At 45.2% G+C, this 144,179-nt stretch overlaps 4 protein-coding genes across 10 annotated transcripts in view; 1 reads left to right on the forward strand and 3 right to left on the reverse strand.

Moving 5' to 3' along the window:
* Positions 1-596: 596 nt before the first annotated feature.
* On the reverse strand, positions 597-48,349 carry LOC141073825 (uncharacterized). The gene is made up of 10 exons (XM_073561285.1): positions 48,302-48,349; positions 18,660-23,687; positions 18,474-18,572; positions 15,131-15,249; positions 7,535-7,593; positions 6,455-6,624; positions 6,098-6,157; positions 3,781-3,943; positions 3,046-3,219; positions 597-1,827 (listed from the first exon to the last, which is right to left on the reverse strand). The coding sequence occupies exons 2-10, from the start codon at positions 23,572-23,574 to the stop codon at positions 1,758-1,760; spliced, it is 5,829 nt and encodes a 1,942-aa protein (XP_073417386.1). The 5' UTR covers positions 23,575-23,687; positions 48,302-48,349; the 3' UTR covers positions 597-1,757.
* Positions 48,350-59,898: 11,549 nt separating this feature from the next.
* On the reverse strand, positions 59,899-66,931 carry PPP1R11 (protein phosphatase 1 regulatory inhibitor subunit 11). Its single transcript, XM_073561294.1, has 3 exons — positions 66,798-66,931; positions 66,291-66,399; positions 59,899-61,363 (listed from the first exon to the last, which is right to left on the reverse strand). Exons 1-3 carry the CDS (start codon positions 66,873-66,875, stop codon positions 61,191-61,193), a joined length of 360 nt encoding a protein of 119 aa, XP_073417395.1. The 5' UTR covers positions 66,876-66,931; the 3' UTR covers positions 59,899-61,190.
* Positions 66,932-67,125: 194 nt separating this feature from the next.
* Positions 67,126-95,686, forward strand: MGAT1 (alpha-1,3-mannosyl-glycoprotein 2-beta-N-acetylglucosaminyltransferase). Of its 7 annotated transcripts, none has more exons than XM_073561291.1 (4): positions 67,126-67,262; positions 75,934-75,996; positions 86,138-87,030; positions 93,610-95,686. In XM_073561291.1, exons 3-4 carry the CDS (start codon positions 86,437-86,439, stop codon positions 94,360-94,362), a joined length of 1,347 nt encoding a protein of 448 aa, XP_073417392.1. In that variant the 5' UTR covers positions 67,126-67,262; positions 75,934-75,996; positions 86,138-86,436; the 3' UTR covers positions 94,363-95,686. The 7 variants fall into 7 exon arrangements, with proteins under 7 accessions (XP_073417392.1, XP_073417388.1, XP_073417391.1 ...); XM_073561287.1 differs by having other exon boundaries at positions 75,934-75,992; XM_073561290.1 differs by lacking the exon at positions 67,126-67,262 and adding an exon at positions 67,468-67,701 and having other exon boundaries at positions 75,934-76,016.
* Positions 95,687-133,546: 37,860 nt separating this feature from the next.
* LOC141073829 (carbohydrate sulfotransferase 4-like) overlaps positions 133,547-144,179 on the reverse strand; it is a 24,336-nt gene continuing 13,703 nt past the window's right edge. The window contains exon 2 of the mRNA XM_073561295.1: positions 133,547-135,696. Within this exon, the coding sequence (XP_073417396.1) occupies positions 134,548-135,696 (1,149 nt within the window). The 3' untranslated portion in view covers positions 133,547-134,547. The remainder of the gene's footprint in view (positions 135,697-144,179) is intronic.

Raw genomic sequence — 144,179 nt, forward strand, 5'->3', positions numbered from 1 at the left:
AAGGTAATATATATAGTAATATACCCATCAGAACTATCTTGGTTTTCTTGACAGACGCCAGCTTTTCCCTGCTCTGCTGCTGGAAGAAAGTGTCTTCTAATCACTGGCAGGGGGTTTGGTAGGTGATTCTGAGTCCATCTTCAATTCCAAATGGTCCAACTAGCTTTTTTTAATTGACCAATCATTTACTACTATGCTATGAGTAATACCACCATACAATAACCAATCATTACTGTCATATCATGAATGAATAATGCCAGATTCCTTAATCCAAAAGTTAGCCTTCATCAGCTTAAATGTATCTGTAACTTCCCATGTAATATCTTATTTACCATTACTCATTGGATGATTTCTAAATCTGTTCACTTTCTTGATTCCTGAGAAAAGTAACTGATAATTGTACATTCTTCTTTTTTTTGCCCGATGTGACGGTTTACTACACAAGGGCACAACCTAGTGGCCACAATGCGGAAGCAGAATTTCATATTAGTTTTGTCCTTATGACCAACAGGATTTTTTTTCCTCTCTCCCACAATCCATCATCCAAAAGTTTTCCATTAGTAAAATAGTTTGAAAGACTAATTAATAGACAGAGATTTGCGATATCGTAGCTTTATTATGTCCTTAAATTAAAAGTATAAAAATAAATAGATCCCAGATATGTCCAAAATTCGGAGAGAAGGAGAGAGGGTGCCCCCTGTCATTATACAGAAGCTTTACTACTGGCGTCCATGAGAAGCGACCTCTGTGTGTCCGCATATAACAATTATATACAATGAGTAGAGAAGAGCAAACGGAGTCTATTCAAAATCATTTTGCTGAAAATTTCTTAATAAATTAAGATTCTAATGAATCTGAAATTTTGGGGATTCAAGTTTTGCAAATTCATCGAAGTGACAGCCAGTTTGCCGCTATTTTGCTGAATTTTGACGACCAAGAAAAAGTTTAAAAAAGTCACTAAACTGTTCTGTTATACTCCCCTATCCTCAGTCCCCCCGCATTTTTGTCCTGTTGCCGCTCAAGCCTCTAATTATTTTATTTCGGTTTTCTTTTTGTTCCATGTCTCTTTGCCCCAGATCTGAGTTTTTGAGGATTTTTTTGGATTCAGATTCATTAATATCGAAATTTTGAGAGAAATTGACAGCAAAACCGGTTTGTTTAGAATTTGTTCAATGTGAATCAATTTTCCCTAATTAACTCCCACAATTGGAAGCGAATTTCAGGAGATTGACACAACTTTAACGATAAGACATGATAACAGCAAAGTCAGGAGGTTGGAATAAGGTCACATAAAGGAGAACTCCGGCAGAAAAGCTTTCTATATTGTCGTCCACCTCTTCCTTATGTTCCTGCGTAGTTTCTTCATTAATTATAAGGCCATGTACATGAAGGTGACCACCACCTTAGGACTTAGGTATCATGTGGTGGTCACCTGCTAGACCAGGACTTCATCTCCACCTCCTTCATACTTGCTCAGTGTATAGGAAGCATGACATCACAACAGGTGGTGACATCATCCATACATAACGACCAGGAAAATGTCTTCAGTATTTATAAAAAAAAAGGAAAAAATTCTCCACAATCCAGAGATTGTCCTTTTACATCATCGCCTTTGACAAAGTCTCCATCATTATTTCTGTCCAGTTGTATCCAGATTAGATAGTAACAAGCCACACAAATGACATTAGTTCTTGGCAGATGATCCCCTCTGTCCCCTGTGAATTTGCTTGTCATCCATGAACGGTGTCTTCTCGGTTTTACTCATCTCTGGGGATGTACCACTGTGGGCCGGTGATCGAGTCGGTGTAATCTCTGTCAAGAAGGTTTCTACAACACAAGACAGGAAGGTTAAAATTGATCAGAAGTAGGGATGGGGTCACAGGGAGCTTGCCTACATGGATAATGAAGTGGACTCCCCTCAAAATCCACATCAAAGAGGACCTGAATTGGCTTCAGAATTGTAGAATTTGAAGTAGATTTCTTCTGAACAAACCCTAAAGCTATATACACACACAGAATATTTGAGGAGTTTCCTTGAAGTCAATCTACTCCTAAATCCATTTATCAAAAACTCTTCTTTTTCATTTCCATCTACTTTTCTTTGAGAAGTTTTTTGATCATCATTTTTCCCTAAAGAAAGTATTTAAAAAAGCCTGGTGGAACAAAAAAATAAGTTCATGTCGTTCCTTTGAAGATAATCCTGATGGAAAATGCTCCAAATGAGGCACCGTCCAATCAAAAAAGGATCAAAAACTTCCAAAATGCTTCGAAGTCGCAAAGGGAAAAGAAAAACTGAAACAACTGAGCTTCCTGAAATGGTTTATGCTTGAAAAATTTGGTCTTTTTGAAAACATAACCTAAGAGTCGACACTGCTTAAGAGTGAGCACAGACCTAATATGGAAGGATGAGGAACCCCTACAATTTTGTATCATGAACCTGTAGATAATGCTTGTGCCACCATATGGTGCTTCTGTAAAACAATATATCCTGTGCTCTAAGCAATGATCTTTCCAGGCCCAGACTATGGAACAAAAACAATACGGCACAACACATTGACGTCTTATCTTGGTCTTAGCCTGGTGTCCTAACTGCCAAGGAGATATTCTGAGACACTCCATCCCCTCCAGGGGACCACATAGCCATCTGGAGCTCATGCTTGCTGTACCCCATACCCTACACCTTTGCACTATCCACCCTTTCCCTCCCATTCTTAGCACATCATCCTATACTGCACCATATCCACCTCCTTCGTGCAACATCCAAACTCCAATCAAAGGGGATCTGTTGGCTTTCACCCCCTCTAGATAGGTACAACCCTTTGGTCAGACTGGTAGTTTGGGACTAATAATGGAAGATATTGCAGGGTGGTTCCTGGACACCAATTTTAATGACTGTATAAAGGTCCCCAAGATCCAGTCTTGAAGACCAGGTTTTGAGTTTTAGGGTTTTATGGTTTTCTAAAGATAAACATAAGAATATCAGAAGTATAAATACTAGGAAATAGTATAGGAAATACTTTTAAGAAAATCATAACTAAGACCCACCGTGAACTTATCTCAGCCTTCCCACATCTACGTAACGGTATTACCACCAGGACGATCACAAGAAGGATGAGAAGCACAGCTAGGAGTGTGGAGACCCCTCCGATAACCCCTGGTCTGTTGATCCGAGTCTGACAGTCGTTTCCAAAATACCAGAAATGTTTGGTATCATGACACCTGTGGACAGAGTAGAAGGTGACTAAGAGAAGGACTTACCATGGGTGATGTTGTGGAAGTTCCTTCAAGGCTGATGTTGGGTTTAGTTTACAGATATTCCACAATTTCCATAAACGACTGAACCTTGAAGTTTCAGATGGAGTGACCTGATAACATTTCGGCCCATCTCTCCAACCCCAAGTTGCCTTCCTGTATCATTTACTTTCTAAGGGCTCATACTCACTTGCGAGAGACTCGCACGATTCTCTCGCATGAAAACCTGGGACTGCCGCTCGCACTCAGACCGGAGCGTGCGGCTACACGTATTTCTATGCAGCCGCACGCTCCGGTCCGAGTGCCGGTGGCAGTGCCAGGATTTCATGCGAGAGACTCGCACGAGAATCGTGCGAGTCTCTCACAAGTGAGTATGAGCCCTTACAAACAATGTTTCATCACTCATAGTTGTACTCATCATATTTTTTGTAGCCATTTTTTAATATGATTATTTATCTCCACAGTCCCTTTCATATCTCACGTCTCCGTTGTACCACATTGCGTCTTTATAGTGATATTTGTACTTACACACATTCGGGCCCTGTTTGCGGTAACCTGCAGTCTCCATAGTGGCAGTTAATCTCTCCATGCGCTCCTGGGGTACAGGCGGACACACAGCGAAATCCTGAGTCTGTATTGTCGGGGAAGTAGTATTCAGAGAACCCGGGAGGTGCAGCCGAATGGCAGAAATCTGAATAGTAATCAAAGTGAGAGAATTCACCATCAAATGTGAAAATGATGACAGAAGTAAAATTATAATTATATATCCACCAAAATAAGTATACCAATGGAGCCATAAGTCAGAGTGGATACAGTAACCACAGGCCTCTCACAGAAAACTGTGCATTTTTAAATCAATTCTGTCACTATGTACATATATTATTGATCGTTAGTTATGTAGGGAAGGTGACCTGACGGACGGACGGACATGTCAGAATAGAGAAAGGAAGGTTTGCACAGTTTAGACAGGTGTCAGTTACTACAGTGGGGAAACAGCTAGGAAAGTGTAGTGGACGTGCAGTACCTTGGGTTGACCATTAGAGGGCAGGGAGGAGTGTGAGCAAAGGACTTGACATCAGTTTAGGGCTTTAGAAACCGTTGGTCATGGGGGGCGGAGTTACAGTGACAGGGGACCGGGAGAGATATAAATACTGAGGGAGGGTTCCAGAAGATTCCAGTCCCCAGGGGGAGCTCAAGTGACAGGAGGACTACAACAGTCTGGGCACTCTGAGGAAAACCAAACCAGGGGGACTGAGGAGAGAGAACTTCAGTGGGGTGGTCCTGACAGGAAAGTACCGCAGAATAGACGAGGCATCGAGGTAAAGCATATCGTACTGAGACTACTGTTCAGTAAAAGTACTGTTGGTTACAGGCCTAGGGCGGCCACAGTGACGGATCTGACAGGAGTGTCAACGGGTGAAGAGGGGACGATGTACGCATACACGTCCCCAGTGTAAAGTACGGTGTGTGGGAAGCGGCTCAGGAAACGGAGGGCCGACAAGTAAAGCGAAGTAAAGTGTATTGCATTGAAGTGCGGTGTACTGTGGAGGCTGTCAAGTGGGCGGCCAGAGAATAAAGCTTGGACCTGTTGTACCCGACATTTGCCTCCATCGTGTCTCTGTTACATCTCTGCGCGGTATAAAGAGGGACCACCCCCCCAGCTCGGCCCACCTCTACAGTTACATCCTGTATTATACTCCAGAGCTGCGCTCACTATTCTGCTGGTGCTGTCACTGTGTACATACATGTCATTACTGATCCTTTACTGATTCTGAGTTACATTCTGTATTATATTCCGGAGCTGCACTCACTATTCTGCTGGTGCAGTCACTGTGTACATACATTACATTACTGATCCTGAGTTACATCCTCTATTATACAGCAGAGCAGCACTCACTATTCTGCTGGTGCAGTCACTGTGTACATACATTACTGATCCTGTACTGATCCTGAGTTACATCCTGTATTATACTCCAGAGCTGCACTCACTATTCTGCTGGTGCAGTCACTGTGTACATACATTACATTACTTATCCTGAGTTACATCCTGTATTATACTCCAGAGCTGCACTCACTATTCTGCTGGTGCAGTCACTGTGTACATACATTACATTACTGATCCTGAGTTACATCCTGTATTATACTCCAGAGCTGCACTCACTATTCTGCTGGTGCAGTCACTGTGTACATACATTACATTACTGATTCTGTACTGATCCTGAGTTACATCCTGTATTATGCTCCAGAGCTGCACTCACTATTCTGCTGGTGCAGTCACTGTGTACATACATGACATTACTGATTCTGTACTGATCCTGAGTTACATCCTGTATTATGCTCCAGAGCTGCACTCACTATTCTGCTTGCTGCTTTTGACAGTGTCCGCTCCTGTAATGCAGACGGTCAGATGGATTATTGCACATCAAATAACTGTACAGGTCCCAGTGTACAGACATTTATCTAATAGTACTTTCTAGGATATTTTTACTGTTGAGCTCATATTGGTTCATTGTTCAAGTGTATGTTATTTAGAAAAAAGTAAATTGCCCATAAAAAAATTTCACTTTCTAGAGGCTCTACTGTAGGTTGGCTGTGATGTCCGTCACTTGGCCGATGCTGAAATTTGTTATGGCCATGACTATGTGGCCACCCAACAGCATCGTCATTAGTCTCTTTATAGTCTTTATTTGAAGTATCTGAACTGTTACCTCTGGTGACCGCAGATATTGTGTAGATATAAGTGGAGACTATCCCAATGTACAGAAGGACTGTATGCCGGTGGAGTTGGGCTTCTCCATGGTCCGTTCACCCATCACACTCTTTTGTGAGGGACGTCGGCTCTCACCTGTATAATTGATGTCACCCGGAGTTGCACGAATGGAGTAATTACGGAAGCAGAGCGAATCTGGAGAAGATGGAGACCATGAGTTTGTTAATGTTCCAAAACATGGAGGGACAAGCTTCGTTAATTAAAAAGATAATAGCTAATTACAGTCTATAAAATACTGGAGAAAGTTACAGAATTGTTTGTGGGTTTTAGAAGAAATCAACGTGGCTTTATATCTGCTGACTGGCATTGGGAACCACAGAGGAACCAAGTGTGAAAAATCCACCCCAAATGTTCCCTTAGCTGGAGGACAGCAGTCGTCTCCCAGTATATGTCGACGTCCAATGATTATAGCATTACTCATGTGATAGATACCTTGGTCTTGCTGGTTCTTGCTGGTTCTACATTCTGGTGTAGACTGGTAGGCGACACGGAGTGTATGTACCATATCGTTCACTGTTGTGTTCAGGTTGTGGCTTAACACCTGCTGGGTGCCAATGGGGAGGGTGATCAGAGCCAAACAGCTCACATCTATGCTTCCTTTCCTGTCACAATGAGAAAAAAAATGATGATGTTCTTTGTTTCAAATACAGCGCCACACCTGTCCACAGATTGTATGTGGTATTGCACCTCAGTTACATTCACTTCAATGAAACTGAACTGCAATACCAATTACAACCTGTGGATGGATGTGGTGCTGGTTCTGAAAAAATGTAATAAAAATTTCCTTTGGACAATGCACTAATTTATAGAAAGATTTTTAAGGAAACGTCCTTAAAGATAATTTTTTAGCTCTGCTAACCCCATATTCAGTTTCAAGTTGTCAGGGCTTCATAGAAGATCATTAATTACTCCCTAGGAAGACTGAAAGAATGAAAAAAAATCATTTAAGAAATGTATTTTCTATTTTTTGTATGGACTAACTTGAAAGTTTTTATTCCTAATTTCCCAGAAAAAAGAGTCAAAAATAGTTAAAAAATCATATGTTCCCAAAAATTATAAAAATAAAAACTTCAGCTCGAAAATTCAAGCGCTCAGACAGTCCATCGAAGGAAAAAAAAGAAAACTGTGGGTCTCAGATTATGGAGACACAAACTAATTTTTACCAAAAAATTGAGAAGAAATAAGATAGAAATGAAAAATTAAATTCAGCATATTTTTACCAAACACTAAACAATCAAATTATTGGTAGAATTCAAAACTCCAACTCGTCTCGTAAAAAACAAGTCCTCTTATATTTTTGTTGCTGGAAAAATAAAAAAGGTTACAGCTCTTGGAGATAAGGGAAGGAAAAACAAAAGACAAAAAAAAAACAACAAGCGGCGGCGGCGAGAAGGGATCCATTTTTTAACCTATAAAAGTTGGAACCTTAATAATCGCTTTCTGAAATTTCTCTACTTTTGGTTTCTGTTATTTTTCTGTACACAAAGCTGCAGAATTTCTATTGATACTCACCTGAAAACAATGTTTGATAAGCCTTTGAATTCTATAACATTTCTGAAAATCCCATGTATCTAAACCAACAAGGAGAAAATTGGGTCAACAATAATCTTTTTCTACATTTTTTAATTTTTTTTTCTGTTAAATATTTAGTGAAGTTGAGTTCAAAATCCGAACAAAAATAATCTATGGTGAGAATGAAAAATACCTCGACTACATCCTGAGGTCTATAAGTTTTTCTGCCGTTATTTTTCATTGATGATGAATTCTTTCTAGACGAGATACTTAAAGAAAAATAGTGCAACCTATTTTATAAAACTAAAATAAAACAAACCTTCAGCCACCAAGGTCCTATACCAGTGATTCTCAACCAAGGCCTCTGTGGATCCCTGAGGTTTTTACAAACAGGGTTAGGGGTTTTCAGGAGAAGGACAGCACAGAGATGTATCTCTTTCACAGTAACAATTACATGGTTGTAAGGGTTTCCCAGGAGAGGAACAACTTTTCCGTAATGTGAAAAACATTGACAATTCTTTTACAGTAAAGAATCATCAGAAGAATAGAAGGAACAAAGCAAAGACGAAGACCAGCACCTCGATAGTTTGATACTATCAAGATAATGGTGAAGACCCTGGTGGACCTGCATAAAATCGATCTTCCTACAGATCATTCATCTATCAAGTCGCCATGACTCGAGAATGAGGTGTAGGCCGTTAAATAATAAAGAATCATAAAAAACATGGTAAGAGACCTAAGAGCCACAACAAGTGATTAACGAAGCTGCCAAAAGTCAAAGTAGTCAGTTCAATTGCGTTTGACCAGGACATTCGACTCCTATTGAATCACTTCAAAGCAAATCAAATGTGCCCCATTATATTCTGGGGACTCTGTTGAGGTTAAAAAAAATAAAAAATAATATGCCCACATTGCTGCTCAGCTGTCTCAATGTCACAGGTCCCCGCCTGGTCCTCTGCTGGCTCCCTCCAGTTCCAGTCTTTATGGCAGGTGATGTCCTCTTCTGTGTCTTCCTTCACTTTGCCTTAAATAAACCTCAGGCAGTGCACTTTGCACATCCAGGATGGAGGAGGGAGACATTATACCAGGAAGGTGCCCAGGATAAAGATATTATACTAGGATGGGGGACATTATTACCGGAAAGGGCTCAGGATGGGGGGCAGTATACCAGGAAAATGCCCAGTATGGAGGAAATTATACCTAGAAGAGGCGTAGGATAGGGGACATTATTACAGGAAGGGGCCAGGATTAGGAATATTGTTAGAGGAAGGGGCCAGGATCAGAGACATTATTACAGAATGGGGGACATGAGAGGGCGGATATATATGTCATTACAGGATGTAGAACGCTACAAGTACCCATGCATCTCACGAACATGCAGGTTAAGCCACATGTAAGGGCATCACAGTGTGTTGCCCAAAGCCTACACAGGTTGCGATATTCTAAATTAATGAGGGCACAATATCCCTCACCTGAAGTCTATTTGGGACGCCCTCACACCCAGGGCATCGGGGTACTCGGTACCTGGCCGGTGTCAGCGGGATGTGTCACAGCGGCGGTGACCCGGTCCGTGGCCCTGGGCGCCCAAGTAATAGGGGAGATTGAATGGTGAAATGTAGTTGATTAAATTAATAGTTCGTGACGCCACCTGTGGTGTTCGGCAAGTGAGATGTTAAGCCGACGCTGCATGCAGATCCTCTGGGACTGGTGGTGTGTTGCAGCCAAGATGGTGAAGCTCCCCACAGGTGGAGCTGTAGTCCCAGGGCAGTGTAGATGTAGGGGTAGAGGAGAGGCGCAGGCGGTGTAGAAGCTGGTACCCAGATGTAGTGGTACAGGGTGTGTTGGCGCAGGAATAATTGGAGGACACCAGGGCCTGTAGTTCCAAAGCTTTACTCACAGTCTGTAGTACACACAGATGCCTGCCTCCGTGCTGTGTCCTCCAGGTCCGGGGCTCAGTCAACCTCCAAGCAAGATGGAATGCTCCCTTCCAACACTCCGCCAACATGTGCCTTTCTGAACGTCTCCTCTTATAGCGCCTTTGGTGTGAAGTACTCCTAGTACTGAGTTACACTGGAGTTCCTCCTGACAGATGTTCCCAAGAACTGTACTTGTACGGCAGACAGCTCTAGCCTGCTTCGGAGACTCCTTACTCCTAAGTCCCGGCTCACTATCCAAGTTGCTGATGTGCCCTCAAGTTTTAGATGGGAGGAGTGCATTTACAGCTCACTACTCCACCGGTGTCTGCTGCAGGACCATTAGTATCCATACAACCTCGGGGACCGGGCCACGGCCTTGCGCTTAGAACTTCTAGGCAGGGATCTCTCCTAACCCACGTCCTCTGTTCCCTCTTACTCCTACGTTCCTTACTAGTCTCTCCTTCTTATGGAAGATCAGGTTTCTGTTCAAAGTCTTTCTCCTTCTTTCCTTTCCCGTGCCAGCAGACCCAGGTCACTGAGATCTGCTGCAGCACCTCCTTCCTCCATCCCTCTCCCAGGGATCTTCTCTCCTCACTCCTCTGACTCTTACTGACTGACTGACTGAAATCCTAACCCTTCCCGCTCTTTTATGTATTCTAACTCCACCCGCCTCCCAGCACGTTTTGTGTTCCAAGCAGGGAGCCACCAAAGGTGCTCTGCTACACTCCAAGCAGGGAGCCGCAATGGCTTTGCTGAACTACTGTGTTGTGTGGGATGCAAGTGTTGGAGCATGGTCAGAAGCCTCCAACCTACCTGGACGGTGGGGTACCACACCTCAGGAGGAGTTGCAGTACCTCTGTGGCAACTGAATCCTCAGGGGCGCCACTTATTCAGCTCCAGAAGCTCATGTAATAAAGTGAAAAAAGACATGGAAGAGGAGACTTGAGCTAGAGGGAGCCAGCAGGACACTGGGTGAGAGTTGCAGCAGGACAGGTGAACTGTGAGATGAGTTCACTACTCTCCTTAATTTTTAAGCCCCTATCCATCCTTCTACAATCCAGTAAAATGTTGCACAATGCGAATCACTCAAAAAAAAAAATCAAATTTGGGACGAAGCTGAATTCTTTGCAAATTCGAGGTGAATTCGATTCACCTCTAACAGATTCACTCATCTTGAATCACAACTAGTTCCAGTATGAAGGCATGACTCCTCCATATGGAGTTGAGTTTTTTTGGTACATGCGGTAGAAATCTCTCTGCGCCCAATTAATGGTAGAAGGGGTGAGACAACTGGAGGCAACTAGCACTGACTGACAGGGACATGAAGGAAAATAAAAGAGAGGAAGGAGAAAAATGGGAGCCTGGGAACATGCTGGTATAACCACAAAAAAGCCCCAAGGTATGTTGCTGGTTGAATGATCGTAACTCCGACACGGACGGGTCATTCCATTTCAAGTGATCCAAATCTGAATATTTTTTATCTGATATCTTAAGATATTTATTTTCTGTTTTTGAAGTGATACTTTAGTGAATTAAAAATAATAAGTTTTGAATTTTTATCTTCATTAGTTAATTTTTTTTATAGATTTCTAAAGTTTAAAAGAAACCTAAATTTTGGGCTTGTATGACTTTACATTTGTTATCATATATCGGGCTAGAATTAAGATAAAGAGATGTGAGAGGCTTCATTTTGTTCAGCATTGTACAGGCTTTCATTTGATATTTCACAAGGCTATGTTTGTTGATATTTTGTTTTAGAGGAGTCAAATTCTAAATTTTGATGGGCGATTTTGGAAAAACTATGTTATACATTTTTCAAAAAAGGCACATTTGTTCAGGAGTTCAAGTTGGGATCTTAGTAGGATCATCTTTTGAAGTGTGATTTTCTAAATGCAGTCTTATCCTGATCATATATGTTTAAAGAGGTGGTCCGCCACATTGTATAATGCCCCCATAGATGTAAACCTTGTAAAGTATTTTTGCCAACACCTTTTGTTGCCATCTGTGCCTGTGAGCGGCGCTATTGTTGACCGCTCACTCGGCATCACGTGACCCCATCTGCAGCCGCCGCTGACGTCCACTGATGTCGCATCAACTTCCGGATTTCCTGGATTCCACCAGGCGTGACCCAATCCCATGCACTCTTCCTGATTGACAGGGCTGTTTGCGGTGATCCACTGCACGTCACAGCCCAGTATCCAGCGCATATTTTCAGTTAATGAAAGCTGCACACGAATGAAGGGGTCATGTGATGCCGAGTGACCGATCAGCGATAGCGCCTCTCACAGGCACAGATGGCAACAAGAGGTGTTTACAAAAATACTTCTTCACAAGCTATAAATCAGTGTGGGGCCGTATAGAATGTAGTGGACATCCTCTTTCATACTAAAATGAAAGAATCTATATTTTAACACCTTTGTAAATATACAAGTAACTACTATTTTTTATTATTACATCACTAGACATGTCCTTTTTCAAGTTTTTAAAAAAACAAGTACAGTAGTTACATCATCAAGCTATAAAATAAAACAATATGAATTAGTCTTAAACAATTAATAGTCTTTACACTGGGCTTTTATCATTAATCTGTCCCTTCTACTGGGTGAAATCTCATCTTGTCCGCAATCTCTTACAATGGGCATTTCCATTAACACTTCCATTTTGTGTCAGAGTATGTCCGGCCTGTTATGGGGCTAATATCTGATATTTATTTTTACTTTTAAAATGTCTGGTTTTCTTGGATGCACATAGGACAGTGATGTACCAGAAGGTGCAGAAAATTCACTTCTACTTCTTCATTGTCATAATCTTTGGAGAGTCTATTAGCTGCCACTAGTGTCGATCATATTCACAGGTCACATCACCAGTTTTGTCATCCATTGCCAATCTTGGGCCAATTTCAATCACTTCATGGACTTCACTGTCATTGCTGAATGAAAACATCTTTGTTTTCATTCCTGTTCCACTACATGGGAGTGTAGTATTGGCGAGTTCCTGTAATGTGTTCTGCTTTCTGTAACCGATGTTTTAACTTCTTCGTACTCCTGGTAGGTATAATACATGAGCTGGATGTTAGTAATATTTTTCTCCCTCCAGTTAAAAAATTACATGGGTGTCAAGATTTGGTATGAATACTGCCTCTGGAGGCTAGTTTGAGTTGCAAGACATTTCACAGGGTCTCCTAAACAATCAAATACACCTTTGCCATGAGCTGTAGCAGAAAGAAAGTGCCATTCAGCTTCCACTCCAAAATCTTTTTTGTGATGGCAGACATTTGTAAAGTTTTTCCTATTTTCATACTGTGCAGAAAAGACATCTGAGAAGTAGTAGACCTTGCTCAAACTTGGTAGCATGTCAGTTTTTATAACTGAAATCAATTTTTTTTCAACAAATGAACAACTATTGAATTATGAAGTAAGCACCCGGGTATCATAACGACACTTTTGTATTTTGTTTCTGACTGTGAGCAGAGCTGTCCCCTGAAATGAGCGTCACTGATGATGATGCTTCGTTTCAAGGAGGCAAACAAAGTAAGGGTAGTTTGGGAAGTCCCAGCCCCCTTTCTTTCGATGACGCTTCGTTTCAGGGCGGATATGGAAGCGACAGCAGTTCATCCAGCAGATAATGATTCGTTTGAGTATCCCATCATGCACTGAGGATTCCCAATCATCATAGGAAGTGGGAAATATACATAGAACCCTGAGTTCAGTACAGAGTGAATGGTGGGAAATTTTACCATGATTTAAATTACAAAAGTTATTAGTTTTTAAAGGTTTATTAATTGAAATATACTTCTGGGTTTCGGACTATCCCTTTTAAGGACTATCAGCTGGTCACAAGAAGGTTCTACAAAGTGTTCTGCACTTTTAGAAACAATGTCAAAAGTCCATCTGTCACCAGATATCCACTGTGTATAAGTTATACCATCTACCATGACCACTTTGAAGTGATGTAATATTTTTTCTTGGAGCCATTAATAGAGGACATTTTTGCAGATATTTAGGTAACAGATTGAACCCTTTTCTGGACATATATTTGGAGGCACATACTTTGTAATCACCAAAGTTGAACTCACCAGTGTGAGTATTTTTCAGCTTTTCTTCTTCTTTCATAAGCTTAGTGTTCTGGCATGTGGTACATATGTATACTGAGTGTGCACCATGACCAACAGCCAGGGCACAATTCTTAGGTCGCAGGGCAACATATATTAAAAATCCTATTTTGGCAGAAGTTGAAGTTAAAAATTAAAAAAAATGTAAAAAAAAATCATAGGTCTCCTTCAAATTGGCAAGAAGCAGCATCACATGAATATGAGTTTTCTTACCGTTCACTTTCATAGACGCACAGTCTTTCCTTCCAGGTATAATCCGTCTCACGTCATCACTATTGTAAAAAGCTTTCACTGTCTCCACTAGAGATTTATCTAATGATTTGCCTGGTTTAAGATCAGGTCAAATCATTAAACATTCTTTTTATTATTTTATTTGGATAATAAAGACCTTACACCTTCAGAACACAGGCTGAATTTGAGATTTTCAAGTTGACAATGTTCATATAGTTGTTTTTTAAATATGTATGATCCCTTTGAAATTTCAACTTGAATTTTGGTAGGAGTATAGGGAGAACATGGGAATTTTTTAAATTGTTGCATTTAAAATATTAATAAAGATACTCTTATGACATATCGGCCTGTACAGTTCAGGGTGTAATGGTGTTTTCTCAGTTTCTCTGTCTTGGTTCTGGCCTGAGTTATGAGGAGAAACGTAAAGGCATGCAACACAGAAATTCACATTTTTTAAATCTTTGAAAATTAATACAAAATAAAAAAGAATATATAGATTTTCTTTCCTTCACATTTTCCATTCTCTAACACACTATTACCAGAGAACAAAATCTCAAAAGAATTAAAAATATAGAGGAAAAATTAATTGGTTCACTTGACATGGAACAACCCAACCATGGACATTAATTCTTACATTTTTAGCCTGTGAATGATCATTTCAGTTGTAATTGTTCCTTTCCATCAACCTTAATCCAACCCTGCCATGAGGATTGTAACAAGAAGTTCTGAAGACCAGAGTATAGCTTAAACAGCTATCACGTTTTCTGCTCGCCCTGATCTTTATGGGGTCATTATTGTTTTACCAAATGTGTTGGTGTTGGTTCTGTCACATTTAAGTATTGCAGGTTCTCCTCCTCCTTCCTCATGGGTTGCATTGCTCTCCTGTCCACGTAATGACTGCTGGTGGATGAGCATGTGACCAGGTCTCCTGCAATTATTACAGCTTTCCTGTGTGAGGTGCCTCACAATTCAAAGAGGCTGATGGACACGCCTGGTCACAGACTCCATTATAAGAACAGGAAAGGAGTCCAGCCAGTGAGGGGCGATATACTAACAAGTGGAGAACCTGTAAGACTTCTATATCAGTAAGTGTCACAATATCATGTTGTCAACACATCTGCTCAACTACAAATAAAGTGGGCAACTCTTTAAGTAAGTAGACAATGACAAGTTTGTAGGAGTTTTAGGGACAATGGAAAATTTGGGGAATTACAAAATTAAAAAACTGAAATGATGTTTGATGACATCATCTGCTCCATTGGCTTTCGATTAGCTTTGGTAACTATTCCTAAACATCAACGGAACTGATGACAAGTGAATAACGCTAAGATTCTTCACCTCTTCCTTAAATTTGTTGGCCATAGATTTGTAGTCCTCGCTGGTCGTATCATTAAGTTTCTCGGTATAATTGCGGTTGTAAATCTTCACATAAAATGTTGCTGTCACGTTCACGTCACCTGGTAAATGTAGCAAGAACATCATTAAAGGCTCAATATCTCACATTGTATCGGAGCTCGGTGGCGCAAGGAAACGTGAGGACTGGTCAGGTTCATTCTACTGCACATTGATATGATTCCTATAGACTTCAACTGGCTAAACTTTATGATGAGTGAAAGCAGCGGTATATCTCTGGCCACTGTTGGTATATCTGAAGAACATAACCCCCAAAATCTGAAAATTAATTTCTACTGTACAACGCATTTCAGAGTCATTCTGACATCAGCTACGTATTAGGCTGTGAATGAAGATACTGAATGCTGAATTTTCCAAAAAGTTTAACCTCAGCCATTGCTGGTATGTCTGAAGATCATAATCCAATAGATCTGAAAATGAAAGTTTTATTGTACAACGCGTTTCCAAGTTGCTCTGTGTCCTTTGTCAGATGCATATCTGCAGGCTCTGACTGAAGATACAGACAAGAAAAAACAGAATTTCAGCATAAAAACAACAGTTTAACTCTGGCCAATGTTGGTGCATCTGAAAAGAAAAATACAATAAATTCTAAAGTTAAACTTTTATTGTACAACGCGTTTCCAAGTCGTTCTGACTCCTTCATCAGGTGCATGTCTAATAACAAGCAAGGTCCCCATTAATACACATAAAAATGATGTAATAGTCACATGACAATTAAAAATGCATAAATTATCTCCAAAACATACAATTATTATCTAAAAATGTCCAAATGTGTTTATATCCTCATGTTTCCTTTATAGAAAAAAAACAATTGATTGGAGGACTTGCTCGTTATTATATTTACTTGACTAAGAAGTTACAGTGATTCGGAAATGCGCTGTACATTAATAGTTAAATTAAGAGATTTATTGGATTATGTTCTTAAACTGGCCAGGGTTAAACTGCTGTTTTCATGCTGAAATTCAGCTTTTCCTTGTCAGTGTCTTCATTTGGAACCTGAAGTTATGTATCTGACAAGAGAGTAAAAATGACTCCGAAACGTGTTGTACAATAAAAGTTTCATTTTTTTATTTATTGGATTACGCTTTTCAGGTAAATCAACATTGGCCTATGTCAATCTGCTGTTTTCATGCTGAAATTCAGCTTTCCTTGTCAGTATCTTCTTTCAGAGCCTGAGGTTTACTGGCCGAGTGGTTGAAGCGACAGCCTTCGAGCACCATTGATTGGGACCAAATGTGCTTCAAAGAGTTGTCTTTGTCTTTGCACACTTAGGGTAAGTTATTCTCTTACCTATTTATGTGCTTTTGTGGCGCCCCTGAGGGTTCAGTTGCCACAGAGGTACTGCACCTCAGCTAGAGGTGTGGTGGTCCGCTTTCAGACAAGGAAGGGGCACTACATCCAACAATAGACCTCTCCAGGCCAGGGAGGGACTAGCTAGAGGGTTTGGATGGAGAAAGTGGAGAAGAGGGAGTTGTCATGGTAACAGGAGTGACAGTTGTGGGAGGAGTCAGAAGGAATAAGGAGGAGAAGAGAGTTGGTGCTGGGGACTGAAGGAGAGAGGGGCACGTCCCTAGACTAGCGCAGTGTGAGAGAAAAGAGGAGAGAAGGAAGGGGTACTAGGGCCACGGGAAGTGAGTAATCCACCCGTGGCTCCTGAATCCACGCTGACCGTAGTCGGGTGGAGTGACCTGGTCGAAGTAGGGGACCATCCCCAGACTAGTGGAGAAACTGAGGACTCAGCTAGCTAACCGGAGGCTGCAGCATCTGCATGTGCTGCAGCCACATCCGCACACAATGGCTGAAAAGGCAGCCGTATAGGATCAAGGGGACCTAGAGTATGTTTTCTGATAGGATTCAGAGCTGTAGGTTCGGGACCCTGTGTGTGAAGGCGCAGGGCAGGAGAGGAGGGAGCCAGCGCAGTGAGATGGCCAGGGAAGGAACATCTGAAGGAGGTTCTGACATGGTGTACCCCAAATTACTTGAGAGCTGGCTGGACCACCAACCTGGAGGACACAGCACCCCGGCTGGGGAATGTAACTGGAGAACTGTGAGTAAAAGTGTGGAAACTGCACTCCGCTGTGTCCTCGGATTTATTTACTGCATCACCTGCCTTGCACCACAACCACCATCATCATCTTTTACACCTATAACTGCCCTTGGGCCTAGCTCTGCCCGTGGAGAGCTGTAACAACTCTGCTGCCTCACCAACAGCCCCAGAGGTCTCTTTTGCAGTGTCGGCTTTCACCGTCATTGCCGAACACCACGGGTGGCGTCACAAATATATTTCCCCATAAACTACTACCCCAATCTTTTATTTACATTGCACGCCCAGGGTCACGGACCGGGTCACTGCTGCCGTGACACATCTCCTGAAGAACTGACCGGCCCGGTACCAAGTACCCCCGACCTTAGGGGGCGCTGCACTTTTCCTCCATTCAGAGTCTGAAGATATGTATTTAACTAAAGAGTTCGAATGACTCCAAAACGCGTTGTACAATAAAAGTTTCATTTTCAGATTTATTGGATTATGCTCTTCAGATATATCAGCAGTGGCAAGGGTTAAATGACTGTTTTCATGCTGAAATTCAACTTTTCCTTGAAAAGAGCTTGAGGTTTACTGGCTGAGTGGGTTTAGCAGCAGTTAGCACCATTGATTATTACCACATGTTCTTCACAGTGTTGTCCTTGTCTTTTGCACAACTTGAACAGGTGAGAGAATAACTTACCCTATGTTATTTTTTGGGGGTCTCAAAGGTCTATTGGAAGATGACCCCCATTTGAAGGCCACAATGGGAGCAAGTTTAATATGATCGATGATCCTGTCCCCATTCCAATTCATCCCTCATCAATCAATGTGAATTTCTAGACCCAATAAGTGTTGGTCACCTCATAAAACAGATGATCAACTGGAGGGTGTTTGAAGTTGTACGATGCCACAGCCTGAGAGTTAACAGGAAAGCAGCAAAAATTAAAGTACACCAGAACGCTGTTCATTTTTTCTTGGCTAAATTCTGAAACGAGTTGTCTCATCTATTGGGCATACATCCATAATATGGGATACCCCCCTTGGGCCAGAGGGCAAAGGATAAATATAAATTGATAAAAAATGTCCAAAAGAATATGGACCTTATTTCCCTAAGCAACCAATCACAGCACAGCTATCGTTTTTCAAGTACACTATATAAAATGAAAGCTTTGGTGTGATTGGTCACTATAGGGAACACAGACATTTTTTAGACCATTTTATCAGCCTTCCCAATGTACTTACTAATATTTAGAGATGCTTCAGAAAATTGACAACGAGAGCCTTGAAAGGGTTTTGGGCAGACGCAGCTCGTTCCATTGACAGCACCTCCGTTCAAACAAACTGAAAAAATAAAGTTGTAAGTGAATTCCAAACTGTGACAGAGCAATAACAGCTGATGAAAAATCAATAACAGCCAATAAAACCCACCTGGTGTGGTGGGAACATCAGTTGGAGCTGAAATGTGGACTGTAGTCAGATTTGTGGTAAGGACGGTACTCTTGCTTGTAGGATGGATGGTTTCATCAGTTAGTGTACGTGACGGTCCCTCAGTCATATGGATTGTAGTCCCACTTACAGTCGGATGAGTTTTTACGGTTGTAGTACGGTTTGTATTTTCAGTAACAGCTGGGAGTGAAGAATTGGTTGTGTTCCCACTTTTGGTTGGAATAGTTTTCTCAGTAGTATGAATGCTATTTTCACTTTCCATTGCAGTATAGATTTTAGTCGGATTTATTATGGTAGCGCTCTCAGTTCTAGTATGGGTTCTATTCTCAGTTACTATAGGTACAATATTCTCAGTTGTAGTATGGGTTGAGATTTCAGTTACTATAGGTAGAATACGCTCAGTTGTATTATGAGTTATGCTCTCTGTTACTATACTCTCAGTTGTAGTATGGGTTGTTTTCTCAGTTATTATAGGTACAATAATGTCAGTTGTAGTATGGGTTGAGATTTTAGTTACTATAGGACCAATACTCTCAGTTGTAGCATGGGTTGTTTTCTCAGTTACTATAGGTGCAATACTCTCAGTTGTAGTATGGGTTATGTTCTCAGTAACTATAGGAACTCTATTCTCAGTTACTATAGGTACAATGCTCTCAGTTATAGTATGGGCAGTGTTCTCAGGTACTATGGGAACAATACTCTGAGTTGTAGTATGAGTTGTGTTCTCAGTTTCTACAGGTACAGTATCCTCAGTTATAGTATGGGTTGTATTCTCAGTTGCTATAGGTACAGTATTCTCAGTTACTATAGGTACAATATTCTCAGCTGTAGCATGGGTTGTGTTCTCAGTTACTGTAGGTACAATATTCTCAGTTGTAGTATGGATTGTATTCTCACTTACTATAGGTAGAAAAATCTCAGTTGTAGTATGGGTTGTGTTCTCAGTTACTGTAGGTACAATATTCTCAGTTGTAGTATGGATTGTATTCTCACTTACTATAGGTAGAAAAATCTCAGTTGTAGTATGGGTTGTGTTCTCAGTTACTACATGTACAATACTCTCAGCTGTAGTATGTGTTGTGTTCTCAGTTACTACAGGTACAATGCTCTCAGTTATAGTATGGGTTGTGTTCTTAGTTGCTATAGGTGCAATAATCTCAGTTGTAGTATGGGTTGTATTTTCAGTTACTATAGGTACAATAGTCTCAGTTGTTTCATTAATTAAATTCTTGCTTACTAATGGAACAGTTCTCCAAGTTGTAGTATGCATTGTTTTCTCAGTTATTATAGGTACAATATTTTCAGTTCTAGTATTGGTTGTATTATTAGTTACTATAGGTACAATAGTCTTTGTTGTAGTTTCACGTGTATTCTCGTTTTCTATAGGTACAGTACTTCTAGTTATAGTATGGGCTATATTTCCAGTTACCATAGTTACAGTATTCCCACTTACTATATGTATAATAGTCTTAGTTGTAGTATGGGTTGTATTCTCGCTTACTATAGGAATAGTACTCACCATTGTAGTATATGTTATATTCTCAGTTACTAGAGGTATGATACTTTTAGTTGTATTGTGAGTTGTAGTTTCAGTTACTATAGGTGCAATACTCTCAGTTGCAGTATGGATTGAATTTTCACTTACTATAGGAATGGGTCTCCCAGTTGTAGTGTGGATTGTAGTCTCAGCTACTATAGGTACCATATTCTCAGTTCTAGTATTGGCTGTATTATTAGTTACTGTAGGTACAATACCCTCAGTTGTAGCATGGGTTGAGTTTTCAGTTGCTATAGGTACAATACTCTCAGTTGTACTATGAGTTGTGTTTTCAGTTACTATAGTTACAATACTCTCAGTTGTAGTATGAGTTGTGTTTTCAGTTACTATAGGTCCAATACTCTCACTTGCATTATGGAATGTATTCTTAGTTAATATAGGTACAATATTCTCAGTTCTAGCATGGGTTGTGTTTTCAGTTACTACAGGGACCGTAATCTCAGATGTAGCATGAGTTGTAGTCTCAGTTATTATAGGTACAGTACTCTCAGTTGTAGTATGGGTAGTTTTCTCTGTTACTACAGGAACAATAATCTCAGATGTAGACTGAGTTATATTCTGAGTTATACTAGGTACAATACTCTCAGTTGCAGTATGAGTTGTGTTCTCAGTTAATATATGGACAATACTCTCAGTTGTAGTATAAGTTATGTTCTTAGTTTCTATAGGTAAAGTACCCTCAGTTGTAGTATGAATTGTATTCTTACTTACTATATGGATAGTACCCTCAGTTGTAGTATGGGTTGCTTTCTTAGTTACTATAGGTACGGTACTCTCAGTTGTAGTATGGGTTGTGTTTTCAGTTACTATAGGTGCAACACTTTCAGTTGTAGTATTGGTTTTGTTTTCAGTTACTATAGGTACTGTACTCTCAGATGTAGTATGAGCTGCATTTTCAGTTACTATAGGTACAATACTCTCAGTTGTAGTATGGCTGGCATTCTTACTTACTATAGGTACAATGATCTCAGTTGTAGCATGAGTTGTTTTCTCAGGTACTACAGGAACATTCCTGTCAGTTGTAGTATGGGTTGTGTTCTCAGATACTACAGGGATAATAATCTCAGCTGTAGTAGGGGTTGTTTTCTCACTTACTATAGGAATAGTACTCACAGTTATAGTATGGGATGTTTTCTCAGTTACTACAGGGACAATAATCTCAGATGTAATATGGGTTGTATTATCACTTACTATAAGAATAGTACTCAGAGTTGTAGTAAGGGATCTTTTCTCAGTTACTACAGGGACAATAATCTCAGATGTATTATGAGTTGTGTTTTCAGTTACTATTGGTACATTACTCTCAGTTGTAGCATGGATTGTGTTCTCAGTTACTATAGGTACAATACTCTCAGTTGTAGTATGGGTTGTGTTCTCAGTAACTATAGGTACAATGCTCTCAGTTGTAGTATGAGTTGTGTTCTCAGGTACTATGGGAACAATACTCTGAGTTGTAGTATGAGTTGTGTCCTCAGTTTCTACAGGTACATTACCCTCAGTTGTATTATGGGTTGTATTCTCAGTTACTATAGGTACAGTAATCTTAGTTACTATATGTACAATACTCTCAGGTGTAGTATGGGATGTGTTATTTACCATAGGAACAGTATTTCCAAATGTAATTTGGATAGTATTCTCATTTACAATAGGAACACTTCTTTCAGGTGCAGTAGAAATTGTATTTACACTCTCATTATAGCCTGATCTGTAATGAGTTATGATTGTATTCTGCTTATTTACAGTTTTAGCGGTATTTTCACTTTTCTCGGTTCTTTCAGTTGTTGTGTAGATTGTATTCTCTTTTACAATTTTGCTAAAATCAGTATACTCCTCTGTAGCATGGGATATATTCTCATGTGTAGTAGAACCAGTATACTCCTCTGTAGTATGGGACATATTCTCATGGGCAGGAGGACCAGTGTCTTCCTCTGTAGAAAGGGATAGGTTCTCAAGTGCAGTAGGTTCAGTGTCCTCCTCTGTAGTATGGGATATGTGCTCATGTGCAGTAGGTCCAGTGTCCTCCTCTGTAGTATGGGATATGTTCTCATGTACAGTAGGTCCAGTATCCTCCTTTGTAGTATGGGATATATTCTCATGGGCAGGAGGACCAGTATACTCCTCTGTAATATGGGGTATGTTCTCATGTGCAGTAGGACCAGTGTCTTCCTCTGTAACATGGGATAGGTTCTCATGTGCAGTAGGTTCAGTGTCCTCCTCTATAGTATGGGATATGTTCTCATGTGCAGTAGGTCCAGTGTCCTCATCTGTAGTATGGGATATGTTCTCATGTGCAGTAGGTCCAGTATCCTCCTCTATAGTATGGGATATGTTCTCATGTGCAGTAGGTCCAGTGTCCTCCTCTGTAGTATGGGATATGTGCTCATGTGCATTAGGACCAGTGTCCTCCTCTGTAGTATGGGATAGGTTGTCATGTGCAGTAGGACCAGTGTCCTCCTCTGTAGTATGGGATATGTGCTCATGTGCAGTAGGAACAGTATCCTCCTCTGTAGTATGGGATAGGTTCTCATGTGCAGTAGGTCCAGTGTTCTCCTCTGTAGTATGGGAAATGCTCTCTTGTACAGTAGGACCATTATCGTCCTCTGTGGTATGGGATATGTTCTCATGTAGAGTAGGTCCAGTATCCTCCTCCACAGTATGGGATATGTTCTCAAGTGCAGTAGGATCAGTATCCTCTTCTGTAGTATTGTATATATTCTTATGTGCAGTAGAACCAGTATTTTCCTCTGTAGTATGGGACATGCTCTCATATACAGTAGGGCCAGTATACTCCTCTGTAGTATGGGATATATTCTCATGTAAAGTAGGACCAGTGTCCTCCTCTGCAGTATGGGATATGTTTTCATGTGCAGCAGGTCCAGTATCCTCCTTTGTAGGGTGGAATATCGTACCATGTACAGTAGATCCAGTATCCTCCTTTGTAGTATGGGATAGGTTCTCATGTGCAGTAGGAACAGTGTCCTCCTCTGTAGTATGGGATAGGTTCTCATGTGCAGTAGGAACAGTGTCCTCCTCTGTAGCATGGGATAGGTTCTCATGTGCAGTAGGAACAGTGTCTGTCTCTGTAGTATGGGATAGGTTCTCATGTGCAGTAGGAACAGTGTCCTCCTCTGTAGTATGGGCTAGGTTCTCATGTGCAGTAGGAACAGTGTCCTCCTCTGTAGTATGGAATAGGTTCTCATGTGCAGTAGGAACAGTGTCCTCCTCTGTAGCATGGGATAGGTTCTCATGTGCAGTAGGAACAGTGTCCTCCTCTGTAGTATGGGATAGATTCTCATGTGCACTAGGACCAGTGTCCTCATTATTTATAACTGTATCCATAGTCCTAGGTTTGGTTGTGTCAAGATACTGAGAAATCTCCACCGCGCTCTCTTCTGATGGTGAGTTATCTGCATCACATATCAGACATGCTGCTCTCCTGGTGTCACTGTTTCCTAGGGAGTGGGGAACAATAAAATTATAAAAAATATACCCAGCTTCGGTTACAGTGAGAACTCCAGACTATACAACCAGACTGCTGTTATAGGGGGCTCCAGACTACACATCTAAAATGCTGTTATAGTTGGCTCAATGCAACACATCCAGATTGCTGTTATAAGGGGAATCAAGACTAAACCTACAGACTGCTGTTATAAGGGGGCTCCAGACTACACATCCAGACTAATGTTATAGGGGACTCCAGACTACACAGCCAGACTGCTGTTATAGGGGGCTCCAGCCTACATATCCAGACTGCTGTTATAGTGGACTCAAGACTACACATTAAGACTCCTGTTAAAGGGGGCTCCAGACTACACATCCAGACTGGTGTTATAGAGGGCTCCAGACTACATATCCAGACTGCTGTTATAGTTGACTCCAGACTACACACCCAGAATGCTGTTATAGTGGGCTCAATGCAACACATCCAGACTGCTGTTATAAGGGGAATCAAGACTACACCTAAAGACTGCTGTTATAAGGGGGCTCCAGACTACACATCCAGACTGATGTTATAGGAGACTCCAGACTACACAGCCAGACTGATGTTATAGGGGGCTCCAGACTACATATCCAGACTGCTGTTATAGTGGACTCAAGACTACACATCAAGACTCCTGTTATAGGGGGCTCCAGACTACACATCCAGACAGGTCTTATAGAGGGCTCCAGACTACACACCCCGACTACTGTTATAGGGGGCTCCTCCAGCCTACACATCTAGACTGGTGTTATAGAGGGCTCCAGACTATACATCCAGATGGCCCTTATAGGGGGCTCCAGCCTACACATCCAGACTGCTGTTATAGGGGCTGTAGCCTAAACATCCAGACTGCTGTTATAGGGGCTCCAGACTACACATTCAGACTGCTGTTATACGGGGGGGGGGGCTCCAGACTAAAGATCCAGACTGCTGTTAAAGGGGCTCCAGACTACACACACAGACTGCTATTATAGGGGCTCCAGATTACACATCCAGACTGCTGTTATAGAGAGATGCAGACTACACACCCAGACTGCTGTTATAGGGGTCTCCAGACTATATATCCAGACTGCTGTTATAGGGGGCTACAGTGTTATGAATGGGTCACCGAGGAGGAACAACAAAAAGCTAAGTCCCAGAAAACCAGAGAGGTTGGTAACTATGCAGATTGCAGATCCCTGATCTTAACCACACAACTAACAGTAGCAGTGGAGCGTTCCTACGATGTTCCTAGATGCCTCGTCACCGCCGGAGGACTACATAAACCTAAAGCAAGAAAAGGGAAAACTAACTGCTCCAGAGCAGACCCCAAAGGAATAGACAGCCCCCACACATGTAGCAAGATGAAAACACAAACACAGGCAGGAAAATAGGCTGAGCAAATGATGGGGCCCGACTAACTAGAAAGGACAGGTAAGGAAAGCCACTTTCTGCAATCTGCCAAAAAACCCTACCAAAATAATGTCCAACACGTCTGATAGCAAAATTAACCCTGAAGTCACTAGACTTCTCCCACTATATCAGCACTCTGAAATATTCTGAAACAGAGCAAAAAGAGGCCAATCTAATAAGGGACAAAAAGACAAATTGGCAAATACAGATAAATAGGAGTGGAAGCTCAGCATAACCCCAGCAGGGGCAAGCTGACCACACAAGAAACTGAATTGACCAACAAGCGCAAGTGTGAACATTAGGAAAAAACAAACTTAACTTGAGAAGACTGGAAGAGAGCTGAAGTCCAAGACCTGAGAAGCAGACTGAATCGCCAGCACCAGGATAGGGCGTCGGCTGTCTTATATCCAGTCTGGTACTCCAGAGATCCAATCGCTATCCTCCTCATCAGGTGGCAGATCACTACCACTTAAACCAACCTCACTACCTCCTGTCACCACCAGAGGGAGAACGGAAGGAGAACTCTCAACTGGTGGAGCAGAAAATGAGCTCATAACAGTACCCCCCCTTGAGGAGGGGTCACCAAACCCTCATCCATGCCACCAGGCCGATCAGGATGGGCCCGGTGAAAAGCACGTACCAATTTATTGGCATGAATATCAGAGGCAGAGACCCAAGAATTATCCTCCTGGCCATAACCCTTCCATTTGACCAAATACTGGAGTCTCCGTCTAACCAAACGAGAATCCAATATTTTCTCTACCTCATATTCCACATTGCCTTTAACCAATACAGGGTCAGGAGGTGCCACCTCAGGAACTACTGGCTCAACAAAACCCTTCAACAGTGACTTGTGAAATACGTTATGGATTTTGAACGTAACTGGAAGAGCCAATCGAAAAGAAACAGGATTAAGAATCTCCAAAATCTTATAAGGTCCAATAAATCTGGGCTTAAATTTTGGAGATGCAACCTTCATAGGAATATTCTTAGACGACAACCAAACCATATCATCCACTTTAAACCAGGGACCAATGGTCCTATGCCGGTTGGAAAAACGCTGGGCCTTTTCCTGAGAGAGTGACAACTTATCCACCACTTGGTCCCATATCTGCTGCATTCTCACAACCACAGTGTCTACACCTGGGCAGGACGAAGATTCCACTTGCCCTGAAGAGAATCGAGGATGAAACCCAAAATTACAGAAAAAGGGTGACATCAAAGTGGCAGAACTTGCTCTATTGGTCAGCGCAAATTCGGCCAAGGGCAAAAATGAGACCCAATCATCTTGATCAGCAGATATAAAACATCTTAAATAAGACTCCAGGGTCTGGTTTGTTCTCTCAGTCTGCCCATTGGTCTGGGGATGAAACGCGGAGGAGAAGGATAACTGAATTCCCAGATTGGAATAAAAGGCTTTCCAGAATCTGAAAACAAACTGGACCCCTCTATCGGACACAATGTTCTCAGGAATCCTGTGCAACCAAACCACCTGTTGTAAAAACAAGGGTACCAACTCAGCGGAAGATGGCAACTTTGGGAGTGGTACAAGAAGGACCATCTTCGAAAATCTATCACAAATCACCCAGATAACAGTAATTCTCTGAGAGACAGGAAGATCAGAAATAAAATCCATTGAGATATGGGTCCATGGCCTCTTGGGCACCGGCAGGGGCATCAGCAACCCACTAGAACGAGAACAGGGTTTAGACCGAGAACAAGACCCACAGGACTGTACAAAATTCCTGACATCATGAGATAAGGCAGGCCACCAAAACAACCGACTCACCAAATCTCTGGTACCAAAAATACCCAGATGACCAGCCAATGCAGAGCAATGGACTTCAGACATCACTCTCTTTCTCCACTGGTCAGGAACATACAATCTTCCCATAGGGCAACGCTCAGGTTTATCCTCCTGAAATTCCTCCAGGGCGTGTCTCAAATCGAGCGAAATGGCAGAAAGAACTACCCCCTCACCTAGGATAGTAGTAGGCTCGGTCACATTAAGAGAATCAGCAAAGAAACTCCTAGAAAGGGCGTCTGCCTTAACATTCTTAGTGTCCGGAAGAAAAGAGACCACAAAATTAAAACGCGTGAAAAACAAGGCCCATCTAGCCTGTCTAGGATTCAAGCGTTTGGCCGACTCCAGATAAATCAGATTCTTGTGATCGGTGAGGACCACAAATTGATGTCTAGCTCCCTCCAACCAATGTCTCCACTCCTCAAATGCCCATTTCATGGCCAACAATTCCTAATTCCCCACGTCATAGTTGCGTTCAGATGGGGAAAACTTTCGAGAAAAGAAGGCACAGGGATTCATCTTAGAAGTCACAGGTTCTTTTTGGGACAAAACAGCTCCTGCACCAATCTCAGAAGCGTCTACCTCCACTTGAAATGGAAGTGAGACATCAGGTTGCCGTAAAACTGGAGCTGAAGTAAATCTCCGCTTAAGCTCCTGAAATGCTGAGACTCAGGAGACCAATTCAGCACATCAGCTCCCTTCTTGGTCAGATCAGTCAGTGGTCTGGCAATACTAGAAAAATTACCTATAAAATTACGATAGAAATTAGAAAAACCCCAAAACTTCTGGAGAGCCTTCAAAGAAGTAGGCTGAACCCAATCATAAATGGCCTGTACCTTGGCCGGGTCCATTTCAATAGTCGATGGAGACAAGATAAATCCCAAAAATGAAATTCTCTGTACACCAAAGAGGCACTTCGATCCCTTAACAAACCAGGAATTCTCCCTCAAAATCCGGAACACAGTCCGCACATGTTCCACATGGGAATCCCAATCACTAGAAAAGATCAAAATATCATCCAGACAGATGATCAAAAACTTATCCACAAAGTCTCGGAAAATATCATTCATAAAGGACTGGAAGACAGAAGGGGCATTAGAGAGCCCAAAAGACATCACCAGGTACTCAAAATGTCCCTCCGGAGTATTAAACGCCGTCTTCCATTCATCCCCGTGCTTGATGCGAATAAGATTATACGCCCCCCTGAGGTCAAGCTTAGTAAACCAGCAGGCACTCTTAACTCTGGAGAATAAATCAGACATCAGAGGTAACGGGTACTGATACTTAACCGTCATCTTGTTAAGGGAACGATAATCAATACACTGTCTTAATGAACCATCTTTCTTGGCCACAAAAAAAACCCAGCACCTGAAGGTGACAAGGATGGTCTAATATGACCCTTCTCCAACGACTCCTTAATATAGGATCGCATAGCATCATGTTCGGGTACAGATAAGTTGAAAAGCCGACCCTTGGGAAAATTACACCCAGGCATCAAGTCAATTGCACAGTCATAACTCCTGCGAGGAGGCAAAGACGCAGACTTACTCTCACTAAATACATCAGAAAAATCAGCCAGATAATCAGGAATATCATGAGACTGAGGAGAGGTGGAGAAAACAGGAGCGTCCCTAAGAACACACTGACAACCCCAACTCACCACAGAGACAGATTTCCAATCCAAAACTGGGTTATGAGTTTGCAACCAGGGGAACCCCAGAACAATAGTATCATGCACATTATGCAGCACCAAAAATTTACAATTTTCTTGGTGGTCTGGGGTAACTCGCATTGTCACCTGGGTCCAAAACTGAGGTTTATTCTCCGCCAAAGGAGTGGCATCAATACCCCTCAAAAGAATAGGCGTCTGCAGTGGCGTAATGGACAAACCACAACGTTTAGCAAAGTCCAAATCCATCAGATTCAGAGCTGCTCCTGAATCCATGTGGACAAGGAGCAGATCAGAGTAATTGCCAAAAGGAACTTAGGTTCTATACTGCCCACAGCAAATGTGTGTGCAAAACGTTTCTCTCGTTTAGGGCAGACAGAAATAGTATGAGAGGCGTCTCCACAGAAAAAACACAGCTTATTACTAGTGTTGAGCGATACCAGCCGATACTGAAAAATATCGTATCGGAATGGATCGGCCGATCTAAAAAAAAGTATCGGGTATTGCCGATTCCGATCCCGGAAGTCCCATTCAAGTCAATGGGACAGAAATATCGGAACTGAAAAAACCCCTCTCTTGCCTTGTACAGCCTGTTCGGGAGGGGGGAAGATTGTGGGCGGTGTGTGGGCGGACACTGTGCGTGTCTGTGTGTGCGGGCGGGGTCTGTATGGGCCTCTCGGTGGACTGTACGGGCCTCTCGGGGGCCTGTGCCGGCCTGTCGGGGGCCTGTGCGGCTGTCTGTATGGGCCTCTCGGGGGTCTGTGCCGGCCTGCCGGGGGCCTGTGCCGGCTGCCGGTGGTCTGTATGGGCCTCTCGGGGGCCTGTGCCGGCCTGCCGGGCAGGGCCGCCATCAGGGCATGACAGGCCTTACATGTGTATGGGGCCCGGTGATTAGGGGGGCCCGACCATGCTGGCAGCCCGATCCGCGCTGGGGCCCCCCTACATTTTATACAGGCTTCTGCAGCTTTATTTTAAATTCAGACTCAGCGCCTGCCGGGCCCCCCGGGCCCCTCGGGCAGGCCCCCCCGCACCATGGTCCAGCCAGCGCCGAAATCCCCCCCTGCACAATGGTCCAGCCACAGCTCCGCCCTCACCTGACGTCACACACTGCTCTGCTCCTCCACTTCCTCATTCAGTCAGTGTGCCACGTGGGACTGGGAGAGGGAGGGAGCCTCGCCGCTGGAGCACAGCCAGATAACAAGGTAAGAAGAATTTTTTTTTTTTTTTGAGAGCGGCTATCCAGGGGGCCCGGAGCAGAATGCTGGACGCTGGGGCAGAATGCTGGGGGCAGAATGCTGGACGCTGGGGGCAGAATGCTGGACGCTGGGGGCAGAATGCTGGAGGCAGAATGCTGGATGCTGGGGGCAGAATGCTGGAGGCAGAATGCTGGACATGGGGCAGGAATGCTGGGGGCAGAATGGACATGGGGCAGAATGCTGGACGCTGGGGCAGAATGCTGGGGGCAGAATGCTGGACGCTGGGGGCAGAATGCTGGGGGCAGAATGCTGGATGCTGGGGGCAGAATTCTGGGGGCAGAATGCTGGACGCTGGGGGCAGAATGCTGGGGGCAGAATGCTGGACGCTGGGGGCAGAATGCTGGACGCTGGGGGCAGAATGCTGGGGGCAGAATGCTGGATGCTGGGGGCAGAATTCTGGGGGCAGAATGCTGGACGCTGGGGGCAGAATGCTGGGGGCAGAATGCTGGATGCTGGGGGCAGAATGCTGGACGCTGGGGGCAGAATGCTGGGGGCAGAATGCTGGACGCTGGGGGCAGAATGCTGGGGGCAGAATGCTGGACATGGGGCAGGAATGCTGGGGGCAGAATGGACATGGGGCAGAATGCTGGACGCTGGGGCAGAATGCTGGGGGCAGAATGCTGGATGCTGGGGGAAGAATGCTGTGGGCAGAATGCTGGACGCTGGGGGCAGAATGCTGGGGGCAGAATGCTGGATGCTGGGGGCAGAATGCTGGGGGCAGGATGCTGGGGGCAGAATGCTGGGGGCAGAATGCTGGACAAGGGGCAGGAATGCTGGGGGCAGAATGGACATGGGGCAGAATGCTGGACATGGGGCATAATGCTGGACACTGGGGGCAGAATGGACATGGGGCAGAATGCTGGACATGGGGCATAATGCTGGACACTGGGGGCAGAATGGACATGGGGCAGAATGCTGGACATGGGGCATAATGCTGGACACTGGGGGCAGAATGGACATGGGGCAGAATGCTGGACGCTGGGGACAGAATGCTGGACGCTGGTGGCAGAATGCTGGATATGAGGGCAGCCTGTGAGACGGGGCAGAATGCTGGACATGGGGCAGAAGAATGCTGGACGCTGGGGCAGAATTCTGGACATGGGGCAGAATGCTCGAAGCTGGGGCAGAATGCTGGAGACTGAGGCAGAATGCTGGACGCTGGGGGCAGAATGCTGGACATGGGGGCAGTCTGTGAGCTGGGGCAGAATGTTGGACGCTGCGGGCAGAATGGTGGACGCTGGGGGTAGAATGCAAGACACTGGGGCAGAATGCTGGACATGGGGGCAGAATGTGACAGTGAGACACAGGAGGGGGCAGAATGTGACAGTGAGACACAGAAGGGGGCAGAATGTGACAGTGAGACACAGAAGGGGGCAGAATGTGACAGTGAGACACAGGAGGGGGCAGAATGTGACAGTGAGACACAGGAGGGGGCAGAATGTGACAGTGAGACACAGGAGGGGGCAGAATGTGACAGTGAGACACAGGAGGGGGCAGAATGTGACAGTGAGACACAGGAGGGGGCAGAATGTGACAGTGAGACACAGGAGGGGGCAGAATGTGACAGTGAGACACAGAAGGGGCAGAATGTGACAGTGAGACACAGGAGGGGGCAGAATGTGACAGTGAGACACAGGAGGGGGCAGAATGTGACAGTGAGACACAGGAGGGGGCAGAATGTGACAGTGAGACACAGGAGGGGGCAGAATGTGACAGTGAGACACAGGAGGGGGCAGAATGTGACAGTGAGACACAGGAGGGGGCAGAATGTAACAGTGAGACACAGGAGGGGGCAGAATGTGACAGTGAGACACAGGAGGGGGCAGAATGTGACAGTGAGACACAGAAGGGGGCAGAATGTGACAGTGAGACACAGGAGGGGGCAGAATGTGACAGTGAGACACAGGAGGGGGCAGAATGTGACAGTGAGACACAGGAGGGGGCAGAATGTGAGACACTGGGCATGATTGGAGATAGATGGAGCAGGGTCATGGGGCAGGATGGATACGATTTAGACAGATTGGTCAGGAGGGGAGATCATATGGGGCAGAATGGATACTGATGAGGGTGGGATGGGAGAACATATGGCTGAAGCCAGGAATGCGACACACGGGGGTCAGGATGGGGGATATTATTACCATAGGGGCTGATTAAGGGATATTATTACTGCAGTGATGTATTTATTTTATTTTCTTGAGGATACTGTTGTAAATGGGGGGGCGGTCCTGTTACTGTGTAGAGTGATACTATGTCGCCTTTTTTTCTTCATGTGGTGTAATGTAGAAGTTGGGAAAAAATAAGTAATGTGTTCTGCAAGCGGAGCTCTAGATAACTGTGTTATTTCCTGCAGAGACAAGTCCTGGCTGGAAGACATGATGGCGATCTGTGCTGGATGAAAGATGAAAACCAAAGATGAAGGACTTCACCTAGAGACATCACTGGTGAGTTAGTGTGTTACCTGTACACTGACACTATGTACAGAGGTCCTGTGTATAATGTCACCGGTGATCACTGTGTTACCTGTACATTATATACAGAGCTCCTGTGTATAATGTCATTGATCACTATATTACCTGTACACAGACACTGCATACGAAGTACAGATCTTGTGTGTATAATGTCTCTTATGGTCATAGTATTATGTTTTTTTAATTAATGTCAGTATTGTAGTATTCAGTCTCCATGTGGTGGTAATATGTGGTCTGGGCATGGTGCAGTGGTATTTGTCCCTTGTATATTCTATTATTTGGTCACTTTGTGGTGGTAATTTGCGGTCTGTTCATGGTGCGGTGGTATTTGTTCGTTGTATGTGATATTATTTGGTCACTATGGTAGTAATATGTGGTCTGGTCATGGTATGGCGGTATTTGTTCCTTGTATGTCTTATTATAGGTCACTATGTGGTGGTAATATGTGGTCTGGACATGGTGTAGCGGTATTTGTTCCTTGTATGTGGTGGTAAGTTATGGTCTGGACATGGTGCGGTGGTATTTGTTCCTTGTATGTGATATTATTGGTCATTTTAAAAAATTGAAAAATAAATAAAAATATACCTAAATTGTATTGCATATTTTAACAAATATTTAATAGGTTACAGTAGAGTAGGGCCTGACCAAAAGTGTCTACCCTGTTATGGTGGCGACTTAAAACAATCTTTTGGCCAAAGCAAAAGCTGCTGGCTATATGTGTGACCTGGTGATGGGAACTGTTAATGTGTGATAGGTGAGAAGTGGAGTTTATCCAAGAGAGAGCGGTGGGACTGTGGACAGTTCGAGTGGTGGAGGCGGGGCTGGATGGAGCCTGGGCGGAGTCTAAAGGGGGCCCCGAAAATTTTGCCAGTATGGGGCCCCGAAATTCCTAGTGGCAGCCCTGCTGCCGGGGGCCTGTGCCGGCTGCCGGTAGTCTGTATGGGCCTCTCGGGGGCCTGTGCCGGTCTGCCAGGGACCTGTGCCGGCTGCCGGTGGTCTGTATGGGCCTTTTAGGGGCCTGTGCCGGCTGTCGGTGGTTTTGAGTGTGTGCAGGCATCGTCCGATGGGACTACAAGTCCCATCGGGCGATGCCTGCTACACTGACAGTGATTGACACATTAGCCAATGATGGGACAGTAGTAGTCCCATCATCCGGCTAATGTGTTGAATGTAAAAAAACAAAAAAAAACAAAACATACTACATACATACTACATACATACATACTACATACATACTACATACATACATATATACATACATACATAATACATACATACTACATATATACTACATATATACATACTACATACATACTACATACATACTACATATATACATACTACATACATACTACATACATACTACATCCATACTACATATATACATACTACATACATACATACTACATTCATACAACATACATATATAACTACATACATACAACATACATACTACATATATACATACTACATATATACATACTACATACATGCTACATACATACTACATATATACAACATTCATACAACATACATACATACATGCTACATATATACAACATACATATATACTACATACATACAACATACATACTACATATATACATACTACATACATGCTACATACAGTCATGGCCAAAAGTTTTGAGAATGACACAAATATTAATTTTTACAAAGTCTACTGCTTCATTTTTTCTAATGGCAATTTGCATATACTCCAGAATGTTATAAAGAGTGATCAGCTTAACAGCAATTACTTGCAAAGTCAATATTTGCCTAGAAAATGAACTTTATCCCCCAAAACACATTTCAACATCATTGCAGCCCTGCCTTAAAAGGACCAGCTAACATCGTTTCAGTGATTGCTCCATTAACATAGGTGTGGGTGTTGATGAGGACAGGGCTGGAGATCAATCTGTCATGATTAAGTAAGAATGACACCACTGGACACTTTTAAAGGAAGCTGGTCTTGGCATCATTGTTTCTCTTCTGTTAACCATGGTTATCTCTAAAGAAACACCTGCAGTCATCATTGCACTGCACAAAAATGGCCAAACAGGGAAGAGTATCGCAGCTAGAAAGATTGCACCTAAGTCAACAATCTATCGCATCATCAAGAACTTCAAGGAAAGAGGTTCCCTTGTTGCCAAAAAGGCTCCAGGGCGCCCAAGAAAGACCAGCAAGCGCCAGGACCGTCTCTTAAAAGTGTTTCAGCTGCGGGATCGGGCTACCAGCAGTGCAGAGCTTGCTCAGGAATGGCAGCAGGCAGGTGTGAGTCCATCTGCACGCACTGTGAGGCAGAGACTCTTGGAGCAAGGCCTGGTCTCAAGGAGGGCAGCAAAGAAGCCACTTCTCTCCAGGAAAAACATCATGGACAGACTGATATTCTGCAAGAGGTACAGGGAGTGGACTGCTGAGGACTGGGGTAAAGTCATTTTCTCTGATGAATCCCCTTTTCGATTGTTTGGGACATCTGGAAAACAGCTTATTCGGAGAAGACCAGGTGAGCGCTACCACCAGTCTTGTCTCATGCCAACTGTCAAGCATCCTGAAACCATTCATGTGTGGGGTTGCTTCTCAGCCAAGGGAATGGGCTCTCTCTCAGTCTTGCCTAAAAACACAGCCATGAATAAAGAATGGTACCAGAATGTCCTCCAAGAGCAACTTCTCCCAACCGTCCAAGAGCAGTTTGGCGATCAACAATGCCTTTTTCAACATGATGGAGCACCTTGCCATAAAGCAAAGGTGATAACTAAATGGCTCAGGGAACAAAACATAGAGATTTTGGGACCATGGCCTGGAAACTCCCCAGATCTTAATCCCATTGAGAACTTGTGGTCAATCATCAAGAGACGGGTGGACAAACAAAAACCTTCAAATTCAGACAAAATAAAAGCATTGATTTTGCAAGAATGGACTGCTATCAGTCAGGATTTGATCCAGAAGTTGATTGAGAGCATGCCAGGGAGAATTGCTGAGGTCCTGAAGAAGAAGGGTCAACACTGCAAATATTGACTTGCTGCATTAACTCATTCTAACTGTCAATATAACCTTTTGCTACTCATAATATGATTGCAATTATATTTCTGTATGTGATAAAAACATCTGACAAACACATAAAAACCAGAGGCCAGCAGATCATGTGAAAATATAATATTTGTGTCATTCTCAAAACTTTTGGCCATGACTGTACATACATACTACATACATACATACTACATACATACATACATACTACATATATACTACATATATACATACTACATACATACTACATATATACATACTACATACATACTGCATACATACTACATACATACTACATATATACATACTACATACTATACATACTACATACATACTACATATATACTACATACATACAACATACATACTACATATATACATACTACGTATATACATACTACATACATGCTACATACATACTACATACACTCACTGGCCACTTTATTAGGTACACCATGCTAGTAACGGGTTGGACCCCCTTTTGCCTTCAGAACTGCCTCAATTCTTCGTGGCAGAGATTCAACAAGGTGCTGGAAGCATTCCTCAGAGATTTTGGACCATATTGACATGATGGCATCACACAGTTGGCGCAGATTTGTCGGCTGCACATCCCTGATGCGAATCTCCCGTTCCACCACATCCCAAAGATGCTCTATTGGATTGAGATCTGGTGACTGAGGAGGCCATTTGAGTACAGTGAACTCATTGTCATGTTCAAGAAACCAATCTGAGATGATTCGAGCTTTATGACATGGCGCATTATCCTGCTGAAAGGAGCCATCAGATGCCTGTTCTTAGCTGAGAGGAGTGGTACCCAGTGTGGTCTTCTGCTGCTGTAGCCCATCTGCCTCAAAGTTCGACGCACTGTGCGTTCAGAGATGCTCTTCTGCCTACCTTGGTTGTAACGGGTGGCAATTTGAGTCACTGTTGCCTTTCTATCAGCTCGAACCAGTCTGCCCATTCTCCTCTGACCTCTGGCATCAACATGGCATTTCCGGCCACAGAACTGCCGCTCACTGGATTTTTTTTCTTTTTCGGACCATTCTCTGTAAACCCTAGAGATGGTTGTGCGTGAAAATCCCAGTAGATCAGCAGTTTCTGAAATTCTCAGACCAGCCCTTCTGGCACCAACAATCATGCCACGTTCAAAGGCACTCAAATCACCTTTCTTCCCCATACTGATGCTCGGTTTGAACTGCAGGAGATTGTCTTGACCATGTCTACATGCCTAAATGCACTGAGTTGCCGCCATGTGATTGGCTGATTAGAAATTAAGTCTTAACACACAGTTGGACAGGTGTACCTAATAAAGTGGCCAGTGAGTGTATATACAACATTCATACAACATACATGCTACATATATACAACATACATACTACATATATACTGCATTCATACAACATACATATAAACTACACACATACATACATACAACATACTACAGACATACAACATACATACTGCATACAATACATTCATACAATACATACATAGACATACAGTACATCTAACACAGAGTACATAATCACCATTACTTGTCACTTTGATCCCCGAAGCCAGTGTCATCTAAGGAAAAATATGAAAATAACAAGCCACCAAATACTCCCTGATCCGCAGAAATCCACGAGTGAGTGTCCCACGCCGATCTTCCGTGGAGAGCAGCAGCATCAGCTGATGTGACCGCTCTCTACGGGGCTCAGGAATCTAGTGTCGGGAGGTAGGTATCCTTCCGCACAGTATTCCTCCGCCACTGTAAAAAAATAGTCCCTGGTCTCACTTTATGGCAAATGCTGCGTGGGAACTTTTTCACACAGCAATGCCAAAAGTGAGACTAGGGACTATTTTTTACAGTGGCGGAGGAATACAGTGCGGAAGGATACCTACTTCCCGACACTGGATTCCTTGAGCCCCTAGAGAGCGGTCGCATCAGCTCATGCTGCTGCTCTCCATGGGAGATCGGCGTGGGACACACGTGGATTTCTGCGGATCAGGGAGTATATGGCTTGTTTGTTATTTTCATATTTTTCCTTAGATGACACTGGCTTCGGGGAACAATGTGACAAGTATTGGTGAGTATGTACTCTGTGTTATATGTACTGTATGTCTATGTATGCATTGCATGAATGTATTGTATGCAGTATGTATGTTGTATGTCTGTAGCATGTTGTATGTATGTAGTATATATGTATGTTGCATGAATGTAGTATATATGTAGTATGTATGTACTATGTATGTATGTTGTATGCAGTATGTATGTTGTATGAATGTAGTATATATGAAGCATGTATGTAGTATGTATGTATGTTGTATGAATGTAGTATATATGTAGCATGTATCTAGTATATATGTATGTTGTATGAATGTAGTATATATGAAGCATGTATGTAGTATGTATGTTGTATGTAGTATATATGTAGTATGTAGTATATATGTATGTTGTATGAATGTAGTATATATGTAGCATGTAGTATATATGTATGTTGTATATATGTAGCATGTATGTATGTTGTATGAATGTTGTATATATGTAGTATGTATGTAGTATGTATGTAGTATATATGTATGTAGTATGTATGTAGTATATATGTATGTTGTATGAATGTAGTATGTATGTAGTATGTATATATGTAGTATGTATGTAGCATGTATGTAGTATGTATGTAGCATATATGTATGTAGTATGTATGTAGTATGTATGTAGTGTGTATGTAGTATGTATGTAGTATGTATGTAGTATATATGTATGTTGTATGAATGTAGTATGTATGTAGTATGTATATATGTAGTATGTATGTAGCATGTATGGAGTATGTATGTAGCATATATGTATGTAGTATGTATGTAGCATGTATGTAGTATGTATGTAGTATATATGTATGTTGTATGAATATAGTATATATGTAGTATGTATGTAGTATGTATATAGTATGTATGTAGTATGCATATAGGTAGCATGTATGTAGCATGTATGTAGTATGTATGTAGTATATATGTAGTATGTATGTATGTAGTATGTATATAGTATGTATGTAGTATGTATATATGTAGCATGTATGTAGTATGTAAGTAGTATATATGTATGTAGTATGTATATATGTAGTATGTAGTATGTATGTATGTAGTATGTAGTATGTAGTATGTATGTAGTATGTATGTATGTAGTATGTTTTTTTTTTTACATTCAACACATTAGCCGGATGATGGGACTACTACTGTCCCATCATTGGCTAATGTGTCAATCACTGTCAGTGTAGCAGGCATCGCCCGATGGGACTTGTAGTCCCATCGGACGATGCCTGCACACACACAAGACCCCCGGCAGGCCCGCACAGACCACCGGCAGCCGGCACAAGCCCCCCGGCAGGCCCGCACAGACCACCGGCAGTCGGCACAGACCCCCCGCAGTCGTCACAGACCGCGCACCATGATGCGCACAGACCGCGCATCATGATGACGTCATTTCAGCAGCCAATCCCAGCCATGCCAATAGTTAACATGCCTAGCAGGATGTGCCCACACTTCTGAGGATTCCCATAGGCTGAATCAAATCGAGCAGGCTAATAGCTTTATGGGAACTTCCGATTCCGGTATCCGATATGAAAAAAGTATCGGAAGTCAGTATCAGAATTCCGATACAGCTAATATCGGCCGATACCCGATACTTGCGGTATCGGAAAGCTCAACACTACTTATTACGCCTTCTAAACTCCCGACGTTGCACCCTAGACAAAACCCCATCACATTGCATAGGTTCAGACATTTGTTCAAAGGTGGCAGCGCCTCCCATGTAGTTTTACGTTCACGTAAATGCCGATCAACTTAAAGGGCTAATGACATAGAGCCATCCAGACCAGAGGGAACAGGAAATCCCACCATAACATCCTTTACGGTCTCTGATAAACGTTTCCGAAAGAGAGCTGCCAGTGCACTATCATTCCATGTAGTAAGGACCGCCCAGTTTTGGAATTTTTGACAGTACAACTCTGCAGGATCCTGACCCTGGTCTAATGGCAACAGGGTTCTCTCAGCTTGATCAACGGCATTAGGTTCATCATACAACAACCCCAAGGCTTGAAAAAATGCATCCACATTAGTCAAACTAGGATTTTCAGGTGTCAGAGAAAAAGCCCAATCCTGGGGATCGCCGCGCAGCAAGGAGATGACAATTTTAACCTGCTGCACAGAGCTCCCCGATGAATTAGGCTTCAAGGCAAGAAATAATTTACAATTATTCTTAAAATTCAGAAATTTAGACCAATCCCCAGAAAACACATCAGGAGTAGGAATCTTAGGTTCAGGAGCATGTGACTGAATGAGGTAGGTGGAAATTCCCTGCACTTCAGCAGCAAGTTGCTCCACACGATCAGACAATTGCTTAATCTCCATTAGGAAAAAAAAATAAAAAAATCCTCCTACGGCCCCAGAAAAAAAAAGAGGAAAAAATATACAAAAAAAACAAAAACCTTCTGACACTTTTTTTTCTTTTCTTTTTCTTTTAAACAATTTTTCCCTGCTTTTGAGTACCCTAGAATCTGCGGTATGGCTGGTGATTCTGTTATGAGGAGGAACAACAAAAAGCTCAGTCCCAGAAAACCAGAGAGGTTGGTAACTATGCAGATTGCAGATCCCTGATCTTAACCACAGAACTAATAGTAGCAGTGGAGCGTTCCTACGATGTTCCTAGACGCCTCGTCACCGCCGGAGGACTACATAAACCTAAAACAAGAAAAGGGAAAACTAACTGCCCCAGAGCAGACCCGAAAGGAATAGACAGCCCCCACACATGTATTGATGGTGAAACAAGATGAAAACACAAACACAGGCAGGAAAATAGGCTGAGCAAACGATGGGGCCCGACTAACTAGAAAGGACAGGAAAGGAAAGCCACTGTCTGATATCTGCCAAAAAACCCTACCAAAATAATGTCCCACACGTCTGATAGCAAAATTAACCCTGAAGTCACTAGACTTCTCCTACTATATCAGCACTCTGGAATATTCTGAAACAGAGCAAAAAGAGGCCAATCTAATAAGGGACAAAAAGGCAAATTGGCAAATACAGATAAATAGGAGTGGAAGTTCAGCATACCCCCAGCAGGGGCAAGCTGACCACACAAGAAACTGAATTGACCAAAAAGCACAAGTGTGAACATTAGCAAAAAACAAACTTAACTTGAGAAGACTGGAAGAGAGCTGAAGTCCAAGACCTGAGAAGCAGACTGAATCACCAGCACCAGGATAGGGCATCGGCTGTCTTAAATCCAGTCTGATACTCCAGAGATCCAATCGTTATCCTCCTCATCAGGTGGCAGATCACTACCACTTAAACCAACCTCACTACCTCCTGTCACCACCAGAGGGAGAACGGAAGGAGAACTCTCAACTGGTGGAGCAGAAAATGAGCTCATAACACTACAGCCTACACATCCAGACTGCAGTTATAGGAGGCTCCAGACTACACATCCAGACTGATGTTATAGGAAGGGAGGCTCAAAACTACACATCCAGACTGTTGTTATAGGGGCTCCACACTACACATCCAGACTGCTGTTATAGGGGGATCCAGACTACATATCCAGACTGCTGTTATATGCGGCTCCAGACTACACATCTAGATGGCGGTTATAGGGGGCTCCAGAATACACACCTATATTTCTGTTATACAGGGCTCCAGACTACACATCCAGACTCCTGTTATCGGAGGCTAGAGACTACATATCCGGACTGATGTAATAGGGGCTCCAGACTACACATCCAGAGTGCTATTAGAGGGGGCTCGAGACTACATTTCCAGACTGCTATTTTAAGGGGCTCTGGACTACACATCCAGACTGCTGATATAGGAGGCAACAGACTACACAACCAAACAGCTGCTATAGGGGGCTACAGACTGCACTTCCAGACTGCTGTTATAGTGGGCTCCGGACAACACATCCAGACTGCTGTTATATGGGGCTCCAGACTACATATCCAGACTGCTGTTATAGTGGGCTCAAGACTACACACCCAGACTGCTGTTATAGGGGGCTCCAGACTACACATCTAGACTGCTGTTATAGTGGGCTCCAGGCTACACATCCAGACTGCTGTTATAGGGGGCTCCAGACTACACACCCAGACTTCAGTTATAGGGGGCTCCTCCAGCATGCACATTCAGACTGCTGCTATAGGGGGTTCCAGACTACACACCCAGACTGCTGTTATAGGGGGCTCCAGACTACACACCCAGAATTCAGTTATAGGGGGCTCCTCCAGCATACACATCCAAACTGCTGTTATACGGGGGGGGCTCCAGATAGACTACACATCCAGACTGATGTTAAAAGGGCTCCAGACTACACATACATACTGCTATTATATGGGCTCCAGACTACACATCCAGACTGCTGTTATAGAGTGATCCAGACTACACACCCAGACTGCTGTTATTGGGTTCTCCAGACTATACATCCAGACTGCTGTTATAGGGGGCTCCAGCCTTCACATCCAGACTGCTGTTTTAGGGGGCTCCAGACTACACATCCAGACTGCTGTTATAGGGGGCTCGAGACTACATTTCCAGACTGCTATTTTTAGGGGGCTCTGTGTTTCAGTCTTTTGGTGGTGTGAACACTGTCCTACAGACTTGTTCACTGTGTGCATGGCCCATGTGTTTGTGTTACATCCAGACTGCTGTTATAGGGGGATCCAGACTACATATCCAGACTGCTGTTACATGCGGCTCCAGACTACACATCTAGATGGCTGTTATAGGGGGCTCCAGAATACACACCCAGACTGCTATTATAGGGGGCTCCAGACTGCACATTCAGACTGCTGTTGTAGGGGGGGCTCCAGACTACACATCCAGACTGCTCTTATAGGGGCTCCAGCCTACACATTCAGACTGCTGTCATAGGGGCTCCAGACTACACATCTAGACTGCTGGTATAGGGGTATCCAGACTACATATCCAGACTGCTGTTATAGGGGGCTCCAGGCTACACATCCAGACTGCTGTTACAGGGGGCTTCAGCCTAAACATCCAGACTACTGTTATAGAGGCTCCAGACTACACATCCAGACTGCTGTTATAGGGGCTCCAGTCTAGACATTGTTACATCTCCTGGAGTGGACCCTTTGGGCCATGATACCAACCCACCCTGGGCGAGTTGACCTAGTGAGGACCACCCCCTATACTGGGAGCGTCAGGGGCAGGCCAAGGGGAGTAAAGTACCACGACTGCTGGTACCAGGAGGCCTGCTCTAAGGAGGCTAGGGAAGAAGACACGCGAAAAACCGAAGATTGCAGGGCGAGTACGGAGGAGCACACTGAGTCCTGGAGAAAGCATGCAGAGTACAGGAGCGTGCAGAGTATGGGAGAGCGTGGAGCATGCACTAGGATGCACTCTGGGTACAGGAGAGCGCAGGGCACGCACTGGGAAGCACGCTGGATACAGGGGAGCGCAGAGCGCGCACTGGGAATTACGCTGGATACAGTAGAGGGCAAAGCGCATTTGGAAGCACGCTGGATACAGGGGAGCACAGAGCGCGCACTTGGAAGAACGCTGGATACAGGAGAGCGCAGAGCGCTCACTGGGAAGCACGCTGGATACAGTGGAGTGCAGAGCGCGCACTGGGAAGCACGCTGGATACGGTAGAGTGCAGAATGCGCACTGGTACCCTCGACGCGCCTGCCAAGTCGGAAGTGAAGGAGAGACCCTGGAGGAGCCCGGCCCGCGGCACGCGTAGGAGCGAGGTAAGTGTCCCGGGGCTGGAGGGCAGATGGCGGCGTAACACACATGCAGACTGCTGTTTATAGGGGCTCCAGACTACATATCCAGAATGCTGTTATAGGGGGCTCCAGACTACATATCCAGAATGCTGTTATAGGGGGCTCCAGAATACACATCCAGACTGCTGTTATAGTGTGCTCAAGACTACACATCCAGACTGCTGTTATAGGGTGTTCCAGACTACACACCCAGGCTGCTGTTATAGGGGGCTCCTGCCTACACATCCAGACTGCTGTTATAAAGGGCTCCAGACTTCACATGCAGACTGATGTTATAGGGGTTCCAGACTACATATCCAGACTGCTGTTATAGGGGCTCCAGACTACACATTCAGATTGCTATTATAGGGGCTCCAGACTACACATCCAGACTGTTGTTACAGGGGCTCCAAACTAATCATCCAAACTGCTGTTATGGGGGCTCCAGCCTACATATCCTGACAGCTTTTATAGGGGGATCCAGACTACACATCCAGACTGCTGTTATAGGGGGCTTAAGCCTACACATCCAGATTGCTGTTATATTGAACTCCAGACTACATATCCAGACTGCTCTTATAGGGGGCTCGATACTATGCATCCAGACTGCTGTAGAGGGTGGGCTCCAGACTGCACATCCAGACTGCTGTTTTAGGGGGATCCAGACTACATATCCAGACTTCTGTTATAGGGGGCTCCAGAAGACTACACTTCCAGACGGCTGTTATATGGGGCTCCAGACTACACACCCAGACTGCTATTATAGGGGGCTCCAGACTAAACTGCTGTTATAGGGCGCTTAAGACTACGCATCCAGATTGTTGTTATAGGGAAATCCAGTCTATATATCCAGACTGCTGTTATAGGGGGCTCCAGACTACACAGCCAGATGGGCAGCACGGTGGCTCAGTGGTTTAGCGCTGCAGCCTTGCAGCGCTGGGGTCCTGGGTTCAAATCCCACCAAGGACAACATCTGCAAGGAGTTTGTATGTTCTCCCCATGTTTGTGTGGGTTTCCTCTGGGCACTCCAGTTTCCTCCCACACTCCAAAGACATACTGATAGGGAATTTAGATTGTGAGCCCCATCAGGGACAGTGATGAAATGTGTGCAAACAGTAAAGCCCTGCAGAATATGTTAGCGCTATATAAAGATTATTATTTATTATGGCTGTTATAGGGGGCTCCAGACTAAACATCCATACTGCTGTTATAGGGGGCTTAAGCCTACACATTCAGTTTGCTGTTATATGGAGCTCCAGACTACATATCCAGACTGCTGTAAGAGGGCTTTTCACATTTTTGGATGTATTATACTTTATACTTTCTTTACGTCTTATTACTTTTTTGCGATCGCTCTTATACAGGAATTAAATTTTGAAATGTCCCTAAAATATATCATTTGAGTAATATGGTTTTTATTGAATAATATCAACGCATTCATTCAATATCGGCCGTGATTTATGTGTCATTTATTCTGCTCCACCTTAAAATATCAGAACAGTCACTACCCAAGAAAAGTGGCCAAGTAATGCGGTCACCCCTTATCTATATGGGCGAAAATAAAAAGCTTCAAGAAAACATCTTGGGACAAATGGACGACAAGGCAGGGCAAGTCAATACAGCTTTTTGTAGCAACAGTGTGATGACCCAGTTTTATAAAGAAAAAAAACCAATGAAGAACAATCACCTTCTCCATAAAAATAAACACCAGACATCTGCCCCTGAAGAAGGCAGCGCCAGAAAACGCTGACGCTATTGCTGTAGTACATGCACATTCTGGTATGACTCCAGTTTTGCACTTTATATAATTATGTTTCCTACCTTCATCTGATGGATGTGGATTAATAGTATCAGTTATGCATTTTGTGTCTTCTATCCTGATGCACGTGCCTTTATACAGGTGATGTATGATACATGTTGCACTGACACTTGCTCGTTATCATACCACTTGGTACATTATGGATATGCATATACTTTTATCGCATTTTGCAATTACATGATTGTGCATTTATGTCCCATCCCTGGAAATTACTTGCATGGCGTATCACATATTGTACTATATTACTTGCTTTTATCATCTTTGCCTTGTTGTCTTTTTGCCCATTGTAGTTCTGCTTCTCAGCATAGAAGGAGGCATCTACAGCCTCTATATCTCACAGTTCATAGCATACTGCATAATGTCATTCTGATTCACATTAAATAAGATGTCTTCTACAGCCTGTATATATTACAACACATAGGAAACCAAAAAATGACAATCTGCACCCACCTTAGTATAGAAGGTGGCAACTACAGCCTCTATGTATCACAGTACATAGCATACTGTAGAATGACAATCTGTTCTTCAGTACAGTAGGTAACTTCTGAAACCTTTGTGTATGACCATACATACCATACTGCAGAATGTAGTTTTGCTTCTCTGTATGGAAGGTGGCATTTATAGCCTTTATATACAGTATAACAGACAAAGTAGACAGCAGAACGCTGATTCTTAGTAAAAAAAAAAAAAAGGTAGCTTTTACAGCATTTACCCATCAGAATGACACTCTGCTCTTCAGTATAGCAGAAGGCTTTACAGCTCCTGCAGCCTCGATGTATCATGGTACATAGCATACTGCAGAATGACAATCTACTCCTTAGTATAGTAGGTGACTTCTACAGCCTCCGTGTAACACAGTACATAGCATACTGCAGAATGCTGTATCTCCTCATTATAGAAGTTGAGCTCAAAATTTGCTGAAGTAGTCATGTACCTGATCTGGAGGGACTCCAGACTACATATCCAGATTGCTGTTATAGGGGCTACAGACTACACATCCATACTGCTATTGTAGGGGTTCCAGACTACATATCCAGACTGCTGTTATAGGGGCTCCAGACTGCACATCCAGACTTCTGTTATAGGGGGCTTCAGCCTACACATACAGACTGCTGTTATAGGGGTCTCTAGACTACACATCCAGACTGCTGTTATCGGAGGCTCCAGACTACACATCCAGACTGATGTTATAGGGGGCTCCAGACTACACATCCTGACTGCTGTTATAGGGGGTTCCAGCCTACACTTCCAGACTGCTGTTATAGGGGGATACAGACAACACATCCAGACTGCTGTTATAGGACGCTCCAGACTACATAGCCAAACTGCTGTCATAGGTAGCTAAAGACTACACATCCAGACTGCTGTTATAGGGGACACAAGACTACACCTACAGAATGCAGTTATAAGGAGGCTCCAGACTAAACATCCAGAGTGATGTTATAGTGGGGCTACAGACAACACATTCAAACTACTGTTATAGGGGGCTCGATACAACGCATCTGGACTGCTGTTACTGGTGGCTCCAGACTGCACAGCCAGACTGCTATTATAGAGGGCTCCAGACTACACACCCAGACTGCTGTTATAGGGAGCTTCTCCAGTCTACACAACCAGATTGCTGTTATAGGGAGCAACAGACTATACACCCTGACCCACCTCTTCAACTTATCATTAACTTCTGGTACCTTCCCTTCTGCTTTCAAACATGCCATAATCACACCTATCCTTAAAAAGCCGTCCCTCGATCCAACAGCCTCGTCCAGCTATCGCCCAATATCGCTACTCCTATTCGCTTCTAAACTCCTGGAGCAGCATGTCCACACTGAACTTTCCTCCCACCTCTCATCTACCTTGCTTTTTTACAATCTACAATCTGGCTTCCGCCCCCATCATTCCACTGAGACAGCCCTGACCAAAATTACCAACGACCTACATACAGCCAAAGCTAACGGACAATACTCTATACTCCTGCTTCTAGACCTGTCCTCTGCTTTCGACACAGTTGACCACTGCCTCCTACTACAGATCCTCTCCTCCTTTGGCATCAAAGACCTCGCCCTATCCTGGATCTCCTCATACCTTTCCAACCGCACATTCAGCGTCTCCCACTCCCACACTAACTCCTCATCCCACCCTCTCTCTGTTGGAGTCCCCCAAGGCTCTGTTCTAGGACCCCTACTCTTCTCAATCTACACACTTGGTCTGGGGCAACTCATAAAGTCCCACGGATTCCAGTACCACCTTTATGCCGATGATACTCAGATCTACCTCTCTGGCCCAGACATCACCTCTCTGCTCTCCAGAATCCCAGAGTGTCTATCAGCCATATCCTCCTTCTTCTCCTCTCGCTTCCTCAAACTCAATGTGAACAAATCTGAACTGATCATCTTTCCCCCATCTCACAGATCTTCCTTACCCGACCTTTCTATAACAATTGACAACATCACGCTTTCCCCCGTACCGGAGGTCCGCTGCCTCGGAGTAACCCTTGACTCTGCCCTGTCCTTCAAATCGCACATCCAAGATCTCTCCACCTACTGTCGCCTCCAGCTAAAAAATATTTCCAGAATCCGTTCCTTCCTCAACCCTCAATCTACTAAAATGCTTGTGCATGCCCTCATCATCTCCCGCCTCGACTATTGCAATATCCTTTTCTGTGGCCTCCCTGCTAACACCCTTGCACCTCTCCAGTCCATTCTCAACTCTGCCGCCCGACTAATTCATCTCTCTCCTCGCTACTCCTCCACTTCACCTCTCTGTAAATCTCTTTACTGGCTCCCACTCCCTCAGCGTATCCAGTTCAAATTACTAATACTGACCTACAAGGCCATCTACATCCTGTCTCCTACATACATCTCTGAACTAATCTCCAGATACCTTCCCTCAAGGAATCTCCGGTCCTCCCAAGACCTCCTTCTCTCCTCCACACTTATTCGCTCCTCACCCAACCGCCTCCAAGACTTCTCCCGAATAGCCCCCATCCTCTGGAATTCCCTGCCCCAACACGTCCAGCTATCAACCACACTCGGATCCTTCAGACGGAACCTGAAAACTCACCTCTTCAGGAAAGCCTACAGTGATCCCCGCTGCCTCCTCACCACTACTGGAGCTACCGCCTCACCATCACTGGAACTGCTGTAACCCCCCAACCTACTGTCTCCTTCAGGCCCGGATTGGCAATATAACCAACCGGACATTTTCCCGCTGGGCCGCTGTCATGTGGGCCGCGCCAACTGATGCGGCCACTGGCCTGGCTGTTGCTCCTGCCGCATGCCCTCTGCGGGCACGGCGGTTATAGTTTACTACCCTCCCGCACTGCAGAGAGATAAGCCACCACGCCACCCCCACGCACCCCATCCTCGCCATAGCATGAGACCTCCCCCCACAGCGACTCACAGCGTCGCTTGCCTGCTCTCTTCTCTGTTCACAGGACCTGTGATGAGGTCACAGGAGGGGAGGAGTCAGGGGTCACATGATCAGGAGCCTTTGTCCAGACCCCTGATCATGTGACCCCTGACTCCGACCCTCCTGTGACCTCATCACAGGTCCTGTGCGCTCAGCCTTGCCTCTTGGTGTCTGCAAGACTCTGCTGTGCTGTTGTCATGGTGCTGGATGAGGTAAGTATGTGTGGGGTCAGGAGGGTTTTACAGGCTAGATGTAGTAGAGCTGTGTATGTATGAGGTGTACGAGGTGTACGGAGCGGAGCCGTGTGTACGAGGTGTACGGAGCGGAGCCGTGTACGAGGTGTACGCAGCAGAGCCGTGTGTGTACGAGGTGTACGGAGCGGAGCCGCGTGTGTACGAGGTGTACGGAGCGGAGCCGCGCGTGTACGAGGTGTACGGAGCGGAGCCGCGCGTGTACGAGGTGTACGGAGAGGAGCCGCGCGTGTACGAGGTTTCCGGAGAGGAGCCGCGCGTGTACGAGGTGTACGGAGCAGAGCAGCGCGTGTATGGGGTATACGGAGCGGAGCCGTGTGTGTACGGAGTGAAGCCATATGTGTACGGGATGTACGGAGCGGAGCCAATGTGTACGAAGCATACAAAGCGGGCTTTTCCCACGGACACAGGAGTACATGGCGGAGCCCCGAGGAGCATTTTAAAACACACACATGATGTTCCACCTTAAGTGATGTGCTTGAAGCTGACCGGAAATGAGGTAATTTCATGAGGAGATTGTGACGGAACCAGGAATGCTTCAGATCCATCACCATGTCCTCCTCCAACAGCGCAGACAGCAGGATCGCCTTGGAATCGGGGTCCATGTGAGCGGATCATGATATGTCCTGCTACGGGAGGCTCAGGTGGGCACTACAATGGGAGCCGGGCTGCTATAGTATCTTTATAGAAACTTTCTTTATTTCTTTCTCTCTTTTTCTTTCTCTGTTCTTTCTTTCTCATTCTCTGTTCTGTATTTCCCTCATTTTCTTTCTCTCTCTTCTTTCTTTCTCTCTCTAATCTTTCTTTTTTCTTTCTCTCTCTCTGTTCTTTCTTTCCCCTTTCTCTTTTTCTTTCCTCTCTTTCTTTCTCTCTGCTCTTTCTTTTCTTTAATTCTTTCTTTCTCTCTCTGTTCTTTCTTTGTCTCTCTCTGTTCTTTCTTTCCCCTCTTTCTTTCTCTCTCTGTTCTTTCTTCATTCTCTCTCTGTTCTTTCTTTCTCTCTTGCTCTCCTTTATTTTTCTCTTTTTTCTTTCTCTCTGTTTTCTCTCTTCCTTAGTGCCAGTGAGTGTGCCCATAATGCCAGCCACTGTGCCCTCAGTACCAGTCAGTGTGATCAGCAGTGCTAAATGGGTGCGATTAGGCGTTGACATGGGTGTGACTAGTTGCGAAATGGGTGTGGCCAAGTGTGGCCTAAAATTTGCCTGGCATGGCCTAAAAGTCTTTGTCCCTCTTTCCCTTCTTCAAAAGTTGGGAGGTATGATAGGGGCAGCTATGACCAGGGGGTCTGGTTGCCCAATGGATAGCAGTTCTGCCAGGAATTCTGTCACCGTGCGTATAAAAGGGGACAGAGCTTTGGGAGGAGTACTGTACCTAAAAGCAATAAATAGGACTGAGCTGAAATACTGGGCACAGCTCTGACTACATGTTATATAGTCATGTTAATCTCATCTCACTTCTTGTACCCTACCAGTGTACAAAGATATTATATAGTCACCATGTGACTAGTGGGCCTGTGTAACTTCAAATGCCAGGGCTGAATTTTAGTCCCAGTCCAGCCCTGGTCTCCTTCCCCACCTTCCTGTAGCATGTAAGCCCGAAAGGGAAGGGTCCTCTCTCCCCTCTATATCAGTCTGTGATTGTTAGTTTGTTTGCTGTAAGTGATATCTGTAATCTGTATGTAACCCCTTCTCATGTACAGCACCATGGAACCAATGGTGCTATATAAATAAATAAAAATAATAATAATAATAAAATACATCCAGACTGCTGTTATAGGGAGCAACAGACTATACATCCAGACTGCTGTTATAGGGGCTCCAGCCTACACATCCAGACTACTGTTATAGGGGCTCCAGCCTACACATACCTACACATCCAGACTGCTGTTATAAGGCTCCAGACTACATATCCAGACTGCTCTTATAGGGGGCTCAATACTACGCATCCAGACTGCTGTTATGAGTGGGCCCCAGACTACACAGCCAACTGCTGTTATAGAGGGATCCAGACTACATATCCAGACTGCTGTTATAGGGGGGATCCAGACTGCTGTTTTAGGGGGGCTCCAGACAACACATCCAGACTGCAGTTATAGGGGGCTCCAGCCTACACATCCAGACTGCTGTTATAGGGAGCTCCAGACTACTGTTATAGGGGGCTTCTCCAGCCTACACAACCAGACTGCTGTTATAGGGGGCTACAGACTATACATCCAGACTGCTGTTATAAGGGGTTCCAAACTAAACATCCAGACTGCTGTTATAGGGGGCTCCAGACAACACATCCAGACTGCTATTATAGGGGGCTCTATACTAAACATCCAGTCTGCTGTTATAGGAGGCTCCAGACTACACATCCAGACTGATGTTACAGAGAGCTCGAGACTACATATCCAGACTGCTATTTTTAGGGGGATCCAGACTGCTGTTATAGGACGTTCCAGACTACACAGTCAAACTGCTGTTATAGAGGGCTCCAGACTACACATCCAGGCAGCTGTTACAGGTGGACTCAGGACTACACCTCTAGACTGCTGTTATAAGGAGGCTCCAACCTACACATCCAGACTGTTGTTATAGAGGGCTCCAGACTTCACATCCAGACTGATGTTATAGGGGTGCCAGACTACATATCCAGACTGCTGTTATAGGGGCTACAGACTACACATCCAGACTGCTATTATAGGGGCTCCAGACTACACATCCAGACTGCTGTTATAGGGGCTCCAGAATAAGCATCCAGACTGCTGTTATAGGGGCTCCAGAGTACACATCAAGACTGTTGTTATAGGGGCTCCAAACTATTCATCCAAACTGCTGTTACAGGGGAATCTAGCCTACACATCCAGACTGCTGTTATAGGGGGCTTAAGCCTACACATACAGATTGCTGTTATATGGAGCTCCAGACTACATATCCAGACTGCTGTTATAGGGGGCTCCAGACAACACATCCAGATTGCTGTTATAAGGAGCTCCAGACTACATATCCAGACTGCTCTTATAGGGGGCTCGATATTACGTATCTAGACTGCTGTTATGGGTGGGCCCCAGAATACACAGCCAGACTGCTGTTATAGAGGTATCCAGACTGCTGTTATAGGGGGGCTCCAGATTACACTTCCAGACTGCTGTTATAAGGGGCTCCGGACTGCACACCCAGACTGCTGTTTTAGGGGGGCTCCAGACAACACATCCAGACTGCTGTTATTGGGGGCTCCAGCCTACACATCCAGACTGCTGTTATAGGGGCTCCAGCCTACACATCCAGATTGCTGTTATAGGAGGCTCCAAACTATACATCCAGGTTGCTGTTATAAGGGGCTCCAGACAACACATCCAGAATGCTGTTATAGGGGGCTCCATACTAAGCATCCAGTCTGATGTTATAGGAGGCTCCAGACTACACATCCAGACTGATGTTATGGGGGGCTCCAGACTACACATCTAGACTACACATCTAGACTGCTGTTGTTATAGGGGGCTTGAGACTACTTATCCAGACTGCTATTTTAAGGGCCTCCAGACTACACATCCAGACTGCTGTTATAGGACGCTCCAGACTACACAGCCAAACTGCTGTTATAGAGGGCTCCAGACTACTGTACACATCCAGACAGCTGTTGCAGGTGGACTCAAGACTACACCTCTAGACTGTTGTTATAAGGGGTCTCCAGACTACACATCCAGATTGCTGTTATAGGGGGCTCGATACTACGCATCCAGACTGCTGTTGTGGGTGGGCTCCAGACTACACAGTCAGACTGCTGTTATAGGGTAGTTCCAGACTACAGTTCCAGACTGCTGTTATAGGGGGCTCCAGACTACACATTTAGACAGCTGTTATAGGGGGCTCCAGATTGTACATCCAGACTGCTGTTATGGGGGAGGCGGCTAAATACTACACATCCAGGCTGCTGTTATAGGGGGATCAAGACTACATATCCATACTGCCATTATAGGGGGCTCCAGACTACACATCCAGGCTGTTATAAAGGGCTCCAGACAACACATCCAGACTGCTGTTATAGGGGGGCTCCAGACTACACACCCAGACTGCTGTTATAGGTGGCTTCTCCAGCCTACACAACCAGACTGCTGTTTATAGGGGGCTCCAGCCTACACATCCAGACTGCTGTTATAGGGGCTCCAGCCTACACATCCAGACTGCTGTTATAGGGGCTCCAGCCTACACATCCAGACTGCTGTTATAGGGGCTCCAGCCTACACATCCAGACTGCTGTTATAGGAGGCTCCTGACTAGACATCCATACTACTGTTATAGGGGCTCCAGATTACACATCCAGACTGCTGTTATAGGGGGTTCCAAACTACACAGCCAGACTGCTGTTATAGGGGGCTCCAGACTATAGATCCAGACTGCTGTTATAGGTGCTCCATACTAAACATCCAGTCTGCTGTTATACAACCCCTTGCAAAAATTATGGAATCACCGGCCTTGGAGGATGCTCATTCAGTTGTTTAGTTTTGTGCCATGTCTGTGATCTACTTTTTTTCTACAAAATTAAAGTCAATTCAAATGGCAACTTTCTGGCTTTAAGAAACACTAAAAGAAATCAAGAACAAAATATGTGGTAGTCAGTAATGGTTACTTTTTTAAACCAAGCATAGGGAAAAAAATATGTGGGGGTTTTCAGACTACACATCCAGACTTCGGATATATGGGGACTCCAGACTACACATCCAGCCTGCTGTTATGGGACGCTCCAGACTAGACAGCCAAACTGCTGTTATAAGGGGGCTCCAGGCTACACATCCAGATTGCTGTTATAGCGGGCTCAAAACTACGTATCCAGACTGCTGTTGTGGGTGGGGGGCTCCAGACTACACAGCCAGACTGCTGTTATAGGGGGCTCCAGACTACAGTTCCAGACTGCTGTTATAGGGAGCTCCAGACTACACATTTTGACGACTGTTATAGGGGGTTCCAGATTGTACATCCAGACTGCTGTTATAGGGGGCTCCAGACCACATAACCAGACTGCTGTTATTGGGGGTTTCCAGACCACACATTCAGACTGCTTTTATAGGGGGCTCCAGACCACACATTCAGACTGCGGTTATAGGGGACTCCAGACCACACATCCAAACTACTGTTATAGATTTTAAACATATCAAAAAATGTCCAATACGTATATATACCACCTCAAAACATCAATATGCGTGAACCATATCCACCATCTCTGATTGGCAGAAAAAGAGGCAAACGTACAATATTAAAATATTCAAAATTTATTACTCATTACATACATAAAAAATAATAAAACAAGGGATATACAGAAATTTGCCGTGGGTCTGACATAAACCAGGCACCATGCAAGAATAATCAATGAGGAAAGCACTTATACATTCGCATAACAAAATAATGCTCTGAATATTTTAATATTGTTGTACGTTTACTGTTATAGATTGTATCACATTTTTGGATGTATTATACTTTATACTTTATTTACGTCTTATTACTTTTTTGCGATCGCTCTTATACAGGAATTAAATTTTGAAATGTCCCTAAAATATCTCTTGTTTGAGTAATATGGTTTTTATTGAATAATTTCATCGCGCTCATTCAATATCGGCCGTGATTTATGTGTCATTTATTCTACTCCACCTTAAAATATCAGAACAGTCACTACCCAAGAAAAGTGGCCAAGTAATGCGGTCACCCCTTATCTATATGGGCGAAAGTAAAAAGCTTCAAGAAAACATCTTGGGACAAATGGACGACAAGGCAGGGCAAGTCAATACAGCTATTTGTAGCAACAGTGTGATGACCCAGTTTTCTAAAGAAAAAAAACCAATGAAGAACAATCACCTTCTCCATAAAAATAAACACCAGACATCTGCCCCTGAAGAAGGCAGCGCCAAAACGCTGACGCTATTGCTGTAGTACAGGCACATTCTGGTATGACTCCAGTTTTGCACTTTATATAATTATGTTTCCTACCTTCATCTGATGGATGTGGATTAATAGTATCAGTTATGCATTTTGTGTCTTCTATCCTGATGCACGTGCCTTTATACAGGTGATGTATGATACATGTTGCACTGACACTTGCTCGTTATCATACCACTTGGTACATTATGAATATGCATATACCGTACTTTTATCGCATTTTGCAATTACAGCTTGCTTTTATCATCTTTGCCTTGTTGTCTTTTTGCCCATTGTAGTTCTGCTTCTCAGCATAGAAGGTGGCATCTACAGCCTCTATATCTCACAGTTCATAGCATACTGCAGAATGTCATTCTGATCCGCATTATATTAGATGTCCTCCACAGCCTCTATATATTACAATACATAGGAAGCTGAAGACTGACAATCTGCACCCACCTCAGTATAGAAGGTGGCAACTACAGCCTCTATGTATCACAGTACATAGCATACTGTAGAATGACAATCTGTTCTTCAGTACAGTAGGTAACTTCTGCAACCTTTCTGTATCACTGTACATAACATACTGCAGAATGTAGTGTGTGTTTAGTTTTAACGTAATTTTATTGTTTCATGAGTTATTTACAAGATTATGACCACTTATAAAATGTTTTCAAAGTGTTGCCCATTGTGTTGGATTGTCAATGCAACCCTCTTCTCCCACTCTTGATACACTGATTGCAACCCCGCAGAAGAAATGTTAGCACAGGCTTCCAGTATCCGTTGTTTCAGATGCTGCACATCTCGTATCTTCACAGCATAGACAATTGCCTTCAGAAGACCTCAAAGATAAAAGTCTAAGGGGTCAGATCGGGAGACCTTGGTGGCCATTCAACTGGCCCACGATGACCAATCCATTTTCCAGGAAACTGTTCATGTAGGAATGCTCGGACCTGACTTCATAATTGATGGTATGGCGGTACAAAGATAATGGGGCCATCAATGGAAACCTCAATGTCACTGGATATCTGAAATTGTTACATGATGAGGTGTTGCCCTCTTTATACACTGAAGTTGGCACGTCCCCTGAGTTTTTCCAGCAAGATGGTGCACCACCACATTTTGGGTGTCAGGTCCGAGTATTCCTACAGGAATCTGACCCCCGCATTTCTTCTGCGGTGTTGCTATCAGTGTGTCAAGAGTGGGAGAAGAGGGGGGTTGCATTGACAAATCCAACACAATGGGCAGCACTTTGAACACATTTTATAAGTGGTCATGAACTTGTAAATAACTCCTGAAAGAATAAAAAAAGTTACGTTAAAACCAAGCACATTGTTTTTCTTGAGAAATTCTCAATAAGTTTGATGTGTCACATGACCCTATTCCCATTGGAAAATAAAGCTGGATCCAAAATGGCCGACTTCAAAATGGCCGCCATGGTCACCACCCATCTTGAAAAGCTTTCCCCCCTCCCATATACTAATGTGCCACAAACAGGAAGTTTACACAGTAAATGGAGGGCACCACCAGAAAAATGTATATTTATATGTACTGTAAGAGCAAGAGGTCTCACCAGGGTATGCAAGTAGACATGTAATAGAGCAGGAAAAAGTCAAACCCAAAAAAGGGAGCACCTCAATTGCATAAGAAATATATAACAAATATATGTGTAATACAAAATTTGAATTTTATTATTCACCAAAAAATACATACAGGCCTTTTATGGGAGCCTGCTGTGGTTTGCCATTGCCTTTATACTGAGGTGTGGCATTTGGTCTTGAGTCTCCTTTGCACACAGATGCAATTTTAATTGTTTTTATACTATATGTGTTTTGCTCTGTATGTATTTTTTTGGTGAATAATAAAAATTCAAATTATGTATTACACATATATTTGGTATATATACTGTATATTTCTTATGCATTTGAGGTGCTCCCTTTTTTGGGTTTGAATTTTTCTTGTTCTATTACAAACAGGAAGTTGATATCACCAACCATTCCCATTTTATTTAGGTGTATCCATAAAATGGCCCACCCCGTAGTTTTGCTCCTCTGTATGGAAGGTGGCATTTATCGCCTTTATAAAAAACAGACACAGACAGCAGAACGCTGATTCTTAGTGTAAAAGGTAACTTTTACAGCCTTTACCCATCACAATAGATCGGAATCTGCAGAATGACATTCTGGTCCTCAGTATAGTAGGCTGTTTCTACAACCTCCATGTATCATCGTACATAGCATACTGCATAATTATATTAAACGGTGGCCTTTGAAGCCTCTACGTATTACAATATATGGTAAGCTGCAGAATGACAATCCTACTTCTAAGTATAGTAGGTGGTTTCTACAGCCTCTGTGTATCACAGTGCATAGCATACTGCAGAATGCTGTGTCTCCGTCTCATTATAGAAGTGGAGTTCAAAGTGTGCTGAAGTTCTCATGTACCTGATCTGGAGGTTGCACAGAGGGATTTGTACTATTCAGCCATATGGGGCTCCGTTTACGGGAGGGTGATTAATGTATGCAGATATTCTTCTCTAGAAGCAATGCTTGCGAAGATCTCCACACATACCACACCCAATTATTTTCTTGTCAAGTACGAGCAGCTGATTAGCAGCCATTACTAAGGTTCCCTGAGGCCTCAACCCACCCGCCACTGGGACCCTTCACCGATCCAGAGATCAAGACTATAGAATGCCATGGTAGACTTGGGTGGTGGCAACAGCTCTATTTTCTGTATACGAGACCCCCGGGAATCCCATAGACAACACATGAAGCGGTGGAGCAGACGCCATATATTTCCCAAAGGCATTTCAGACCCCCATTCTCGGGGGTTAAGCAGCAAGTTACCTATCCTGTGATAAGTCGCTAGTCTTCTGGGATAGTGGGGATTTTATTATAGCGCTGCATACACTTGCAAAAAAAAGTCTCCTAAAAGTGCAAGTAAAAAATGCAGTAAAAGCAGCATGAAAAAACTGTTTCAAAAACTTTATTTACAAGTGTTTTAGAACACAGAAAAGGTAATGTGTGAGAGTGGTCACAAATTCTATGTATCACTGTACATAGCAGACGGCACAATGAGTGAGCTGTGACTTGGGCAGCGAGCTCGTTCTCTGCCGAGACCTTTTTCTCTCGTTTATTAATCTTTTAAGTTGATCTATGACCAGATGAAAGTTCAGCATTGATTTGGTCATAAACCAGGAATATCGTTCAGAGAAGAGCAAAGGTCTGGAGTTGTTTCCATCAGATGAGCTGTGATGTACAGTGATAACTAGAGGCTGCAGAAGAGGAAACAAAACAGACGCCACATCTAAGGCTCCAAACAGCGGAATTTGGAGTTCTTTCATTAACCCCTGCAACATCTTACAAAGAATCTTCGAGACCCACTCCCCCACCATAGCAACCATCAGTGCAGTACTCACCAGAAGAACCTTGTATGTAGAGTACAGAAAACCACAGGAGGCAGCCGCAAAGCGCGCTCACAGCCGCACCGAGCGCCATGCCTGAGGTTACAGGATGCCAGGAGTGCAGAGATCAGAGCCGACAATCCTTACCAGCTCAGCGCAGATTTCATGAATAAGGAAATATTTCCTAAATTATTCTCTATAAACTCCACCCTGTCACAGAGGCCAAGTGTAAAGTTAGGGAGGAACTCTGATAAGGGAGCCATATTCGTCACACAGCAAACAAAATCTTTAATCATTCGATTCGGGAAAATATGTTGCGTGCAGAGATTTTCTGCGGATGTGATTGCTCTTGCAAGTTTACGTCCTTTGATTTGATAAATATCCATGAAAAAAATCCCTTTAATTTAGTGAGTTCCGGCGACCATTGAAAAGCAAAGGCCATTGATTGCTCCTCCTACTGGCCAAAAGCACCACATAGTCCTGGTGGAATCACCAACTGGTTCACAAACAGTTTTCTATCTAAGGCTGGTTTCACATTAGCGCATTTTCAGCGCGCGCACGGCCGGGGTTAGCTCCGACCCCGAGCCGGCTCTCTGCCCGGCGTGCCCGCCCCTTGCTTGTAGCGCCGCCTACTAGCGGACAGCGGCGCCTGCGATCGGCGCACCCTATCTTTAGCATAGGGTGCGCAGATCGTGCGCAGGCCATGCGCTAGTTGCGCTTTGACCTGCGCTGCGCACTTTTGACGGTGCGCCGTGCGCGCCAAAATCAAACTTTTCGGATTTTGGCGCGCACGGCGCACCGTCAAAAGTGCGCAGCGCAGGTCAAAGCGCAACTAGCGCACGGCCTGCGCACGATCTGCGCACCCTATGCTAAAGATAGGGTGCGCCGATCGCAGGCGCCGCTGTCCGCTAGTAGGCGGCGCTACAAGCAAGGGGCGGGCACGCCGGGCAGAGAGCCGGCTCGGGGGCGGAGCTAACCCCGGCCGTGCGCGCGCTGAAAATGCGCTAATGTGAAACCAGCCTAACTCCTGAGATGGATTCACTGCTGCACTGCTCAGTACCAATGTATAATGTCCTCCATGTTGCTGCTTTCTACTAAGTGCTTTATCTCACCTTAGTTCTGGATTTACCCCTTCAATATACTGAACGCTAATAAGATCCAAGCTGCTACTTTCTAGCATTTACCTCACGCAAGTGCTGGATTCATGATTACCCTACTTAGTACTGCTGTATGATGTCCTCCATACCTTTAAGCTGGATTCACAGCTGCACTGCTCAGTACTGTTGTAGCATGGCCTTCAAGCCACGGTCACACATTCAGTATTTTACATCAGTATTTGGGAGTCAAAAGTAGAACATTCAGAGGAAAAGTACAATAGGAACACGTCACCACTTCTGAAATTTTCACCCACTCCTGGTGTTGGCTTACAAATACTGATAAAAAATACTGACCAAATACTGAACTGTTTTGTTACGCAAGTGCCAGATGCATAGCTCAATAATGACCTTCACATACTTTGCGTTTTTCACTGTCCCCAGAGCTGGAACCACAGCTACACAGCGCAGTGCTTTCACAGCTTCTAGTATATGATTATCTCCCCCAAGTTCTGGATTTACAGCTACACTGCTCAGTATTTCTGTACATGTGCTAGCTAGACAGGGGAGCAGAAATATTTGATGACAGTCTGTGGGAGACATCACAGCTGCTAATCTCTACCTACTAACTGAAAGACAACTGAAAATTAGGGACTGAGTCTGTGAATGGAAAAACTGGAGAAAAATGCCGGACTCAAGTCATATAATGGGCAGAAGTAGCGATATTCCGCATCAAGGAAGGAACTGAGTGTTTACGTACCCTAAGTACAGGAAGGCGATGACCTCTGCAACAATAACTGATATTCTCTTGAAATCTCATTCAGCTCCTCTGGGGGTTTGTTTGTGCCTGTAACTATGGAAACACAAATCTGCAGAGGAGCTGTAACACAAAATTAAAGGTGGTAACCCCAATAGAATAGATGAGGAAGAAACATTTCAGGACATGGATACCAAACAGAAATCATTTAATTCCAAGAAGAAGAAATAAAAATAAAACCACAATATACAGATTTCTATAAAGAGCGAACGGAACAGTAATATAGAGGGGACCCATGCTAACGGGGTCACTAAGGTCATTGAAGCTCAACCTTATATCAATGTGCATCACAACAAAACTTATCTGATCGGATATGTGCAGAGAGAGGAGTGGAGAAATAAAGGACCAAGCCGTTGGGTCAACCGCAGACTGAGCCCACCACTAGTCCCACAGTTGTGTTCAGTCTACGGCTGGGGTCAGGTTGACCAAACGCTGCCTTGGCACCAATTCTGGTGTCGTGTAATTTTTTTTTTTTTTAAGGGCATCACCCTCTTACACTAAATGAACAAAAGACCTGGAGTCGTTCAGGAATTTGAGAAGAGCGGGTGACAACCAATATTAAGGGGGCTTTAATTTGCCTATTAGCCCCTTTTACAACGATGTGCTGCGAGTGATCGCCGGTGATGCTGGACAAGGGCAGTTTGCCTGCAGTGGCCTCTACAGGAAAAATGTGGTATGACATGGTGGGAATCATGAGATAACATAAAGGGGGTCTCCATTTTGGGACTATGAACATGCGAAAAATTTAAAGGGGTCGTTCAGAGTGTTTTTTGTTTTTCACATGGTTGGCTTCTTAAAGAAACATTACAGGTTGTGTGTGGGACGCTGCAGCTCTGGTTCCATTGAAGTGAAAGCTGCAGACCTGGAATACCACCAACAACCTGCAGATAAGGGTAGCGCTCTTTTTGGAAAGAGGTAGCCATATTTTTCCAACCCTGGAGAGCCCCTTTAAGGGGACTTTCCTCACATTCTAATACATTAAGTCACAGAGTTCTCACGGCATAATTTAGGTAAGGCAGATGTAGGGAATTTCTAGAAATACATTCAGCTGGATATATGATGTTATATTAGAAGCGATTACGGGAGCCGCTGGATATCAGCCGGGAGGCGCCATGCACGTACATTCAATGAGTTAGAGGCCAGTGGAGGAGCCATGATATCATCAGGGCGAGAATGACAGAGCACATGTGCGAGAACGACCAGCTACATAATGGGGTCTCATCAGTGAACCCTCCCCTGCCGGGCTGTCTACCACTGGGTCATCCGCTCTACACTGACTCTCCAAACAATGACATCAATAAAGAAGCCGCTCTCTGCCCGTGTGACCATCGTGGAGAGAGACAAGTCACGACATGAGAGGCAGCAGAGGTCACTGGGAACAGCAATGTATAAGATGCACTCGGTAACTCTTCCCCCGGTTGTCTCAGTGCTGCATGCTGCCGGCACTGTCGTGGCCGGGTGGAGGTGTATCTTGGCCCCCAGGAGTCCTCTTTTTGTGGCCCCGGATACAGTGAGCACTATCGCAGCAGTCGTCATCATCTTCGCTCTCTGTTGAACTTTCTCCGAATGCCCTCGGCTTCTCGTAAATGCAGCAGCCTGAAGGAGAAAACAGGAATCATAAGAGGAGGGAAGAGACTCCTGTCATATCTGGTTCTACACAGAAACATGTATATACTCTACGCCTGACCTATTGACAGAGACAGGGAGGCAGCACTATCTGTACCAACATCTGTGCCAACATCATTTCTATCATTCTATGATTCTATGATTTACAGAAAGAGAGAGACAGGAAGGCAGTACCATATGTGACGTCATCATTTATAGAAAGAGAGACAGGAAGGCAGTACCATCTGTGACGTCATCATTAATAGAAAGAGAGAGAGACAGGAAGGCAATACCATCTGTGACGTCATCATTTATAGAAAGCGAGAGAGACAGGAAGGCAGTACCATCTGTGACGTCATCATTTATAAAAAGAGAGAGACAGGAAGGCAGTACCATCTGTGACGTCATCATTTATAGAAAGAGAGACAGGAAGGCAGTACCATCTGTGACGTCATCATTTATAGAAAGAGAGAGAGACAGGAAGGCAGTACCATCTGTGACGTCATCATTTATAGAAAGAGAGAGAGACAGGAAGGCAGTACCATCTGTGACGTCATCATTTATAGAAAGAGAGAGACAGGAAGGCAGTACCATCTGTGACGTCATCATTTATAGAGAGAGAGACAGGAAGGCAGTACCATCTGTGACGTCATCATTTATAGAAAGAGAGAGAGACAGGAAGGCAGTACCATCTGTGACGTCATCATTTATAGAAAGAGAGACAGGAAGGCAGTACCATCTGTGACGTCATCATTTATAGAAAGAGAGACAGGAAGGCAGTACCATCTGTGACGTCATCATTTATAGAGAGACAGGGAGGCAGTACCACCTGTGCCAACATTAATTACAGTGGGAGAGACAGGAAGGCAGTACCATCTGTGACGTCATCATTTATAGAAAGAGAGACAGGAAGGCAGTACCATCTGTGACGTCATCATTTATAGAGAGACAGGGAGGCAGTACCACCTGTGCCAACATTAATTACAGTGGGAGAGACAGGGAGGCAGTACCATCTGTGCCATAATTTACAGAGAGCGATCTTAGGATCCTTTACCATCCGTATCTAAATAATTTACTGAGGAAGATAAGGAGGCAGTACCAGCTGTGCCAACATTTACAGAGATTGTACTGCTTACTTATCTGTGCCTACATCAATTACAGAGGGAGAAACAGGGAAGCGGTACTTTCTGTGCCTGAAAAATTTACATTAAGAGACAGAAGCAGTAGCATCTCTGCCAACATAATCATTTACAGAGGGAGAGATGAGAGGCCAGTACTATCGGTGCTTGATAAATTTACACAGACAGGGAGGCAGAACCATCTCTGCCAACATCATTTACAGAGGGAGAGACAGGGAGACAATTTCTGAGTATAGAGGTGGAGAGTCTCCATTTCTCACTATTGCCCTGTAGTCTGTGCACGACGGATACATTTGATTCTTGCTTTTAGGTAGTGGAATATGGTGGTGGGGCATAAAGGAGTTTTCAGGATTAGACAGAATCTGGCACAGAAAAGGGTTTATTGAAAATAAAATATTTGCCTTTCAAAAGGCCGTCCGCTCCACCTGCTCCGGTGACTTCTTCTGTCCCTGCAGTCACTTGACTGCTGCCTGCAGCCAATCACTGCTAGTGCCTGCATGTACTTCACATGACTGCTGCAGCCAATCACTGCTTGTGCCTGCATGTATGTCACATGACTGCTGCAGCCAATCACTGCCAATATCTGCATGTATGTCACATGACTGCTGCAGCCAATCACTGCATATACAGCCTGGAGGGATAATCGGAGCCGCAGAGGATTCAATCGCTAAGTAGTGATTACTTCTGTCAGGTCAAGGTCTGTGGGACCGTCTCCGATGTTCCTCATACACGCTGCAGCCCACAAGAGCCTCCTGTGTCCCCTGCACTTGACAGTCCATCCTCATCTCCCGGCAGCATCTGGGAAGAATTCTCTGTTTCCATAGTAACCAGATGAAGACGTTCCATGAACGCCCACCATCAGATGTCACCGGCGCTCAAATTCCTAATATAGCCGAGCAGGATGAGTCACGGAGACCCGCCAGACCAGCCATATTGGGGACATTAGGGAAAACAACATGTTGCCGTGGTAATAACCATCCAACATAAAAAGCACCGACGGCTGCTGTGCTGGTCACTACTGTCCTCCATCTGTGGAAGCCGAAGAGATAAAGGGGTAATAAATCGCAAATCAGCCAAGAGCTTGGCCTCTACTAGGAAAGGTCCTCACTGAGCGACCAGTGGGGGTCCGACCCAAGACCCTCTGAACGAGGAGGATCCAGCGCAGTGGCATCAGTTCACCTGGGTCACACTGCAGCTTCCTGACAGTAGATGTCCGAGCTGTCACCGTGTAGAGAAAATGGGAGCGGCATAACATGAGAGCTGCGGCTTTCCCAAAAGTCAGAGCCCCCCAATCACATGAGTGCGAATGTGTTCTCAGGAGTGGGGGGTGGAGGGAGAGAAGAGCGGCCGCTGAGAGCCACTTACTCTTATGGGGACCCATACGGAGCAGAGATTACCCAGACATCTGCTCCACGAGCCCACATAAAGAGCCCCCCCACATACACAGAGGTCTGGTAAGGCTACACCAAATTAACCCATTCATCATCAAATGATTTTACACCTCATTTTGCCTGACAGTCAAGGCCGTGCGAGGGGTCAGGATGTTTCTGTGACGACGTTTTATCTATTTCAGAATAGCACAATATTTTTGTGTTTTTGGGCTGGAGGTAAAGCAGCGATTCTAGGGTACAGGGCGGCCTTTAATGGGTTATAGACGTTTCTATTTTCACAGCAATGCAGATTTTATTTTCCTTCTTAATACAAAAAATAAATAATTTTCTGGGGAGATTCAAGGTTTTTTGATTTCTTTAGGAAAAAAAAAAAAAAAAAAAAATACATTTTTTGTGCCCCCCAAGGACACATGAATTTGTAGAATAACCTGCAATATGCAATGATCTCCTGTGCAGACCACCCACCACTGCCCCAATTACACCTCCCGTGCAGACCACACACCATTACACCTCCTGTGCAGACCACCCACCGCTGTCCCCGATTACACCTCCGGTGCAGACTACCCACCGCTGTCCCCGATTACACCTCCCGTGCAGACCACCCACCATTACACCTCCCGTGCAGACCACCCACCGCTGTCCCCGATTACACCTCCGGTGCAGACTACCCACCACTGCCTCAATTACACCTCCCGTGCAGACCACTCATCGCTGCCCCAATAACACCTCCCATGCAGACCACCCATCACTGCCCCCGATTACACCTCCAGTGCAGACCATTCATCGCTGCCCCAATTACACCTTCGGTGCAGACCACTCATCGCTGCCCCAATAACACCTCCCGTGCAGACCACCCATCACTGCCCCCGATTACACCTCCAGTGCAGACCATTCATCGCTGCCCCAATTACACCTTCGGTGCAGACCACTCATCACTGCCCCAATTACACTTCCTGTGCAGACCACTCATCGCTGCCCCAATAACACCTCCCGTGCAGACCACCCATCACTGCCCCCGATTACACCTCCAGTGCAGACCATTCATCGCTGCCCCAATTACACCTTCGGTGCAGACCACTCATCACTGCCCCAATTACACTTCCTGTGCAGACCACTCATCGCTGCCCCAATTACACCTCCTGTGCAGACCACCGACCATTACACCTCTGGTGCAGATCACCCATCGCTGCCCCCAATTACACCTCTGGTGCAGACCACACATCACTGCCCCAATTACACTTCCTGTGCAGACTACTCATCGCTGCCCCAATTACACCTCCTGTGCAGACCACCGACCATTACACTTCCCATGCAGAGCACCCATCGCTGCAGACCACTCATCACTGCCCCAATTACACTTCCTGTGCAGACTACTCATCGCTGCCCCAATTACACCTCCCATGCAGATCACCCATCGCTGCCCCCGATCACACCTCCAGTGCAGACCACTCATCACTGCCCCAATTACACTTCCTGTGCAGACCACCCATCGCTGCCCCCGATCACACCTCCAGTGCAGACCATTCATCGCTTCCCCAATTACACCTTCGGTGCAGACCATTCATCGCTGCCCCAATTACACTTCCTGTGCAGACCACCGACCATTACACCTCTGGTGCAGATCACCCATCGCTGCTCCCAATTAAACCTCCGGTGCAGACCACTCATCGCTGCCCCAATTACACTTCCAGTGCAGACCACTCATCGCTGCCCCAATTACACTTCCTGTGCAGACCACTCATCGCTGCCCCAATTACACCTCCTGTGCAGACCACCGACCATTACACCTCTGGTGCAGATCACCCATCGCTGCTCCCAATTAAACCTCCGGTGCAGACCACTCATCGCTGCCCCAATTACACTTCCTGTGCAGACCACTCATCGCTGCCCCAATTACACCTCCTGTGCAGACCACCGACCATTACACCTCTGGTGCAGATCACCCATCGCTGCTCCCAATTACACCTCCGGTGCAGACCACTCATCACTGCCCCAATTACACTTCCTGTGCAGACCACTCATCGCTGCCCCAATTACACCTCCTGTGCAGACCACCGACCATTACACCTCTGGTGCAGATCACCCATCGCTGCTCCCAATTACACCTCCTGTGCAGACCACTCATCACTGCCCCAATTACTCCTTTGGTGCAGACCACTCATTGCTGCCCCAATTACACCTCCCGTGCAGACTACCCACCACTGCCCCCGATCATACCACCTGAACGCTGCAGTCAGAAAGCGTGGTAAGCAGTTAAACACCAACGCTGGCAGCCATGTCACCCACTGACATTATGTCGTCACGAACGGATTAACCTGGATGCACCCCGTTAATTTCCCCCCTCAGTTAGCCTTCCCCGGAGAACCCTGCAGTCGTGTCCCCTCTCACATTTTGAGGAGCGTCGGCCCAGGTTCTCGTTATCCACTGTGTCACACGTCCACTCCACCTTCTTGTCCGGTTTCCTCTTCCGCAGTTTTATGGTCAGGGAGCGCGGCTCCTGCAGACAGAGGGAGACAAAGAAAGAGTGAATGCGCCTCCAGATTCGGGGGTCCTGATTTACGACGGTCCCCGAGATGAGGATGGTGTAATCCCTCATCTCTCCTGCGGGGGCGCTGCAGGGACTTGTTTCCCAGGGCACCGCAGCTGTAAAGGCCCTCATACGGGAACGTCCCACATCGGAACCCCTGGAGTCACACATTTGGCTGCGACTTTAGTGGACATTTAAAGTGGAGGGACCTGGACCCCAGTCTGCCATGGGTGGCACCCTCGGCCATTAGACACAGAAATGTCATTTGTAGGAAAGCCACTTTAACAGGGCGCTCCCTTTAAGGAGAAGCCAATGTCATATGTACTCGGCGCTGATTGCGTCACTCGCCGTGTGATGACGTCACTCACCGGCTGCGCCTCGCTCTCGGTGGTCACGGTACTGGACGCGGCTCCGCCCCCCACCGCCGTCCCGGAGGATTCAGCCATGTCACTGGATGCTAGAGTCGCCCCAGGCGCCGATACAACCGGAGAAGCGTCAGATTCCGCCTGCAGGAGGACAATCCGGCCGCTTCTCCCACTTCCGGCGCTCTATCCAGCCACTTCCGCTCCTATCACTGCTCCCGGGAGCCGCTGCCCTCTCGTTGCTCTATCTATGGTGTGAGCGACGGTTCGTGCGTCCGGTCTTCCGGTTGTACTCGCTGAGATTCCCCCAGACCGCGCATCACAATTCCCCACAGTCTCCTCCTGTCATCGTTATCAGTCACTTCTGCCCGGAACCATCATGGCCGACGCGTTATTCTTTGTACTGTGACGTAAGGTGACACAAGAGAACGCTGCGGTACAGAGAAACCGTCTCCTCGGCTTGTGTTACAGGTATGTCTCAACGCCATTTTACTGGAGATTAAATCACATTGTAACGATGTAAGAGACGTCAGTAAAATGGCTCCACGGCGAGGACAGATAGTGACATCTGTGATAGACGTGACAGACAGCCAATAGCGTTGTTCTGATGCCTGAACTAACCAATCACTGCTCTAGGCTTTTAGATTTCATCTGCATTGATAAATCCGCGCCCTGACTAACTGAGATCCAGCCAGCCATATCCCTCCACCAAGTCCCACGCACTGAGCTCACGGTCGCCGTCTTGCGAGAGGGAATGGAAGTACCCGTTGCCATAGCGACAGCGTCCTAGTAGCAGCTTCCGGCGGAAGTGAAAACTACTAGGGGGAGGAGGGAGAGGGACAGCGGAGGCAAAAGAGAGAGAGAGAAGCTCCAGGAGCCTGAGGCAGGGAAGGCACCACGTGACCCCGGGGTAGGTGGCGCTGACGTCACGCTGTCGTGACGCCATCTCTGACTTTGTGGTGTTTATTGACGTCATCTGTGTCTTTTATGTGGCGTTTACGCCAGACACTGAGCTGTGGGGTTAGAGCTGCTTCTGAGGGGCTTCAGGTGCTGTGGTGGTGGAGGGTCTGCTGTCCCCCGGTCCACTACAGGTCCCAGCGGCTGCCTCAGTGTGTCCTGTAGGATGGTGCTGCCCCCTGTATGGTCCTCCCATTGGGGGGGTACAACGTTGCTGTATCAGCAGGGTCTCTGCTCCACAGCTATCCTCGGGGGGTATACCTTATTTCTGCTGCTTTCTGCCAAGGACAGTGATGTAGGGTCTAGGGGGGCGCTGCCTCATGCTGAATGCTTTTGGCCCCCAGCGCTACTGGTGGAGGGGAGTGCAGTGTGGAGCTACAGGTGATGGGGCATGGTGCAGAGCTACTGGTGACGGTGGGGGGGGGCGGTGTGACGGGGGAGCGGTGCGGAGCTACGGGTGCCGGGGTGTGCGGTGTGAAGCTACAGGTGATGGGGCATGGTGCAGAGCTACTGGTGACGGTGGGGGGGGGGGCGGTGTGACGGGGGCGCGGTGCGGAGCTACGGGTGCCGGGGTGTGAGGTGTGAAGCTACAGGTGATAGGGCATGGTGCAGAGCTACTGGTGACGGTGGGGGGGGGGGCGGTGTGACGGGGGCGCGGTGCGGAGCTACGGGTGCCGGGGTGTGCGGTGTGAAGCTACAGGTGATGGGGCATGGTGCAGAGCTACTGGTGACGGTGACGGGGGCGCGGTGCGGAGCTACGGGTGCCGGGGTGTGCGGTGCGGAGCTACGGGTGCCGGGGTGTGCGGTGTGAAGCTACAGGTGATGGGGCATGGTGCAGAGCTACTGGTGACGGTGGGGGGGGCGGTGTGACGGGGGCGCGGTGCGGAGCTACGGGTGCCGGGGTGTGCAGTGTGAAGCTACAGGTGATGGGGCATGGTGCAGAGCTACTGGTGACGGTGGGGGGGGGGAGGTGTGACGGGGGCGCGGTGCGGAGCTACTTGTGACGGGGGCGCGGTGCGGAGCTACGGGTGCCGGGGTGTGCGGTGTGAAGCTACAGGTGATGGGGCATGGTGCAGAGCTACTGGTGACGGTGGGGGGGGCGGTGTGACGGGGGGCGCGGTGCGGAGCTACTTGTGACGGGGGGCGCGGTGCGGAGCTACGGGTGCCGGGGTGTGCGGTGTGAAGCTACAGGTGCTGAGGGCATGGTGCAGGGCTACGGGTGACGGGGGGGGTGCGGAGCTACTTGTGAACGGGGAGCGCGTTATGGAGTTACGGGTGATGGGGGCATGGTGCGGAGCTACGGGTGACGAGGCGAAGTGCGGCGCTACTGTTGGCAAAAGGGGAAAAGGGGTGCAGGTCTACTGGAGAAGAGGAGCGCAGTGTGGAGCTACGGATGATAGGGGGGCGCGGTGCGGAGCTACGGGTGGTGAGAGGGGCGCGGTGCGGTACTACTGGAGAAGAGGAGCGCAGTGTGGAGCTACGGATGATAGGGGGGCGCGGTGCGGAGCTACGGGTGGTGAGAGGGGCGCGGTGCGGTACTACTGGAGAAGAGGAGCGCAGTGTGGAGCTACGGATGATAGGGGGGCGCGGTGCGGAGCTACGGGTAGTGAGAGGGGCGCGGTGCGGTACTACTGGAGAAGAGGAGCGCAGTGTGGAGCTACGGATGATAGGGGGGCGCGGTGCGGAGCTACGGGTGGTGAGAGGGGCGCGGTGCGGTACTACTGGAGAAGAGGAGCGCAGTGTGGAGCTACGGATGATAGGGGGGCGCGGTGCGGAGCTACGGGTGGTGAGAGGGGCGCGGTGCGGTACTACTGGAGAAGAGGAGCGCAGTGTGGAGCTACGGATGATAGGGGGCGCGGTGCGGAGCTACGGGTGGTGAGAGGGGCGCGGTGCGGTACTACTGGAGAAGAGGAGCGCAGTGTGGAGCTACGGATGATAGGGGGGCGCGGTGCGGAGCTACGGGTGGTGAGAGGGGAGCGGTGCGGAGCTACTGGTGAAGGGGGGTGCGGTGCGGCGCTACGGGTGATGGGGGCGCGGTGTGGAGCGACAGGGAGTGTGGTGTGGAGCTACTGGTGGTGGATCTATTAGGCTACACATTCAGTATTTGGTCAGTATTTATAAGACAAAACCTGGAGTGAAACTATAATAGGAAAGGTATAATAAAAACACGTCACCACTTCTGTATTTATCGCCCTCTCCTGGTTTTGGTGCAGTGCGGAGCTACTGGTGTCAGGTGGGAGGGTGCAGTGTGGAACTCTTTTTGTCCAGCTGTGTGGGTTCTGCACACCATTACTAAACGAACCCTCCATCACATCATGAGGTAGGACGCTTTGTGCTGTCACTGCTCTTTCAGTAGAGAATCCCTCCTATAATGGTGATATGTAGCAGCTTATCCTTACAAGAGAATATATTGGTTGGGGTCTTGACTCCCCCAAGCGAGTGTGCTGCGCCGCTCATTTGTTGGGTGACAGTCCCTGATACTGCAGCTCATTAGAGGGGTTTTCCATGGCCGTCTCTTCTCCCATCTGTGGGGGCCACCTCTGGAGAGTTGTGATACTCGGATAATCATTGTGTATTGTTTGCAGAAACTACAAGTTTCTAACGTGTTTGTTTGACCTCATCACCATTGCTCAAGATCTCTGCCTGCTGTCAGTGACTGGAAGCATTGCTACATCTAGAGATGGAGATCCTGTCCTCCATTTATGTGTCACAGCCGAGGGTTTGTTACAGGGCTGTGGAGTCTGTATAAAATGGACCGACTCCTAAAATATATAATAAATTGGGTTCAGTGCAGGATGGGCTGTAAATGATTTCATAATACTTTGGGAAAGTTATGTAATGTCCTATAAATACCTGTTCTGTTCCTGATTTGAGGATCTCGGCTTTTAGTCGAGATAAATCTGTGCTTCACTTTTTGCACATGCTCAGTAGTGACCAGTGCTATGGGGTCGGAGGTTTGGCTTACTGACTGCACGGCCCTGATATTATCTCTGGACGGAGCGTTCTTCCTGGTGTGAGTTCCGAGCAAAGCATCAGACCTCTCTCCTGCCAACGCTGAGCTATGAGAGCCTCCGACTGGTGCTGATTAGCGTGCCGGTCCTGGCTGGTATTCCTCCCTGTGGACTGATGAGGGTGATAGTCCTTTCTGGTAATCCTTACTGGTCTGATGGGCGTGATATACAGTATATCCCAGGTCTGGATGACACATGACAGCTGCTCTGATTTTACCGTTTGGTCAGCGGAAATTCCAAGTGGAGTGTTTGTGTGCCAGGCTAATCACAGGAAACCATAGATTCAGCTGGCATCTATGGGGCAGGGCTCACACTGCTAGGGGTTACGGCCTTGTGTTTAAAGGGATGATCAAAGCAAAATTTGCCCAGACTTCCCCCTTCCTCTTTTTCTCACTTGGATTCTGTTCACATCACATTTACTGTCTTTGTCTGTAGATACTTCAGGGGTCTAATCACCCAATAGATGCTTAATTAGGTGGTCCCAAAACATTTATCACCTATCCATAGTATAGGTGATCACTCATGATCTGGGAGACCCTCCCCCTGATGATGCGAATCAAGATGAATGCTCCCTGTGGGAATGGGCAAGGAATGAAGATGTCGGACCACCTCTGCCTTCACTTCTCTGGATTTATGATGGTCTGGGTCCCATAGACGGTGAATGGATGGTGGTCTCGTGCGCACTATTGCACCATTAACATGGGAGTTTAGACCCTCAGCAATTATACCTTTATCACCTGTTCTGTCCATTATCCATCACACACGGACTTGTAGGGACTAGGAAGGATATTTCATGTATCAGAATGGGAACCATCACAGACCTGGCAGAGATGCAGCTTATGGCACATTGCAGCTTGTGCTGGGCTGGAAACCCTCCCACGGGCTGAGAAGAGCAGCTGCCAGGCAGAAGCTTGGAGTGGTGGAGAAAAGATTAGAAGTGTCTCTAAGTATTAAACGTTCCCTGCAGATATCTCCTCTCACCCTTGAGGTACCTTGGATGGAAGGTGCGTTTAGGAGTAGGACCCAGCTTTTATGTTCAGAGCAGCTCTGCACAACTCATTCTGGTACTTCCTCTTGGTACATTCTCCATCCTTGTGTGAATCCACGAGCACTTCACCACGGCAGCCGTACATCGCCACTCTGGATGCCGCCTCTTCTTTCCCCGGTGGCAGCTGCTCTGGATGCCGCCTCTTCTTTCCCCGGTGGCAGCCGCACATCACCGCTCTGGATGCTGCCTCTTCTTTCCCTGGTGGCAGCCGCTCTGGATGCTGCCTCTTCTTTCCCCGGTGGCAGCCGCTCTGGATGCTGCCTCTTCTTTCCCCGGTGGCAGCCGCTCTGGATGCTGCCTCTTCTTTCCCCGGTGGCAGCCGCTCTGGATGCTGCCTCTTCTTTCCCTGGTGGCAGCCGCTCTGGATGCTGCCTCTTCTTTCCCCGGTGGCAGCCGCTCTGGATGCTGCCTCTTCTTTCCCCGGTGGCAGCCGCTCTGGATGCTGCCTCTTCTTTCCCTGGTGGCAGCCGCTCTGGATGCTGCCTCTTCTTTCCCTGGTGGCAGCCGCTCTGGATGCTGCCTCTTCTTTCCCTGGTGGCAGCCGCTCTGGATGCTGCCTCTTCTTTCCCTGGTGGCAGCCGCTCTGGATGCTGCCTCTTCTTTCCCTGGTGGCAGCCGCTCTGGATGCTGCCTCTTCTTTCCCTGGTGGCAGCCGCTCTGGATGCCGCCTCTTCTTTCCCCGGTGGCAGCCGCTCTGGATGCCGCCTCTTCTTTCCCTGGTGGCAGCCGCACATCACCGCTCTGAATGCCGCCTCTTCTTTCCCCGGTGGCAGCCGCTCTGGATGCCGCCTCTTCTTTCCCTGGTGGCAGCCGCACATCACCGCTCTGGATGCCGCCCCTTCTTTCCCAGGGGGCAGCCGCTCTGGATGCCGCCCCTTCTTTCCCCGGGGGCAGCCGATCTGGATGCCGCCTCTTCTTTCCCTGGTGGCAGCCGCATATCACCGCTCTGGATGCCGCTTCTGAACCTGGTATGCCTCTGATCAATATTTCATGGAACCAGCAGAAATCCACTCGGAGGGAAGCGTAGAAGCAGCTCTTTGCTTATTTTTCTTTCCTTTTAAAACTAGCTATTACGTCTTTACGTTTTCTGCTCTCTTCATTGTGAAGATTACATCACGTTGGTGTAAATGAGCATTTCCACAATACAGACACGTTGCTGTTGGCCTTGCAGCAGTGGACTGGGATGAAGCTGATACTCAAAGAAAGATGACTTGTTTTCTAATCCTGGACCCCTTTAAGTGTGGTCAAACTTTAGAGGGATTGGGTGGATCAACAGTCAGATTACATCCATTTCCAGCTGTCGAACCCTGTCGTGATATCTCACTGGACTCGCCGCTCGATGGCAGATATCCGGTGTAATTTTTGCCTTTCCATAGTTTTGTTTGCTGTCGGTCGCTCCATGCCAAAACTGCAGATTTGCATTGCAGAAGTGAGAGCTCAGACAAGGCCACCGATGACGGCAGATATTGATTGTTCAGATGGGTGATAATTTGTACGTTCGCTTTGATCACCATCAATGATGAGAACAAACGTTACAAGATTTCTGACTGGAGCAGTAGAGCACACGCATGAACACCTCCATTAACTTCTATGGGAACCGTAACACTTGTATATAAGCACCACCCCAAGAGGCAGTATACCGTTGTCATGCATACAAATTATTGCTCCATTCACACAGGGGGGGCTTTGGGACCCCGGTTGTTTATGGGCTCACCTCTGTGAGGTGGACTTACTAAGCTGTAGGTCAGGGTGAGCAGCACAGACTGAAGGCGACGATGCAGCAGAGATGGTCTTGCAGAAGGTGGATTAGCGAGGACCAGTACAGCATGGTAGGACCAGTAGGACGGCAGATGGGCAAGCAGACCTGGAAGCAATAGATACAGCTGAGCTAGATGTGCTGATTGTACTGGGACTGCAGAGATGTGTAGGCAACTGCTGTCTTGCTGCAAAAGCGCGAATACACACAGGTATAGCACCGGATAGCCAAAATGAATTAATTGTGAGGTACCTTGATAGCAGAGATGAGTTTGTTCGCATGTGACGCAATGAGCTGGGAGTGCAGTAGCCAGAATTAACTTCTGGACTAAGCTTGGAAGTAGTACCCGGATTAGTCAGGAGTAGCTGAGAAGATAACCAGATACCGGACTGCAACACAGTCCAAGTGGCCAGCTCCTGGAAAAGAGGGGTGCTCTATGTCCTGAGTACTCCGGTGTCGTCCAGCCACCTGAATTGGCCTCATGGAGTCCTGGGTGTTGAGTTCAGATTTGTTGATATAAGCAGAAGTAAAGCCCGACACTGGAGCCAGGACAGGTGAGTAACACCAGTTTCTGTAACCAGTTGGGTCCCAATAGTCACAGTCCCTGCCCACCAGAGAAGATTTTTTGATCCTGTGCCTTAAAGGTGGTCATACACTTCAGATGGAGGAGCAGGCCGTTGTTGTAACGTATGCCAGTCGGTGGCCTTCTCCCACTAACCATCTGTAAGTGATTTACCACCCTGCAAAGACTTCAAAACCAGTGTTGGTGTGAGGACCTCTTTGCAGGCCTTATTTTTCTGTTGCTCATTTTTGGGTAATAAAACTGCAACAGAAGCACGTCCTCTCCAGTTCCATAACCCCCCCAGTCCCACAATTTTCCTTTCCTACCTCTTATTTAATGCTATAATCCATATAGAAATGTTCTGTGAGTTGACAAATTCTGACCGAGCACTTAGGAAAGATCTCCTGCGACTGACAAGCAATAATTGGCAACTGGGAGTAGATGGTTTCTGTCTCTAATTTTTTTTTTTTTTTTTTTTTCTGTTGTCGTCATTCTGGATCTGCCAATCTGCAGGTTAAGACACACAAGACTTCAGGGGGCTGCAAATGACCCAAAACTCGGAACGTTCTTATTTCCAGGACGTGGCAAGCTTTGTGGAGGGGCATCAGGCATGTTCCCGATACTAAAGGCAATCTGCTCCACCAGAACAGATTTCTACCTATGAAGGCAGCGACTGACTGTGTACAAGTCGGTCAGTGTTCCCTTATGGCCGTTCATTGCTCAGGTTGCTGCAAACGCGCTTCCTGCTGATGGTCTCCTCACCTGGTAATGTACAGGTCTGTTTACTTTATACATTACCAGGGAGAGGAGCCCATCAGCAGGATGCACAGCGATGCAGGGTGTACTGTGCGTAGTAGCTGCGCTCGCTCTCCATGATAAAATCTGTTTATTACTGAATGCCCAAGCTGTTGTTTTCCACCTAACACTGGTGATGCTTCAGCTCCTCATCGGCTGCTATCCGCTTGCCCTGTTCCTCGTGACGCTGCGGCGGTTTCTCACTGACAATACTTGTGGTTACAGAAGACGAACAAGTTCTGGTGGTTTCTGTGTGGATGGAAATATCTGCAGTGAGAACAGTTCACACTCCGGAACTGAGTGATTTCCGCATCTCACATCTGTACCGAGAGGCGACATAAATCCCGAGTGACGCCGGCCGCGGCGTTAAAGGGGATGTCCAACCTAAGTTTTAAGTCACTTTACTTTTATATCGGTGCAAGAAAATAATGTAGGTTTTAGGCTCTAGTCACATCCAGAGCAGCAGTCACGCACAACCTGACGGATAATGCCTTAGGCCTGTTTCACACATCCGTTTTTCCCCATCAGTCAAAATCCGCCGTTTTGCAAAAAAACGGATTCGCCATTTTTGTTGGCGGATCCGTTTTTTCCCCATTGACTTGTATTAACGGCGGATCTTGACGGATGGTCATCCGTTCGATCCTTTTTTTACGGATCCGCCAAGATTTTGCCGTCCGCTGAGCGGACAGGACGTGCAATGAAACGTTTTTTTCCCCGGCTGGATCCGCATTTTCTATTGCACATGCCCGGGAGAAATGCCTGTGTCGGAAATTTAACCCTAAACTCAGTTCTGGCGTCTGAAAAAATCTCTCTCTCCCCCCTCGAAACTAGTGATCAGTATGTGACTTGTAAAGTAGCTAATTTTTTTTTTTTTTTTTTTTTTGTAACCTTAGATGTGATGTTGAAAAGTGGAGCATTCCATTTTAATGTTCTGTGACGTCCAATGAATTGTCACTGTTTTTACTTGTACTATCTGTGACTGTACTAATGGACATCTCCTTTTTCTTATACAGAGATATGACAAAATGAGGAAAAATCATTGGAGACCCGGGCACGACGATGGCGCACTGGGGCAAGTGAGACAGTCCTGTTTTGTGTGTGTATGCTTGCTGAAAACAAATATATTCTCTCCAGCTCACTGTATAGATATTTGATAATATTCTGTCTGTAGCCATCACTAGGGGCAGCTCCCTGTATACAGAGATATATAAGATCCTGCCTGCAGCCACCACTAGAGGGAGCTCCCTGTATACAGAGATGCATAAGATCCTGTCTGCAGCCACCACTAGGGGGGGCTCCCTGTATGCAAAGATATATGATAAGATTCTGTCTGTAGCCATCACTAGGGGCAGCTCCCTGTATACAGAGATGTATAAGATCCTGTCTGCAGCCACCACTAGAGGGAGCTCCCTGTATACAGAGATACATAAGATCCTGTCTGCAGCCACCACTAGGGGGAGCTCCCTGTATACAGAGATACATAAAATCCTGTCTGCAGCCACAACTAGGGGGAGCCCCCTGTATACAGAGATACATGATAAGATTCTGTCTTCAGCCACCACTAGGGGAAGCTCTCTATATGCAGAGATGCATAAGATCCTGTCTGCAGCCATCACTAGGGGGAGCTCCCTGCATACAGATACATAATAACATCCTGTCTGTAGTGACCACTAGGGGGCGCTACCTGTATACATAGATAGGAACACCAGGAAAAAAAAAACTGAGCAGTGGTGCATAAAAAAGTAAGGTTTTTTTTTTTTTTTTTTTTTTGTTTTGTTTTGTTAAAAAAAAATGCATATATCAACACATGTCCAAAGGACTCGAACATTTAATGTGCGTGAGGAATGCACTCTGGATAAATTGTTAATATATTAGTACAAGAAGTGCCTTAGGTAAAGTGCAAATGCTTATAGCAGTTTTTGTCATAAGTACAGCATGTTATTACTGAGGGGCAAACAATGTGAAAAATCAAGTACAAACTAACAGTAAACAATTTCCTGAGGCAATAAGTGAACAAACTGCTCAGCCAAATACATGCATGTGCTGAGAAAACTGAAGTCACATGATGCAGGTTCTTACCCATATTGTCCCACAAGAATGAGCCAGTGAGCAGCCCCTACGCACGTTTCGCCTGGGCTTCCTCGGTGAGCTGTATCTCTGTATACATAATCAGATTCTGTCTGTAGCCACCACTAGGGGGAGCTCCTTGTATACAGAGATGCATAAGATCATGGCTGCAGCCACCACTAGGGGGAGCTCCCTTTACTGAGCACCTACAGTACAACTTCTGTTTTTTTTTTTTTTTCTGTGCCTCAGGCTGGGGTCACACTAACCGACGCAAAATACGGTCAGTAGTTTACATGCGTAATACGGATGAATGGCCACTAAACAGCGCTCCGTATGTCATCCATAATCAAGGTGTGGTCGCGTATTTTGCGCATGTCAGCATCCGTATGGCGAGATTTTCTCGTCCCCTTGCAAAATGGACATATAATGGAGCCCTATGACAGAGTTTCTAACAGAAACCAAAGAATTGATATAGACACATAGAATGCATATATAATATGTGTCTATATCTATTCTTTTGTTTCTTTAGTAAACCTGTCAGTGTGAGATTACTGTATAGCGCACTGAATTGCCGGCTTTTCTAAAAGACACCGGGTGCGTATTTCTCGCAGGTCACGTGTGTTCCGTGTGTAATGCGTATTTTTTGCGCACCCATAGACTTGCATTGGCGTATTACGGCCGTAGTACGCTGACAATCGCTGCATGCTGCGATTGGCACGGAGCGTAGGATACTGACGAGAAATATATAAGGCTGGTGCGAGGGACCCCATAGAGAATCATTGGTCCGTGTGTAATGCGTGCTTTTAGCGCCTCTCACTCTCCCGTATTCCTCGCCAGTGTGACCCCGGCCTTATACTAATGAGTGGGAAAAAACATGCAACAACAATGGGGATATGTTACTTAGCCTCTTTCCTCCCAACACACCTGTGACTGTCGGAGAGGTAATGATCTCCACGTCTATGTAGGCCCATTATTGCTTCTTCCATTGATTACTCAGACTGTGTACATGTCTGCAGTGTCTCCACCGATCCATAACATAAATGTCCAGTCCTGCCCTCTATAACAACTGCCGTCATGTGAGAGCACCACAAAAAATCAGTCTTTTGAGAGAGCTGCTTGTGTATGGTTCCTCAGTGAAATGTTCAGGGTCGCCGGCTCCCAGAGTAGCAGTGTATTGTGTACTTATGCATCGTCATACTGCTCATCCTGAGTCTCCTGGTTCATGATGAAAATGCCAGAACCACAGTGAAGGCAGACACTTGATGAGGGAAGGGGTTAACCCCGTGTAACAATGTAGTGTTTAGATCTGTGATCCGCCTCGTGGCTGTGGTGGCGGCCTGTGCAGTGTCCTCTTATTTTTAGTACAATTACTGAGCTGGTTTCTGGCGGTGGCCAGACAGGCGTTTCTGGATCCAGGGAGCCGCCTGCTGCCATTTACGAGCTGCATGCTCCAGGCGCAGAATTGTTTAGACGTCGGTCACAGATTGTACTTTGCTCTTGTTCCAGGAATGACGGCAATAACGAGGCAGGGAGAAAACTGTCCACAGTCTGTGCACAGAGCGCAGGGGCCGAAGGCGACAGTGCTGGGACTTGTGAGGGGACTTGGTGTTAGGGCTGGCAGAACGCACCAAATAAAATATAATAATAAGGTGCGTTCGCAACCCAGAGTCCGAGTCCCTCTAATCCCAATAGCGATTGACACCGCAACTGCGATGCCTGAACTAAATAATATAATCGCACCACGTGCGCCCTGCATTGGTTCAGCGGACGCCACTAACCACCCAGAGAATGGAGAAAAGCGCTTGATTTGCGCACGGTGCCGCTGTGAGGAACGCTGCTGCACATGCGGTCCAGTGGTGCCTTGTGCTGACTGGCGCTATCTGGTGCTAACACTCCTGTGGAGAGCGGGATGCTCTGTGGCACATAGAGTCAGTGCCAATAGTGGCATAATCTATCTCCCTAAACCCTAACTCATACACAACCGAGGGAAGGGGATTTCATAATGGGTCAGTCACCAGTCTCATACATCCGTCATCACACACAGCGCTAACCATCAGAGTCTATATTAGCGCATGGTCGAGCGGCCATTCAAACCTTTTATAGCAGCGTCCTTCCAGGACCTTCCTGATGGCCCAAACCGAGCTGCTTGAGGACCTGAGCATGTGACCTCCGACATGCAATGAGAAGTCGACCCACAGGCATGCTCAGTCAGTAGGCTGCAAAAAGGACTTAGCCTCTGGAGCTGTTTGCTGCTGACCAGTGTAGGCTGCTATCGCTGACCCTGACATGGCAGCAGCAACTGAACAGACAGCACTGGCCTGATCAAGATGCCGGGAACGATGTCTTTGCTGAGCAGCCTCCTCTGCGGCTGGGACTGAATGGGAGACCGCAGAAGGCAAGGCTCGAGATTCCTCTTGTGCAGAGGCAGGAATCCGACGCCTAACACTTGGTACAGTGGGTCTCAATAAGATCCGTCTGCCCGCACTCAGGACCCAGCGCTGTTACCCCACAATAGTCTCCTGCCCGACACCCACAGAATTCAGAAAATCATGGACTGGAAACGCGTTGGCTGCCCTAAGTTCTGGTGTGAATGCACCACACACAGGAAGATTGCTTTATATACCATTGTGTTGAGAGCAGTAACTTCTCATAGTCCTGTTGTCAGAGCTGTGTGAGCGGTTTTCTTGGGCCGTCATTTCCATGACCATTTTGGGTTGCAGATGACCGCTTAATACTTTTTATTCTTTTTTTTTTCTTATGTGAGCGGATTAAAAAAAACAATTTTAATATTTTATAGAAAAAACCCCAGTTTGCTCTGCCGGAGAAATATTGCGTTCTGTGGTTATACGCTCCGTATGTTCGGCGATGGCGCTAACAGAAGGTTTTATGCTGCAACTGCTTTTTGTGGCATTTTTATTGGTGTGCATACTCAAAAAGCTAATGTGATAATTTGTTTTTCGTTACATTTTTGGTACAAAAGTCTTCAAAGGGTAAAATCCTTTAAGTGCCTGTGTACTGGCCTAAAACTTGTCCTCACAAGGTATTGGGGGGAGTCGTGTCTGGATATCTAGGACTCCTGACAACACTGCCTCTGTGGTTAAGGCTATTACTGACCTGGTCCTGACATAGTGTTTGGGGTTAGGAAATTCTTCTCCAAACTTCCAGGACTCCTGAAAGCAGTGCTGATGTGATTTAAGGCTGGTCCAGACATGATGTTTGGAGTTGAAGCATCCTCTCTGCACATTCATGATTCCTGACAGTAGTGCCGGGGTGATTAGGGCTGGTCCTGATGTGGTGTTTGGTGTTGGGAGAGGACGCTCCCAACCCCAATGACTCCTGTCAGCAGTACCTGTGTGACTAGATGTTTGGGTTTGGAGCGTCCTCTCTGTACATCCATGACTCCTGACAGCAGTGCCGGTGTGATTAGGGCTGGTCCTGACATGGTGTTTGGGGTTAGAGCGTCCTCTCTGTACGTCCATGACTCCTGACAGCAGTGCCGGTGTTATTAGGTCTATTAGTGATCCGATTACACGAGCGCTGCTGGATCTACTCCTCTACAGTAGTCTGTTTATAATGGGGACCGGTTTCGCTGCTTTGCTCCATGTTGGCTTTGCAGTATCGGTAAATATTACTTTTACAAATTGGCAACACGAAAATGCTGATGACAGCAACTCTGCAACACAACTCTGGATTCACGTATGGTGTTTGCAGCATATATTATGTGTGAGGAACGCTGCTGCACATGCGGTCCAGTGGTGCCTATATATATATTTTATATACGGTATATCTTTTTTCCGGCTGAATGTTACTTTAGATTCCATGACAAAATATAAGTCCATGTATGCTGTGTATTTTTGTAGCATTTTAGTTTGTGACAAGTTTTGCAATTTTGTATTTTTTTTTCTGGGCCTTTTTTTGATATGATATTCTTGAAAACACCTTAACTTTTTTTTTTCTTATTAAAAGTTTAGAAAGCTGCAAACTAATGTGTGTAGGAGGGTCTTTCTTTTGCCACCTTAGGTAATTGGTAGACACTAAGTAGTGGGTTCAAGGGGGGATCGGATGGAGCGTAGATCAGTTTCAGCTCTCTTCTGGACTGGTGAATATAGGACAAGTCTTCCCCTCGGGACCCATAGAGATGTGGCTGTAATGTAATCCAGCCAGTCTCAGCTATCTGATCCTGCTGCCTCCATTCAGCATCACCCAGTAAGGTGTCCTATAGGTGCGGCGGGTCGGCTCTATGCTCCACCATACACATGCTGTGAACTTTGCACACCCGGTGTGTGTAGTTTTGCTTGCATGTGACTGAGGCTGCAGCGTGTCCCTCTTGGAGTGGATAATGAGAGAACCCGCCTTCTTGGGGCTGTCTCTTTTATGTGTGACTGCCTGTAATCTAATGCTTTTTCAGCTGACTTCCTGAGCAGTGCAGGAAGAAGCCAGACAGTCGGGCGAGAGAGAGAAAGAGACAGCAGTAAAGCGCAGCGAAGGGGTGAGAGTTGGCTATAGGGAAGGAAGAGGGCGAGACACTGACTAGAAGAGAAAAAGTTTGGAAAGTTGTGCAAGTTCCTCCGGCGAATCGATCCCTGAGATCTACAGGTCGGATTATACTGTACTTTATATTCCTCCTTCTTGGCTGACTCGCTCTCCTTTTTTTTTTCCTCTAGTCATTTCTTTTAGTTTAACCCTTTTTGAACTTTTTAGTTTTCTCTTACAGCTGCCTCTTCGATTCGCCTGTACTCTCACTACCTACATCTGTCAGTCCCTATCCTGCAATGTAAGCAGCCCCTCAAGCTGGCAGCCCCTCCTGTGTAGGGGGCTCTAGTCTGGCAGACGGGGTTAAAGCTGACAGAGACATCATTCTATGGGGTCTTCAGGTCAGGAATGCTTTTTTTTTTACTTTTTTTAGGGAAAAATAAATATCTGCACATTTGATGGCAAAATTGTAGAATTTGTGAGATTACCTGAGCAGCTCCGATCTGGTCACAGACACTAGATGGGGTCTGCCGGCAGATAAATGGCCACTTAGTCCTACAATTTGTAGGCAGTGAGGAAGAACAAGAAATGTTAAACCTGATGTTCGTCCTGATTGATTCATTCACCAAAAGAATGGCGCTGTGTCAGGAAGAAGGCGAAATCAGAAACTAATTTAATCATCTCGGACAACCTTTTTATCAGGATCCCTCATTTATTGGGAGCTGTCATTCTAGAAGACCACCATTTTTTTACACTACCACCAGGCTGGATTTGTTCCCTTTGTGGGGAGCTGACTCCATCCGGCCGGATCAGGTCTCGAGTGCTGTCAGTTCTTGGTGGTCTTCCTTTGATTTGAACTATTATTTAATTTTTTTTCTTTAATTTGTGAAAGTTTAAGCTCCTTCTCCGCACGGCCGCTTGTAAGGGGGATGCTGGGAGTTGAAGTTTCTTTGCCCTGTGGACAGGCACCGATTGCCTAAAGTCATGGACGCGATAACCTCCCCGACTCTGTTTCCTGTTTTTTTGGTTGCTGACTCGTGCGCTCCCTTGTCTCGGTCTCCGCACGCATCCATATGGTAGCATGAGACTTCCCCATCTCCTGATCACCTGGATTTCTGCTTCTCTCTGCTGCTTTTATTCTTCTCTAATCTGGTTAACCTGCTATTTAAAACGCTTAATCTCTTATTTAAGAGTCGTTAATCTGAGATGGGGGAGGTGTAGAGGGACGGTCCCCCAAAGACAAGAATGCCATGAAGCCAACAGGTGCTGAGCGCACTGTGAGCAAAGTTCACTACTTCATTAGTTTTTGTTTCATAAGGGGTGAAGACTTTCCATTTGGCTAGTTTGTTAGAGGAAGCTCCCTCTCCTACTCTGAGCTGATCCAGACTTAGTTGTCTTCGTGGTCGTGTTTTTTTTTTTTTTTTTTTTTTTTTATTGTACCACCTGTTTGCAGGGAATTGTCTGTTTGGGTTGGCAGCTTTCCAGGCCGCAGCTCGGCAGATGTCGAAAACCACCTAATGGATCGTAGTACTTAGAATCGCAGTGCCTTTTGCCGGGCAGGCCAGTATAATCAGCGATCCAACCACAAGTGATCGTTCGTTCTGTTGTCAGTCATCTCATCTTGTATTCAAAAGCTAAAGGGGGGAGCAGAAACCAACTATCAAACTGATGATGTGTGATGTAAGGAGGAGAGCAACAATGAAATTAATGATCAGGAAGGGAAGAAGGCAAGATAGGGCCGACAACTGCTAGAGGGGGAGAACGCAACCGTCACAACGACAGCGTGGGAAAGGGCAAATAACGGGTCGACGACTGCTTGAAGAGGGGAGGGCAACGAATGTGCTGATAACGGCTAGAAGGGGAGAAGGGGGTAGTGCAACGACGGCTAGAAGGGGGTAGTGCAACGATCTGGCCAATGACTGTTAGATGGAGGGAGGGCAACTATTGTGCCGACGACGGCTAGAAGGGGGAGGACAACAGTGGGGGGGAAAGGCAACAACTGTGCTTACTCCTCCTAGAAGCGGGGAGGACACCGATCTGACCGACGAGGGGAAGAGCGCACCAATCGGGCCGCTACCTGCTAGAGTTTGGGGGGTCAACAAGAACTTGAAAAAAAAAAAAAAAAAAAAAGACGGGAAAATAAGCTACAATGGAACATGCAATCAGTGAGGAAGGGAAGAGACCAACAACAGTTTGTAAATTCAGTTATGAGTGAAAAGCTGAAGTTCTAACATGTAAATGATAGTAACCAAATGTAGATGGACTTGCAGTAATAAGGATCTAGTCAGGCAGATGAAATTACTATAAGAAGCACCAGAAGAACCTCATCTTTACCAACTACAGGTCACTTAATCGCAATGCTCCCTGTCGGGGAGCTCCATGATGGCAACTCTTCCAAATTTGCAGTTTCTGCTGAAGTTTTACCTGTTCCTAAAGGTCTTTCTGCACTGGGCGATAATCCTCAGAGCTATTGCTCACACAAACATTTATTTTGATCCTTTCCTACTACAATAATGTCTACCAATCCCATCAACAAACGATAATTTGACCCATTGTCGTCCTATCTATGTTATATGCAGACATAAAAATCATTTTTTTGCCAGCACATGCCGTCATGTAAGCAGGGGCTATGCTACCAACAGTGATATAAGGGTGGGGGAATAGCCAACAATCAAAGCCATGATTGAACCTATGACAAATGATAATACCATTTTTTACATAGATTACATCTTTTATGCGCACATGTAAATTGTCATTTGTTGACATCTCATCCTGTCAGTATGTGCTACCAACAACAATGTAAACGGCAAGGGGGGACGGAGACCAGTCGTGACTTAGGGCCCCGTCACACATAGCGATCTCGCTGCTGAGTCGCAAGTTTTGTGATACAACAGCGATCTCACCAGCAAGATCGCTGTGTGTGACAGCGATCAGCGACCGGCCCCCCTGCCGGTATCGCTGATCGCTCTTGGAAAGCCCTGGACATTTCTTTGATCGCTGGCCAGCACGCATCGCTGCGGGAAACCAGCGATCAGCTGGTAACTAACGTACACATCGGGTATCCAAGGGACGCGCGTCACTTAGAAACCTGATGTGTACCTTAGTTATCAGCGCGCTGATGCAGGGAGCTGGTAACTAAGGTACACATCGGGTTTCTAAGTGACGCACGTCCCTTAGATACACAATGTGTACCTTAGTTACCAGCTGCCTGCATCAGCGCGCTGGTAACTAAAGTACACAGTGCCGCCGCCCGCTCGGCGTCGCTGGTGCTGATCGCTGATGCTGATCGCTGGTGAAGCTGTCTGACAGCTCACCAGCGATCATGTAGAGACACACCAGCGATCCTGACACGTTGATATCGTTGTCGGGATCGCTGGTGAGTCGCTATGTGTGACGGGGCCTTAAGGGAAGTGGGAGAAAACAATGATCAAGTGAGTAAGGGAGGGAAGAGAAATAAATGAATAGTAATTCAGTGGTACAAGCCAATTGTCAAACCCACGTAAGAAACCAACGATCGAATCGTTGATGGGTTAGGGATGAGATAGTTGGATTATCAAACAAGCAACAAGTAATGGGGAGAAATCAATGTATCAGTAATGGAGGCGGAGAAACCAGTGTCCCTCGTGGGTAATGGAGATAGATAATCCAATGTTTAACCAGAAATGGGTATGGGAGGCAGAGAATCCATTGATCAAACAAATGATTGGTAAGGAATCGAACGATCGAACCAGGAATGGTGAAGGAAGGAGGAGACCAGCGATCAAGACACTGATGAAAGGCGTGGAAGAGAGCAAAAATCGAACAAATGTGTGGCTGTGGAACTGGGAGAGAGCAGTGCGTGAAAACAATGACGTCTTATGGAGGAGGATGCAATGAGTAAACCATCAATGGGTGGGGGTCAGGGAGAGAGCAATGAGCAAACCAATTATAACTTATGGAGGAGGATAATGCAAATATAAATCGACTTTGTCTTCAATGTCAGATAAAATACCTGTATTATGTACTAGAAAATTGGTCTTTTGGTGCTTTTCTGTCATTAGATACCAAGCGGAAGCCTTTGCTGGGTGCCTTTCTCTTGTTTGCTTGTTGACTGTTCATAATTTGTATTTTTTCCACTAATCACTAAAGTGTCTGATTTTACATGTCATAGGGTTAGAAAACCTGCAGTCGTTGACTGCAGAACTGGCGAATTACTGCTGCATTAATCTCCTTACTCCTTACTCCTTTCCATGTTCTGTAATTCCGAATTGTGGCTGCAGGATGACATTCCCATGACGTGGGAGTATACTGTCAATTTACATGGCAACATCTCTGGGCCTCCATAAATTGGATCTTTCTCAAGTGCTGAGGATTATGTGGCCTAATAATTACTAGGAAATGTGTAGCTCATTTAGATGTGAGGCAGAAGGTGTGTCGTACCTCAGTCACAGCCCAGATTGCTTGGATTACTTATTTGGATTACTTGTCATAAACTCTGGAGTGACTAGTGGCTTATGTGGCCTGATTAATAATGTCATCACTAACTCGCTCTACCCATTTAGCTAGAAGTCAATGGTTATGGCCGTTTTAGTGGCTCCATACAAACAGAACTGCTATGACGTGAATGTCTCCCCTGTATTTTTGTCTGACTTGTTACCAGTAGATCTGTGTTCTGAAATCTTTACTTCTCTTTTACAGGTTGGTGGATTTCAGGTTGCTTTCTTTGAAGATGATCCATCTAGTCATGCGACATTGAGAAGTGGAGGATGTCCTCAGTATTTCTTTTGTAAATGCCCCTTTGATGCTTTGTGTAGCATCTGTTCTGCATAAGATTCAGACATTTAACATATCCTGACTGTTTGTACCACTGGTGTATTTGTAAAGCACCAACCACAAAGGTCAAACAGCAAATCTTCAGTCTTCCGTGATTTTGAAGTGGCCCAGCCATTGCTTCGAGAGCTCGCCCATCTAAGTACATACTGGGACCCCCCAGGGGAATGCCGCGCAAGGTTAGCGTGGCGGCCTGGGGGGCGGCCCTTTTTATTTCATGGAATGCCATTCTTCTACTCTACCTCATGAGCCGTCCAAAGACTCCCGACACGTCAGACCTTACGGCACATGTAATCAGACTTGCTGAAGAAGCAGAAGCTGAGTTAGAGAAACAGAAGGGGCTTCTCCAGCAAATCCACCACTATAGCGGGTTGCTTAAACGCCGACCCGCTCTGCCAAATGCTGCCCGTGGACCTGAGTTGCCTCAGCGGCTCTTAAATGCCTCTCTTCCATCGCCAACGCCTGTGGCCTCTGACTCTCTGTCACCAGTAATTCCAGTTCTCGTTGTAGCATGTGATCGTCCCTCAGTGAGGAAGTGCCTGGACTCCCTGCTCAAGTACCGGCCTTCAGCAGAGCAGTTTCCCATCGTTGTAAGTCAGGACTGCGGCCATGCTGAAACGGCAAGAGTTATTGACTCCTACGGAGATGCTGTCACTCACATCAATCAGCCGGACCTCTCCGAGGTCCCTGCTCCCCCAGAACATAGAAAATTTCAGGGCTACTATAAAATCTCCAGGCACTACAGATGGGCGCTTAACCAGGTACGTCTGCATATTGTACATGAAGCTTTGGATTTTTCCTTTCCAGACACCTTCTTCACCACAGTATCGTCCATGTAGAGCAAGTCCACAGCTTCCTCGCACCAGAATATTTCAACGACAAAATTCTTTGACCAGCACCATTCCAACCCATAACCTGACCTTTTATTAAGCCACCAAGTCTGGAAGAGCAATGTTTAAAGGGATGTTCCCGTCGCAGTAGGTGGTGGCAAATCTATAGGATATGCAGTCACTTTAAAGACGTTATAACAAGCACATACATATGGTAGGAACGCTTACTCCACCGCAGCAGTAATAATAGCTAGCAGTCTGCCCTCTACCAAGCCTGAGATTAAAGGTACTGTCACACTTTCCGATGTACCAGCGATCCCGACCAGCGATATGACGCGGTCAGGATCGCTGGTACATCGCTAAGTGGTCGCTAGCGAGCTGCCACACAGGCAGATCTCACCAGCGACATCGCAGGGGTCGGGGGTCGCTACTTACCTGTCAGACGAGGCGATCCTGACGTCCACGCGTCGCTCGTCGTCACAGCAGGAAGCCCACCAGGAAGCGGACGACGAGAAACGGTCCAGGACGCTCTCGCGCGATCAGCGATAACCAGCGGGGGAGCGGTCGGAGGTAAGTATCAGACACAGAGATATCGCTACAACGTCACAAAAACCAGTGACGTTATAGCGATATTGCTAGCGATATCGCTTAGTGTGACAGGCCCTTAAGAGCTGTTGTGTTCCCTCTCACAGTTTTTCCTCTGCACAGGGCTGTCTCAGCTGCCTACTACTGTGCAGCTGAAGGGAAAGCAGCTCTGAATCATCGTCTTGGCCCTTCATTCTCATGATTGGGGGAGGTCCCAGAGGTCGGACCCCTAGCTGTATCCTTAATGGTGATCTTTATACACTTTGTCATCATTGATAATCCATTGTGCATGAAAGTGTGTAACCCACCATGTACTATTGAAATATCGTTACTGATAGTTTTGCTTCTCACATTGCTTAAATTGGGAGATTATTTTATAGGCCTGGGCTTAAGAAAGGTAATTGTTCTGTGCACCTTCATATTTGTAAGGACTCATCTGAGGTTGGTCGCCTTGTAGTGACTGGCACTTTCATGCATTTCATGCATTTGCATAAGCAAAATGTAAGTAAAGTGAATAATCTAAAAGAATAAAGATAGGCAAATATGTTCTATCAAGCACTGTGCAAATATTTGAGACAGGTGTGGTGAAAACGCTGCAGAGTAAGAAACTTTCAAAAATAGAAGTAGTAATATGTTATCAATTAACAAAATAGAAAGTGAATGAACAAAAGAAAAATCTAAATCCCTTCAATATTTGGTGGCCGCCCTTTACCCTCATCACTTCTACTAGTTATAGTTCCACAAGTTATGAAGTCAATCGGTAGGAGATTATTCCAAACATCTTGGAGACCTGACCCCAGATCTTCTCTGTATGAGGCTTGTGCAGATCTTTCTTAATGTGATCCCAGACATCCTGGATAATGTTGAGATCAGGGGTCAGAGCATCACTTCCAGCTCTCCTCCTTAATGACATAAGCTGGATGTTTAGGGTCGTTCTCTGATCGTAGAATAAATTGAAGCTAATCAGATGCCTCCTGATGATATTTCATGATGAATAAGTATCTGCCTGGATTTCTCAGCGCTGAGGACACCATTAATCCTGACAGAATCCTGAACTCCATTTTGATGAAATGCAGCCACAGACTTTCAGAACCCTCCACCACGCTGCATAATTCCTGAAAATCCTCATTATTGTGTGTCCAGACCTTTAGAACAATCTGCTTCAGTTAGTGTTAGATATTTCACATTGTGACTTTTCAGTCCAGCGCTCTTGCTAACGTTTTTCTGCCCAAGTTCCTATATTTTTATATATAGTTGAGTCGCTAGTCCTTGCATTCAAGTATAAAGTTTGTTTTTTTTACTGCAATTCTTACATGAAGACCACTTCTGGCCTGACTTCCCCAAACAGTAGTTGTGCAGATCTGGGTCCCCCTAGATCAGGGGTGCGGAACCTCAGGCCCCAGGGCCATTTACGGCCCTCCATGACCTTTAATCCGGCCCCCGGGCAGATTCTCAGGGATCACAGTACTTTGGCAGGGAGTTATGTTTTGATTGTCACCAACTCATTAATTTCTTCTTGCTTATGAGCACACACATGCAGTGTTCACTACTGAACACTGAAGGGCATGCAATGAAAGATTACGTCCTGAAACCAGTGTCAGGCTGGGGTCACACTGGCGAGGAATACGGCCGAGTGAGAGGCGCTAAAAGCACGCATTACACACGGACCAATTATTCTCTATGGGGCAGCTCCCATCAGCCGTATATTTCTCGTCTGTATTCTACGGTCCGTGCCAATCGCAGCATGCTGCGATTGTCACCGTACTACACCCGTAATAAGCCAATGCAAGTCTATGTGTGCGCTAAAAATACGCATTACACACGGACCATATGTGTGTCTTGCGAGAAATACGCACCCGGTGTCTTTTAGAAAAGCCAGCAATTCAGTGCGCTATACAGTAAACTCACACTGACAGGTTTAATAACACAAACGAAAGAATAGATATAGACACATAGAATACATACATATATGTATACATACATGTCATTGTGACATATATATATATATATATATATATATGTGTGTATGTATATATATATTTATATTTCACAGAGTTCTTCATAGCAGAATAGCCGCAAATTCAATTGCCGGCTTCTGTGAAATCATTCCCCAACCCGACATGAAATAACACATGGTTTACAAAACATGAAATGGTTTACTGTATGTATGTCTTTCATTAGTAATTAGATGAGGGTTGATGTGTGAAATTTGGGAGGTGTAGGTGTTAATTTAAGGGGTTAATTCCCCGGAAGCCCACACATTTTTTAACAACGAATTAACCCCTTAAATTAACACCTACACCTCCCAAATTTCACACATCAACCCTCATCTAATTACTAATGAAAGACATACAAAACAAAACATGAAATGGTTTACTGTATGTAAACCATGTGTCATTTCATGTCGGTTTGGGGAATTATTTCACAAAAGCCGGCAATTTTATTAGCGGCTATTCTGCTATGAAGAACTCTGTGAAATATAAATACATATATATCTGTCTCAATGACGTGTGTGTGTGTATATATTTATATATATGTGTATGTATTCTATGTGTCTATATCTATTCTTTCGTTTGTGTTATAAACCCTGTCATAGGGCTCCATTATATGTCCATTTTGCAAGGCGGCGAGAAAATCTCGCCATACGGATGCTTACATGCGCAAAGTACCCGACCACACCTTGCTTACGGATGACATACGGAGCACTATTTAGGGGTCATTCATCCGTATTACGCCTGTAAATTACGGACCGTATTTTGCGTCGGTTAGTGTGACCCTGGCCTCAGAGTCGGGATCTACTTTGTGGGCGGAGTTTGTATGGCCCCCGAAGGATGGTATAAATGTCCAAATGGCCCTTGGCAGAAAAAAGATTCCTCACCCCTGCCCTAGATGCTGCCAATAATGAGCTGATGGCACTGCTGGACATCTTTTGGAGTTGAAATGGAAGTAACAAGTTTCCTTGGCTTTATTCTGCAGCTATGTTTTCCGTTTCTTGGTGTGTTCAATGCTGAAAAATACAAGCGGATACTAATCCATCATATAATACAATCAGGAAGCGCCTGATTGGCCCCAGATGTATTTTGCAGCTGGACAACAACCCTAAACATTCAGCCGATGTAATTAAAAACGAGGTGTCCTGGGTATGATGTTCCGACACAGCCCATATCTCACAGCATCCGCACACGTTTCAGACACAGAAGATCTGGGGTCAGTTCTCCAAGATGTTTGGCCCAACCTCCTGCGTTTCTTCAAAACTTGTGTACAAGTGACCGAGAAGAATTGATGTGTGATGCAATTGTAAAGGGCGGTCACACTAAAGATTGGTGGGATATAGATTTCTCTTTCGTTTCTTCACTTTGCATTAACACTTTTTTTTTCTGCATAATTTTTTCAACACTTGCCTAAAACTTTTGCCCTGTACTGTATCTCTGCATCAGAAGGCTATTGCAGCATGTTTTACATGTGGGGATAAGTTACTCTGTAAATCCATTTAACTTTTTCTCTTCTTCCAATCCTGACATTATACAGGGTGGATATATCTATATTAAAGGTCCAAAGCTAATTATGGTTCTAATTATCAAACTACACATCAAACAATGTACACCAAGATTGTGACATCATGCCCAAGGCATACATATAAGAACCAACACACTAATTGATTACATTTAAAAATTTGAAATTTTTATTCAATAAAATCACAGAATCAATTAAAATAGTATTATACAAGGTGCCTCACATAAATATTGGAACGATACAGCCCGAGTATATGTAATTAAATAATTATCAAAATAATATATCACAATGGACCATCCAAAAAATTCAAGTTGTAACCAATAATAGCTATTGTATAGCCAATATGAAACCAAAAATTAGGTAATGAGTATTAAATTAAACCCCATAAATAGTGCAATCAGTTTACCTATATAAGGCGGGCAAAGGTACAAGTGCTTCAGTGAAGCCCACATCATTAAGCAGAGAACTACACTACAAAATATGCTCAAAGTACTGGGTAAACCCCATAAATAGTGCAATCAGTCTAACTATTTGAACGTGCAGAGGTAAAACGCTTATCTTATTGCAAAGAAACTGTACTACAAAGAAGGCTCAAAAAAGTCATTACCTAAATTGGCAAAAGGATGAGTCGGGGTCCGTAGTGTTGATATCGGTGCTGTTTAACGTTGCCATCCACTCCAACGTACATTTCAAAATGTTTCTTCTTCAGGGGGCGTATATAATTTAATACTCATTACCTAATTTTTGGTTTCATATTGTGTTACAACTTGAATTTTTTGGATGGTCCTTTGTGTTATATTATTCTGATAATTATTATATACTCGGGCTGTATCGTTCCCATATTTATGTGAGGCACCTTGTATAATACTATTTTAACTGATTCTGTGATTTTATTGAAATAATAAAAATTTCAAATTTTTCAACGTAAACAATTAGTGTGTTGGTTGTTATATGTATGCCTTGGACAAGATGTCACAGTCTTGGTGTACATTGTTTGATGTGTAATTATACAGGGTGGGCCATTTATAAAGTTGGATCCAAAATGGTCACCACCCATCTTGAAAAGTTTTCCCCCCTCCCATATACTAATGTGCCACAAACAGGAAGTTGATATCACCAACCATTCCCATTTTATTTAGGTGTATCCATATACATGGCCCACCCAGGTGTATCCATATAAATGGCCCACTCTGTACTTCAGAGCAGTAATCGCAACTCTGCTGGTTGCTTTCTGAAACAAAATTGTTGACAGACACAATTATAACAATTTTGCTGAATCTCAATAAGGAAGGCGATCTTTCTCCAACATGTGTCTAGTCTAGTAATCCAGAATCATAGAAGAACCAAAGTCCACAGAGATTTCACTTCTGATACAAGGAGTATTGAGAATGAAGCTTGGGAGCATAGTACAACTTGTTAGTAATGCAACATGTTCATGAGATATGGCCTTCCCAAAACCCTGTCTGATGACAAATGCACATATAGCAGGATGCAGCAGGTCTCCACTAATAAAGGCAAGGGGCAGCACAGGTGCAAACTACTGATAAAAACAACCACCCTAAAACTACCAGACCATGGTGGGGTTGGTTGCCTAGTAGAAAAAATGCACATAGATAAGGCTTGCGTAGGATGCCAGTCACACAGGCAAGTGTGATGCAAAGTGTCTGGCTTGCAACCTATTAATGATGCCCATAGTTTTATCAGGCGGGCTGCTCCAGCACTATAATATGCAACACACAGTGACAGACGCCCCAATAGACCAAGCCAACAGAAAGAGGCCCGGCTGCATCCTGCAAAAACTAATATAAGTGCAAAAAACTAATGCATACAATGAGTACATTAAATGAGGTATTGGTTAATATTTTGGCTAAAAGAGATTAAGCCCGCAAACAGCATCAAGGCTCCTCATATTTGCGAGTCCTAACACTAACACTAATATCAAAACAGCTAACATAGAAAAAATTCTAAAAAAAAAAATCATACCACAAGATATGGCCTTCCCAAAACCCTGTCTGATGACAAATGCACATCTAGCAGGATGCAGTAGGCCTGTGTGATTGGCGCCCTATGCAAGCCTTATCTATGTGCATTTTCCGACTAGGCAGCCAACCCCTCCATGGTCTGGTAGGTGTGGGGTGGTTGTTTTTATCAGTAGTTTGCACCTGTGCTGCCCCTTGCCTTTATTAGTGGAGGCCTGCTGCATCCTGCTATATGTGCATTTGTCATCAGACAGGGTTTTGGGAAAGCCATATCTTGTGGTATGATTTTTTTTGTTAATTTTTTCTATGTTAGTTCTAATGCAACATGTTCACCACACAGTGCTTTCACACCAGTGTGAGGTTACTTCTCCAGAAAAAAGAACATGGTAAATCTCGATAACATGTGACAACTCACTTCACTTATCTTTTTCAGATCTTTAAGGTCATAGGTTACAAGTCTGTCATCGTAGTAGAAGATGATCTGGAAGTGGCTCCTGATTTCTACGAATACTTCCTCAGTACACATTACCTTCTACTAAAGGATCCCACACTGTGGTGCATCTCTGCTTGGAATGATAATGGGAAGGAGGCCCTGGTGGAAGCCAAGGGCAGCTCCATCCTTCACCGTTCTGACTTTTTCCCAGGCCTTGGGTGGCTGCTGCTTCGGGATCTATGGGAAGAACTTGAGGTTAAGTGGCCAGCAGCCTTTTGGGATGATTGGGTCAGGCGGCCTGAGCAGAGACTTGGTAGGGCATGTGTACGGCCTGAGTTGCCTCGCACTAGAACCTTTGGAAGGAAAGGCGTCAGCCAGGGTCAGTTTTTTGACCAGCATCTGAGATTCATCAAACTGAACCAAGACCCCGTAGCCTTCACAAAAACAGACCTTTCATACCTCTTAAAAGAAAAGTATGATCCCTGGTTTATGGAACAAGTTTATGGGTCATCCAAAGTCCGGGCAGAAGAAGTTCTTCAAGGACAAGTGCCCGGTGGTAGGACGGTAAGGGTGGAATACACTACTAGAGACACTTTTAAGGCTTTGGCTAGAGCCTTTGGTGTAATGGATGACCTGAAGTCAGGGGTGGCACGTGTAGCTTACATGGGAGTTGTTTCTTTTACTCATAGGGGTAGAAGGGTTTTCTTGGCACCTCCTCAAAATTGGGGAGGATATGATCCATCATGGACATAATGTTTCTCCAAATTTAGGAAAAAACTTGAAAAAAAAAATGTGAGACAGGGAATAAAGTTATTTTTTTCTGCAAGAGGTTCAGAGGGTCCAATATGCTTAGGTGCTATTTACTATGAAAAATGTGTACCTTCTGGAACTTGATGGCTTGCGTGAGATGTGGAACATGACCCACCACACACGTAAGATTTATGAAGGGCAGTGCAGAAGCATTATGAAGGAATTCAGGAACTACTTTGGATAGTCATGAAGATGACCAGCAGTTTGGGGACCTCGCTGTGGTTACACAGCTACAGCTACGCACTCAGGTAGAGATCACCTCCGCCAACAATGGTTCCTGGCATTGGAGGGGAGCCACTTCTCTCAACATCTCCTTCCATTTTATTAAATCACCTCAATAAAGTGACCTTTATAGCCAAATGAGTCTGAGTCCTAGAGGCAAACTACGACATGGATGTCTTTGCACATATACAGTGTGTGGATGTTTTTTCTTTTCTTATAAAAAAAAAATTTTTTGAATGTATAATTCTAAGTGTCCTAAACTGTATTCCTGTATTACTGATTGCCTTGAATTCTATGCCTTGAATTCTAAGCTTTTGTATTTATCTTTTGTACAGTGGACTTCATCTATGGCTGAATACGGACTGTGATTTCCCAGACCTGCCACCAATCTCCTGACTCAAACCCAGCAGCCTCAGGCATATATAAGACTCCTGACTTTGGGTCAGCAGACTTGTGGACTATCTTGAAACCATGTTCCATACTTTGACCATGCAACTCTGCTATCTGAATTGAATTTAGAGCAGCCGTATTCCAAAATCGTTCCAGTTTTCATGAATTGTTGATGAATACAGATGGCGTAAATAAGCATGAAAATTGATGAAAAGCCATTTTATTGACTGAAACATCTACCACTAGCCATACGCTGGTGATTATGGATTGCTGAATACTCTAATTTAGATAACTTTTTTGCTGGCCATCTGCAGCTTTTGTCACCCAAAGGGTAGGAAATACTGCATATATCTGCCAAAGAGGTGGTCACCCGTATTTAATTCATTCACTTGTCTACTGCTCTGCAACTGATTGATGGAAGCCCAGACCACAGATTGTGGCAGAGAGAGGTTAGCTATTTCGATTGAATTGTTATACAAGAGAATAATCTTTCACAGACCGACCCAACCATAAATGATTAGTTGTTCAGGAAAAGGTCATCTGAAATCCCCAAAATATTACCAGCTGAAAGATTACTTGTCCCTTGTTTAAAAAAAGTGAGTGAAATACCTTGTAAAACTCCCTGATTTTGTCTTTTTTTTCTTTTATTTGGTGTTTTGCTCCATTGCAGCGATATTCACATTTGTTACTTTTGAAGTACACTACTTGAAATTTCTGCTTGCAGACCAACTGAGCATTTCTTCAGTGTCTTCTATCCCCTGCCTTGTAGACTCTGTCAATCACAGTTGATCTAATGACCACAACCATATTTCCTGTTGGTAAACTAATACCCAGGTAAAGATGAAGTACACTTTCCTTCATAAAACATACACTGCTCAAAAAATTAAAGGGAACATTAAGATACCACATCGTAGATATCACTGAATGAAATATCGCAGCTGCAAATCTTTATTCATTACATAGTGGCATGCGTTGAGAACAAGAAAACATAAAAATGATCAATGTAAATCAAAACGAATATCCCATGTAAGTCTGGATTTGGAAGGATAGTCAAAATCAAAGTGGAAAATCAAATTACAGGCTGATCCAACTTCAGTGGAAATGCCTCAAGACAAGGAAATGATGCTCAGTAGTGTGTGTGGCCTCTACGTGCCTGTTTGACCTCCCTACGACACCTGGGCATGCTCCTGATGAGTCGGCGGATGTCATGAGGGATCTCCTCCCAGACCTGGACTAAAGCATCCGCCAACTCCTGGACAGTCTGTGGTGCAATGTGACGTTGGTGGATGGAGCAAGGCATAATGTCCTAGATGTTCTCAATTGGATTCAGGTCTGGGGAACGGGTGGGCCAGTCCATAGCTTCAATGCCTTCATCTTGCAGAAACTGCTGACACACTCCAGCCACATGAGGTCTGGCATTGTCTTGCATTAGGAGGAACCCAGGGCCAACTGCACCAGCATATGGTCTCACAAGGGGTCTGAGGATCTCATCCTGGTACCTAATGCAGCCAGGGTACTTCTGGCTAGCACATGGAGGGCTGTGGTGCCCTTCAACGAAATGCCTCCTCACACCATTGCTGACCCACTGCCAAACCAGTCATGCTGGAGGATGTTGTAGGCAGCATAACATTCTCTGCCGTGTCTCCAGACTCTGTCATGTCTATCACAAGTGCTCAGTGTGAACCTGCTCTCATCTGTGAAGAGCACAGGACGTCAATGTCAAATCTGCCAAACACTGTGTTCTCTGGCAAATGCCAATCGTCCTGCACGGTGTTGGGCTGTGAGCACAACCACCATCTGTGGACGTCGGGCACTCAGACCATCCTCATGGAATCTGTTCCTAACCGTTTGTGCAGACACATGCACATTTGTGGCCTGCTGGAGGTCATTTTGCAGGGGTCTGGCAGTGCTCCTGTTCCTCCTTGCACAAATGCTGAGGTAGCAGTCCTTCTGTTGGGTTGTTGCCCTCCTACGGCCCCCCCCACGTCTCCTGGTGTACTGGCCTGTCTCCTAGTAGCGCCTCCAGCCTCTGTACACTACACTGACAGACACAACAAACCTTGCCACAGCTCGCATTGATGTGCCATCCTGGATGAGCGGCACTACCTGAGCCACGTCTGTGGGTTGTAGAGTCCGTCTCATGCTACCACGTGTGAAAGTGCAAACAACATTCAAAAGTGACCAAAACATCAGCCAGAAAGCATTTGTACTGCGATGTGGTCTGTGGTCCCCACCTGCAGAACCACTCCTTATTGAGTGTGTCTTGATAATTACCAATAATTTCCATCTGTTGTCTATTCCATTTGCACAACAGCATGTGAAATTGATTGTTAATCAGTGTTGCTTCCTAAGTGGACAGTTTGATTTCACAGAAGTTTGATTTACTTGGAGTTATGTTCTGTTGTTTAAGTGTTCCCTTTATTTTTTTGAGCAGTGTATTTTATTAATATAAGTATAATAAAACATTGTAAAAGGTAAAGAAAGGTGCTGGAAAAGAAAAGAGGCACTCTATCCCATAGTATACATTGTGATCAGAGACATAAATACATGGAACTCCTCAATAATTATCACTATAAGGTCACGTGCACACATGAGTATTTGGTGAGTTTTTTTCCCCAGTATTTGTAAGCCAAAACCAGGAGTGGGTGAAAAATACAGAAGTGGTGCAAATGTTTCTATTATGCTTTTTCTCTGACCGTTCCACTCCTGGTTTTGGCTTATACTGGGTAAAAAACCCAGCAAATACTCAATGTGCGTACATGGCCTAAGGTCCAAAAAACGCAGGTTCTACTAAAGCTGCTATGTCTGCATACTCTATTGTTTTTTTTAAAAGCCTGTTAAATTTCATGGACTAATGTGTGGTGGCATTGCTATAGCGCATTCCTGTCAGGGAAATTAAGTGTTCACAATGATATGGCATGATGGTGGAGCTTGTTTTACCTGTTCGTATTGATCTCTGTCAATACAATGGCGTCCCTCTGCCCTGACGCGCCTTTCGCTTTGCTTCTTTGGGAGGTGTGTCAGGGCAGCGGTGCGTGTTAAGGTTTAAATACCCAAAGTAGCCAATGGGGAAAAAGTGTGTTAGCGTGCCCGCAAACCATTATGGAGCATGAACCCGCTCAACTACCTCGCATTGCCAATGGTGACCTTGAGCTTTGGTGATGTGGATGCACGCGCTCCTTCGGGCAATGGTGCAGGCGCGCCACCAACTAACGACCACTGATCATGTTCAAAGTGAGCCAGTGGCCTGTGCATACGCACTGTTTGCAGGCGAGGCTAGACACACCAAGAAGCTGCAGGAGGTTCCGGGTGACCCATTGTAAGTATAAGGTTTTGTGATTAATGCAATCCTAGAATAAGAATATTGAACTGGGTGGAAACCATTGTGCATCTACCAAGGGATATTAGAAGTACACAAAACTGGTGAGAATGTATCAATTATTACCAATTGGATAATAAATACTCAATAATGATAAAAAATAAATATAATGGTAATGTTCTAAAACTAGTGATTAAGTTGATTTGGTGATGATACAATTGGTTGGTGATTATGAAGCAAGGTGCCTTAAAAATGTGAACACCTTGCGTCATAATCACCAACCAATTGTATCCTCACCAAATCACCTTATTCACTAGTTTTAGTACATTGCCATTATATTTAATTTAGACATAGCAGCTTCAGTAGCGCTGGTTCTTTATCCTGCGTTTTTTGGACCTTATAGTGATAATTATTGTGGATTGCCATGTTTTTATGTCCCTGATTCCAATGTATACTATGGGATAGTGTCCCTCTATTCTATGTAAGCACCTTTATTTACCTTTTATAATGTTTTTATTATACTTAACAGTATATTAATAAAACGTTATGGTTTATGAAGGAAGGTGCACTTCATCTTTACCTGGGTATTGGTTTACCAATAGGGAATTTGGTTGTGGTTATTAGAGTATAAGCTGAGGTATGATCCATCTAATTAGGGGAAGTTTGATATTAGGAGGACAAAAATATGTTACAATCACAGTTGATGTAGCAGGCGCAGCCGAGTTATGATTGGCAGCATCTGGGAAGGGTGAAAGCGCCCATCATCTCCAGAGAAAACTGAAGAAACGCCCAGTTGGTCTTCAAGCAGAAATTTCACCTAGTGCTCTCCAGAAGCAACAAATGTGAATATCTCTACAGTGAAAGAAGCCAGACCAAAATGGAAGAGTGCGGCTGAATAGGGAACTCTGTGATTTCTTTTTTTTTTTTTTGCAAGGTATGGGGAGCAAGTGACATGTCCTCACTAAAAGGATCCTTGAACTTGAAGTTGAAACGTGACTCTACATTTCTCATATATGTTCACCCTCTTCAATGACCCCTGTTTTGGCTGCTGCTTGTTCCTCCATTGCAACCACAATTCTGGCCAATCTGCATACAAATTGACCACCACATAGCATAGAGTGAAGTGCTAAGTCTGCACCACAACTCCACAGTATAGCAAAAGCAAGGAAATGTGTCTTAGACATACTGGCCACCTCTTGGATGCAGGAGGACTGGGATGCTGGTCTCGGCTGAAGGCTAACAGGGCACCAGGTAGAGTGACTGTACGTGACTAATATACGGTTATGTTTGAGTGCTAGGTTGACGGACCGCTCTAAAGGCCTCATCCATATTAGAGTAATGTCAGAACCCGCTGATAATGGGTTGAGCTGACACTATGTGGGGACACCAGCCGGCTGATCGTCAAAGGAGATGTTAATCAGATGTCTGATATTGCACTGCTACTCTCTTTATTCTGAGGATAAGCCGCTGGCTTACCGATCTGTCTGCGGATCTCTCATAGAGAACACGAGCGCTCCTGTGTATGGGAGAGGTGCCATGTTATGTGTATGGCCGGCTCTTTTTTTTTTTATAGGGGTAGGTTATGGATGAAAAACGACATGTTTTCCCATTTTTCTACTAAGTGGCCAGTTCTCAGTTTGCATTAATATTTTATGCAAATGTCTCCTGTGCTCTAACCTGATGACTGTACGGTGTGAATTGCAAGCATTATGTAACAATGATGAATTTTGTCTCATTTACTGATCTTTTTACAGAAAAAATAGGTTTTAACCAAGTGCTTGTAGGATAGTTTATAACATGATGTCAGTGTCTGGTTCGGGCGACTACATGGAGCAGGTCATATCTGGGTATTTCTGCACCCTTTCGCTAGCCACTGAATAGCTACTGTAGACCAGTGCTAGGAGACATGGATATTTGTACTCTGTGTACGTGGATCCCTAACAGAACACACACTCTGGAACAAGAACACTTCTCTTTTATTCAGGTTTGCTATAGAAGTAAATTATCACCCTGTAGTAATCACTTAGCTCTTCGACCTCTTGGATCTGAATTCCCAGTAAATTAACACTCCATGTCTGCAACAGCTTTAGTAGTATAGCTAAACTATGAACTGTGACATCCTCTCACTATCCAGATTCACCACATAATGGCTACTGCATTCCCTGCTTTTGCTTTTATACAGGCTACAATAGGCCTTCCAGAATATCTGTGCTGTATTCTGTGATGAGATAGCTGCAAGGCATTATGGAGAAGCCCGCCTGGCCATGGCTGAGGCCATGTGATCTATTTGTGGCTGATGTAATCTTCTGCAGTGTGTAAAATTACAGAGTCCATTTTAAGCCATTTCCAAAAAGTGAACTGTGATTTGTTTGAATTTGTTGAGTTCATATTCCTAAACATTTGGCACAAAATGGATTTGCGCATTTCTATGACAGAGTATACAAGATAAAACAAGTTTTCCTTGTGTGCTACAACTGCAATCACAAGATCTGGACACGCTGAACATAGATCTTCCTAGAGTTCTACGACAGGGGTCCTCAATCTTGTAGTCATATTACCGCCGTATGTGAGTTTTTGGAGTTTATACTGAGTTTCCATTGTAGCAAAATGGATACTATTTAAACAAATGCTAAAATGCACATTCCTGCGTGGATTTTTACAGTTTACTGTTGTGGACCGGTTGCGGAATCTTTTGAATTTTCTCTATGGAGCTCAATGAAGAAGTCAAAATTCATTACAAAATAAATCAGTAGTTCAGGTGTTTGGTAGCACTCACTCGTTCCTCCCAATAATCCCTGTATCTTGGCTTTTGGAAACAACCTCTACAGCGCGGTAACATATTGATAGGTCATTGCCAGGGTCCCAACTGATGGTGGATGAGCCAAGCGTTACCACGGAAGATCAGAAGGTGAGTACACCGATTTTGTGGATTTTGGCCATCTGCAGTGGTGGAAGAAAATGGTCTATTTCTAGAGGTGATGTCACGTTGAAAGGAAGCTTGGGTCCTAAAGGTACGGCAGCATTCACATTTATTGGACATTCAAAGCGTTTCGGTTCTATAGATTGAGAATTCATCGGATACAGTTCATTTTGGCTATAGAACGAGCCTTCATCAGGTGTCAGGCTGACTCTATAAAGCCAAAAGAAGTATCTGATGAACGCTCGAAAATGCGTTGAATGTACAACAAAATTACCCCCGAACTTTTAGGTTCCAAGCTTCCTCTCTCCGCAGCACCGCCGCTTGAAATAGTTAATTTTCTTCCAGGTTGAGTTGGAAGATTCCCACATTCGGACTATAGAGGCTTGAAGCCCCTTATGTCACTGCAGTCCATGGAGTTGTGCCCACTCATCCCACAACATGACAAGGTAAGAGTAATACCTCACGTCCATCATCCTTAGAAAGGATTCTTGATCCTACATTTACATGGCGCCATCTCCGCAGCTTAGTGCCATCACTGCATGAATTCGGCACCAAAGGGTGAACCATTTAAGGCTGATTTCCTGCTTCTGAAATTTTCCAGAACAAATCCATTATGTGGGAATGTGCCCTAACAGAAAATATTACTCCATATCCTGAGCAAATGATTTGCAGATGAGCAGCATGACTTTAATTCTCAGCAGCCGTTAGGTGAATATTTGGTTTGGCTCTGCTTTTTCTGCTTTTTTTTCCCCTCTGTTCTCTTGAACCACAACAGCTGTATGTAATGTAACCGAGGATTTACAGCCAAGGACGCCTGCGCTTCCCACTGCTGGTTTTTCGTTGCAAAATCTCCACATACGTGGCGTATTCCCAGTGTCTTGCCACAGCTAATCACAGAACTGATGATAATTAGTGTGACAGAGGGGAGAATGAGTGTGTTCTGTAAGGGCGAGACCCCAGATATCAGGTCATCCTCCAACAGGTTGTTCTGTTGTTTTATAGATTTTATACAACTGTTACTTTACATGAATGAGATTTCATGGTTCGTATGTCTGACTTGCAAAACTCTGCCTATCCTAAATACTAGTGCCATACTAGTGCTAGAGTTTTCTGCTAGACATAGAGGTGATAATATAGCAGTTACATTCTTGTACATAGGGAGCAGTACCTTACCTGTTTATATTCTTGTACATAGGGGACAGTATTATAGTAGTTATATTCTTGTACATAGGAGCAGTATTATAGTAGTTATATTCTTGTACATAGGGGGCAGTATTATAGTAGTTATATTCTTGTACGTATGGGGCAGTATTATAGCAGTTATATTCTTGTACATAGGGAGCAGTACTATACCAGTTTATATTCTTGTACATAGGGGGCAGTATTATAGTAGTTATATTCTTGTACATAGGGGGCAGTCTTATAGTAGTTATATTCTTGTACATAGGGGGCAGTATTATAGTAGTTATATTCTTGTACATAGGGGGCAGTATTATAGTAGTTATATTCTTGTACATAGGGGCAGTATTATAGTAGTTATATTCTTGTACATAGGAGCAGTATTATAGTAGTTATATTCTTGTACATAGGAGCAGTATTATAGCAGTTATATTCTTGTACAAAGGGGGCAGTATTATAGTAGTTATATTCTTGTACATAGGAGGCAGTATTATAGTAGTTATATTCTTGTACATAGGGGACAGTATTATAGTAGTTATATTCTTGTACATAGGGGACAGTATTATAGTAGTTATATTCTTGTACATAGGGGACAGTATTATAGTAGTTATATTCTTGTACATAGGAGCAGTATTATAGTAGTTATATTCTTGTACATAGGGGGCAGTATTATAGAAGTTATATTCTTGTACGTAGGGGGCAGTATTATAGCAGTTATATTCTTGTACATAGGGAGCAGTACTATACCAGTTTATATTCTTGTACATAGGGGGCAGTATTATAGTAGTTATATTCTTGTACATAGGGGGCAGTCTTATAGTAGTTATATTCTTTTACATAGGGGGCAATATTATAGTAGTTATATTCTTGTACATAGGAGCAGTATTATAGTAGTTATACTCTTGTACATAGGAGCAGTATTATAGTAGTTATATTCTTGTACATAGGAACAGTATTATAGTAGTTATATTCTTATACATAGGAGCAGTATTATAGTAGTTATATTCTTGTACATAGGAGCAGTATTATAGTAGTTATATTCTAGTACATAGGGGCAGTATTATAGTAGTTATATTGTACATAGGGACAGTATTATAGTAGTTATATTCTTATACATAGGATCAGTATTATAGTAGTTATATTCTTGTACATAGGGGCAGTATTATAGTAGTTATATTCTTGTACACAGGGGGCAGTATTATAGTAGTTATATTCTTGTACATAGGGACAGTATTATAGTAGTTATATTCTTATACATAGGTGCAGTATTATAGTAGTTATATTCTAGTACATAGGGGCAGTATTATAGTAGTTATATTCTTGTACATAGGAGCAGTATTATAGTAGTTATATTCTAGTACATAGGGGAAGTATTATAGTAGTTATATTCTTGTACATAGGAGCAGTATTATAGTAGTTATATTCTAGTACATAGGGGCAGTATTATAGTAGTTACATTCTTGTACATAGGGAGCAGTACCTTACCTGTTTATATTCTTGTACATAGGGGGCAGTATTATAGTAGTTATATTCTTGTACATAGGAGGCAGTATTATAGTAGTTATATTCTTGTACATAGGGGACAGTATTATAGTAGTTATATTGTACATAGGAGCAGTATTATAGTAGTTATATTCTTGTACATAGGGGGCAGTATTATAGTAGTTATATTCTTGTACGTATGGGGCAGTATTATAGCAGTTATATTCTTGTACATAGGGAGCAGTACTATACCAGTTTATATTCTTGTACATAGGGGACAGTATTATAGTAGTTATATTCTTGTACATAGGGGGCAGTCTTATAGTAGTTATATTCTTGTACATAGGGGGCAGTATTATAGTAGTTATATTCTTGTACATAGGGGCAGTATTATAGTAGTTATATTCTTGTACATAGGAGCAGTATTATAGTAGTTATATTCTTGTACATAGGAGCAGTATTATAGTAGTTATATTCTTGTACATAGGGGGCAGTATTATAGTAGTTATATTCTTGTACGTAGGGGGCAGTATTATAGCAGTTATATTCTTGTACATAGGGAGCAGTACTATACCAGTTTATATTCTTGTACATAGGGGGCAGTATTATAGTAGTTATATTCTTGTACATAGGGGGCAGTCTTATAGTAGTTATATTCTTGTACATAGGGGGCAGTATTATAGTAGTTATATTCTTGTACATAGGAGCAGTATTATAGTAGTTATACTCTTGTACATAGGAGCAGTATTATAGTAGTTATATTCTTGTACATAGGGACAGTATTATAGTAGTTATATTCTTGTACATAGGAGCAGTATTATAGTAGTTATATTCTTGTACATAGGAGCAGTATTATAGTAGTTATATTCTAGTACATAGGGGCAGTATTATAGTAGTTATATTCTTGTACATAGGGACAGTATTATAGTAGTTATATTCTTATACATAGGATCAGTATTATAGTAGTTATATTCTTGTAAATAGGGGCAGTATTATAGTAGTTATATTCTTGTACACAGGGGGCAGTATTATAGTAGTTATATTCTTGTACATAGGGACAGTATTATAGTAGTTATATTCTTATACATAGGAGCAGTATTATAGTAGTTATATTCTAGTACATAGGGGCAGTATTATAGTAGTTATATTCTTGTACATAGGAGCAGTATTATAGTAGTTATATTCTAGTACATAGGGGCAGTATTATAGTAGTTATATTCTTGTACATAGGAGCAGTATTATAGTAGTTATATTCTTGTACATAGGAGCAGTATTATAGTAGTTATATTCTTGTACATAGGGACAGTATTATAGTAGTTATATTCTTATACATAGGATCAGTATTATAGTAGTTATATTCTTGGACATAGGGGAAGTATTATAGTAGTTATATTCTTGTACACAGGGGGCAGTATTATAGTAGTTATATTCTTGTACATAGGGACAGTATTATAGTAGTTATATTCTTATACATAGGAGCAGTATTATAGTAGTTATATTCTTGTACATAGGAGCAGTATTATAGTAGTTATATTCTAGTACATAGGGGCAGTATTATAGTAGTTATATTCTTGTACATAGGAGCAGTATTATAGTAGTTATATTCTTGTACATAGGAGCAGTATTATAGTAGTTATATTCTTGTACATAGGGACAGTATTATAGTAGTTATATTCTTATACATAGGATCAGTATTATAGTAGTTATATTCTTGTACATAGGGGCAGTATTATAGTAGTTATATTCTTGTACATAGGAGCAGTATTATAGTAGTTATATTCTTGTACATAGGGGCAGTATTATAGTAGTTATATTCTTGTATATAGGGGCAGTATTATAGTAGTTATATTCTTGTACATAGGAGCAGTATTATAGTAGTTATATTCTTGTACATAGGAGCAGTATTATAGTAGTTATATTCTTGTACACAGGGGGCAGTATTATAGTAGTTATATTCTTGTACACAGGGGGCAGTATTATAGTAGCTATATTCTTGTACATAGGGGCAGTATTATAGTAGCTATATTCTTGTAGATAGGGGCAGTATTATAGTAGTTATATTCTTGAACATAGGTGCAGTATTATAAAAGTTATATTCTTGTACATAGGAGCAGTATTATCTATAATAATGCCCTAAGCAGCTTCCGGTTGTAACAACTTCCGTCCAGTTGTAACCGGTGACGTCACCGCACACCTCTTTCCATGTTAACCCTCAACACACCACTCCTCCTCAACACACACACACTCCTCAACACACACTCCTCTCACCTTTCACCATCTCCACTCACATCCACTCACTCTTTCACTCCACATACGACCCCTTCTCTCACTCCGTCTCTCATACTCACGCCGTCATCGCCGCAGATCCACGATCCCCGACATCTTCCGCCGGCGCCATCCTGGATCCAGACGTCCTCCACGCCGGCGACATGTTCTTGCGGCGACGCCATCTTGACTATCGTGAAATCCCGCGATACTCAAGATGGCGTCGCCGCAAGAGCATGTTGCCAGCGTGGATGCCATCGGAATTCAAAATGGCATTGGCAAAATCTCGTGAGATTTCGCCGACGCCATTTTGGATCCCGACGGCATCCATGCCGGCGACATGTGCTTGCGGCGACGCCATTTTGGATCGGCGAAATCCCACAATACGCAAGATGGCGTCGCCGCAAGAACATGTCGCCGGTGAGGACGACGTCGGGATCTAAAATGGCGTCAGCGAAAACTCGCGAGATTTCGCCGACGCCATTTTGGATCCCGACGTCGTCCATGCCGGCGACATGTTCTTCCGGCGACGCCATCTTGAGTATCGCGGGATTTCACGATACTCAAGATGGCGTCACCGCAAGAACATGTCGCCGGCGTGGAAGGACGTCTGGATCCAGGATGGTGCCAGCGGAAGAAGATGTCGGGGATCGTGGAGCAGCGGAGATGACGGCGTGAGTATAAGAGACGGAGTGAGAGAAGGGGTCGTATGTGGAGTGAAGGAGTGAGTGGACGTGAGTGGAGATGGTGAAAGGTGAGAGGAGTGTGTGTGTTGAGGGTTAACATGGCAAGAGGTCTGATGCGATAGCATCGGGCCATAATCTAGTAGTAGTTATATTCTTGTACATAGGCGCAGTATCAGACTAGGTTTATGAAGGGCACGAATTTAGAACAATTCTCAGGAGTGTTTTCTGGGTGAAACGTCGCCGTGGTTGCTTTTTCTCTTAACATTTATGAGACATATAAGGGATATCATGAACTGTCATACATTGTTCTTTTGCCATACATAGTCTTTAGCCCTTTGTATATAAGTGAAAACAATCCACTCCTTGTAGAATAACACAACAAATGATGTCAACAATAATCCAAAATTTCCAGAAATATGCCTTTTTTCTGATGTCATTAGTTGCTACCTAGGAGGCTACAAGCTGAAACTTAAAACTTAACGTCCCCAAAAGAATGGAAGCTAAATTTGCAAAATAATAACGTAATTGGCGCTAACTCTACTTTTTAAAATGTTTCCAGTCAATAAAAATTAGAAATTACGAAAATGTTCAAAAACTGAGTAATAAGAGTACGACAGGCGTTCTCGACAGAATTCCTTATGTACTTCATGGAAAAAATCTCTTACTCAATTGAATACAGCTAGAATCAAGATACAATCACTTAATAGCATTATAAAGCTGGAGCAAAGAGATATATGTAAAATAGGACAATATTGAGAAAGTCGCACAAGAAATTAAATATAAGAAGAAAACAAACGACCAAAAATCTCACTAGAGAGTATAATAATACAAAATATAATTTATTAGACAATCAATAATGACAGAATGTGTGAAAAACAGTGACAAGGAAAATCCAAGTCTGATTGTACATGCAGAAAAACACCAAAAGACACACATATACATTTCACGCCGAAACGCGCGTCAGCGGGACACACACCACGGCGGTTTGCCTCCTACCTCTATCAGGTATGATTTTAACATTCTACAATTTCATCATGTTTTTGTCACCTATCATGGACACATGTCTGATGATGTGGACATTATGAGGCTTATTTGGGGATGTGCAATTTTGTTATGAGCAAGTGTAATTATATCTATCTTGCTGTTAGGCATTATATGTGCCTTATATTCCTTTTCTTTCCCCCTTCCGCTATATATGTGTGTCTTTTGGTGTTTTTCTGCATGTACAATCAGACTTGGATTTTCCTTGTCACTGTTTTTCACACATTCTGTCATTATTGATTGTCTAATAAATTATATTTTGTATTATTATACTCTCTAGTGAGATTTTTGGTCGTTTGTTTTCTTCTTATATTCGACAGAATTCCTGTAGTTCTATCTTTTTATCAGCAGAGGGCATACAATGACCAGGCAATCGTGGCTCTTTAACTCTTTGTCTCTGTATACTGAAATCAACAATATATCTCATGGGTTTAGGGTAAAATATGACTTCTCAGCAGTTCTCAGTCGCATCCATAGTATCTTCTAGTTTTTACATTGGATTAGGCAAACTGAGTTGCCTATTTTTTTTTTAAGATCTGAAATTTGTTGATTAGATTTAAACAGTTCATCAAAATGAATAATAAAAACTTGTGATTTTAACTATTTCACCCTTACAGTATATCTGCGTGTCGCACAGCTTGGTGTCAGCCTCTGCGGTTGTCATAGGGGCTGTCGCCTGTGTTTCTTGGGCTAATTTTTCTTGGGGAATTTTTGCAGTTAGTGTTGAGCATTCCGATACCGCAAGTATCGGGTATCGGCCGATATTAGCGGTATCGGAATTCCGATACTGACTTCCGATACTTTTGTCATATCGGATTCCGGAATCGGAAGTTCCCATCATGCTATGAGCCTGCTTGCTTTGATTAAGCCAATGGGAATCCTCCGAAGTGTGGGCACATCCTGTTAGGCATGTAGGCATGTTAACTATTGGCATGGCTGTGATTGGCTGCCGAAATGATGTCATGATGCACTATAAAAGCCACCGCAGCCGCCATTTCTGGTTCACTCTGCTGTGAATTCAGTTAGGGACAGGCTTCTGTAGAAGACTGTGAGGGACAGTTAGAAATAGCGATTCCACCAAACATCTAGTGCTTTACCCAGGCTACATAAACCACCACTGTAGCCTTCTTTGCCCTAGCAGCAGTGTTCACAGCTGTCTGCAAGGGCTGTGTGAGTGCAGCTCACGCTGTGGAGTGGGTCCTGCAGCCACGTCAGGCTGTAGGCCACCCAGTGTGATCACTGCTGCCTCATACATCTTTTATTTTTTGAGCTGCATTTTTTACATAATTTCAATCTAGTGTGCTTCCATCCGTATCCATATACGTTGGTTGCAAACACTAGTAGTAGACAGCGGAGCCTTTCTGCAGCCTTTCAGTGCTAGTGTCCACTTTGCTGCACTGTTCACGGCTGTCTGAGAGGTCTCTGACTGTGTGTGAGTGCAGCTCATGCTGAGTAGTGTGTCCTGCAGCTACGTCTGGCTGTAGGACGCTCAGCGTGCGTCAGTGCCTCACACATATTTTTATTTGAGTGCAGCTCATTTTTTCTTCTATTAGTGTGCATCCATCCGTCTCCATCTACGGTGGTTGCAAACACTATATAGGAGTACACAGCGGAGCCTTTCTGCAGCCTGTCAGTGCCAGTGCCCACTTAGCTGCACTGTTGACAGCTGTCTGAGAGGTCTCTGACTGTGTGTGAGTGCAGCTCACGCTGAGTAGAGTGTCCTGCAGCTACGTCTGGTTGTAGGACGCTCAACGTGCGTCACTGCCTCACACATATTTGTCTTTGAGTGCAGCTCATTTTTTCTTCTCCTATTAGTGTGCATCCATCCGTATCCATCAACATTGGTTGGTTGCAAACACTATATAGGAGTAGATAGAGGAGCCTTTTTTTCTGGCTTGTGCCCTGCCGGCGCAGCCAGATTAGTATTACCCAATTTTTTTGGAGCCTCATCTTTTGCATTGTAGGTTACCTGCCTGCATTGTAATAGCTCCAAAAAGTTGGTGATACTATCAGTTTCAATTCTTTGTTCACATACTTTGAGTTTGTTTCCAACAAAGAAACCACAAAAAAAGTTCACCAAACACTACATTTGGAACTTGTGTAGGCCACATCAGCTCCTATTAAAGTGTAGTCCACACACACACACTTCATAAAATTAGTGTTTCTTGTACCTGTAACCAGCTGTTCAGGAATAAGCACACTAAGGCCCCCCGTTGTACTTTTCTGCCTATCTTAAGCAGTCTGGCAAGATGAAGAAGGCAGGGAGTAAGGCGCGTGGGCGTGGAGTTTCAGCAGGGAGAGGATGTGGGGATTCTGCAGGGAGAGGACGTGGGGATTCTGCAGGTAGAGGACGTGGGGATTCTGGGCCTGCTGCGGGCACCAGTGGATCAGCATCCCCCAGTTTTAGCAGGCAACAGTCCTTTATGCGCAGCTTTGTAGGACCTCAACGTACCCCACTGCTGCGGGAGGAACAAATTGAAGCCGTTGTCGGATGGATGGCAGCTAACGCATCGACTTCAATTACTTCCACAGCCTCTCAGGACCAGAGCACCGAAGAGCAACCATCTGTCTCTTCACCACCTGCCAAAGTGCCCAGGCAGTCAGAGAGACATGGACAGGAGCCATCACAGTCTCTACTTCTGTTCTCGGAATCTGTTGGCTTGGAAAGAGGGGGCCAGCCAAGCAGCATTCCTGAATGTGAAGAAGAGGGAGTATGCAGTGATGCGCAACTTCTTTGTCCCTCTGAATCTGAAGAGGCGAGTGGGCCAGTGCCTATGGTCAGTACACCTCAGTACGCATCAGATGATGACGAGACTCAGTTGCCACTTTCTGGTGCGTACGGTGCTGGCGAGACAACCCCGGAGAAGCAGCTGTTTGAAGAGGGGAGGGAAGATGATGTCCTTGACCCATCATGGCGTGAGGAACAGGAAGGTGGTGGGAGCAGCTCGGAGGAAGAGATTCCCCTCCCGGCCAAAACAGGAGGCAGAGGGAGGGGGAAGACTTGGTTGCCTGTACCCTCCACTTCGGCACCCGTTAGGAGCATTCCTCATTCCAAAGGCAAAACGGGCGCTCCCAAGACTTGCAGTGCGTGGTCCTTTTTTGACACAGTTGCAGATGACATTTGCTTTGTCAAATGCAAGCTGTGTCATCAGATAGTCAAAAGAGGGAGAAATGTCAGCAACCTCAATACCACAAATATGTGGAAACATGTGCGCACCAAGCACGAGTTGGAGTTGCAGAGACACCCTGAAGACGTAGGCCAACGTACAGCACCACCTACCACCTCTTCAGTTCGTGTTGGGGCCTCTTCCTCCAGCTCACACACTGCTGGTTCGGCTTCCTCACAGGATCGCCAAGGAAGAACCTCTGCCACTGTTGTCCGGAGACCCTGTCAGATTCCACCCATAGCAGCACGTTCCCATCCATCACAGCCATCGGTAGCACAGGCATGGGATAAAAGGCGCCCTTACTCGGCAAACCATCCCCGAGCACAGTCTCTGAATGCTGGCATTGCCAACTTCTGGCAGTTGAAATGCTGTCATTCAGGCTGGTGGACACTGACACCTTCCGGGACTTAATGGCATTGGCAGTCCCCCAATACAACGTGCCCAGCCGCTTTTATTTCAGCAGGCGAGCCGTCCCTGCCCTGCAGAAACATGTTGAGGGCAAAATAAAACATGCGCTACTAAACGCCATTAGTAGCAAGGTCCACCTGACCACCGATGCGTGGACCAGTAACCATGGACAGGGACGATACCTTTCCCTCACTGCCCACTGGGTCAATGTTGTGGAGCCGGGTACAGATCTGGAGAGTGGCGCTGTACGTGTTCTTCCAACGCCACGGATTGCAGGACTCCAGTCTGTACACATAGACTCCTCCTCCTCCTACTCAAGTTCCTCAGAAACAGCAGAGCAGGAGCCTGTTACGACCGATATGAGCACAGCCGTGGCCAAACGTCAACAGGCTGTACTCAAATTAATTTCTTTGGGGAATCGAAGCCACACAGTGCAGGAGCTCTGGAATGCTATCAAGCTGGAGAGCGATGTGTGGTTTGGGCCAGCGAATCTCCAGCCGGGCTTGGTAGTGTGTGACAAAGGCCGAAATCTGGTGGCAGCTCTTGGCCTAGGCAACCTCACACACATCCCATGTCTGGCACATGTGCTTAACTTGGTCGTGCAGAGCTTTCTGAGGGACTATCCGGATCTTGATGCACTGTTGCACAAGGTCCGCATAGAGTGCGCTCACTTGTGGCGTTCCAGCACGGCAAGATCGCGCCTCGCTGCTCTGCAGCGACGATTTGGCCTTCCGGAACATCGCATCATATGTGACCTACCCACCCGGTGGAATTCAACGTTACATATGTTGGAGCGGTTGTGTGAGCAGCAGGCAGCAGTCATGGAGTACCAGCTGCATCAGGCGCAAACAAGTCGCACTGTGCGCCGTTCACACTTCAGCACCATTGAGTGGGCCTCTATGAAGGACATCTGCCTCGTTTTGCGTGCCTTCGATGCATCCACGCGGATGGCGAGTGCAGATGATGTCCCCCTTATCTGCCTGCTTCAACAAACACTGCAAGCACTGAGGGATGAGGTTTCGGAAGAGGTGGAGGATGAGGAGTCCCAAATGCCATCTGCTTCTGGACAGTCTGCGCTACGTGTTTCCTCACAAAGGCCTAGGCAGGGGACACTTTGTGAGGAGGATGAGGAGGAGTCGATGGAGGAGGAAGACATCTCTCCAGAGGAGGGAGGTACACAAACCTCTACTCAGTATGTACAGCGAGGGTGGGGTGATGCAGAGCAGGCCGAGGTCACGCCTCAAACGGGACAGCGGTTCTTTGGCAGTTGGGAGTCTGCAGCACATGGTTGATTTCATGCTGCAGTGCCTGAGAAACGACCGCCGCATCGCCCACATTCTCGTCTCGGCTGATTATTGGGTGTACACCCTCCTAGATCCTCGCTACCGGGACAGCGTACAAAGGCTCATACCAACGTTGAACCGGGAGCGTAAACTGCGGGAGTACGAAGAGTCACTGGTGCAGTCCATAATGTTTTCCATTCCACCCGACAGCATTGTTGCTAGTGCTTTACAAAGCAGCTCTGTGCGTCGAGGCAGTGGAGGAAACTCTGCACAAAGAGGGAGCAGAGGCAGCGCCGCAGCACAAGGCAAGACCACTATGGCCCAAATGTGGCAAAGTTTTGTGTGTCCACCACAATTGTCTACACCATCAGCGACGCCTCGAGTCAGCAGGAGGCAACGCTTCCGTCAGATGGTGTCAGACTACATGTCTTGCCCTGTCACTGTACTCCCAGATGGCTCTTCCCCCTTCAAGTTTTGGGTCTCTAAGCTGGATACATGGCCAGAGCTTAGCCAGTATGCATTGGAGGTGCTGGCTTGCCCTGTTGCCAGTGTATTATCGGAACGTGTCTTTAGTGCCGCAGGTGGTGTACTAACAGACCGTCGCACGCGACTATCTTCCGATAATGTTGACCGGCTGACTTTTCTGAAAATGAACAAGGCCTGGATCTCCAAAGACTTTGCCATTCCTCTTACACACTAAATTAGTGGTTGGCAACTGTATCCAGGTCTGCTGGTGTGTTCATTTTTCTACCACCTGAACTATAATCCCTGTGCTTCAACACAGCCAGTTGTCGCTCAGATGTGTCGTCTGCACAGAGAAACACACTAGCTCCTGTGTTAGTGGGGTTCAGTAACGCCAGCTGATCCCCTGCTGTGTGGACGGCAAAGTCACCAGCTCCATCAACATTCAAACCTCTACTGATTTTTAACCGTGCCCAACTTAGGTCTCTGGCTCCACTGTCTCTACTATTTCCCCTGACCTCCAACCCCGCCATCTACATCTCTGAAGTGGCGTCAGCACAATCTACACTTGTTCCTGTGTTCCTGTGGCTCAGTCCCATCAGTTTATCCCCTGATGTGTGTCCGGCAAGGTCTCCTGCTCTGTCCACATTCCCATAACCAGTAGTGGGAATGAGGACAGAGCTGGCGAACTTGCCGGACAAACATCAGGGGATCAACTGACGGGACTGAGCACCAGTAACACAGGAACAAGTGTAGATTGTGCTGACGCCACTTCAGAGATGTAGCTGGCGGGGTTGGAGGCCAGGGTAAATAGTAGAGACAGTGGAGCCAGAGGCCTAAGTGGAGCATGGTTAGAATCAGTAGTAGTCAACAACCTCCATAAAAACCGCTGCCCATTGGCCTCTGCATGCGGCATGCGTAATCCTGGGCTCCAACAGTGTCAGTTGGTGTTCAGAAGTGTCGTCTCCACAGAGCCAAACACATTAGTTCAAGTGTTAGTGGGGTTCAGCACTGCCAGCTGTTCCCCTGCTGTGGAGATGGCAAGTCTCCTGCTGCCTTCACCTGCCAAAATCCAGTAGGCCCCAGCCTGCTCCACGCCTAATCCTGGGCTCCAACAGCGTCAGTTGGTGTTCAGAAGTGTCGTCTCCACAGAGCCAAACACATTCGTTCGAGTGTTAGTGGGGTTCAGCACTGCCAGCTGTTCCCCTGCTGTGGAGATGGCAAGTCTCCTGCTGCCTACACCTGCCAAAATCCAGTAGGCCCCAGCCTGCTCCACGCCTGATCCTGGGCTCCAACAGCGTCAGTTGGTGTTCAGAAGTGTCATCTCCACAGAGCCAAACACATTCGTTCGAGTGTTAGTGGGGTTCAGAACTGCCAGCTGTTCCCCTGCTGTGGAGATGGCAAGTCTCCTGCTGCCATCACCTGCCAAAAGCAACAGGCCCCAGCCTGCTCCTCGCCTAATCCTGGGCTCCAACAGCGTCAGTTGGTGTTCAGAAGTGTCGTCTCCACAGAGCCAAACACATTCCTTCGAGTGTTAGTGGGGTTCAGCACTGCCAGCTGTTCCCCTGCTGTGGAGATGGCAAGTCTCCTGCTGCCTACACCTGCCAAAATCCAGTAGGCCCCAGCCTGCTCCATGCCTGATCCTGGGCTCCAACAGCGTCAGTTGGTGTTCAGAAGTGTCGTCTCCACAGAGCCAAACACATTCCTTCGAGTGTTAGTGGGGTTCAGCACTGCCAGCTGTTCCCCTGCTGTGGACATGGCAAGTCTCCTGCTGCCTACACCTGCCAAAATCCAGTAGGCCCCAGCCTGCTCCACGCCTGATCCTGGGCTCCAACAGCGTCAGTTGGTGTTCAGAAGTGTCATCTCCACAGAGCCAAACACATTCGTTCAAGTGTTAGTGGGGTTCAGCACTGCCAGCTGTTCCCCTGCTGTGGAGATGGCAGTCTCTCCTGCTGTCTCCGCATTCCAAAGACAGTAGGCCTCTGCCTACACCCTCCTATTTCCTGGGCTTCAACACAGCCAGTTGTAGCTCAGAGGTGCCGTCCACACGGAAAGAGATACTTGCTCCCGTGTCTGAGTGGGGTTCAGTAACGTCAGCTGATCCCCTGCTGTGTGGATGGCAGTCTCTCCTGCTGTCTCCACATTCCAAATACAGTAGGCCTCTGCCTACACACTCCTATTTCCTGGGCTTCAACACAGCCAGTTGTAGCTCGGAAGTGCCGTCCACACGGAAAGAGACACTTGCTCCCGTGTCTCAGTGGGGTTCAGTAAAGTCAGCTGATCCCCTGCTGTGTGGATGGCAAAGTCTCCTGCTGCCTACATAGTCGTACAACTACTGATTTTTAACCGTGCTCCAATTAGGCCTCTGGCTCCACTGTCTCTCGTATTTCCCCTGTCCTCCAACCCTGCCAGTTACAGCTCCGAAGTGGCGTCTGCACAATCCACACTTGTTCCTGTGTTACAGGTGTTCAGTCCGGTCAGTTAATCCCCTGATGTGTGTCCGGCAATGTCGCCTGCTCTGTCCACATTCCCTAACTAGTTATGGGAATGTGGACAGAGCAGGCGACATTGCCGGACACACATCAGGGGATTAACTGACCGGACTGAACACCTGTTACACAGGAACAAGTGTGGATTGTGCAGATGCCACTTCGGAGCTGTAACTGGCGGGGTTGGAGGACAGGGGAAATACGAGTATCACTGATATTTGTATTTCCCCTGTCCTCCAACCCCGCCAGTTACAGCTCCGAAGTGGCATCTGCACAATCCACACTTGTTCCTGTGTTACAGGTGTTCAGTCCGGTCAGTTAATCCCCTGATGTGTGTCCGGCAATGTCGCCTGCTCTGTCCACATTCCCATAACTATTTATGGGAATGTGGACAGAGCAGGCGACATTGCCGGACACACATCAGGGGATTAACTGACCGGACTGAACACCTGTAACACAGGAACAAGTGTGGATTGTGCAGACGCCACTTCGGAGCTGTAACTGGCGGGGTTGGAGGACAGGGGAAATACGAAAATCAGTGAAGCCACAGGCCTAAGTGGAGCTTGGTTAAAATTAGTAGAAGTCTACAACCGATCTTAAAATTTCTTCAATGCAGCCTCAGCCTGCTCCGTGCTTGTCCCTGGGCTTCAACACAGCCAGTTGTTGCTCGGAAGTGCCGTCTTCACAGAGTAAAACACTAGCTCCTGTGTTTGTGGGGTTCAGTAACGTCAGCTGTTCCCCTGCTGTTTTGATGGCAATCTGTCCTGCTGCCTACCAATTGACAGCACATCAGGCCTCAGCCTGCTAAGTGCTTGTCCCTGGGCTCCAACATCGCCAGTTGCTGCTCATAACTGACTTTGGCACGGGTACTCCCTCCTGCCCAGCTTGGTTCCAGCCCTGCCTGCTGTTTCCGGGAAGTGTCAATGTCAGTTTGCCACCCCAAGTTGCCATGTCGTGTTGCGGTTGGGTTAGCCGAGGCTAGGGTGCCAGCAGTTTAGGTGCTTCCTATGTGGACTGCGGGTTCTGGTAAGAAAGGCTTGTTCCGTAGTGCCAGTAGGACAAGCACCCCCTGTAGGACTGTGTGATTCGGTAACTGCGGCCAGCTTGCGGCATGCCAACTTTGCTTTTCAGGGGTAACTTCTGCTACCCCTCCGGGTTCCAGCACCGTCAGCTGGTTCTCGTCAGAGCCTTTGGCCTAGGTGCCTCCATCTCGGTATCCGAGTTCCGGCAACGTCTGCTGGTCCTTGGTAGTGCTTTGTAGCACAGGTACCTCCTGCTTAGTAACCGGGTTCCAGCACCGTCAGCTGGTCCTCGGTTGTGCCATTGGCTCTTATTCCTTCTGCTGCCCCTCCGGGTGCCAGCACTGTCAGCTGGTCCTCGCTATTTCCATTTGCTCTTGCAGCTTATGCTACCCCTCCGGGTTCCAGCACCGTCAGCTGGTTCTCGTCAGAGCCTTTGGCCTAGGTGCCTCCATCTCGGTATCCGAGTTCTGGCAACGTCTGCTGGTCCTTGGTAGTGCTTTGTAGCACAGGTACCTCCTGCTTAGTAACCGGGTTCCAGCACCGTCAGCTGGTCCTCGGTTGTGCCATTGGCTCTTATTCCTTCTGCTGCCCCTCCGGGTGCCAGCACTGTCAGCTGGTCCTCGCTATTTCCATTTGCTCTTGCAGCTTATGCTACCCCTCCGGGTTCCAGCACCGTCAGCTGGTTCTCGTCAGAGCCTTTGGCCTAGGTGCCTCCATCTCAGTATCCGAGTTCCGGCAACGTCTGCTGGTCCTTGGTAGTGCTTTGTAGCACAGGTACCTCCTGCTTAGTAACCGGGTTCCAGCACCGTCAGCTGGTCCTCGGTAGTGCCATTGGCTCTTGTTCCTTCTGCTGCCCCTACGGGTGCCAGTACCGTCAGCTGGTTCAAGAGGACAAAGAACAGGAAGACAACCACCAAGATGCAGAACAACAAGAGAGAGAAGACAAAGAAGCATAAAAAAACAAAGCAGAAGAACATTAAGCATAAGACTAATACTCTGAGCAAATGATATTATCTTATTTATAAGCAGAAGAAGACTAAGCAGTGTATGGGGGTGAGTCCGTTCCTCCTCGTGGTGCCCCTGGAAAAGGCCTGCTGCAGCAGGCCAAACTGAACGCGGACAAATCCTGTTGTAAATCTTTTGTGACAGGCAGAACGGAAGGTGTAAACTTCTAACTTTTCTAGATAACAACTACAGGAATGCCTGACACAAACAAGAATATGATGAAGAAGAATAGGAAGAAGATGAAGAAGTTGAATATGTAGAATAATAATTGTTGAATAAGAAGAATATGAAGAATGTAAGAAAAGGAAGAAGAAGAAGAATGTAAATAAAGGAAGTAGAAGAATTTAAAAAAAGGAAGAAGAAGAAGAAGAAGAAGAATGTAAAAAAAGGAAGAAGAAGAAGAAGAATGTAAAAAAAGGAATAAGAAGAAGAAGAAGAAGGTAAAAAAAGGAAGAAGAAAGAAGAAGAAGACATACATGTCTGGCAAAATATAAATGAGGCTAACATAGTCAATATCTTTGTAACTCCTAACGTCTTTAAAAAAAAAGCTTAATTCCTGCTATTCCATTTGATTGGGCTAAACCTCTATGGCTTTAATGTCTCCTCCACCTCCCACAATATATTCTACATTATTCTTTGTTGTTTTTCTTCATGTAGAATTAACCTACAAGGAAAAAAAGGGTTTTTTTTAATTCCGATATTTTGGCCCCATTGACTTGCATTGGTTCCCGGTATCGGAATCGGCGATACCGATACTTTTTTTTAAGATCGGCCGATCCATTCCGATCCGATATTTTCAAGTATCGGCTGGTATCGCTCAACTCTATTTGCAGTAGTTTTAATCAATAGGTTATAGCTAAAGGCAGAGAAAAACTTTGAGCATTTGACAAATATTTTAACACGTTACAGATAATCATTTTAAATAATAGATGTCCCTCTGCGGGAGCCCCTGTGATCTCTAGAAAGGGGGTTTCTCACCAGTTCGGGGCCTGGCCAGTTACCCACATGCCTGACAAGATACTTTTTTCAATTTTTTCCATTATTTAAACTAAAAAGCTGTTAACATTAGAAAAAAATGCATTTTTGTACTGTGTTTTTATTTATTGGCAATACCGGAAAGAATTGAAAGGAAATAGATATTTATTTTTTTATCATATGACCACAAACGATCAATGAAATGCCATACTTTTGTTGTGGGACTGGTAATGTTGATTTTTGATTGGCAGCAGCTTTTTTATTTTTTCCCTTTTTTTTTTTTTGCATACTATGCCCAACATAAGGACATAAAACACTTTTGGCTGACTTCAATGTTTATATGCAGCTTTGGCAAAAATTAAGAGACCACCACATCCAATCCCTGTCATGGCCAGCCCATTCTCCAGACCTGAACCCCATTGAAAACCTCTGGATTGTAAACAGGAGGAAGATGGATGGTCACAAGCCATCAAATAACTGCTTACATTTTTGTACCAGGAGTGGCGGCACGGTGGCTCAGTGGTTAGCGCTGCAGCCTTGCAGCACTGAGGTCCTGGGTTCAAATCCCACCAAGGACAACATCTGCAAGGAGTTTGTATGTTCTCCCCGTGTTTGCGTGGGTTTCCTCCGGGTACTCCAGTTTCCTCCCACATTCCAAAGACATACTGATAGGGAATTTAGATTGTGAGCCACATCAGGGACAGTGATGATAATATGTGCAAACTGTAAAGCACTGTGGAATATGTTAGCGCTATATAAAAATAAAGATTATTATTATAAGGTCACCCAGAAGCAGTGTGAAAGACTGGAGGCAAGCATGCCAAGACGCATGACAGCTGTGATTGAAAATCATGGTTATTCCACAAAATATTGATTTCTGAACTCTTCCTGAGGTAAAACATTAGTATTGTTGTTTCTAAATGATTATGAACTTGCTTTTTTGGCATTATTTGAGGTCTGAAAGCAGTTTTTTTTTTTTTTTGTTTTTTTTTTAACATTGACAATTTCTCCTTTTCAGAAAAAAAAATTATTGCTTGGAAATTCGGAGACATGATGTCAGAAGTTTGTAGACTATAAGAACAATTTACATTTTACTCAAAAATATACCTATAGCTGGGCCTGATACAGTCATGGCCAAAAGTGTTGGCACCCTTGAAATTGTTCCAGAAGATGAAATATTTCTCCCAGAAAATAATTGCAATTACACGTTTTGTTATACATGTGTGTACTTCCATTGTATGTATTTGAACAACACAAAAACTATAAAAAAGGGCAAATTGGACATAATTTCTCAGAAATCCCCCATAATGGGCCGGACACAATTGTTGCCACCCTCCTTTTAATATTTGGTTGCACACCCTTTGGAATAAATAACTGCAATCAGTCACTTCCTATGGTTATTTATTCCACCAGCTTCTTACTCCTCTCAGCAGGGATTTTGAAAGACTCTTCTTTTACAAACTTCTCCAGGTCTCTCATATTCTGCCTTCTCCCAACAGAAATTTTCAGATCTCTCCACAGGTGATCAATGGGATTTAGATCCAGATTCTTTGCTGCCATTTCAGAACTCTCCAGCGCTTTTCTTCCATACATTTCTGGGGTATGTTTGAGGTCTTTGTTCTGCTGGAAGACCTATGACCTAAGATGCAAAACCAGCTTTCTGACACTATATTGTGACCCAAAATCCTTTGGTAATCTTTAGACTTGATGAGGCCTTGCACACAGTGAAGTCACCCAGTGCCAGAGGCAGCAAAACAACCCCAAAACATCTCTGAACCTCCACCATATTTGATTGAAGGTACAGTGTTATTTTATTTGTATGCTTTATTCCATTTTGGTAAACAGTAGAATGATGTGCTTTACCAAAAAACTCTTATCTTGGTCTCATCTGTCCACAAGACGCTTTCACAGAAGGATTTTGGCTTACTCATGTATATTTTGGCAAATTGTCATATAGTTTTTATGTCTATATGTCAGCAGTAGGGTCCTCCTGGATCTCCTGCAATAGCATTTAATTTCATTCATATGTTGACCAACAATTTGTACTGATTCATGCACCCTGAGCCTGCAGGGCATTTTAAATTTCTTTGGAACTTGATTGGGACTGCTTATCCACCATCCAGACTATCTTGTGTTGCAACCTTTCATCAATTTTTCTCTGCCATGTACATCCAGGGATATTAGCTGCAGTGCCATGGGTTGTAAACTTCTTGATTATGTTGTGCACCATGGACAAAGGAACATCAAGATCTCTGGAGATGGGCTTGTAACAGTGAGATTTTTTGATATTTTTCAACAATTTTGGTTCTCATGTCCTTAGACAACTCTCTAATTAGTGTGGCACGCACAGACACATAATGCAAATCTTGAGTAAACTCCTCCCCTTTTTGTCTAGTTTCAGGTGTGATTTTCATATTTACTACACTTGTTACTTGCCACAGGTGAGTGCGAACGAGCATCACATTTTTGAAACCAAGTTGTTTACCCATAATTTTGCAAAGGTGCCAACAATTTTGACCAGTTCATTTTTGGGGTTTTGTGTGAAATTATTTTCAATTTGCCTTTTTTCTCAAATTTTTTATGTTCTTGAAATACAAACAAATGAGATAAACATGTTTATAACAAAACGTGTAATTGCAGTAAATTTCTGAGAAAAATAGTTAATTTTCTGCAGTAATTTCAAGGCACCAACAGTTTTGGCCATTACTGTATTAATACCAGTTATAATAGAAGTTCAGCATCCTGGCTGCATAGCAGAGCTGACAATGTCTTCTAGGATCCAACAGCTCCTGCTTTCTCCATGCACCCAGCTATCTTGTGACAGCTGGATCAGGAAGAGGAATAGCTGTTAGCTTTTCCTATGAGGTGTGCACAGCGCTTGTTCAGCACTGTGTTTACAGCGATCGGGAAGGCAGGATCAGTCATATACCATCCTTGCCTTCCTTATGGGGAGTCTGACTGTCAGTCAGCCGGCACCCCGCTCCTGCAGCAATGTGGTCGCGTGCATCTGCTCTATTATACAGTGGTGTTTTAGAATGTCACTGCAGACTAAAATGAGAATTATGAAAATGAGAAAAAATCCAGCTTAATATATATATATATATACAGTATATATACAGTATATATACACATTTATTTAAGTTTTTTTCTAAATAGAAGGAAAGAAAAGGGGGTATTTAAAATTCAATATTAATGCGTCTACGTGTTTCGAGCTATCCAAGCTCTTGACAAGTCTTGACAAGTAGTGTTTGAAAAAGCATATGAGTTATATAGGGCATGATCCCAAAAGGTGCGTATAAAAAAGCACCATAATTACCCTTAATTCTTAACCCTATGTATCACAAGGAAATACAAAATTATATACTGTACATATGTATCAATGCATATTTAAATAGACAAATCATATGTCACAAAACCGAAGGAAAACATATACAGTATCTGTGATACTGTGTATAAATTGTTACAAAAATATACCTAAAAATATTTTTTCATATATATATGTTCCATTCGTACAACAGATTGCAAAACATAGGTATGCAAATGACCAAAGAAAAATGAAAATCCACACCGCCAAGACACCTTCAATGCCGACACATAATCAATGTGCCAGAAAAGCAGCCAGAATCTACACCTGGAACCTTCAGGTGCTCATATATACATATGTTCCATTCGTACAAAACATAGGTATGTTTAATAAAGATACATTAAATCATTTTTTAAATTAAGTCCATTCAGAGATCTTGTTCCTGAATTAAAAATCCAAAAAGCTTAACATTTAAGCAGAAAATGAGTCCAGTTTCCACCCGTCATAGGACTGTTAACCCTCTCAATGACTGTGATTAGTAATGAAGAGCAATCACATTTGTGTGTAAAGGCCCCGTTACACATAACGATGCCCCAGCGATCCCACCAACGATCGACATGATGGGATCGCTGGGACATCGTTAGGCTGATCGCTGGTGAACTGTCACAAGACAGCCCCTCCAGCGATTAGGACCAGGGATGCTGGTTTCTAATGTAAACATCGGGTCCTGGATACCCGCTGTTTACCGTGGAAACCGGCGATGCGTGCTGGCCAACGGGAGACCAACGATCGAAAAATGGCCCAGGCCGATTGAGGACGATCAGCGATGACCAGCAGGGGGCTGGTCGCTGATCCCCGTCACACACAGCGATCTCGCTGGTGAGACCGCTGTGGCGTCACAAAATCAGCGATCTCGCTAGCGAGATCGCTGTGTGTGACGGGGCCTTAACAGGTGTCTCACACTTGTCTGGGCATATAGAAAAAATTGAATTTGACAGGCCGCATTCTTTGCAGGATGAGATGACATTTTCATTGATAGAACTTTTTCCCCATACAAGATAATTGTTGGCATATTTTCTTATGCCATTCATCAAATGGGTTATGGTACAATTTTATAGCTGCTCACCTTCGTATAGCAATGATTCCATACTGGTCACCTTGTAATAATGTCCCTATTTTGGTCATTTGGTCATCTTGTAGCAATGTCACCATCCTGGTCACCTTCTCGTAGCAAATGTCGCCATCCTGGTCACCTTCTAGCAACAAATGTCAAATGTACCCATTCTGGTCTCCTTCATGTAGCAAATGCCACTATCTTGGTCACCCTCTTGTAGCAAATGTGCCCATCCTGGCCACCTTGTTGCAGCAATGTCCTCATCTTGCTCACCTTCTCGTAGCAAATGTCTCCAATGTTAACTTTCTTCATATACACATAAAAAAAATACTTCTCACCTGACGTCAATCCCTCAGCAAACATTGACCTTTTCCTCATGCACAGTTGGGGCAGCACATGGTAGTGACATCATATGGTGACCACGCAGGAATGCTGACGTCAGCTGCTGACCTTTGATTGACCGGTGGCTGGTATTGGTACATAGAGATGCTCTCTGTGACACAATACATTTCAAATGAATGCCGTTCACGGTCGCACATTCAGCTGAAATGAAGCAATGGCATCGGCGACCCCTGAGCCGGACCGCGATCGAGAAAGGGAGCTATGGTACCTGTGGGCTGTATGAGGTGACCCGCAGGCCCGGTGTTTGAGACCTTTGGTGTATATCATGAAAATGCTTGGATAAACCCGACATGCAATGTCTAATTCTCATGGGGTCAGGAACTGTATCGTGAGTATGTTCTGCTATCCTTATCTTCAATTTTCTTGTAGTACACCCAATATATTGTATGCAACATATGCTACACTCTGCTGAATACACATGTGTAGTGCAGCAATTAATAAATGTTTTTATATCACATGTGCATTTAGGATTTAATGACAAAAACATTTTTTTTTCAAATATTGGCATAAACTGCAACTACAGTAGATTGTTTGCAGCAAAAACTACCTTTGTAGGATAACCATATTTTATTTGATTCATTTTTATTGTTGGTAAACAGTCTAGCTAAGAGGATATTACCAAGGAAAGAGGCTCGGCTCGCAGCTAATTTTACTCCAGAGGACAAGATCTGTGAAAGGACATCATCTTGATTCAATACAGGTACGTTTTTATGTATGATGCCTTTAACGTATAATCCCCTTTAACATGACATCCAAAAAAGGTCCAGTATGTGTATGACGCTCAACCGTGAATCTTAAGTTGATATCGTTATCATTAAGAAAACTAGATGTCATGATCCATGCTGGATCAGGACTGATAAAAAGCACAGGTAACCTTTTTTTTCTAAGCTGTGCTTAATGTTGGTTTTTGCCTCTGGTGGCCATTAGGATTATTGCACTGTAGTGTCGTTTGTTCAAGTTTGCCCCCGGTGGTGGTGAGTGTCATTGCACTCTAGTTTCTTTAGTTTAGTGCACATGATTATAATGCAGGTGTGATTGCTGGCTCTGCTATAAAAGAGTCACAGGTGTTGCAATCAATGTTGGTGATAGTGTTCATTTCAACCATCCTTGGTGGAGGAAGGAGCGGGAGAGCGTTCCTTGCAGCACTGTCTTAGCCCTGGTGTGGAAGGAGTCATAGGGGATTTCCTTGTAGCTCTGACAGAGCTTGGTGGCAGCGATTCAGGAGGAGAGCTGCATTCTGGTGGTGGACTCTGTTGCCAGGAGCAAGTGCAACAGAGTAAAGCTAAGTGGTGTTTCCCCATTTGTGTTTTGTCTTAGTGTGTATTAGTACAGCGGTGGGGCCAGTGCCTGCACCACCCAGCTCCCTAGCAAGGGATAGGTGTAGAGTGTGCTAGGGCGACAAGTTCCTGATCAGCGCCCGGTGTGGAACCGGCATAGGGAACGTTAGGAGCGTTAGGGACACTGACTTAGGGGAGTGCAGGAGGTCTCCACGTCCCCTTTCCCTATATCGCAGGGCCCACCGTTGTAACTGTTTTTCTTTCCTTTGTCTTGTTGCTTTAGATACCGGCCTGCGAGCCGTGTCACACAGGACAGTATCACGTGCCGCGTCTTGTTGTTTTAGTTACCGGCCTGCGGGTCGCGTCACACAGGACGGGTCATCGTGACATTATCACCAACCGACAACTTTTTTTTTCCTGCTGAGCCATGGACCCAGTTCAGCCCTTTGCCCAATTGCTGCAGACCCTTACAAATGAGATTAGGGGGCTGCGCGGAGGGTTGGTGCGGCAGCTGCGGCTGTTGGTGGGCTCTGGGGGCTTGGTTCAGGAACAGGCTCAGCCAGAACCCAAGATATCCCTCCCTGACAGATTTTCTGGAGGGAGAGATCAATTCTTGGTGTTTCAACAAGCCTGTAAATTATATTTCAGGCTGCGCCCTCGTTCATTAGGGAGTGAGGAGCAATGGGTGTGAATCATTATGTCCCTTCTTAAAGGGAATCCCCAATCCTGGGCCTTCTCCCTACCAGACGATTCTCCATCTTTAGAGTCCGTGGACGAGTTCTTTGCGGCTTTGGCGCTTGTGTATGGGGATCCTGATGGTGTCGCCCTGGCGGAATCCCGAAACCGTAGGTGTAAACAGGGAGCCTGGGTCACTGAGGAGTACTGCTCAGAGTTTAGGAGATGTGCCACTAATACTCAGTGGAATGACCCTGCACTTAGGAGTCAATTTGTGCAGGGTTTGTCTCCAAAGTTGCAGGATACTCTGGTGCAGTACACCACCCCCAGGTCGCTGGAGGCCACCATGTCCCTTGCCATCCGGGTGGATAGATGCCTTAGGGAAAGACATATACAAATAGCGCCCCCTGATGTCCTCACTAGGGAGGACCCCCCAGTGCGGATGGAGGAACCCAGACAACCCGATGTTGTTGATACAAAAAAGGGTGTGTCTGCGGCTCGTCGTGGTGGAGGGGTATGCTTTTCCTGTGGGAAGCCTGGCCATTTTATGAGAGCCTGCCCATTTGATGCCAAGTCTCCTGTCGAACCAATGGAAATAGGAGGAGCTAGTTTGTTTTCGGAGCTGCCTATGGTTCGGGGAGTGGTGTTGGCATGTTTGTACTGTGGGCAGGCTGGTCATGTCCTGAAGGCTTGCCCATTGCGCGCCAAATTATCTGTGCCATCTGAGAAGCCGCATTCCCCTGGTCGCTTGGAGGGAGGCGACCAGGGAGTATACATTTCCTCCATTTTGCCCTCCCAATGTACCATGTCAGCAGAGGTCTTGGCTGGCGGGGTACCGGAGGTGATACCGGTGTTTGTGGACAGCAGAGCAGGAGTCAGTCTGGTGGATGCTTGCTTTGTCCAGACACATGGTCTGAGGTGTAGGACGCTAGCCCAGCCTATAAGCGTCCAGGCCATAAACTCTGTTCCACTGAGCCAGGGGAGCTTGACCAAGGTCATAGAGAATATCCATCTGCGTATAGGACATCATGAGGAGTCCTTGTCATGCTATGTCTTGGAGGGAATGCCAGTACCTATTGTTTTAGGCCTCCCTTGGCTGAAGAGACACAACCCGGTAATACATTGGCGGGCGAGGGAAGTGATCTGCTGGGGGCACTCGTGTGAGGGCTGCTGCCTAGGAACTACTGTCTCTGCCGTCTCTCTTCAACGGACCTCTTCCGCTCCGGTGAGGGCAGCAGATGTGCTGCAGGAGAGTAGAGGCAAGTCTCAACCCTCGCCATTGGCCAACCCTGGGAGGTGCAGACCTCATGGTGGAAGGGGTTGGGGGGTGGGGTCCCCCTTGGTGAGGTGCGGGGGTGTGAGTGTGGTGACACAGAGGGACACCTCTGTTGTCAATCCCAGAAAGAGTTCTCCAAGTGGTGACAAACGAACGAGTGGCAATAAACGTTCAGGTCCGGACCTGTGTGTGAACGAGCGTGTATGGGTGGCCACCAAAAAACATCCAGTGGAAGTGTGTTGTGGAGTGTTACCAGCTCATACCAAATATACACATACACAACCCATTCCCCAGGTCAGCGCTTTGGAGATGTGTGTTGCCTCCAGAACATACGTTGCCAATACCAGCGGGCTCGTTTCTCATCAACCTGACATGCAGGTAGTTGCTGGGGTGAACTCTGGGTCTGGGCGTTCCCGCTGTAGGTGGTTCCCTGCTGGGGAGCGGTCTTGAGGGTCCAGAGGCCCCTCATTAAGGGGAGGGTACTGTCATGATCCATGCTTAATCAGGACTGATAGAAAGCACAGGTAACCTTTTTTTTTTCTAAGCTGTGCTTTAGGTTGGTTTTTGCCCCCGGTGGCCATTAGGATTATTGAACTGTGGTGTCATTTGTTCAAGTTTGGTGGTGGTGAGCATCATTGCACTCTTGTTTCTTTAGTTTAGGGCACATGATTATAATGCAGGTGTGATTGCTGGCTCTGCTATAAAAGAGTCACAGGTGTTGCAATCAGTGTTGGTGATAGTGTTCATTTCAACCATCCTTGATGGAGGAAGGAGCTGGAGAGCATTCCTTGCAGCACTGTCTTAGCCCTGGTGTGGAAGGAGTCATAGGGGATTTCCTTGTAGCTCTGACAGAGCTTGGTGGCAGCGATTCAGGAGGAGAGCTGCATTCTGGTGGTGGACTCTGTTGCCTGGAGCAAGTGCAACAGAGTAAAGCTAAGTGGTGTTTCCCCATTTGTGTTTTTCCTTAGTGTGTATTAGTACAGCGGTGGGGCCAGTGCCTGCGCCACCCAGCTCCCTAGCAAGGGATAGGTGTAGGGTGTGCTAGAGCGACAGGTTACTGATCGGCGCTATTCAGAAAGGGGTCATTCCTCCTCTTCCCTATGCTCCGCTGATTAGGGAGCTACGGGAACATGAGGACCGGACCCTGACTAGGGATCTCTTTGGGGCGGAGGTGGCAGCTGTTGGACGGAAGCCGTGTTCAGATGGGGATGATGGATTTTTCGGGCTTCCCACGGCAGGTAACACTGATTGATGGGGTGTACCCCCTGTTCCCCTTGCCCTCCTTGCCCACCTTTCCCTGGGCAACGAAGGGAGACCTTATGTTAGAGGGAGAATAGAGGGGCTTCCATGGGAAGACATCCTCATCGATACAGGAGCCTGTTTCAGTAACAAGACACAAATTGCAGTCACCCTATGGACTGCCTGAGACTACCACTTTGGTAGGATTTGAGGGCTCCTGTATTAAAGCAGTAAAAAGTCATCCAGTAAACCTGAGATTTCAGGACCCAGGGGGATCGAAGCAAAGGGGTCTGCAATGCGCTTTTTGGGTAAACCCACAGTTACGGTCCACTCTTTTGGGAACTGATGTTTTGGGAGCAATGGGAATTGTTGATTTATGTAACAAAGTCCTGTGGCAGAATAAAGAAGCCACTATCTGTTCTGTAATTGTCCCTGTGGAGGAGGAAGAGGAAAGTCACAAATTACTCATTGCTAGTTTCGGATTATGTACTGATAAAAATGATGAAAATACTGACAATGATGTTTTAAACAATGAATTGAAGCAAAGGTTCCCTGAATTGTGGATCTCAAAGAAAACTGATTGTGGGTTAAAGGGAAGGTGCCATCCCCAAAAATTTTTTTTCAGCAATTGAAAAAATGTAAAGAATTAATGTTTACATTTTCTTAAAAAATATTATCATTTGTTTTTAATTTTGTAAGATATGAAAAATAATTTTAAAAAGTTTGGCATTTCCACTTGTTAACACTAGGGGGAGCAGATACTGAAATTTGGCACAAAAACCTAGTGTACAACTAGCTCACATTACTGTCCTGCAGTAATTATGGGCGTACAGTGTCCATGATGTTTGATTTTGATATATGATCATGCCCTAAAATGGACACTGTATGGGCGGAATCTGCTGACATGGGTGTGGTGTCACTCCTCTCCTCACCTTCTGGGTGTTTGCTAAGGGAAAAGAGAGGATGACATTTAGGAACACAGTGATCAGCCATTTTGATGGGGCCTGCAAAGTTATACTGACTGTCTTTTCATGTAAAGTCTGGATAAGAACAGGTCACCAATCAGCAAATATGTTTCCTGGATTTCTGTGGAGCAGACAAGCAGACGGTCCATCCATGTGTATAAAACACAGCACTCTATATACAATCCCTGGCACCGAACAGGGTGCCCCACATAGACCAGCTCACTGCTCTCCTGAAATACTCTGTGCTGCTGTCACCCTGCTCCTTCCCCCATACATCTCCCTTTGTGACCCCCCCATAGACCAGCACACTGCTCTCCTGAAATACTCTGTGCTGCTGTCACCCTGCTCCTTCCCCCATACATCTCCCTTTGTGACCCCCCCATAGACCAGCACACTGCTCTCCTGAAATACTCTGTGCTGCTGTCACCCTGCTCCTTCCTCCATATATCAGGCCCCTGTCGCCTCGCTTTCACACATCGCCAGGACGGGATCTGAGGAGAGGAATGGGGTCTTCGGTCACCGAGGATGGCAGGCAGCAAGGATTCTGGGAGCAGGGTGACAGCAGCACAGAGTATTTCAGGAGAGCAGTGTGCTGGTCTATGGGGGGCACAGAGAGAGATATATGGTGGAGGGAGCAGGGTGACAGCAGCACAGAGTACTTCATGAGAGCAGTGTGCTGGTCTATGGGGGGCACACAGAGAGATATATGGTGGAGGGAGCAGGGTGACAGCAGCACAGAGTATTTCAGGAGAGCAGTGCGCTGGTCTATGGGGGGCACAGAGGGAGATGTATGGGGGAGGAGCAGGGTGACAGCAGCACAGAGTATTTCAGGAGAGCAGTGCGCTGGTCTATGGGGGGCACAGAGGGAGATATATGGGGGAGGAGCAGGGAGACAGCAGCACAGAAATCCAGGAAACATTTCTGCTGATTGATGGCCTGTTCTGATCCAGACTTTGCATGCAAAGACCCCATTCCCCTCCTCAGATCCTGTCCTGGCAATGTGTGAAGGCGAGGCGACAGGCGCAGTCCGGGGTGACGCTGGGAAGCAGGCTGGGGGGGAATGGAGCCATACAGTAACGATAAAAATGAGACCCCTCTCTTCAGCTGCCTCACCAGCCCTCCCCTGACTGCACCTATTACCCCTGACCCGTGTGCAGGTGCTCAGCCAGAACCACCCTAGAATGGGTCCCCTTTTAGCAGATCACAAATAATACCGCCATATACTTCACACACAATGCCGCCATATAGATCATACACAATACCACCATGTAGATCACACGTAAAACCAGCAGGATGACAGCAGCATAGAGTATTTCAGGAGAGCAGTATCACACGGCAGAGAATTAGATACACGGCTCAGCAGTCAGTGTCACACAGGATAGGAATAGATACACGGCTCAGCAGACAGTATCACACAGGAGAGGATTAGATACATGGTTCAGCAGACAGTATCACACAAGAGAGATTAGATACACAGCTCAGCAGACAGTATCACACAGGAGAGGATTAGATACACGGCTCAGCAGACAGTATCACACAGGAGAGGATTAGATACACGGCTCAGCGGACAGTATCACACAGGAGAGGATTAGATACACGGCTCAGCAGACAGTATCACACAGGAGAGGATTAGATACATGGCTTAGCAGACAGTATCACACAGGAGAGGATTAGATACACGGTTCAGCAGGCAGTATCACACAGGAGAGGATTAGATACACGGCTCAGCAGACAGTATCACACAGGAGAGGATTAGATACACGGCTCAGCAGACAGTATCACACAGGAGAGGATTAGATACTCGGTTCAGCAGTCAATATCACACAGGAGAGGATTAGATACATGGCTCAGCAGTCAGTATCACACAGGAGAGGATTAGATACACGGTTCAGCAGTCAGTATCACACAGGAGAGGATTAGATACACAGCTCAGCAGTCAGTATCACACAGGAGAGGATTAGATACACGGCTCAGCAGTCAGTATCACACAGGAGAGGATTAGATACACGGTTCAGCAGTCAGTATCACACAGGAGAGGATTAGATACACGGCTCAGCAGGCAGTATCACAGGAGACAGTATTACAGATATGCCCACACTGGTGAAACTTCCAGCCCCCCCCAATTATACACTAGTGACTAGACTATGGGCTGTATATGTCACTGTCCTCAGACAGCCATAAAAGCGCTCATAAAAGCAAAGGTGTCAGATTACCGGAGATCACTGGGGCTGTGTGTGAGTGAGGAGGTGGAGACAGAGCAGGAGGACAGTGGAGCTGGAGCAGGAAGCACGGTGCAGAAAGTGGAGCTCAGCAGATAGCACTGGGCTACAGTAAAATGGCGCCCAGCCACACCTACAGCAGTGAATGGTGCAGCCCACAGGGGTGTGCCCAGTTCACTGCTAATGAGGCTGCATGGTGGGTCGGGAGCCGACCGCAGTCTCCTATGTCCAGGGACGGCCATATTTGCAGACTGTATGAGTCCTCCACAGATCTGCAAATCAAGATGGCAGCGCCCAGTGGCTACATTAAAACATTATTACAAACAAACCATAAATCCTGGTTAGTACAACATTTGCTGAAACAACATGTTTTGTTACTTACTCTTTTTTTGCAAATTATATAAAATTGCGGCACCTTCCCTTTAATGCAAACTCAGGTTAAAACTGATGGTGAAGAACAGCCACCTCTCCAGCGTCAGTACCGTATTCCTGAGGATGCAATCCCTTACATAAGGGTTGCAGTCAGTGAGATGGAGAAACAAGGTGTTGTTGTGAAAGGTAATTCTCCATGTAACAGTCCTATTCTACCTGTAAAAAAGGAAGATGGCAGTTTTCGAATGGTAGTAGACCTGAGACTTGTAAATAAGTACACTCCCTCAGCAGCCCACCTTGTTGCATCTGTCCCTGAAGTTATGTCACAGCTGAGGAGTGATTGTAACGGGTTTTCTTGTTTGGACATTGCAAATGGCTTTTTCTCAGTACCCCTAACACCTGAATCTGCTTCCGCTTCGCATTCACTTTTGAGAATGTGCAATACTTGTTCACGCGGTTGCCCATGGGATTTCACAGTTCTCCTGTGTATTTCCATCAGGCATTGGCTCAATTGTTAGAGCTCCTTGGCTACGGAGACAAAGTCTTACAGTATGTGGATGATTTATTGATTCAAACTGTCGATGAATGTGAACACAAAGAGACCCTTGGAAATGATTGTCAGGCTTTACAAGATGCAGGACTGAAAATCAGTCTAGATAAAGTACAATTGATGAAGTCAGAGGTTAAATTTCTGGTTGTGTCTGTCTCAGCAGAAGGAAAGAAACCCATGCATGACAGGGTTAAAGCTATTCAAGCTGTCACATACCAACCAATATTACTGAGCTCAGAACATTTTTGGGTCTTATCAATTTTTCCAGGGAATTTACTGAAGATTTTGCTTATATGGCTAAACCACTGTATGATTTACTAAAGGATACTGACAATGACTTTGCCTCTGTCAATATAGAAGGAGCAGCCTTACAGGCTTATGAGGGATTGAAGCGTGCCCTTATGGCAGCTACTGCATTGGTTAACCCTGATCCTTCCCAGCCTTTTTACATTCAGACCCGGTGATATCTCTATTTCTTCTGTGCTTCTACAAAAATGGCCCAAAGATAGCCCCAAAGTGTCTAGTCAGCTGTATACCTTGGGCTACTACTCTAGGTTGCTGTTGTGCATGAAGCACCTCCTGGGGTGCACTGCAATCAAGTAAAACATATAGTGGGATTTGATTCCTTAATTTTCCAGACCCCACTGACAATCCTACAAGTCTACATTTGTTAAAGAAGCTTAGGTTAGGGTTAAAAATTTCAGGAAAATAGGACCCTGGGAAGCTAATTAAGAAGGTACCTTTGTTGTTACTCATAAGAATTGGGTCCACAGTTTTGGGAGTGCGCAGAGTTAACAAATCAAGCTACAAAGGTGTTAAAATGGTTCATATCAATCAGTGTAGACTTCTTAATTATCTTACTGAGATTTCTGGTAAGGACTGATACTCCACTTTTTTCTATTTTCTTCAGGTCAGCCGAAGATTTTCATATTCGACTCCTGGGACCAAGAACCTATTGGATGATCAGGAGAAGATGTTTCACACTATACAGTGGGACTCTGATAGTGTGAGAGGGGGAGAAAATCCAGAAGCCAAAGAATGAGAAGAAATAGACTTAATTATTGTGCAATTTATTTTTTTGGGACTAATATTTGAATTATTTTTTTTATTATGTGTTTGTGCTATTTTTAGGACTTTTGCCCTCACACACATTTGCATAAAGTGCTGAATCACCTCAATATTCCTAGTTTCAATAATTCACCTATGAATATTACAGTACTGTATGTTGTACTCTGGATAGAGTACAAGATGTGGACTTGTAAGAGAGTGGTCAGCTATAATATACTGAGCCGTCATGATGAATCAGGCAGCCATCTTGTGGAAGTTAGGATACAGACTTAACTTTTAGAATAGAGTTAATATGATGTACTTTGGTCAATGTGTGTATACGTGATAATGTTGGTAAAAAGAACAAACTCATTAAAATGTCAAATGCATGAATTTATGGATCAAGCCTGAAAGTAGCGATAAGATTAATAACAGTAGCTAGAGAGAATATTGAATTCTATGAGTTTTAGTGTTTGGGGAAATGTTAATTAATGTCTTCGTATTATGTCATTATATTCTTTGTTGTGAACCACACGTTTCTCTAGAATTATCATGTAAACGCCTTCTAATTATGTAAACGTCCTCTGTGGCAAAATGCAGCTTTCTTTGTTAGCATTATGTATAAAAATCCCCTGTTACTGTTGCTCGGGGCCACTCCTCCGCCATCATGCCGCTGTGCCACACCTTGGCCAGGCTAAAGGGCCTTTTCACCACCAGACTTCACAGCGAATCTCTGCCCATCTGATTTTGTGTTTTTGCCTGCATACTTCAGCGTTCCTGATTATCTGTCCTGTTCTGCCGTGTATCTCTCAATAAACTTCCACCTCAGCTTGATAAGAAGATTGTTTACAACTTTTTCCGGCTCTTCCAGCTCTCTCAGTAAGAACTTTCTCTTACAGATACGTCCTGTTACTTAGCTTTGATAAAACTTCATTAATATAGGCCATGTATTTTGCATGGCTTCATGCAAATTGCTCTCCAATTTCTAAAGGACTTTTACTTATCATTCGGAAATATACCAAGCTACTGGCAATCCATAAAAAGAAAAACATCACTCAGGAACTGAAAAAACACATTTCACAGCCCTAGTAGGGACTGTAATGGCAGTAATCCGACCCCTAACCCAATTATCAAGGCTCTATTGCATAATTCAGAATTACATATTCAGTAATTTATGTTAAATGATCCATCTAAACTCACGTGTCTATTTTCCATGAGGCAAATGGTGAAACCCAGTATTTATGGTGCGTAGATATATACATCACTCTGCAGCAGGACCCTAAGATGTATGAGCGGTCCTAACATTAATGACTGAGGGGGTCTTTACAATTAGTTGTAGCTACAATTGAAAAATTTCCAACTTGAAGTGAATATTATCTGTTTTTTTCTACGTCATTCACTAAACTTAACAAAAGGTTCTGTTGCTCCTTCAGAGTCCTCACATGGATGTATCCGAACACTTCCATTGCCTTCTGACAAACATCTTGAATCTCTAATACCACTTGGTGGTTAAGATCTTTCCTCCACTTCTGAACAATTTTCACGGAGTCTGCAGCAAAGTTCATGAACCCTCTTTGCACTTTTTTGTGTTGATGGGTGATATTGTACAACCATTTTTGACGATCTTCATTTAGGCTTAGACCTGCAAATTTGTAGATCTTATCGACCATAGTAAATGGTTCCATAGCCAAGTCTTCATGCCGTATCATCATATAGTTTCCTTGCAAGGCTTCACCCGCTTGTCTGCTAAAATTGTTGATCGCTACTTGTGCTTCGCAAATTTTGGCCATAACTTGGGTGACAGTAGGCTTTGACTTTTTATTTTGCTGTTCCTTATCTTCTCTGACCACGATGAGATCCTCGTCATTCAGAAGATTAAAGTTTAATCGTGATAAAGCCACGGCCCGTGGGTCCCTTACCAGGTGAATGACTCTAAGGTCAAGATTGGCATCTTCTAAAAGTGGGACCAGAGAAGCAAGGTCTAGGACACGAACCGTCTTCAGAACCACATGACTGTGGACCTCACAAGACTCCTCCATCTTTTTTAAGGGAACATAACCACAACGTTGAAAACAAGTGGGTCGATCATACTCCTCAATTTTGTTTAAAGCTTTACAAGCAGGTGCTGAGCATAAAGCCCAACTCTCAGCCCAAAAAGGTAGATCAGAAATATACCGCCCACCTCGCGGAAGGTATTCATGTAAAGGAGACACATCACAACTGTATAATGACCGGAAAAGGTCTCTGATAGGATAATGCAATAGACTGGCCTTGTGATTGGGGAACTTGACCCAAACCATTCGTGCCGGCTCAAAGATGTAAAAAACATTAGGGTGATGGTTGAATATCTGGCCCAAAAAAGAGGAGCCAGATCTCCACGATGAAAGAATAAGAACATTAATGCGTTTTTCTTCATGGCCTTCAAAGTATAACTTGTATTTAAAAATCCATGCCGAGAAGATGAGAAGTGATACAGTGGAGAAGCGGAGGAGTGTAAGGCGGGGAGCCATGTTGTGGTTCATCTGTAATGAGAAAAAAAGAAGCCACTTTATAACAAAGATGTAATAATAATAACAGCATATTCTAGGCATAATGTAAAAACTCAAAATGTAAAAACTCCAGCTTCTCTTCCTGTCAATTTGAAGTGCGGTGAGGGGACTCTCTGAGAACTGGACCAAACAAAATAAACATGGGAAGAACCTGACACTTTTATTCATTATCCACAAAGTATGAGCATGTCCAAACTCTCCCCAACATTAGATGTCATAGAAAGAAAGGTTGGGTATGTTGGAGGGTATGTTGGATTTTCAGCATGACTGGTGATCGTTTCTGATCAAATGAGATAACCTGGCACCAGAGGAGAACAAATGCCAAGTAGACAGAGGGTATGTCTGTATAGAGTGGAAGGGATGAACTACTGATGACCAAATAACCATTTGGCAGACAAATATTGTAATTCTATGATGATGATGCTCTAGGAGTGCTGAACGCCGATGGAGAAAAACCGGCCACCAGAAGACTTCATCCTCTTCAAATTTATGTTAAGATCCTACAACTCTGACCTTCACCTCGCCAAATAGACCTACTTCACCACCCTGATCTCCTGACTAGCCAACAACCCCAAGAAACTTTTTGACACCTTTCACTCCCTCCTCAGGCCAAAAGCACAAGCTCCTATCTCAGACATTTGCGCAGATGACCTGGCCTCCTATTTTATAGAGAAAATAGATAATATCCGTCAGGAAATCCGCTCCCAACCACCAAGTGCTGTGATTCCCATCCCTACCTGCATTTCCCCTGGCTCATTTTCCACATTTGATCCCATCACAGAGGAAGAAGTCTCCAGACTCCTCTCTTCTTTTCGTCCGACTACATGCACTACCGACCCCATTCCCTCACATCTCCTCCAGTCTCTCTCTCCAGTCGTCACAACTCAACTAACTGCAATCTTTAATCTCGCCCTCTCATCGGGCATTTTCCCATCCTCCTTCAAAAACTCTATCATTACTCCATTATTAAAGAAACCTGCTCTCGACCCATCCTGCACAAACAGTTACAGACCAGTCTCCAATCTCCCCTTCATCTCTAAACTTTTGGAGCGCCTACTCTACTCCCGTCTTACCCGTTACCTCTCCACTCACTCACTCCTAGACCCTTCACAGTCTGGCTTCCGACCCCTACATTCGACTGAAACTGCACTCATCGAAGTTACCAATGACCTTCTGACAGCAAAATGTAACAGAGAACACTCGCTGCTCATTCTTCTCGACCTTTCTGCAACTTTCGACACTGTTGACCACCGTCTCCTACTCCATAGGCTCCAGTCACTAGGCATTAAGGACATCACTCTCTCCTGGTTCTCTTCCTATCTCTCTGACCACTCCTTCAGTGTTTTGTTCGATGGCTCCACGTCATCTCCTCTTCCTCTCGCTGTCGGGGTACCACAGGGCTCAGTCCTTGGCCCCCTCTCTTCTCTCTCTACACGGCTCCAATTGGACAGACCATCAGCAGATTTGGCTTTCAGTACCATCTTTATGCTGATGACACACAACTATACATGTCATCCCCCGACCTTACCCCCACTGTACTGCAGAACGCCAGTGACTGTCCGCAGTCTCCAACATCATGTCCGCTCTCTATCTGAAACTCAACCTCTCAAAAACTGAACTTCTTCTGCTCTCGCCATCTACTAACCTCCCTAAATCTGATATTTCCCTCTCCGTGGGTGGCACCATAATAACACCCCGGCAGCAGGCACGCTGTCTGGCCGTTATGTTTGACACCAATCTCTCCTTCACATCCCATATACAATCTCTTGCACGCTCTTGCCGCTTACACCTAAAGAACATCTCCAGAATTCGCCCTTTTCTCACCATGGAAACAACAAAAACCCTCACTGTCGCATTCATCCACTCCCACCTGGACTACTGCAACTCTCTATCATATGGCCTCCCCATTACTTTACTTTCCCCTCTCCAGTCCATACTTAATGCAGCAGCCAAGGTCATCCATCTGGCTAATCGGTACTCGGACGCGTCCGCTCTTTGCCAATCGTTACACTGGCTGCCCATTCATTATAGGATCAATTCAAAGTACTTGTTCTCACCCACAAAGCTCTCCACAGTGCGGCACCCCCCTACATCTCCTCCCTCTTTTCTGTCTATTGGCCTAGCTGACCGCTACGCGCTGCAAAAGACTTTCGACTAACCTCTGCACTAATCTGTACCTCCAACTCCCGACTCCAAGACTTCTCCCGCGTTGCGCCAATCCTCTGGAATGCTCTACCCCAACAAATTAGGGCTATCCACAATTTGCACAGTTTTAGGTGCTCCCTCAAAACACATCTGTTCAGAGCAGCCTATCACGTTCACTAATCAAAGTCATTTTATGTGTAAGTGTGCATCTGTAGCCCATTCACTATCTCTATCCCCCACCTTCTCAAGATGGCTCGACCATCATTGTAAATACATCATTGTAAATACACACCTGTACTTTGTATCTCCCCCACCTCATTGTAGATTGTAAGCTCTCGCGAGCAGGGTCATTTTATTTTACTTTAATTATTGTATTGTTAACATTGTTACTTATGACTTGTGTTTTGAAACTATTAAACTGTAAAGCGCTGCGGAATATGTTGGCGCTATATAAATAAAGACTTATTATTATTATTCTATGGGCAACACAGGCAGTGTAACCTGTTGTGGTCAAGAAGATGTGCCTATGAAATATATACAGTATAACAGATATATATATATATATATATACACAGGATATATATATATAATATATATTTATTATATATTAGCTGAAGAGCCTGGCGCTGCCCGGGCATAGTAACTAACGTTAGTTATAACAAATTATAATGATTATATCTATATACAGTGGGGCAAAAAAGTATTTAGTCAGTCAGCAATAGTGCAAGTTCCACCACTTAAAAAGATGAGAGGCGTCTGTAATTTACATCATAGGTAGACCTCAACTATGGGAGACAAACTTAGAAAAAAAAATCCAGAAAATCACATTGTCTGTTTTTTTTTCATTTTATTTGCATATTATGGTGGAAAATAAGTATTTGGTCAGAAACAAAATTTCATCTCAATACTTTGTGATATATCCTTTGTTGGCAATGACAGAGGTCAATCGTTCTCTGTAAGTCTTCACAAGGTTGCCACACACTGTTGTTGGTATGTTGGCCCATTCCTCCATGCAGATCTCCTCTAGAGCAGTGATGTTTTTGGCTTTTCGCTTGGCAACACGGACTTTCAACTCCCTCCAAAGGTTTTCTATAGGGTTGAGATCTGGAGACTGGCTAGGCCACTCCAGGACCTTGAAATGCTTCTTACGAAGCCACTCCTTCGTTGCCCAGGTGGTGTGCTTTGGATCATTGTCATGTTGAAAGACCCAGCCACGTTTCATCTTCAATGCCCTTGCTGATGGAAGGAGGTTTGCACTCAAAATCTCACGATACATGGCCCCATTCATTCTTTCATGTACCCGGATCAGTCGTCCTGGCCCCTTTGCAGAGAAACAGCCCCAAAGCATGATGTTTCCACCACCATGCTTTACAGTAGGTATGGTGTTTGATGGATGCAACTCAGTATTCTTTTTCCTCCAAACACGACAAGTTGTGTTTCTACCAAACAGTTCCAGTTTGGTTTCATCAGACCATAGGACATTCTCCCAAAACTCCTCTGGATCATCCAAATGCTCTCTAGCAAACTTCAGACGGGCCCGGACATGTACAGGCTTAAGCAGTGGGACACGTCTGGCACTGCAGGATCTGAGTCCATGGTGGCGTAGTGTGTTACTTATGGTAGGCCTTGTTACATTGGTCCCAGCTCTCTGCAGTTCATTCACTAGGTCCCCCCGCGTGGTTCTGGGATTTTTGCTCACCGTTCTTGTGATCATTCTGACCCCACGGGGTGGGATTTTGCGTGGAGCACCAGATCGAGGGAGATTATCAGTGGTCTTGTATGTCTTCCATTTTCTAATTATTGCTCCCACAGTTGATTTCTTCACTCCAAGCTGGTTGGCTATTGCAGATTCAGTCTTCCCAGCCTGGTGCAGGGCTACAATTTTGTTTCTGGTGTCCTTTGACAGCTCTTTGGTCTTCACCATAGTGGAGTTTGGAGTCAGACTGTTTGAGGGTGTGCACAGGTGTCTTTTTATACTGATAACAAGTTTAAACAGGTGCCATTACTACAGGTAATGAGTGGAGGAAAGAGGAGACTCTTAAAGAAGAAGTTACAGGTCTGTGAGAGCCAGAAATCTTGATTGCTTGTTTCTGACCAAATACTTATTTTCCACCATAATATGCAAATAAAATGAAAAAAAAACAGACAATGTGATTTTCTGGATTTTTTTTACTCAGTTTGTCTCCCATAGTTGAGATCTACCTATGATGTAAATTACAGACGCCTCTCATCTTTTTAAGTGGTGGAACTTGCACTATTGCTGACTGACTAAATACTTTTTTGCCCCACTGTATATAAAGCTGAGTGTATAGCCCCGCCCACTCCACATAGCCACATTCACTATAATATCCCACATCGTCCCGTCAGCCAGAGCCACCGGACTACTACCCCTAATATCCCACATCATCCCGTCAAAGCCACCTGACAACTACCCCTAATATCCCACATCATCCCATCAGCCAGAGCCACCGGACAACTACCACTAATATCCCACATCATCCCGTCACAGCCGCCGACTACTACCCCTAATATTCCACATCATCCAATCATCCAGAGCCACCGGACTACTACTTCTAATATCCCACATCATCCCATCAGCCAGAGCCACCGGACTACTACCCCTAAAATCCCACATCATCTCATCATCCAGAGCCCCACTGGACTACTACCCCTAATATCCCACATCATCCCGTCAGCCTGGGGTCAGAACCAGAGCGCTGAGTGGAACGGTCCTAACTTCCATACCGGGGATCCCTTTAAGAGAGGCCTGGCGTCAGAACCAGAGCGCTGAATGGATTTGCCCTGACTTCCATACCAATGATCCCTTTAATAGAAGCCTGGGGTGAGAATCAGAGCGCTGAGGGATTTACCCTAACTTCCATACCGGAGATCCCTTTAAGAGAGTCCTGGGGTCAGTACCAAAGTGCAGAGTGGATTTGCCCTAACTTCCATACCGGGGATCCCTTTAAGAGGGGCCTTGGGTCAGAACTAGAGCGCTGAGTGGATTTGCGCTATCTTCCATGCCGGGGACCCTTTAAGAAAGCCTGGGATCAGAACCTCAGAGCTGAATGGATTTGCCCTGACTTGCATACCAATGATCCCTTTATTAGAACCCTGGGGTCAGAATCAGAGCGCTGATGGATTTGCCCTAACTTCCGTATAGGAGATCCCTTTAAGAGAGCCTGGGGTCAGTACCAGAGCATTTGAAGGCAATTGCCCTGACTTCCATACCAGGGATCCCTTTAAGAAAGGCCTGGGGTCAGTACCAAAATGCAGAGTGGATTTGCCCTAACTTCCATACCAATGATCCCTTTAAGAGACCCAGGGGTCAAAACCAAAGCACTGAATGGATTTGCCCTAACTTCCATACCATTGATCCCTTTAAGAGAAGCCTGGGGTCAGTATCAGAGCAATGAGGGATTTGCCCTAACTTCCACACTGGAGATCCCTTTAGAAGGGAAGATGTGCCTATGGGGTGGAGGATGTGTGATGGGATATGGGCACGGGAGGGGGGGTTCATTTCTGTCAGGTGCTCTGCTCCTTTCTGGGGGGCAGACAATGGCTGGGAGCTTATGTTCCCGAAGATGCTAGATTTCTCCCACCATGTTAGTGTCTGCTGAGATGTTGTCAAATGGGAAAACTTGCTCATAGCAACCAATCACAGCTCAGCTTCTTTTAACCAGCTCTGGTGTAATGAGAGATACTTAGTGATTGGTTGCAAGAAAAACTGTTGCTCATAGCAGCCAATCACAGCTCAGTTTTTTTTGAACAGCTCTGGTGAAATGAAAGATGCTTCATGTTTGGTTGGTGATACACACACATTCATTTTTATATATAGAGATGTTATATCTACGGGATTGTGATCTGGATGTCCTCCAAGGTCATAAAAAGCAGGAAGTACAAAATACAGTAATAAAGGCAGCGTCAGCCACGATCCTGAAGAGGGAGGACATATTGCTGTGAGGAGGCGGAATTGGAATGGAAATAAGCTGCATAAAAGAAGAAATTTTATCGAAGAATTAGGAAAATCCCTAAGAAAAGTAAACCCTAGAAGTGAAAGAGACTCCACGGCCTCCACCAGCACAGCTACCAGCCAAAAAAGGAAGAGATGTAGCTTCTGTCCATTTTCTTGTGACAATAAAACAAATTTGACATGTGCTGGGTGTGCAAAATATCTATGTAAAGGACATGTGTTTTATTACTGTGTTCAGTGTAAAAATGCATGAACCTGTCCAACTTTTTTAGAGATAAAAAAGAAAAACTGAAGTTTTCATTATTTTTCATAACTTCCGGTATGGAAGTTAGGGTACTGTATATCCCTCAGCGCTCTGATTCTCACCCCAGGCTTCTATTAAATGGATCATTGGTATGGAAGTCAGGGCAAATCCACTCAGCGCTCTGGTTCAAAAGAAGCTGAGCTGTGATTGGTTGCTATGAGAAACAGTTTTCCTTGCAACCAATCACTAAGCATCTTTCATTTCAGGAGCGCTTTGGTTTTGAACCCAGGCCTCTCGTAAAGGGATCCCTGGTATGGAAGTTAGGACCATTCCACACAGCTCTGTGGTTCTGACCCCAGGGTCTCTTAAAGGGATCATTGGTATGGAAGATAGGGCAAATCCACTCTATGCTTTGGTACTGACCCCAGGCCTTTCTTAAAGGGATCTCCGGTATGGAAGTCAGGGCAAATCCATCCAGTGTTTTGGTTCTTACCCCAGGCCTCACTTCAAGGGATCCCCGGTATGGAAGTCTGGGCAATTGCCTTCAAATGATCTGGTACTGACCCCAGGTTCTCTTAAAGGGATCTCCTGTATGGAAGTTAGGGCAAATCCCTCAGCGCTCTGATTCTGACCCCAGGGTTCTATTAAAGGGATCATTGGTATGCAAGTCAGGGCAAATCCACTCAGCGCTCTGGTTATGATTGCAGGCTCTCTTAAAGGGATCACCGGTATGGAAGTGAGGGCAAATCCACTCTGTGCATTAGTACTGACTTCAGGCCTCTCTTAAAGGGATCTCCAGTATGGAAGTTAGGGTATATCCCTCAGCGCTCTGATTCTCACCCCAGGCTTCTATTAAATGGATCATTGGTATGGAAGTCAGGGCAAATCCACTCAGCGCTCTGGTTCTGACGCCAGGTCTCTCTTAAAGGGATCCCCGGTATGAAAGTTAGGACCATTCCACTCAGCGCTCTGGTTCTGATCCCAGGCTGATGGGATGATGTGGGATATTAGGGGTAGTAGTCTGGTGGCTCCGGCTGACGGGATGATGTGGGATATTAGTGGTAGTAGTCAGATGGCTCTGGCTGACGGGATGATGTGGGATATTAGGGGTAGTAGTCCACTGGCTTTGGCTGATGGGGTGATGTGGGATATTAGGGGTAGTAGTCCGGTGGCTCCAGCTGATGGGAAGATGTGGGATATTAGGGGTAGTAGTCCGGTGGCGCTGGCTGACGGGATGATGTGGGATATTATAGTGAATGTGGCTATGCGGAGTGGGTGGGGCTCAGGGGTGGATTAAGGGTAGCCAGGGCCCGGGGCAGTTCAGACTCTGTGGGCCCCCCTCGTCACGTGACGGGGGTCACGAATCGTAGAGCCACACTCTACATAGAGAATAATGGGGCCTCCAGCACCGACCTCCACCCGCAGAGCCACACTCTACATAGAGAATAATGGGGCCTCCAGCACCGACCTCCACCTGCAGAGCCGCACTCCACATAGAGAATAATGGAGACTCCAGCACCGACCTCCACCTGCAGAGCCCCACTCCACATAGAGAATAATGGAGCCTCCAGCACCGACCTCCACCTGCAGAGCCCCACTCCACATAGAGATTAATGGAGCCTCCAGCACCGACCTCCACCCGCAGAGCCCCACTCCACATAGAGAATAATGGAGCCTCCAGCACCGACCTCCACCCGCAGAGCCGCACTCCACATAGAGAATAATGGAGCCTCCAGCACCGACCTCCACCCGCAGAGCCGCACTCCACATAGAGAATAATGGAGCCTCCAGATACGACCTCCACCCGCAGAGCCCCACTCCACATAGAGAATAATGGAGCCTCCAGCACCTACCTCCACCCACAGAGCCGCACTCCACATAGAGAATAATGGAGCCTCCAGCACCGACCTCCACCCGCAGAGCCGCACTCCACATAGAGAATAATGGAGCCTCCAGCACCGACCTCCACCCGCAGAGCCGCACTCCACATAGAGAATAATGGGGCCTCCAGCACCGACCTCCACCCGCAGAGCCGCACTCCACATAGAGAATAATGGAGCCTCCAGCACCGACCTCCACCCGCAGAGCCGCACT

The sequence above is a fragment of the Dendrobates tinctorius genome, unplaced genomic scaffold (assembly GCF_039654945.1).
Source record: "Dendrobates tinctorius isolate UK_male_01 unplaced genomic scaffold, ASM3965494v1 ptg000315l, whole genome shotgun sequence".
Taxonomy (NCBI): domain Eukaryota; kingdom Metazoa; phylum Chordata; class Amphibia; order Anura; family Dendrobatidae; genus Dendrobates; species Dendrobates tinctorius.

Excerpts from the sequence above, each read along its gene's own strand:
- MGAT1 (XM_073561291.1), top strand. The coding sequence starts at position 86,437 with ATGCCGCGCAAGGTTAGCGTGGCGGCCTGGGGGGCGGCCCTTTTTATT. Across the intron at positions 87,031-93,609 it reads ACAGATGGGCGCTTAACCAG|ATCTTTAAGGTCATAGGTTA; the intron begins GTACGTCTGCAT and ends TATCTTTTTCAG.
- LOC141073825 (XM_073561285.1), bottom strand. The coding sequence starts at position 23,574 with ATGGATACAGTTATAAATAATGAGGACACTGGTCCTAGTGCACATGAG. Across the intron at positions 15,250-18,473 it reads TGAAGCATCTCTAAATATTA|GTGACGTGAACGTGACAGCA; the intron begins GTAAGTACATTG and ends TACATTTACCAG. Across the intron at positions 3,220-3,780 it reads CAAACAGGGCCCGAATGTGT|GTGTCATGATACCAAACATT; the intron begins GTAAGTACAAAT and ends CTCTGTCCACAG.
- PPP1R11 (XM_073561294.1), bottom strand. The coding sequence starts at position 66,875 with ATGGCTGAATCCTCCGGGACGGCGGTGGGGGGCGGAGCCGCGTCCAGT. Across the intron at positions 66,400-66,797 it reads CCGAGAGCGAGGCGCAGCCG|GAGCCGCGCTCCCTGACCAT; the intron begins GTGAGTGACGTC and ends CTCTGTCTGCAG. Across the intron at positions 61,364-66,290 it reads GGGCCGACGCTCCTCAAAAT|GCTGCTGCATTTACGAGAAG; the intron begins GTGAGAGGGGAC and ends TTTCTCCTTCAG.